The 122,083-nt window shown below is 39.1% G+C and overlaps 1 protein-coding gene, 1 non-coding gene and 1 pseudogene across 9 annotated transcripts; 2 read left to right on the top strand and 1 right to left on the bottom strand.

The window, feature by feature from the left end:
• Positions 1-11,707: 11,707 nt before the first annotated feature.
• CCDC150 (coiled-coil domain containing 150) lies at positions 11,708-90,682 on the bottom strand. Of its 8 annotated transcripts, none has more exons than XM_059393102.1 (27): positions 90,480-90,682; positions 83,782-83,945; positions 82,219-82,439; positions 81,921-82,099; positions 78,703-78,771; positions 74,104-74,220; positions 73,106-73,235; positions 70,207-70,250; positions 68,488-68,580; positions 64,377-64,484; positions 58,734-58,858; positions 58,306-58,483; positions 57,705-57,773; positions 48,465-48,578; positions 44,487-44,570; positions 37,544-37,651; positions 31,835-31,963; positions 31,052-31,221; positions 28,925-29,018; positions 27,982-28,151; positions 26,891-27,017; positions 16,198-16,392; positions 15,697-15,765; positions 15,439-15,600; positions 14,700-14,786; positions 12,624-12,743; positions 11,708-12,088 (listed from the first exon to the last, which is right to left on the bottom strand). In XM_059393102.1, the coding sequence occupies exons 1-27, from the start codon at positions 90,489-90,491 to the stop codon at positions 11,906-11,908; spliced, it is 3,321 nt and encodes a 1,106-aa protein (XP_059249085.1). In that variant the 5' UTR covers positions 90,492-90,682; the 3' UTR covers positions 11,708-11,905. The 8 variants fall into 8 exon arrangements, with proteins under 8 accessions (XP_059249085.1, XP_059249086.1, XP_059249089.1 ...); XM_059393103.1 differs by having other exon boundaries at positions 11,708-12,068; XM_059393106.1 differs by lacking the exon at positions 48,465-48,578.
• On the top strand, positions 18,718-18,788 carry LOC132014790 (small nucleolar RNA SNORD56). Its single transcript, XR_009403428.1, has one exon. It is a non-coding gene; the product is annotated as a small nucleolar RNA SNORD56 (small nucleolar RNA).
• LOC132012817 (large ribosomal subunit protein uL23-like) lies at positions 74,877-75,351 on the top strand (annotated as a pseudogene).
• Positions 90,683-122,083: the final 31,401 nt, after the last annotated feature.

The raw sequence follows: 122,083 nt of genomic DNA, 5'->3' as shown, positions 1-122,083 counted from the left end.
AGGGACCATGATGCCCCAGCTTTGCTTTTCTTTCTCAAGATTGCTTTGGCTATTAGAGGTCTTTTGTGGTTCCATGCAAATTTTGGTATTATATGTCTTTCTGTGAAGAATGCCATTGGAATTTGAGAGGGATTGCGTTGGGTCTGTAGATTGCTTTGGGTAGTAGGGACAATTTAACAGTATTAATTCTTCTAGTCTGTGGACATGAAATATCTTTCCATTTGTTTGTGCTCTCTTAATTTCTTTCATCAGCATCTTACGGTTTTTAGTATACAGGGCTTTCACTTCCTTGGTTAAGTTTATTCCTGGGTATTTTATTATTTTTGATGCACATGTAAAGAAGATCATTTTCTTAATTTCTCTTCCTGATATTTATAAATTAATTTTTTTAATCCAACTTGACGGAATGTGTTTATTAGTTCTAATGATTTCTAGTGGAATCTTTAGGGTCTCAATATATAATAGCATGTCATCTCCAAATAGTGAGCTTTACCCCTTCCTTTCAAATTTGGATACCTTTTATTCTTACCTATTGCTCTGGCTAGGACTTCTAATATTATGTTGATCAAAAGTAGCAAAAATAGGTATCCTTGTCTGTTCCTGATCTTAAATTAAGGAAAAGTTTTCAACTTTTTGCTGTTAAGTATGTTAGTTGTGGACTTATCATAATTGGCCTTTACTATATTGAGATGCATTCCCTCTATACCTTCTTGTTGAGAGTTTTTTAAATCATAAGTGAAAGTTGAATTTTGTCCATTTTTTTCTGCATGTTTTGAGATGATCATAAGATTTTTATCCTTAATTTCTCAATGTGATGTATCACGCTGACTTATTTGCTGATATTGAACCATCCTTGCATCCCTGGAATGGATCCCATTTGATCCTGGCATATGATCCCTTTAATGTATTGTTGAATTCAGTTTGCTAATACTTTGTTGAGGATTTTTGTACCTTTGTTCAGTGGGGATACTGGCCTGTAATTTTCTGGTGGCCTCCTTGTCTGGTTTGGTATCAGAGTAATGCTGGCCCTGCAAAACGAGTTTGGGAGAGTTCCTTCCTCTTCTATTTTTTTTTTTTTTTTTTTTTTGGAAGAGTTTAAGAAGAATTAGTATTAATGTTCTGAATGTTTGGTAGAATTCACCAGTGAAGCCATCTGACCCTGGACTTCTCTTTGTTGAAAGGGACTCAATTACGGATTCAATCTCCTTACTAGTATTGACCTACTCAGATTTTTTTATTTATGATTTAGGTTTGGTAGGTTGTATGTTCCTGGAATTTATTCATTTCTTTTAGATTTTCTAATTTGTTGGCATTTAATTATTCATAGTAGTTGCTTGGGATCTTTTGTATTTGTGGTATCAGCTCTGCTTTCATTTCTGAAATTATTTTTTTAAGTTTTCTCTATCTTTTCAAAGAGCCAGCTCTTAGTTTCATTGATCTTTTTCACTGGTCCTTTAAAAAATCTGTTTCATTTATTTTTGCTCTGATCTTTGTTATATTTTCTTCCTTCTATGAACTTTGGGTTTGGTTTATTCTCCTTTTACTAATTCTTTTTTTAAAATTAATTTATTTAAATATTTTTTATTATGTTCAATGAGTTAACATATAGTACATCATTAGTTTTTGATGTAGTGTTCAACAATTCCTTAGTTGTGTAAAACACCCAGAACTCATTTAATACCCTTCACCTGGTTACCCTATCCCCCTAATCCGCCTCCCTTCTATAACCCTCATTTTGTTTCCCAGAGTCCAGAGTCTCTCATGGTCTGTCTCCCTCTCTGATTTCTTCCTCTGTTTCCCCTCCTTTCCTCTATGGTCCTCTGTGCTGTTCCTTATGTTCCACATATGAGTGAAACCATATGATAATTGTCTTTCTCTGCTTGACTTATTTCTGTTAGCCTAATCCACTCCAGTGCCATCCATGTCAATGCAACTGAGCTAGAAAAAGCTTTTTGAAGTATAATATTGTTTTGAGATTGTTTCATCAGGTAAGCATTTGTTGTAAACTTCCTTTTTAGAACTTTTAGATGCTTTTGCTGCATCCCATAAATTCGGGTGTGTTATATTTTTATTTTCATTTTTCTCAAGGTATTTTATTTCTGTTGATTTCTATGTTGACTCATTGATTGTTCTATAGTATGTTGATTAATCTCTATGTATTTGTGAATTTTCCAGTTTCCTTCTTGTAATGACTTCCAGTATACTGTTTGGTGGAAAACCTGCTTGATATGGTATCAATCCTCTTAAGTAAATTAAGACCTGTTCTGTGGTCTATTCTGGAGAATGTTCCATGTGCACTTTAGAAAAATGTATATTTTGTAGCTTTTACTTGGAATGTTCTATAAATATCAAGTTCATTTGGTTTAATATGTCATTTGAGACCAGTATCTCCTGATTTCCTGATAGTTTCTGATATCTGTTGATTTAAGTGGCATAGTAAAGTCCCCTACTATTACTGTAGTCAATTCCTTTTGGTCTCTTAATTTATTTTTAAAGATTTTATTTATTTGACAGAGAGAGAGAGAGTGCACAAGCAGGGGGAATGGCAGAGGGAGCAGGAGAAGCAGGCTCCTTGATGAACAGGGAGTCTAATGCGGGGCTTAATCCTAGGACCCTGGGGATCATGACCTGAGCTGAAGGCAGCTTCTTAACCAACTGAGACACCTAGGTGTCCTCCTTGGCAGTTTTTAAAAACTAGTTTTGTTTTTTAAAGATTTTTATGTATTTACTTGACAGAGTGAGAGGGCACAAGGATGGGGAACAGTAGAGAGAGAGGGAGAAGCAGGCTCCCTGCTGAGCAGGGGGCCCAGTGTGGGCCTCCATCCCAGGAGGTCATGACCTGAGCCGAAGGCAGATGCTTAACCAAGTGAGCCACCCAGTTGCCCCTGGCTCTTGATATTTGCTTTGTATTTATTGTTAGTGCTCCTAGATGAGGTGCATAAATATTTCCACGTTATATCTTTTTTGTAGGGGGAGCATGACCCTGTATTTTGTAATGCTTTTGTCCATTATTACAGTCTTCGTTTTAAAGTCTATTTTGTCCAATACAAGTATAGCTACCCCAAATTTCTTTTGGCTTCCAGTTACATGGACTGTCTTTCTCCATCCCCTCACTTTATATGTTCTTACAGCTGAAATATCTTGTAGGGAACAAATAGATGGGTCTTGTTTCTTTGTTTGGTTTTAACTCAGCTACTCTTCTTTTTTTCTGTTGGTGAATTTAGTCCATTTATGTTTAATGTAATTATTGATAGGTAGATCCTTATTTTCATCTTTGTTTTCTGGTTGTTTGGTAGTTCTTTTTTTCTTCTTCTTCTTTTTTCTTCTCTTGCTTCCTTCCTTTGTGGTTGGATGACTTTTTTTTGGTGGTATACTTAGATTCCTTTTTCTCATTATCTTTTGTGTATCTACTTAATGTTTTTGTTTCGTGGCTACCATGAGGCTTACCTATTTACTTATGACAGCCTATTTGAAGTTGATAACTAAAGTTTGAACACATTCTGAATCTCTACATTTTTATGCCCTCACTGCATTTTATGGTTTTGTTATCACATTTTATGTTTTTATCCTTTGTTTTTCTCAACTAATTATTGTAAGTTTGGTTATTTTTACAACTTTCTTTTAATTTTCATATTAGCTTTGTAAGTGATTATTCCGGTACTCTTACTATGTGTGCATGTGTTGTGTATATAGGTGGATATAGTAACTTTTTAAAAGTAGACTCCATGCCCCGTGTAGAGCCCAATGTGTGGATTGAACTCATGACCCTGAGACCTGAGCTGAGATCAAGAAGCAGAACTTAGTTAAGTGAGCCACCCAAGCACGCCTACCTTTAACTTTACCAGTGTGAGTTACACTTTCATGTTTTTTGTTGCTAATTAGCACCTTTTTTTTTTTTTTCCAATTTAAAGTGGTCTGCCATTTCTTATAAGGCTAATTTAGTGGTGAACTCCTTTAGCTTTTGCTTGTCTGTGAAATGTGATCTTTCCTTCAATTCTGATTAACTGCCTGGTAGAGTATTCTTGGTTGGAAATTTTTTTCTTTCTGTGTTTTGAATATATTGTGGCACTCCCTTCTGGCCTGCAAAAATCCCTTCTAAAAAATTTAATAGTTTTATGGGGATTCCCTTGTATATAACCAGTTGTTTGTTTGTTTGCTTGCTTTTAAGTTTCTCTCCTTTAACTTTTGATGTTTTATTTTATTTATTTGGCAGAGAGAAACACAGCGAGAGAGGGAACACAAGCAGTGGGAGAGGGAGAAGCAGGCTTCCTGATGAGCAGGGAGCCCGATTCAGGGCTCCATCCCAGGACCCTGGGATCATGACCTGAGCCAAAGGCAGACGCTTAACCAACTGAAGCACCCAGGTGCTCTAACTTTTGACATTTTAATTGTAAAGTGTCTCAGGGTGGGTGTCTTTGGGTTCATTTTATATGGAACTCTCTGGTCTTCTGAATCTGAATGTCTCTTTTCTTGCTCAGTTTAAGAAGTTTTCAGCCATTATTTCTCAAAAAAAGTTTCCTGCAATTCTCTCTCTCTCTTCTTCTTCTAGGACCTGTATAATATGTATAATATGAGTGTTAGTATGTTTGATGTTGTCCCTAAGTCCCTTAAAGCTATCTTTACTTTTTTCATTTTTTTTCTCTTTGTTGCTCTGATGGGGTAGGTTGTATTGCCCTATCTTAGAGTTCTCTAATCCTTTTTGTCTGCCCATATAGTCTGGAGTTGAACACTTTACTGATTTTTTAAAAATATGGTTAATGTGTTCTTTTGCCATGTGACTTCTCTTTGGTATTATATTTCCTCTTTTTTGAAGTTCTCACTGTTCATTCTTCCACTTTTGCTGAGTGTCTCTATGATCACTACTTTGAATTCTTTAACAGTTAGGTTACTTATCTCTGTATTAACTTTTTATTGCTGCTACCACACACTTGGGCTTTAAAATAATACAAACTTCAATGCAAACTTGGGCTGCCTGGCTGGCTCAGTTGGTGGAACGTGCCACTCTTGATCTTGGGGTTGTGAGTTAAAGATCCATATTGGGTATCGCGCTTACTTTAAAAAATGAAAAATTAGAAAATTAAAATATAAACTTGTTATCTCACAGTTTCTGTGGGTCAGGAATCCAGAGTGGGGCTAAAATCTCAGGGTTTCAGAGGCTGAAATCAAGGGGTTGGCAGGACTGTGCTCCTTTCTGAAGGTCTGGGGTAAAACTCTCCTTTGAAGCGTATTCTGGTTCTTAGCAGAATTCAGTTCCTGGCAGTTGTAGGATCGAGATCTCCATTTCCTCACTGGCTTTTATCCAGGGGTTGCTCTCAGCTTCTAGATGGACCTGAATTCCTTGCTTTGCAGCCTTCTCCATTTTCAAGGCAGCAGGAGCACACAAAATCTCCTTGCACTTCACATCTTGGACTTCCCCTTCTGCACCAGTTGGAGAGATGGCTTTTGAAGGATTTATATGATTAGGCCCATCTATGGGATAATCTCTCCTTCAAGTCCACTGTGACATGTAATCTAATCATGAGCATGGAATCCATCATTTTCACCATCTAAGAGATGCTGTAGGCATGTCTTCCAGAAGGTGGGACATTTTGGGTCCTATCATAGAATTCTGCCGACCACATTGCTCCATTGTTGCCTTGCTTCGTGCACTGGTTTATAAATGTGATGCCAGTTTCTTTTGCTTTTGTAAACTGTTTGATCTTTTGGGACAGTATTTTGCCTTTGAAATCATAGTTTTATTAGAGTATGTTGTGAAGTTGATTTTTTTTCCAGTTTCCTGATGAGTTCTTTCAATATGTAGATTCAGATATACTTTTTCTATTTTTAGAAAGTGTTCTTGGGCTGTAGTTTTATTTTTACTTTTTTTTTTTTTAGAGGTGGGGGAAGGGCAAAGGGAAAGGGAGAGAATCTTAAGCACGCTCCACAACCAGCACAGACCCTGGCGTGGGGCTGGATTTCACAACACTGAGGTCACGATCTGAGCTGAAATCAAGCGTTGGACACTTACCTGACTGAGCCACTAAGGTGCCCCTGGGGTTTAGTTCTAAATATTATTTCTGACCTACTGTTTTTTCTTCCTCAGTAACCCCAGTAACACAAATACTATTCCTTCTTTGCCCATCTTCCATTCCATTACTTTTTCTCTATTCTTTACTTCTTAAAAAAAAAAACATTTTATTTTTTTTAAGTATTCTCTACACCCAGCATGGGACTCAAACTCACAATCGCAAGATCAAGAGTTGTATGCTCCACCAGTTAAGCCAGTGAGGCACCCATGACCTTTCTTACTTTGTAATGCCATTTTCATTGCCTTGTTTTCCTGCCTTTCTTCCGTGACGCTTACTTTGATCTGAATCCATTCTCCCTTGGGCATCTTGTAACTTATTCCTCATTTCTCAGATAATTTATCTTTTCCATTGTCCTAAGTGCCAAGCAGTCTTTTTATTTCTCTGGTTTTTGTCCATTTCTGTCCTTAGTTTTTTAAAACTAGTTTCACAGTGGTTCACCTCTCCTGAAAAGTTCATCTGAAACAAGTTTGTTTGGATGGTTCACTTTAAAGTTCCTTCTCCTTCATAAAGATTTTTACTGGGGGCAATTTTCCTCTGTTGAGATAGAGGAAATCTCCTTCCTGACTTTCTGCAGGACTCTTAAGGACTTAACTTCTCCCTTGTTCATGTGTATGGTATGGGGTTGATCTGCAATATTTCTAACTTACTGAGCTCTCGTGTGGCCATATGGCAAAGTCCAGGTGCTTTTTAGGCTGTTGTGGTTGATGGGGAGGTTTTTGTGTTGTGGGGTTGAGTGTCCTTCGATTCTCTCTCTTTCTTCATTTTTAACTGACCCTAACACTTCATTTCCCTTCACAGCCCTACTTCCAGTGGGGGCTTCTCTCTTTGCCTTTTCCCCCTTCTCCGCAGACACGCATTTCGTGGAGTGCCGCTTTAGATCATGCCTTTAAATCCGATGTACTTGGAAGTTCCCTTCTTGTAGTTCACACTCTGATCTTCCTGGACACTTTTTTCAGGACTGCCAGGTTTAGGGGGCATTTAGCCCTCGTGGAGGTGGTGGCAAATCCACCTCAGCCCCCTTCACTCGTTTCTTTCTCTACCTTGATATGCCTTTGTCTGCTCCAGGCCTTGTAGTGAGGTGGGCAGGAGTGTGAGCGGTGAGCGAGCACACAAATGGGATTTGGGGATTTTTCTCAATTTACTTATTTTTAAAGATTTGACATTGTCTGTCCCAAGTTATACTAAGTGTGCTTTTATGTAGAATTCACTTTTTCTTTCTTGTTTCTTATTGGAGGAGGTAGGTAGCTAAGCAGCTGTTGCAAAGTCTATATGTTATTAAGGAATCAGTTTTAAAAACTCAGAAAGAACTTGACAGCCTGTGTCTGACTCTTATAAATGCTTTGGAGGAAACAGAGTGTCAGTATGAAAGGAATCTAGCACCTCCTCAGAGCTCCGGGTCTGCATTAATGAAGTTCAGTACTGACCATGTGGGTGTATTTTCTCAGTTTACAGTCTTTTGACTGTTGTGCTAGACATCTGTGGTTTTGATCTGACTTACTTCCAGTTCCCCTTCCTCTAGGAACATAGCTGAGATTTCCTTTGGGGAACTATTCTCAGTTTCCGATGGACACATCTCCCCTCTAGACCTCGCTAGTTAGTATCCAGTCTATCTTTGAAGTTACAGTGATTGATTGAGTGTGGGCATGTCATCGGCCCATCCAATGAGATGCAGTCTTGGATTTATTAGAGCTATAAGAAATCTCTGCTGCAGTCGGTGGGCAGGAAATGTTCCAGTCTGTTCTAGTCTTCTCTATATTGTACATTGTTTCTGACTACTTCTAAAACAGGTTGTATTAGCAAATGGCGTAGGGTCCCTACTGCCCAAAGAGGTCCAAGGTGGAGAACATCTGATGATGCAGAGCAGTGTGAACCCAGTCATCGGACTCAATGAGACAAGGCTGATCAGACCCACGAGTCCAGAGTAAATGCTCTTGAGGAGATACCAAATACCATCCAATGGTCAAATTTCTCCGACATTTTGCTCAACTTTCAAATAGTACCCTGAGGTAGACCCAAGAACTGAAGTAAGAGCCTTGTCTCCTTTTTGTTACTGGATCTAATCCGAACTAGGGAATTTAATTAAAAAAAAAAAAAAGCCATGAAATTCGAAACTATTGTAGAAAACCAGTAATCTGTAGCTAGATGTTTCTGAGAGTCTTAGAGTAAATAAGCTCTGGCTGTCTGTATAAACCAAAAAGACCCCTGAGATAAAACTGAAGCCCAAAGATCTGTTAAGAATGAGAAGTCTATCAGTAAAGAGACTGGGAGAAATTGCAACCAAAAACTCACTGGGCTAATAAAAAGTGAAAGACAACCATCCGAAATCCAGTGATGCCACTCAGGGGGAGATGACCTCACAATTCCTGGTCTTTCCTCTAAACTCCCAAGTGGAATAGAATCACTCTTGATACTAGTGTTAGCTGCAACTAATCCTATCACTCTGGAATATCACATCCTTCTGGCTGAAATTTTAAAGTCTAACAAGCAGGGTGCCTGGGTGGCTCAGGTGGTTAAGAATCTGACTCTTGATTTCAGCTCAAGTCGTGATCTCAGGGCCCTGTCCTGAGTGTGGAGCCTCCCTTAAGATTTTCTCTCTCCCTCTACCCCTCCCCCCTCCAAAAAAAAGTTGTCAAGAAAGAAAAGCAAAATGACTTACAGTGTGAGAGAGTGGTTTTGTCTTAAAATGGCTTTATAACAAAAGGTGGGATGAATTTGAAAATGTGTAGTAATTATACAAGTTTGAGAGGAAGTGAACATTATTTGCTTTGGCTTATTTAAACCACTCTAGAAAATGAGAACTTAAAGCAATTCTGAGCCTCTTCCCGAGTCTCAACCTTATCTGATACTTTGGGATCACTGGTCAGAATCCAGATTGATTCTTCCTAGATTTTCATGAATCTTTTTAACATGAAAAGGTGGGTAGGTATTAAATCAGCAGACATAATAGTATTGCCTGTCCCTTAATTCAGTAGCCACAGCTTTGTCTCCTTTCTTCAGAACTACAGTTGTCAAAAAATTAAAACATCTTCAGATCTTGTATTAGAATCCCCTTTAAGTCTGATGTTACCACGTGTGGTACGTCTTTATTGCTAAAGCAAACTACCCATCATCTTTCTATTACTTGATATTATGAATTTCAATTTCTTTCTTCTATTATCATCCATTGTTGTAATATTCCTTGAACATATACCTAGAGTTACTGTTTTTATGTCTTTGTCACTCCTAATATCTATGTTAGTTCTGGGTCAGATTTTCCTGCTTTGTATGCCTGCTAATTTTGGATTGAATATCACTAAAGGTGATTTTCTTTTTTTATCTCAATGGAGCTATATATTTTTGTATTCCTCTAAATATTCTTTTTAAAAAATTTTTAAAAATTTTTTTTAAAGATTTTATTTATTTGACAGAGATCACAAGTAGGCAGAGAGGCAGGCAGAGAGAGAGAGAGAGAGGAGGAAGCAGGCCCACTGCTGAGCAGAGAGCCTGATCTGGGGCTCGATCCCAGGACCCCGGGATCATGACCCGAGCCGAAGGCAGAGGCTTTAACCCACTGAACCATCCAGGCGCCCCTCCTCTAAATATTCTTGAGCTCTGTTTTGGAATGCAGTTACCTGCAAATGGGTCATTTGGGGTCTAGTTTTTAAGATTTGTTAGGTGGGAGCAGAGCAGTGTTCACTGTAGGGCTGACTAGTCTCTCCATCTGAGACTGATGCTCTGTAGTATTACCACCCCCCACCACACCCCCGTCCTGTAAATCATGAGGTTTGATTCTGGCTGGTGGGAACTGGTACTGTGTGTGGGCGCTGTTAACTTGGACCCTTTTGGATGATTCTTTCTCCCGCTTCGGGTGGCTCCCCCTGTAAATGCGCCAACTGTGCTTAGCTGGATACTCAGAGGACCTCTGGGACCTCCGAAGCTCTCCATCCGTGCAGCCCTCTCCTCTCTGGGACTCGGTCCTAGACTCCAGCAGTCACATCTCCTGGGCTCTGGCTCCTTAACTCAGGGAGCCCACCTTGATTTCTCCTCCTCGTGGCGCAGCTGGAATATTCTCAAGGCTGTAAGCTGGGCCCATAGTAGGCTTCACCTCACTTGTTCCTTTTCCCGCAGGGGTCACTGTTCTTTGTTGCATGATGTCTGGTGTCTTAAAAACCACTGTTTGACAGTTTCTGATGAAAGCTGAGGCCCAAAATGGAAGCGAGTGTACTATACAATAGACACCTACAAAGGTGCTATAGAAACGTGTTAGCAAATTCATTCCTCTAAACAGGCAGTTCTAACTATAAGCTTTCCTAGAGATGATCACTGACCTAACTGTAATTCTCTCCTCCCAAGCTAATGTGTAGTACAGCCCACCTAAAAAGTGATAAAAAGGTATGTTATACTGACTTTATCAATAATGATACTCTTTGAGGACAGTACAAAAGTGATCTGTGTTCTGGATGAGGAAGATAAGCATATTGTTGGCCAGTAATTGTCAATGTCATGACAACACTCAGAAATGGTAGATTTATAACCCATTAAAGTTGATCATCTCTCCTGGGCAATAACTGGGATCTTTTTTCCTATGAAGAATTCATGACTAAGGTAAACTGCTCTTTAGGGCTCTTGGTTGGACTGTTTCAAGACTGATGCCCTGGTACCCTCTACTGACTATCTCCTTACGAAGAGTCCACAAGGAGAGATCCTGTGGGGGTGAGACAAGTCGAGGAGGCTTTTACCAGCCTGCTAGAGCCCTCAGCTCTGAATGGACACACTCCAATAAACTTGGCCCTGAATGCCATCTCACCCCCATTACCGACACTTCTACGGCGGATATTGAGCCTCTTAAACCTCTGAAAGACTTGCAATCCTTGAACTCCCTACTTCCCCAAAACCCTGTATAAGACTCTGCCTGAGCAACAAAGCTCTTCCTTACCAGAGTGAGCATTAAACTCAGCTTTATCTTTTTATATCAGATGAGTGGGGGGCTCTTCAACCTCTGAGTGTCTTAATTTTGATGTTCTCTCCAGTTTCACAATTGCTCGCTTGATTTAGGTCCTGATGGCATCAGTAGCTGCCGTGGTTTGAGCACTGATTAACCTAGGTATTATGGTGATCCAGACTTACTGTGTGCAATCCACCATTCTGTGTCTGAAATAAGAAAAATCTCAATTTATTGTTTGCTCTAGTAAGGAAGAGCTACATTGGTCAGGCATATTTCCTGGAGCAGAGCAGACTGCCATCCACAATAGTTTGCTTTGTCAATGTCCAAGGAAGCTGTAAATACAATGTCTGTTGTAAGAATAGACATAGGGGTGCCTGGCTGGCTCAGCTGGTGGTGTGTGTGACTCTTGATGATGAGTCTAAGTCCCACACTGGGCCTAGAACTTACTTAATAAAATACAGACTAGAGATCTCATCTTATTAAAGATATTCTGGTAATTATCTAGCTTAAAAGGGTATACATTTGTATGACTGGATAAGTTTTTACCATTTTCCAAGTGATTCCAGTTCCAGGGATTATCTGCTTGACATTAGGATATTTTGTTTCAAAGAAATGTCCTAGTCTGTCATTTGGTTGCCATATCATCTAGTACCTCACTGAGTGCTTTTTGATAGAATGTACTTAGAAAAATAGCCAAGTATCATGCAACGGCATCTCTTATCATACAACAAATTAATGTAAATTTATTGGGTGGAAAATGGGGGGAAAGGACAAATAAGATGGGGTGGTTCTGTACTGATACCAGCAAGTTCATAATACGAGAAACTCAAGTCCAAAATCTTCAGCCCACATCAAAGACTTCATGTTCTGATGACGGTGGGAAAGGCCAGCCCGGGACGCTGGGCGCAGGAAATCATGGCGGTGTAGCTCTAGATGAAGCAGCGCCTCCGTCAAGGACATCACTTTCTCTCAAGTTCAGAATGACACTTCTTGGGCACAAGTTTAAGATTCTGTTTATTCTCCCATCGGTGCAGAGCAGACTGGCCGGATGCGACATCGTGCTTGTTACCGTGGTCCTGTTGGAAGGAAAACAGACCTAACACTGTTCCCAACTACCTGCAGAGCCGAGGACATGTTCTGTCTCCACAAATATAATCTACTCATCAAGGTGAGTGGTTCTAATCTAGACAGTTTGGGAGATGGGCGACTCTTTTTTTTTAAATTTCTTTTCAGCGTAACAGTATTCATTGTTTTTGCACCACACCCAGTGCTCCATGCAATCCGTGCCCTCTCGAATACCCACCACCACCTGGTGCCCCCAACCTCCCACCCCCCGCCCCTTCAAAGCCTTCAGATTGTTTTTCAGACTCCATAGTCTCTCATGGTTCACCTCCCCTTCCAATTTCCCCAACTCCCTTCTCCTCTCCATCTCCTCTTGTCCTCCATGCTATTTGTTATGCTCCACAAATGGGCAACTTTTAAGGAAGAAATTCTTTTGTTTTTCTTGCAGTTTAGAGAAACCTCAAGATTAGTGGGAAGAGTAGCCGTGTGAAGAGAGAAGTTCTGCGGTGAGAAATCTGAGAAGGGACAAATCCAGAATTGCTGAGGACAGCCATGTCTAAGCACCCTACCTCTTCCAGCCACCTGTCTTCTCGGGGAAGCCTCTGCAACCGGTTTTTTGTCAGCTCAAGTTGGAGGCCGTCAAACCTACACTTAAACCAGCGATGAGCTTCTTCCAGGTTAGCTGTTATCTGAACAGAAAAGTCTTATCAGTAAAAATCACAATGAAGAAAGCTCTAAATTTTCTGTGTATTAGTTCCAGAGACTTTTTTTTAACCCAGACGTTAAAGGACCCAGATTCCAAGTGCAAGGTCCTTCTGCACCTCCCGACGGGAGTGACTTCTGAAGGCAGAGCTGAACGCGCGCAAGCCTGCTGCTTCCCTGCATTTATGGATACTTCCTGGATGTGAACGGAAGGAAGAGGACCCAGGAGGCAAATAGAGCGAAAAGATCAAGACGGCTCTGCCGAGGAATATGGTAGTTCAAACCACAGTTTGAATTTTTGAGCTCTGTTCTCTAAGATTAAATCGTTCTCCAAAGTCCCTGCACTAGATCTTCCTTTTGGGCTTTAAGAAAGTAATTGAATTAGTAAAAGAGTGGACTAGCTTAGTGTAACTTGCGTTCTTTTAATTTCCTTTGTCATCAAAATATTTTATGCTTTGGCTCCTAAACACAAACTTCCAAACTACCTTTGTTAGACTTAAACAGTCCTTCTAGTAATCTGCCTTTGCAGATGATCCGAAATCAGTATTCGTTTATTTGACAGATATTTACTGAGTACCTGTATGTGCCTGGCACTTCTGTATGTATCTGAGTTACTTCAGTATTTTAAGGTAAAGCTGACAGGCTTTAAGGTTATATAAAAGTTGCTTCAAAAGAGCTCCAGAACATATCCTCTAGAATAAAAAGTAAAATGATTTTGAAGTCAGAGAGAGAGAGGTGTATTTCTCTCTTGCCCGGGAGAAGGCAAGTCCTTGAAAGCAGGGGCGTCCTTGGGCTCGGTTCATCCTGTGTCCCCTCAACTAGTCCAGTGCCCACCATAGGATAGGTCCACAGTAAATGTGTGGGACTAGGTATCTGTCCCAGATTAGCCAGGTCCTTGTGTGGGTACAAAATAATGAGGTAAGAAAATAGAGCTCCCCTTGGCATTTAAGCTTTAGAAAGCAACAAAGCTCAAGTACTTTGTATATCCTCCTAATGCCAGCGATACTCTCACCGCCCCCTCAAACCCAACCCCACATTTCTCTAGCATTCTTTACCAGGGATGGAGGGAAAGATGCTAGAAATGGCCCCTACATCATGTCACCTTTTGCACCGTGAATGAGAAGGGAGGTACTATTTAGTGAAACTTACTGAGTCATCTACTGCATAACAGATTAGTAAGTCTTACTATCCTGACTTTTCGAGATGTGGTAATTGATGAGTTAAAGTAAATGTCACTTCCTCAAGGGCACAGCAAGGGTCACAGCTGGCGTCAAACTCATGAGTCTGTAGTCCTTTGGCTACACCACTCTGATAGTCCTACTGTCTTGTCGAATGGCTATAAAAAGGACAAATCATGACCAACTGATGATGTCATCACTGTGATACCTCTGTTTTCTTAACTGGACATTAGGACTGGTTGTGTCACACAACGAATTCCATAGGTCCTTTCCACCTCTAAAAAATGTATGATTTTAAATACTTTCAAAAAGGTCAGTTTAAGATTAGAGAAAGCAAATTCGCAAATTCAAAGGGCCCACGAGCGGTACCTGGCTGCATCAGTCGGAAGAGCAAGCCTCTCTCAATCTCAGGGTGGTGAGTCTGAGCCCCATGTTGGGTGGAGAGATTAAATTAAAATAAAACTTAAAAAAAATAGGGCCTACTTTACATTTCTAGTTATTGGCTGAACAAAGAGCTTGCCTTTCTATCAGTGGTGTCAAGCAGTAGTTCGTTAAAATCTACCCACACACTGGTCCTCCTGACATTTAGGGGCAGAGACTTGGACTTGGCTTAGTCAGTATTTCAGTATTCTTTTATCAGGAGGCAGAATCCCAATCTAAAAATTATTCTTCATAGTAGACATTAGACTTAGTTATTGGTTCTTGCCTGTGACATTCCTGGAACTATGTCCGTGAAGGATGTTACCTTGACTGGGTGTGGCTTACCTGTTCTGATTCTACACTGGCTTCTTTCAGTTTATGCTCTGTTGCCTCTTTACATTTCCTTAGGTGTCTGATCGTTTCTTCCAGTTCCTGAAAATGTGATACGAAGATATTTACAAATTCCCAATATACCATATGGAACAAAAAGCTTCCATATTGTAATAAATGGGCAACCACATTATGAAAGCGTGATGGGGTTAGACTTTGTAACTTCAGGTGCTACCAACAGGTAAGACCCACGCTGTTGCGGTCAGCAGTACACCTAATGCATCTCCGATTTTGATTTTACGTATCCTCCTGAAGAGGAAGCGATTAATTATCTCCTTCCAGAACCGAAGGAATGCTTTTTCACGGCAAGACAGTGTCTGCTGGAAGGCAAGAGCCTGACGGTCTCTTGGAGTCCCTACTCCGCGACAGAATGTGGCGCTTCCGGAGGCTGGGTACAGCGGCAAGTCCCATCACAGTAGTGGGCGATCTGAGCTTCCGGGAAGAACCAAGGGGTAGAAAGTTCCTAAAGGACTGTGAAATTCAGTTTGGATGTCTTAGGAACCAGTATTTGGCGCAGCGAGCTTCGGCTGTTAAGAATGAATCTTTTATAAACTGAAAACTGGGAACACGTGGCACACTCAAAGCTACAGGCTTCTTCCTCTCGCAGGTTTATGTTTCTTTAATAGAATCTAGAAAACCGAGGTGCTCCGCTGCTGGGCTGCTCGTCGCTGAAGGACCCCGAAGGGCCTCTCACCTGGCACCGGCTCTCCAGGTCCTGCCTTATTTTCCGCTCCGCCTCGAGGCGCAGCTCCTGCTGCTTGTTCCGCGCCGAGGTCTCGTACTGGCTCTTGGCCAACAGCTGCATCTCCTTCTGCAGGTTGGTCATTTCAGACACGAACTTCTGGATGCTCAGCGACTGGTGGGGCACAGAGAGGGAAGCAGTCGGTGAATGGGTCGGAGTCTGAGATTTTAGGTGCATGGTAAAAACATGGAGTTTGTGAAAGTCTTCTACCTGTTCATAATTTTTTTTCTGATATTGATCCTTAATTAACTCCATTTGCCTCAATTCTGTTTCTATTTGCTGAAAGTAAATGTGGAAATAACATAGAAAGACGATCAGTAGAAAAACTGGCTTGCTCTTTTCGCCTATGGGGTGACAGAGAGAATCCCACATGAGACCCACAGTCCCCGGCTCCCGCCGGGCCCTCCTTCCCGTCCGGCGCACTGACCCTAAAACAGCAACGTCCTGTCACCAGGGAGCGGGCAGACGGGGAGTTAAAGGGACTTGGCAGCTAAACAGAAACCACACACTTACACAGCAGCATCTTGCTGGAAAGAGAGTACCCCCCCCCCCCCCCCCCAGGCGTCTGCCCACGACCCAGGTGCAGCTGTCATCCCCAGAGAACACGGGTGCTGTCGGGACTCGGGGACCGCCTTCACCGGGCCCCACCACCTGCCTGGGTCCTCTCGGACATTAAGGAAGTGAGGGGAGAAGGAGCGCGCCTCATACAACCTTCATCCGCTCTACATTCTGAGTATTATTCGCCTTAGTCGACAAGTGGAGCTTAATTTGGGCCTTTTGATTCTTTATTTTCTCCTTGCTACTGTTCACGACCTTCTCGAGCTCCGTCAGCTTCTGCCGCAGCTCTCGGTTGGTGCGGGTTACCTCCACTGATCTGAAGTTGGCTTCATCGAGGGCCTTCTTCAGCTGTGGAACACGAAGGGAAAAGTCCATCATTTTCAAACTTCCATTTAGGAAGAGAAGCTGATGATTAGGCCCATCTTTGTGTTTAGTTCCCTTTGGGCCTTTTAAAGACGAGGGTAAGCAAGGCGATGATGATGATGTCTGCTGAGGAACGGTGGCGCAAAACTCTAAGTTGTTTTCATCTTTTTTTTCCATAATTTTTAACATTAAACACAATCTTTCCTAGAACAGATATAGACAACGTAAATACATGTTCATCATTTGCTTTTAAAGAGCAGGACTTTGGATTCCAATCTAAGTTCACATCTCCGCTGTAGCACTTATTCGCCGCGTAATTTGGGATAGTTGACTTCCCTGACCCTCGGGGTCATCAATGGCAAAGCACACAAATGACTTATCTCTGGGGACTCTGAGTTGAACAAGATAAGGCAGAGAAAGAAGGGGAGCCTGGCACACTTGCTCAGCTTTCAGCTTTTCTCTTCCTCCTGCTTGTGACCTCATGTCTGGAGAACTGAAAATTAGAAGGTAATTTATACAAATACTTGCCCGTTACTACCACTGCATAGATTTTTATAATACTGCTTTCAGTTTTAAAGATTTTAATAAGCTTGTCTAGTGGAAAAATGGCATAGAGATTACTGTTAAAAACAAGACAATAGCCCTCAAATGGAGTCCCTTACGCTAAGCCACACGTCACCAAACCAAGACTGAGTGAGTTTTGGCTTTCCTAGAAATGAACCCTTAAATGAGTCCTTCAGGACTTGCCTGATGAGCGCTGGCTGGGTGGTCTGCCCGATCCTGGCATCCTCTAAAGCAAAGAAACTTTGCAAAAAGCAGCTTGAGTTACTGGGTAGTACAACTTGTTCCTGCTCCCTTCTGCCTAAAAAGCCTTCATTTCGTACTGTTCCTTGGAGATCTCTGCTAGAGCGGATAATGCCCAACTTGAATCAATTTTTGTTCAAATAAACTCTTAAAAGATAAACTAAAGCTTGGTAAATATTTAACAGATCTGGTGTCAGAAGAAAAAAAGGAAGGAGAGCAACGGGCCCCAGGAGCCAGCAGCAAGCTGCTGTAGGTACCCATGGCGCCCCCTGCTTCCTGGATGCTTCTGGACATCGCACTAATCCCTCCTAGAGCCTCACCCGGCAGCTTCGGTGTTAGCAGCTGTCAGACTTTGAGCCTTTCTTTTTCCGGACTGGATCCAGAAACTGACTAGAGTTGTACTGTTTCTGATCTAAAATCAAACTGAGTCCAGAGTTGGAGCGGGTCCAGTGTGAGGCCTCAGGTGAGTACAACTTTAAAGCTGAACAGAGAATTCTGAATTACAGTGGCTGCCAGGGAGAACTTTCAACCTAAGTAAGTTTATCCATGTGTATGTAAGGTACTCTAGAGGAGCAAGGCCAAGCACTTACAAAAGGCAGAAGGAAAATTACTATTTTTCATCCTCTGTGGTGACTAGAGGGAGACCTACTGGACATGCCCACTTGCCCAGAGCCTACAGCTAGGATCTGGAAAACTAGCAGAAGCTAGCAAAAGGTGACAATTCTCACGAAAGTTGACTCTCTCAGATGTCCATCGATGGTGCATGGTTGAGAGAGGAAGATAAAATTCCACACCTGTCCCTATCAGATTCGGACTGATAAGGAAAAGATAGGTTTAAGATAATTCTTTGAACTGTAATTGTAACAGTAGGGAGAAATCTTTGATTGTGTCCTGTGAATCTGCTTCCAGGTACTCATCGGTTGTTGATCCTTCCTCTGCTAGGGACAGCTATTGCCTTCTTGTTGATCTGGTTTTGTGTCCTGAGAACTTGACCATCAAGTCAGAGGCTCTAAAAATGTGGTTGGCCAGGAACCTACTGACTGGTGCCGGCCGGGACATTTCTCTTGGTTTTCTTTGGGAGTGGTTCTGGAACTTGGGTGAGGATTATCTTTTGTGCCCTCTGAGCGGACCTCTCTTACATCCATGGGGTGGGTAGTTCAATACTACTAGGAGTATTTACTGTTTGTCCTGGCTCAAAGCTGGTGAGATATCTGAAAGGATTTAAAGGAGTTCTATTGGGGTGCCTGGGTGGCTCAGTCAGTTGGGCGTCTGCCTACGGCTCAGGTCATGATCCCAGGGTCCTAGGATCAAGTCCCACATCGGGCTCCCTGCTCAGTGGAGAGTCTGCTTCTCCCTCTCCCACTGCTTGCTGCTTTGTCTCCTCGTGTTCTCTCTGTATCTTTCTGTCAAATAAATAAATAAAATCTTAAAAAAAAAAAAGTAGCTCTACTGTCAGAAGATGAGCAAATTCAGAGCCTGACAAACTTCACAGTTCCTTTCCTCCCTCTGCCATGATGAAGGTATTTTCGGTCAATAGCAGTTCCCCTGGTCAGTGCCGATACTCTGGGTCTGACGGAGGCTGGGGGAAAAAGTCTGCCCCTCAGCTAAAATGAAACTACATACCTAGAGAGAGAAAGAGAAACATTCTAAAGTCTCTATGGAAGGATTTACTAAAATAGTCCAAAGACACACAGCTCTCTCTAAATCCAGAACATAGGCATCTTTTCATTTCCATCTTAGTGGAAGATCTCCCTGATACAAAGAAGCAAATCAAAGATCAAGTAGTTGGCTGGGTGGGTCAGTCTGTTTAGCATTAAAGGTTGTGACCCAATCACTTGAGAAATTAAAAACCATTTGTCTTGTAAATCAAGTATCCAAGAACAGAAATTCAGCTCTAGAACAATTCACAGCCCACCTGTCTTTTTTACCAATCCCCCAAACACCTAATCCCTCTAAGGCTTGCAGATATTGTAAAAGATCTGGATTTAGCGAACAAAATCCTCCTCGGTACAACATATATTCTTTTTCTGTGACTTTTGAGATGTATGAATTCTATTTGGTGTTCTCCAGGAATGAAGACAATTCTTAGGAGGAAAAGAAAAAAAAGGAAAGAAAGGATATTTTGAAAAGTAGAACCATGAAAAATCTTAAAAGTCTCCCCCACCAATAGGCATTAAAAGCTTTCGCCTGGGGCACCTGGGTGGCCCAGCAGGTTAAACCTCTGCCTTCGGCTCAGGTCATGATCTCAGGGTCCTGGGATCGAGCCCCGAACTGGGCTCTCTGCTTGCAGGGAGCCTGCTTGCCTACCCCCTCTCTGCCTGCCTCTCTGCCTACTTGTGATCTCTCTGTCAAATAAATAAAATCTTAAAAAAAAAAAAAAAAAAAAAAAAGCTTTCGCCTGCATAGGTGATCTTAACTTTATTCCATTTGCCAAAGTCACAGTTTGGATCCAACTGTTCTTCCGTAGTGCGACGCATCATGGTACTTGTCTTAGAACCAAAGTTGTAAAATGGAGCTTGTTAGACCTGTTTGTGTCTGTATGTTTATGTCTTTGAACGCATGTTTAGAGACTCTTTTTCCTACCTTTGAAAGGTATTGCCAAAATGAATCTGTAGAGAGCTCTATTTAACTGGTTTAAAGACAAACAAGTATTTATACACATCAAGTTCACAAGGTCTAGGATAATCATCCACAAATAAAACAACAAACAAGCTACCTTTTACTTAAAATAACCATGTCTTCAGAATTATCAACACAAGTTGGAATGCTTATTTGCCGGGTTTATTAACAGTCAGATAAGCTCATCGATGTCTGCGATAGAGTTTGTCAGCAGGAAAGATCAGGGCTAGGGGCTTAATGTCTCACGAAATATTCACGAGTAATCTAAACATAATTGTTAGAGATGTAGGATAAAATTTTCAGTTTTGGGTAAAATTACCAAATTTTTTGTTAATGAGAAACCTGGAAATTACCCTAAAATAAATTAAATGATGGACACATTGAATATCTAGATTATTTCCAAATAAAATACCAAAACATTAATTACTAAACATAGGTTTATCCACTTTCAGCTTTCTTTTACAGAGAAACTAAAGATATTTGGGTTAATAAACATGTTTTGTGCTAAATTAGAAAGTTTACTAGGACAAAGAATATACTTCTAGAAATTAAGAGATGTATTCATAAACTTGCCAGCCCACAGAATGTTAGTGTAACATACTCCACAATTGGTTATTTCTTAGTTTTCCCTAGGAATAAGGATTCTAAGGGTTAGGGATTCTAGTCAATATGTGTAATTAAAATTACTTCAAAGTGATAAGGGTGAAAGGAAACTGTATGAAAAGTGTCTGCTCCGGATGGAGAAAAAGGAGAAAACATAGAACAAAGTCTTAATGGGTAAAAGAAAGAGTTGGTCTGTGGAAAAGGAGTCTTGAGAAAGGAATTTTGTGTGTGGTCAAGGTGGCTAAGTTAATTCAAGTTTTTAAAGAATAAATTTGGTACAAAATTAGAATTTGGTTTTCTCTTCATTAAATGGACTGAGCTTTCTTGGACTATTGGTCTCTTCTTGATAAGAGGCTGTGAAAGTTTGTTGGTTTGTTTTTGTTTGTTTGTTTTCTTTTAAATTTATTTTTTATTTTCAGCATAACAGTATTCATTATTTTTGCACCACACCCAGTGCTCCATGCAATCCGTGCCCTCTATAATACCCACCACCTGGTACCCCAACCTCCCACCCCCCCGCCACTTCAAACCCCTCAGATTGTTTTTCAGAGTCCATAGTCTCTCATGGTTCACCTCCCCTTCCAATTTCCCCCAACTCCCTTCTCCTCTCTAATTCCCCATGTCCTCCATGCTATTTGTTATGCTCCACAAATAAGTGAAACCATATGATAACTGACTCTCTCTGCTTGACTTATTTCACTCAGCATAATCTCTTCCAGTCCCATCCATGTTGCTATAAAAGTTGGGTATTCGTCCTTTCTGATGGAGGCATAATACTCCATAGTGTATATGGACCACATCTTCCTTATCCATTCGTCCGTTGAAGGGCATCTTGGTTCTTTCCACAGTTTGGCAACCGTGGCCATTGCTGCTATAAACATTGGGGCCTTCTTTTCACTACATCTGTATCTTTGGGGTAAATACCCAGTAGTGCAATGTCAGGGTCATAGGGAAGTTCTATTTTTAATTTCTTGAGGAATCTCCACACTGTTCTCCAAAGAGGCTGCACCAACTTGCATTCCCCCAACAGTGTAAGAAGGGAAATCATCAAGATTAGAGCTGAGATCGATGAGGTAGAAACCAGAGATACAGTAGAACATATCAATGAAACTAGAAGCTGGTTTTTTGAAAGAATCAATAAGATCGATAGACCATTGGCGACACTAATCCAAAAGAAAAGAGAGAAAGCTCAAATACATAAAATTATGAATGAAAAGGGAGAGATCACAACAAACACCAAGGAAGTAGAAACAATCATCAGAAGTTATTATCAACAGTTATATGCCAATAAGCTAAGCAACCTAGATGAAATGGATGCATTCCTGGAAAACTGTAAACTCCCAAAATAGAACCAGGAAGAAATTGACAGCCTGAATAGACCAATATCTAGTAACGAGATTGAAGCAGTGATCAAAAACCTTCCATAAAACAAGAGCCCAGGACCTGATGGATTCCCTGGGGAATTCTACCAAACTTTCAAAGAAGAAATAACACCTATTCTCCTGAAGCTGTTTCAAAAAATTGGAGCAGAAAGAAAACTTTCAGACTCTTTTTATGAAGCCAGCATTACCCTGATCCCCAAACCAGGCCAAGACCCTACCAAAAAGGAGAATTTTAGACCAATATCACTGATGAATATGGATGCTAAGATTCTCAACAAGATCCTAGCCAACAGGATCCAACAGCACATTAAAAAGATTATCCACCATGACCAGGTGGGATTCATCCCGGGGCTACAAGGATGGTTCAACATTTTTTTTTTTAACCTTTTAGGTAAACTCCCTGAAAAACAAGGATTTTACATCTTAACAAAATAACTTACTGTGGTTGACATTGTCTTTTACTAGGTTTTTAATTACTTAAAACTGAGAAGATTGGGTTTTCTTAAGAGCTAACTTTTGTTCACAACTATATAACTTTCTGTATTTGCCTTTGAAACTTCCATTGTCATTTTGTTTAAAAAATATTTCATAATAATTTGTGATCTTAGTCAAATGTTTAAATGCTTTGACAATGTCCCCAAATCAAATTCTCTATGGAGCCTTTTTGATCTCAAAGTAACCTTGAGATTTCCCAGAGAATCCCTGAAAAATCTCAAAGGATTTTTGTCTCACCATGTGAAAAAGAGACATGTTAAAACTGATTAGGTGTATTCGGTGTGCTCAGTTACAGGGGGAGCACTGCCAAGTTAGTGATGACAGACCTTGTGTTTGTGCAATGTGTGTCACGAATAGGTGTTCTAGGAACTGTCGGAAATTCCGAAACATCTGCTACGTCCTGTAATCCCAGTTATGAAGTCGTGGTGTATCACAGATAGAACCCAGTGTCCTTGTCAATTCTATTATCATTAACTCTCATCAGATCTTTAAACAGCATATTAAAGTCTTCTCATTTATTGACAGCTGTTGTTCTTGGATGCTTGTGCAAAGGGAGATCCCTGGGAAGGACCCTACTATGTACTCTCCAGCACTGACATTCCCGCCAAATTAGAAGATTCAGATTTCACAACTGAAGAAGACTCCATCTGACGTCTGGTCCCGTGTAATTATGTGGTGCGGAGGCCTCAAAATCAAATTAGCTAAGAAAAGAAGTAGCTGACTTTGGGGTAGACTGCTTCCACCTAAGATGTCAGATCAAGAATGTTTCTTTCCATTCTTTCTTCTCTGACCATCCTTTTCCTAATTCTTACACCATGATGGTCTTTAGGATTCATTTGCCCACATTTTGCCTTGCTCTGGCCTGCAAAAATGATGCCATTGCAAAGGGTGTAATCTAGCCGAACACCTGGTAGATTCGCCATGCCGCTGGTCATCCCGTAGTTCTGGCCGTCACACACTTCTGATTTCCGATGCTTCAGTTCCTCTGGGCCCAACTCTGCGCCCCTCTCCATTGTTTCATATTCCCTACACCCCATGGTCAATTTCTCTGCTTTAGGTTAAAAACTCCAAGCCCAGGGAATCTTGCATCCAGGTTCTGGACAAAGAAAGTGACAAAGGCAAGGGGAACTAGAAGAAAATCAGTGTGGTCCACAGACTTAGATTTTACTGATCTCCATTGCTGTCACCTTTCCACAGTTTTGAGCCACAGACTGAAAACTGGACTTAACCAGGAGGCAATCGTGATTCAAAATTAGCTTCCTGGGGCACCTGGGTGGCTCAGTGGATTAAGCCGCTGCCTTCAGCTCAGGTCATGATCTCAGGGTCCTGGGATCGAGCCCCACATCGGGCGCTCGGCTCAGTGGGGAGCCTGCTTCCCCCTGCCCCCTGCCTGCCTCTCTGCCTACTTGTGATCTCTCTCTGTGTCAAATAAATAAAATCTTAAAAAAAAAAATTAGCTTCCTTTGGTAGATCCCTAGTGCCTCGGCTGCCATCAGAAACCTCTCCATAGGGGCACTTGCCTGGCTCAGTGGGTTGGGCTTCTGCTTTCGACTCAGGTCATGATCCCAGTGTCCAGGGATCAAGCCCCGCATCAGCTCTCTGCTCAGTGGGTAGCCTGCTTCCCCCTCTCTTTCTCTGCCTACTTGTGATCTCTGTCAAATAAATAAATAAAATATTTAAAAAGAAAAGAAAAGAAACTTCTCCATAATTCTCCAGAATCTGCTAAAAGCTGCCCAATAAAACCCTTGACTCTGCCTGAACTTGTTCTGGGTAATCGGATATTCTCAGTTGTCTTTCAGCTGCGTGAGGAGGTATTTGTGCTGGGGCCAGTACCCCCTGCGGCACTTAGACTGACACTTCTGGGGAAGCTGAGGCTCCGCTACTTGAGATCGCTGAATGAGCTAGCTGGCCGGCCGGAGAGAGTGACTCCTTCAGCAGAGTCCTTCCCTTGCTTGGCTCTGATCTGGGTCTTGGGGACCAAGGCACATTGGGAATTACCTGCTTATAACGATCACAGCAGTCTCCCCCAAGTGTGCTGTGTGCTCTTAAAACCTTGAAATGCACGTTCATCATTGCTAACCACAAAGCAAATGATCTAAGACAGTTGGGTAATCTGTCTGATAAGATCCCTGCCATCCCCCAGAGGAGAGTAACTTGTTCTAATCAACCTGCTTTTTAGCCTAATACATCTTACTCCCGCTCTTGGCTGTCTCTGAAAGCCTTTCCTCTCATACGGCTCCTGGAGCTCTGCTAGATTGGGTACTACTGTGACTGGAACTGAGTTTTGCTCAGTTAAACTCTTAAAATGTTTAATATGCCTCAGTTTATCTTTTAACGTGGCTTAAATCATTTTATAGAACTCCTTTCCTCTTCCAGTGCCCTTAAAGCAGTGCCGCTGGGTTTTCCGGAAGAGGTGGCAGCAGAGAAGGGAGAAGGTGGCGCTCAGGACAGTTGGCGGTGTCTGACCCGCTAAGGTTATCTGTAGCTTTTCTTTCCCACGACCTCTTTCCTTCAGAGCCTGTCTCGGCGCCCCAGTGCCGGCCTTTTTATTTACATTCTACTATTACCTCAGTCACAACTTCGCCAAAACTGGGTAAGCCCTACCAATGATCACTTACTTCGTCCTTACTATGTCTGGGCACTGTGATAATTACATATATTTTCCAACTTTAAAAAAAAACAAAAACAAAACCCTGGAAAGCAGTTCATGACTGAGGAAAGAGAGACTGTGAAACTATCCGCAGTTAATTAACACCCTGTTAATAAGAGGCAGAGCCGGGACTCCTGAGTGGTGCACACCAAGCCCGCCCCGCTGCGAACGCCCCCGACGTCACCCACTCACTCTCCCCTGGGTTTCCCACCAGTGCAGTCTGCAGTGGTCCCTGTTAAAAGGGTTTAAATCCTGTAAGTATTCTGACAACTATGTCTGATTAAAAGTGCCTTTAATTTCAGTGTACCTTTTTGTTTCCCTTTATAATGTTTTAAAGTTTAGTGCTTGTAATATACAAATTTTCTAAAAGATCTCTGTAAATTGCAGTTGCTAAATACACCAAATTTGGCAAAATATAAACCTGTAGACCAGCCACTCTAAGCAAGTCTTGGAGTTATTTTAATTCCTCCCTCCCTTTTGTTCATGATAGAACATTTAGTGTCTGATGATGATTCTTCTTTACTTTCTTTTTTTAAAGATTTTATTTATTTATTTACTTATTTATTTATTCGTCAGAGAGAGAGAGAGAGCACACGCGTGCACAAGCAGGCAAAATGGCAGGCAGAGGTGGAGAGAGAAGCAGGCTCCCTGCCGAGCAAGGAGCCCGATGTGGGACCTGATCCCAGGACCCTGGGATCATGACCTGAGCCGAAGGCAGCGGCTTATCCCACGGAGCCACACAGGTATCCCTGTTTGATGATTTTTCTATTAAAATACCTTTTTTCTTTCTTTCTTTTTTTTTTTTTTAAAGATTTTATTTATTTATTTGACAGAGAGAAATCACAAGTAGATGGAGAGGCAGGCAGAGAGAAAGAGGGAAGCAGGCTCTCCGCTAAGCAGAGAGCCCAACGCAGGACTCGATCCCAGGACTCTGAGATCATGACCCGAGCCGAAGGCAGCGGCTTAACCCACTGAGCCACCCAGGCGCCCCTAAAATACCTTTTTGATTTAATTGTTCTCTATTTTCAACGGAACCATGTTGCTTGGCGCTAATCTTCGAAAGCCCGAAGTAACTGTTGTAGTTTTCTGGGGTCTACCTGCCTCCGGTTTCAACTCTTCATTCTTGCCTACTCTCCACTTCCACCAGACTCCCCTTCCTAAAATCGTTCTTACATCATACTTGCCCATTTCTTAGAAAGCCACCGAACTCCATTTTGACCTGAAAGGTAACCTCTAACATTCGGACAGTCAAAATCAGCTAGCAGAGGGTACCATCTCAGCTACCCACGCTTTCTCAGACATTTCCCAAAGTCTTGGCTCTGATCAGGAGAAAAAAAACCTTACTCATTTTCCCACATGTCCTCTTCATTTTTGTAAATAAGCTTGGGTCACCCCCTTACACTGGGCGTCCTGGCCCTGTCAGCTCTGCCTGTCGTGTACTTGTTTCCCCTCCTCTGTCACCCAGCCCTGACTCTGAGTTCCTTCGGAGTTGTACACGGCCGCTACTTACTCAAGAAATGTCCCCTGCTGTTTGCCCTGTTTATCTCCTGTAAAGAGTGGAGATCACAATTCAGTACGGGTCACATAGCGCACGGCAGAGCATGGACCATACGTGGCTCTAAGAAAAGGTGAATGAGTGACGGTGCTAGCCAAGGAGTTGAGGGGACAGATGATTTGATGTCTGCCCAACGGCCAGCCACTTCCTTCCTCTGTCCCTGTTACAAAACTCTCACTGAGACACTCCTTCGCTGGGCAGAGAACCATCTATCAGAAGCCTCTTGTGTTTTGATTTATGAAGAGCACAGAGACGGCTTTATCTTGGAGGGACCAGAAGGACAAGAGCAACTGCAACTCTGCTTAGAACTCCTGTAACTGGTTCTGCTCTCGGAAGGCACTCATCTAGAGTGACACTTGTCACCTGACTACATACCTCAGTCATTTCCCGTTGTGCTGCTTTCTTGGCCGCTTCTCTCTCAGTTTGAAACTGCTTTCTTAGAGCTTCTATGCGTTCAGCGTGCATTTCTGCTTCCATTTTGGATTCCTCAGTCATTCGTTCTCTGTTTTGGGGGAAAAAAAGTCACCCTGAGAAATCATCTTTAGGAGGCAAGGAAGGCCTGGAGGGGAACGTGCAACTATCCAAAAGGTGTGATTTACAAACAAGACGCAGATCAGGCACCAGGTGAACCACACTGGTCTGGAGCCCATTAAGAGCAGGGGAAGAACACGTTTTCCTATAGCATGAAAGGCCAAAGAGTCATTCAGTGTAAAGACACCCAGCTCAAAGAGTGAGACACATACTCTTGTCTTAACCAATAAACCAGCCAGCAACATTCTCTGGCTTATTTCTTAAGCCAATAACATTTCCCTAGATTCTAGAATTTGCATGATCATAAATTAGAAAACATACTTTCTCAGCTTTAATTGATGCCTTTTGTCTATCGGTATGTTCACTACCTGAACTGCATAAAGACCTATGTGAAGACTGCACTTCCCCAGGCTGAAGATTTTCATGGAATGTCACTTCTATCCCAGCCCTATTCACCTAGGTGCACTTTACAAAAACAAAACAAAACAAAACAAAACAAATCGAGGGCCTTCCCTGAACTTGGTGGATCTGACCTAATTTCAGGCCCAAACCCTGGTTCAGGGTTTGTCTGGGTAACTCATCCCACTCCTAGAAGGGGTTATTCCCATCCAGGCTGTTGCTATTCCTTCCCCAGATCATGCTTCGGAAGGACACATCAGCTTTTGATAGGAAAGGGTTGGCAGGAACGTGAAGTTTTGTTCAGCCTTCACATGGCGAAGCAGCTGGACATGAGGTGAGGGGAGAGTGGACAAGGAGATCCGGACAAGCGTCCCCCAGCCGGCGCGGCCTGCTCGGGCCGCCTCGTTCCCTGTCACAGCTCTGCTGGGAGCTCCAGTTCCAAGCGGAAGACGGGCGCGAACTGGTTTATGTAACCGGGCCCGACTTACTCTCCCAGAGGCTCTTCCCTAATTTCACTGTGACTATCCTGCCCTTACTTGAAGGTTTCCAGATTTTGTCGCTCAAGTTCATTGTTTTCCAATTTCTCTTGGATATGATCGAGCTTTGTTTGTAGATGATTATTTGTCTGAAGAGATTGTTCCAGGCTCAAAGCCAGTTTCCTGTTGTCTTCTCTAGCTACATCTAGAGCTTTCTGTAGAGGCTCCATCTGAAAGAGGGAAGGCTCTTTTCAATTCCACTATCACAGATGCAAGAAGTCTGTAACATTGTATATGCATTCCTTACACTTTATCATCAGGGGCCATTGACACGATAATTATGGAACCAGAACCAAAGATTCCAGCTGCCTGCAATATACACGTGAGAACTGACTGCAGACCACGCTTAGGAGACTCTCAGAAGGTGATGGGGAGAGTCTGCTTCCTGATTACCAGTGAGTTCTGAAAAATTGAGCCGACTTAATTTTTAATTTTAAACTGGTTAAATTCCCCTTTCTGATCTGTGGTGTCATTGCCTAGAGTGAGAAGAACAAGTCCCTGTATGTCCTTCCAGAAAAAGCTTATTTATATGAAAGACCCCTTTTTAATACATGCACATATATGTAGAGATACATTCACGAGTGCATACACCTGTGAACACACACATGTAAATGTGTCTCCTTTTTCACAGCGGGATCACTTCAATGACTTCTGACTGAAGTTTCAAGTTATTCTCTGACACTTTAACTTCTGCAGTCATTTATGCATTAATAAATAAAAAGGAAACCATATAAGTAAGAGAATTAGGCATCACTGTGGTCCTGGTTTGCCCATAAATGAACCAATGAAAGGCTGCAGGCCCAATTCTCATTTGTGACCCAAACTCAGACTTGGATGAAAAAAGAAATTTCCCTGATTATTTTACTCCATTTTCCTAAAAAGAGCAGTAGCCCAATAAAACAAAACTATCACCATTATCATCTATTAAAAAAGTGGCCTTTACCTCACTGTTGTGCTGGGCGTCGACAACCAGCATCCTGGCTTGCCACTGGTCCACTTCCGCCTCCAGCTTCTGCACCCTCTGCTGATTTAGAGCCCTACGGATGGACAGCACAGGGAGAGTGACTGCAGAAGAGAACCGTCTAGGAATGGAATGTTCTAGATGCCACTGGGAGTTACTCTCTCACTGAGAGGGCACTCTTCCAAGAAGCTCAAATAGCATATATGGTAAAGTGGAGATGCTCAGGGTATCTGAGACTTGGCAGGCAGCTTCAGCTTCAAGTTAAGAAATTAAGGTCCTATGGGCGCCTGGGTGGCTCAGTGGGTTAGCCCGCTGCCTTCGGCTCAGGTCATGATCTCAGGGTCCTGGGATCGAGGCCCGCATCGGGCTCTCTGCTCAGCAGGGAGCCTGCTTCCCACTCTCTCTCTCTGCCTGCCTCTCCATCTACTTGTGATTTCTCTCTTTCAAATAAATAAATAAAATCTTTAAAAAAAAAAAAAAAGAAATTAAGGTCCTAGAGATGGAAAATTGGTCCCAGCTATGAGTCAATTTAACTTGATACATTAAACTGTCAATACTTATTAATGACTAACTTATGAGCTGGTAATTTTAACATACATACATACATACCACTAGTACTAGATATACCCCCTCTAGATAGATGGGCCTGCTGTTGACATTCTGCTTCTAAATACAACTCCTGGGACACCTGGGTGGCTCAATGGGTTAAAGCCTCTGCCTTTGGCTCAGGTCATGATCCCAGGGTCCTGGGATCGAGCCCTGCATCGGGCTCCCTGCTCAGCAGGGAGTCTGCTTCCCTCTCTCTCTGCCTACTTGTGATCTCTGTCTGTCAAATACATACATACATACAACTACCTAGAATTTTATTGTGAATGGTAGGCAACTTTTACTGTCATCCCGGTAACTTTTTAAGTTCAGAGGTAACATACATTTATAGTATGTAAAAAATAAAGATAAGTACAATGGAGAATATAAAACTGGCACCTGTTCCCCCAACACTGAGGCTATATGCACAACTAATATACACATTACAATATATTTAAGAGAACTTACTAAACTCAAATCATTTGTTTATTAACATCAAGGGGAAATTTTTATGCAACTTGAAACATTCAAAGAAGGAGTTTACTTATCAAACATGACTCAAAGTAGTTCTTGGAATGATTCCTCTAAAATTATTAATCTTTAAATAGGACACCAATATAGAAGTAATTCAAACTCAACTAGGCACTTAGCTTTAATTATTTTGACTAGACAATTATTTTTTTTAATTTTTAATTTTTTATAAACATATATATTTTTATCCTCAGGGGTACAGGAGGACTACACAATTATTATTCCATAGACCCCAGAGCAGGTTTAAATGGTATAGAAATAGAAAGGGTAAGGCAGCAATATAGCACACAAACTTCTAGAATACATACTCCTTTACACCATTACAAAATATGGGAATTTTGGAATCTTTGAAGATCATGTTTATTTCTAATTCCAGATTCTCCCTAATTTTCTAGATCTTTATTTTTTTTATAATACTGTGTTTTATTGAAAGCATGTCTACATTTCACTATTTCTGAAATGTAAAGCTAAAATAGAAGACTTTTCGAGTGTAGCACAGAAAAGGGGATGAACTGTCATCCACATTAAGTGAGTATAGAATAGGGAGAGGGAAATATGTCAAACTTTGGGTTGAAATTGGAGGAAAAACCTGTTCAGGACTGAAGGGAGGTCCTTGGTTCCAAACAAAAATCTCCTTGACTAAAGACTACAAATAATTAAGCACATCAGCTTACAAAACTCCACTGGGCCGGGGAGTGGTGAGGATTCAAGGGTGTGGGCTGAGGGGCAGCCCGTGGGCCACACGCATGGCCGGGCTGGAGGCCGGGCTGGAGGCCGGGCTGGAGGCCGGGCACCCCCAGGCCTCTGTGGCTCTGGGCCAGGACCTGGGTAAGAGCAGGTTGGGAAGTCTAGAGGCAGAGGTTAGTGCGGTCACCGAAAACCTTGCTCCCCAGTCAAGTTTCTAGGATCCTCAAATGGGTTTGTTCTTGAAAGTGGCTTTGTCCCTTACTAAGCCACAGCAGACAGCCACGCGCACAAGGACAGAGTCATCACCTTTCTTTCTTGAGGCCCGCGATCTCCGAGTCCCTCCGGCCCAGCTCTATCTGGACTTTTTCCAGAGCGCCCTGCATCTTGCTGTGGGAGGCCAGCACGTTCTCCAACATGATCGTGACCTTGCAGTTGTCCTCCTTAGCCTCCGCCAGTTGTCGCTGGAAGTTGCCCACCTAAAAGGAAAGGGAGCCAGAAAAAGAGGTTTGATGCTTTCGGGTTACTCAGCGGTGGCTGAGGCCCGTCACTTCTGAGCACAAGGACGGACACTAAGCGTGGCACCGTGCTAAGAGGAATGACTGCAGCCTGTTTTATCTTGTCAACGTCTGAAGTTCTTGCGAGAGCGGCGGCCCCTCCACTGCCCTGCCGCGGCGCGTGGACGAGCGGGGACCCGGCGTCGGCAGCTCCCGGCCTCCGGGTGTGGGTGGCCCGGGCGGTCTGCGGGGTGAGCTCACGGCGGGGCCCGAACACACGTGTGAAGGCCGCCGGAATGAGCAACATGTTAATAACACGTATGTGGACAGGTCATTGCTACCAAGGTCAGCTGTGTGTCAACAGAGAATGAGGACTTTTTAAGACTGGAATTAAAAAGACACTGGGAGTTAAAGGATGTGTTTTTAAGGCAAACACTTAACAGCTCTTCTAAAACTGTCTTTAGAAAACACAATCCTCCTCTGATCAATCCTCATTCTTGCTCAAGGTAACAAGAAACGTAGGAACAGGACTCGTGGCAGATTTCTCACGCGCCTCGCGTCCGCAACAAGCGCTCACAGAGGGCGGGCGCCTTGCCTTCTTGCTCTCTCTGTCCTCCAGGGCCTCGAGGTCCCCTTTCAACCGCTGACTCTCCTTCAGGGCTGCGTCCCGGCTCCTCATGGCTTGTGAGAGCTCCTCCTCGTTCTTTTCGAGAATGGATTTCACCTTAGGAGAGGACAAGGAAGGACAAATAACTTTTCCAAAGCACTGTAAGTCAGCAATTAGAATAAGACCAGCAATTTGGAAACCAAGCTCAAAATGTTGAATTAACTATACTTAACCACTATAATAAAAACCAGCTTTATGAGCTATTCTTTCCTTTAACGAAAACTACAAAACAATAGCAAAAAATCTGTGTGAATAAACATGAGGAAAGCACAGGCTAAGTGATGAGGGAGACAAGATTATGAAGGTCAGAGGCAAACTGGGGAAGAAACGGAGTATCATGGAACTGGAAAATAGAACAAATGCAAATCTAACGAAAGCAAAGACAAATAAATACTAAGCAGAGTCAAAAAAAATAGTGCTATAGAAGAAGGCATCTAAATTGGAAGTATTAGTATTTTATATCGCTGAAATACTTTGAGTATATCTACACAATCATTTCAAGTGATCAAATATTTTAAATATTACTTTTTAAAAATGTATTGAAATAACAACATCCATAGGATGCTGTAAAAGTAGTACAAAGAGTCCCGTGCAGTCTTCACCCTGCTTCTAATGGTGCCGCCTTACACTACAGTAGTTCAACATCAAAATTGGGACGCTGCCTTTGTACATTACTGCTAACAGATTAACCGGGCTACAGAACTTCCTCTGCTTTCACCAGGTTTTTGAAACCCTGCATTCTTCTGTGTGTGTGCATGCACCGAGCTCTGTGTCCTCTGACCCCACGCACATTACTCCTGTGAACACCGTCACAATCGAGATACAGAACTGCCCCATCGTGCCGCAAAAGAATGCACGTGTGCTGCTTCTCTGTGTACACACGCTCTCCCAACCCCGTCCCCAGGCCCGGGGCAACCAATGATTTATTCCGGACCTCTGTAGTTTTGTCATTTCAAGAATGCCGAACATTTCAACGTAATTAACTTTTGTGTACGTAACACATTCACATTCTCCTTTTTTGAACAGCATGTCTGAGGTGTGAATGACCCACAATAAGCTGTGTATATCTCGAGCACACAGTTCTGACATCTATTTAAATTCCTGAAACCATAGTCAAGATAATAAGCGTTTCTATCATCTTAAAAGTTCTCGCATGCCTCTGTAGTTCCCCTCCTCTCTCCTTGTTCCCGTATCTCCACGCAAGGCAACTAATCTGTTTTCTGTCACAGTAAATTATTTTCTCTTCTAGAATTTTACATAAGTGGAATCATATCGTGTGTTCTCCTTTTTTGAATGGCTTCCTTCACTCAGCGTAGTTGATTCCATCTTTTTCATTATCAGTAGTTCAATCCTTCTATTGCTAAACCGTACTCTGTTGGAGGATCTACCACAACTTACTGACCCATTCACCTTCTGGACCCTTAAGTTGCTTCCAGCTTTAAGCTATTACAAATAAAGCTGCTGTGAACAGCTGTGTACAAGGCTTTGCGTGGTTTTATGCTTTCATTTATCTTTGGTAGATACATAGGAGAGAGAGAGGAATGGTTGGGTTATACACTGTTTCATTTTTAAAGAAACTACCAAACTATTTTTCAGGGGGGTCGGACCATCTGACATCCCCCTCAGCAGTGTGGGACGGTCCCAGTGCTCTGCGTCCTCACTAACATTTGGGATGATCAGTTTTGGGGTTTTACACATTCTAACAGGTGTGTGGTATATCTCACTGTGGTTTTCATTTGCATTTCCCTAACACCTGATGTTTAACATCTTTTCAACTACTTAGTTATCATCCATATATATTTTTTTAGATTTTATTTATTTGACAGAAACAGACAGGGAGAGAGGGAACACAGGCAGGGGGAGTGGGAGAGGGAAAAGCAGACTCCCCCCCCAGAGCAGGGAGCCCGATGTGGGCCTCGATCCCAGGACCCTGGGATTGTGCCTGGAGCTGAAGGCAGATGCCCAACACCTGAGCCACTCAGCACCCCTTCACTGTTTTCTTCTTAATAATTTTGACAGTTTAATACATTCGGGAGACAAGGCCTTTATAAGAAAAGTGATTTGCAACTAATTTCTCCCAGTCAAGAGCTTATATCTTATTTTTTTAATAGCTCTGAAGAGGATAAGTATTGTATCCTTTTTTTTTTCCTTTATGGATCATGCTTTTGGTGTCAAATCTATCTCTGAGAAGATCACAAAGATTTCCTTCTATGTTTTCTTCTAGAAGTTTTACAGTTTTAGGTTTTACATTTAAGACTGATCCATTTTGAGTTAATTTGTTTTTTTAAAGATTTTATTTATTTATTCATTTATTTGAGAGAGAGAGAGAGAGAGAATGCAAGGAGGAGCAGAGGGAAAGGGGCAAGCAGGGCTCAGTCTCATGACACTGAGGTCGTGACCGGAGCCAAAATCAAGAGACAGACACTTAACTGAATGAGCCATCCAGGTGCCCAAGTTAATTTTTACATATGGTGTGAGGTATGGATCATAGACTTTTTGGTTTTGCATGTGGATAGCCAACTGCTCCAAAACCATTTGCTGAAAAGAGCATTCTTTTTGTACCTTCACTTTTGTTGAAAATGAAGCCTTCATAAAATTACTTTGAATAGGTGGCACATTCACATTATTTAGATACAACAGGGTGGGGTGCCTGGGTGGCTCAGTGGGTTAAGCCTCTGCCTTCAGCTCAGGTTATGATCTCCGGGTCCTGGGATCGAGCCCCGCATGGGGCTCTCTGTTCAGCAGGGAGCCTGTTTCCCCCCCCCTCTCTCTGCCTGCCTCTCTGCCTACTTGGGATCTCTCTCTCTGTCAAGCAAATAAATATTAAAAAAATATATACAAAAGGGTAAAGTGAAAAATTTCCAGCCATCCAATTTTCTTCCTCAAAAATAATGCTGCCAATCTGTGATTCATTGTAGAGCAATTCTATGCATTATAAGTGAATATATATATATATATATACATATATATATATATACACTCACATATGTATATATATTTTTATCCTCCTACCCCTTTTACTACACAAATATTAAAATACTGCATATACTCTTCTGAACCTTGACTATTTTCACCTAATAATACATATATTCAAACAGTATTTCAAATCATGAATACACCATGATTTATTTAGCTAGTCTCTTATTGATGAAATTCTGTTTGCTTCCAGTCTTTTGCTGTTAACAATACTTCAGTAAGTAATCTTATAAATATGCCATATATAATCTGGTATATCTACAGGATAAAGTCCTAGAAATATAATGGTGAGGTGAGATGATAGATACTAAATTATCCACCCCCCCCACAAGAAGTCGTAACATTTTACACTTCCAACAGCAACAAAACCCAGTATCTTTTATCCACATCTTCTTCAGTATTATTATACTTCCTTAAAACTTTTCACCTGTAACATCTGAAATACTTCCTCTTTAAGGACCCAAGAATATTACAAAAGATGCCAACTAAGACTCTAAAAATGTCCTGGATTTTGTTCTAGAAATGGACTCAGGAAAGAATATAGTTTTTATCATTTTACCAGTGTTTTTAAGATACATATGAAAAGGCCCTAGCAGAAATGTTTACAGAAAAGATCTAAATAGTAATCAACTCGGGGCACCTGGGTGGCTCAGTGGTTTGGGCTGCTGCCTTCGGCTCGGGTCATGATCTCAGGGTCCTGGGATCGAGCCCCGCATCGGGCTCTCTGCTCCGCAGGATGCCTGCTTCCCTCTTTCTCTCTCTCTCTCTCTCTGCCTGCCTCTCTGCCTACTTGTGATCTCTGTCTGTCAAATAAATAAATAAAATCTTAAAAAAAAAATAAATAGTAATCAACTCTAGAAGACAAGTTATATAGTAATTTCTATTTTTAAATATCAAAGAAAGATGGATGCTCTAAAAAGTTTTCTTTGGAAAATATTTCCAATGTTCAAGTTCATGGGGATTTCATTAATGTATTTCTATTTTAAAAGCGGGCTTTATCTAAATATTTTACCATGAATATTAACATTATATAGATATCATGAATTTAAAAAAATCAAAATCAGATTAAAAAGGTGTCAATGTTAATCCAAGTCTTTTTGTCTAAAAATTTTTACATAAGTGGAATGATGGTTTCAATATACAAAATGATGGTTTCAATATACACTGTCAGTTTTTCTTATTTATGAAGAACCTAACTTCCCTGTTGTTTCTCATTGCTCCAAACATTATCTTTCTGGATTGTTACTACTTTTCTTCATTGTTGTATAAATCTGAAATTTCCTTATGACTTAATTTGTGGTCTTCACTTACCGAATCCTGTTTAAGAAAATTTGGTGACTCGTTTATTAATGGTCTTGAAGCAAGAATGTCTATTTTACCTTCCAGCCTTCCTTCCATGGTTTTAATAGCATTCAAAAGAGTCTTTAGAGAGATTCTAGAGTCTGCAATATCCTGAGAAGCTCTCACAGAAGTCAGAGTAGGTGCAAAGGTCACACGGCGTGTAGAGTTGGGAATGACACTGGGCAAACCAACGGACGAAGTTCTTTCTTTTACGCTGTTTACATGCGGCCTGTAGCTTTCAAACAACTTTGAAGACGCAGGCCTCTCCGGAGATTTCCTTCTTCTTGGAGGCATCACCAATTACAAACAGTAAAATGGCTAAACCTAGACTTATTTTTCAGTGAATGCTCCTTTTATTAGGAGGAGCGACACAATATTCTGAATGAAGCTCTGATGGAAAATATACTTGAAAATGGGTTCCTTTGCTTTCAGAATGAAGAAATCACACTGTGAAGTTGTCCTAATGAAGAAACTGACCTTCCTTAAATCAAATTCCCTGTAGGAGAGTATATCTAATGAGTCCCCCTTTTCCAGTATGGTCAGATGGTTAGAACCCTAACGGTATTCTATTTGAAGACACATTCTAGCTCCTTGGTTACCAGGAGCTATTTTGTTACAAACAAAAATATTATCGATATAGAAGTTAGACATACACTGATTTTTTTTTTTAATATCATACATAGTAAATCTGTAAATCATTGAAACGAATCACTTTTTCTTGGTAACACATTCCTGGATTATTTTTCTTCGTGAAATGTTTTATTCTCTTCTTTGTCGAACTTTCCCCATTCATTTGTTAAAATGTTATGTGATCTACAAAAGGTTTACAGCCTTAGTAGCCACCATGGTAACAAGTAAGCACTTTACCAATGCCTCTTTCATGTGAGCTGTCTGTTGTGAGTGTATCTTGCTGGCACTGAGTTCTGAACTTGCCAATATTTATCAAAACACTTCCTCTATGAAAGTCTTTCTTGATGCTTTCATTACAATGATGCTCTCTATGAACACTCATAACTCTATCTTGCTTCTAAAAGACATTAAATTTTAATTCTATAATAAAGTTTATGAGTATATTCCTAAGCCTCCAATTAGAGCATAAATAAGTTGAATGTCCCAATCCTGCTTCAGGCATCTTTCCTTCTTACAGTGCAGCAAAACCCTGGACATTGGTGGTTTTTAAAAAATGTTTGCCAATTGAGTCATGTGAGGGAATATTCATCTTTCTGGGACTGTATGGTAAGGTGGGGATAGAGGCATCAATTTTTTAAAACCTAACTAAAACAGCATAACAGCAATCTGGTTTGTAGTTATTAATCACACCTGAGCATATTTGCTCTCTAGAGCCTTGTTCAACTTGCGTAGATGGTCATTCTGTGAACTAGTTTCAGTAAAAGAATGTAGTTGTTCTTCTAGCTGTTTAACTTTTATCTAGGGTAAAACAGAAGAATAATAAAATAAGGCTTATTAATTTTAGGTGTATCTATATTATTCATACACACTCTAAAAGAATATATATATTACATACACACACATATATACAAGTATATTCAGATATACATACACATACATATACACACTCTAAAAGGATATATATATTATACATACACACGTACTCTAAAAGGAAAAAGATGTCATGAGTTTGGAAAAATCACAGAGAATTCTTAAAAGTTATAAAAGCAATCCTGAGTTTTTCTTTTTCTTTTCTTTTTTTTTTAAAGGTATTAATTAATTAATTAATTAATTAATTAAAGGTTTTATTTATTTGACAGAGATCACAAGTAGGCAGAGAGGCAGGCAGAGAGAGAGAGGAGGAAGCAGGTTCCCCACCAAGCAGAGAGCCCAATGCAGGGCTTGATCATGACCTGAGCCGAAGGCAGAGGCTTAACCCACTGAGCCACCCAGGTGCCCCAATCCTGAGTTTTTCTAATCATGCAAAGAATGCTACCTCAATTAACACAGCTATTTCAATAGCTTAAAGTAGGCTACAGCCGTTTACATGTAATGAGATGACTCATTTGGTTTCTATTGCTTATGGAAACTCCAAATTAACATGACTCATGAATATAACAGTGAGACTTTGTGAGTAATAATTTCAATTAAAAAAATTGTGGTATCTAACATTCAAAAAACATTTTGAATATAGATAATTAGAATTGTCATTATGCAAGATGACAGAGTCTTATTTTATCAACAAAATTATAAAAGCTGAATAAAGGAAGTTCTCAAATGATGAATTATATTTTAACACTGAGAAAGATGACATATCTTTCTTTAAAGAAAATGATCATTTGAGGGAATGAAACCATTAATATTTACTCACTAATCTCCAAATTGTGTTTTTCCAAATTTTCTTCCTATCATACCTAACCCTTTCATATGAATCAACAATTAACATTACTGAGCCTATCCCTGAATCAGAAAAAATTTATCCAAGATTTTAAAAATTTAAATCAACTTTTCCCTCTCCCTGTGTCTTGTTTCCTACCCATAGAGGGTAAACACTTCTTGGCTATAGTTACTGGACCCTTTCAGAAACTATTAAAAATATGATTGCTAATATTGGTTTTTTCCCAAAGACGGCATAAAAGCACATTTTGTCTCAGGAAATCTCTCTAGTGTCCTTCTTTTATCCTTGCTTATTTCTGTTGCTCTTTTCCACAAAGAACATTATAAAATATGCGTTGTGGTTCCCTAAAGCCATCATGGTTTTCACTTAAAGTTTCAGAATTAAAATGCCACCTCTAAAGGGAGATATTGATACAATAATTATTCTTATCTTAAATATAAGCAGACTGCTGTGAGCCTGTAGAATCTAATGGAAAATGGCTGATTAATTCTGAAAACCTTTAGATTTGCTTCTCTTCAAGCAAAACACAGAATATATCCTTATTTCACAATATTTCTCAGATAATTTGCCTAACTCAACCTCTAGGCACAAGTAAAATGCCCTGAAACTTTTCAGATGGCATTTTCTCATTTATAAGCACTTTAATTTCTGTATTATCATATTTGGCATGATTTTGAATTCGGGACATTCATATGGGAAAGAACACAGAAGCAAATATGTTGTGCTGCCCTAGAGAGACCTGGGTTTTCTGTGTCATTAAAATTCAAGCAGTTTCCATTACTAGCTTATCAGCCAGTCTCAGAAAAAGTGGTAATTTAGATTAAGGTCTTTAGTTTATCATTCTTAATCTTTTTTAATAATTATACTATAGGGACGCCTGGGTGGCTCAGTTGGTTAAGCAGCTGCCTTCGGCTCAGGTCATGATCCCAGCGTCCTGGGATCGAGTCCCACATCGGGCTCCTTGCCCCGCAGGGAGCCTGCTTCTCCCTCTGACTCTGCCTTCCACTCTGTCTGCCTGTGCTCGCTCTCGCTCGCTGTCGCTCGCTCTCGCTCGCTCTCTCTCTGACAAATAAATAAATAAATAAATAAAAATAATTATACTATAAATGTGTCCCTAAATCATGTATAGTATTATTTTATGAGACTGGTCCATTTTCACACGTATGTCTACACTCTTGCAGAGACTGCTTTCAAAACTGGTATAACTTCTTTCAGGAGTAATTTCATAAACTCTAGTAAATTCAAAATCTGTAATCCTACAATCCAGGAATTTTCCCCCTGAGATTTATACTTAGCCTAGAGAATTTTTCTACATTTGAGTACAAGGAGACATGAACAATAATTCATCACATCGGTATTGTTTGTAAGCAACTGGAAACTGCCTGAATGTCCATCAATAAAAGAAAGAATAAATCTATTTTTGCCATATTTATAAATTATTACATTGAATTATATTGAAAATAAAATTCAGATCATGTCTGAATCTGGGGAAGCAGTTTCTCACTCAGTCTACATTAGCACCTAAAACCCAGTCTTTATACCAATCATTAAGTCAATTCTAAAAAGTAACCTTTTATCAAATGATTCATAGGTAATATTTTAATCGATTGTTCAATTTAGAGAGAACACAGAAGGTTATTTTGATCATGTTTAGTATGCAGCTCTTCCTTTAAATTAACTTGTAAGAGTATTATGGTATAAGAGCAACTTCCCTTGGGTTGATGGTCAGTCCCTTTGGAATGTGCCAACCCAAAGTATAACATAAAAACACCAGTGAGTCAGTAGTTTCAAGTATTTCAGCTTTCAAAGACTATCAAAAACCTTAAGCCCTTGTTGTAGGAATCTGAGCAGAAAAAGGGTTATATTTTCCTTAAGATTCTGAGGATAACCACTAAAGTATGTAATTGAGATATAAAAGGTTAAATAGCAATCTACACACCCAGACTGTAATGTTGACTAATTTTCCTAGTGAAAAGGAGATAAGAGATATGCTTCTCCCTCATTTTATAGGTGAAAAAGATGAAATTCAAACAAAACAATCAGAAAATCATTAATGAAATGCCAATAAGTACCTATCAAGAATTACTTTACAAATAGCATAGAGGACAAGGGAAGATGGAGAGGAGAAGGGAGTTGAGGGAAATTGGAAGGGGAGGTGAACCATGAGAGACTATGGACTCTGAAAAACAATCTGAGGGTTTTGAAGGGGGGCGGTGGGAGATTGGGGGAACCAGGTGGTGGGTATTAGAGAGGGCATGAATTGTATGGAGCACTGTGGTGCAAAAACAATGAATACTGTTATGCTGAAAAGAAATAAAAATCTTAAAAAAAGAAAGAAAATAAACATAGAAAGACAGGAAAAGAAAAGAATTACTTTAAATGTAAATGAACTAAGTGCTCTAATCAAACAACAAAGGACACAACAAAAGCACTTTTAAGAGGGAAGTGTCTAGCAAGGCAAAAGAAAAATCTCATATAAACAACCTAACCCTACACCTAGAAGAGCTAGAAAAAGAAAAAGTCTAAAGCTAGCAGAAGGAAGGAAATAGTAAAGATTAGAGCAGAAATAAACAAAATAAAGACTGAAAAAGTAATAGAAGAGATGAGTAAAACCAAGAGCTGGTTCTTTGAAAAGATAAAACTGATAAACCTTTAACCAAACTCATCAAGAAAAAAAGGACTCAAATAAATACAATCAGAAATGAAGGAGGAGAAATAAACACATTACAGAAATACTAAGGATTATAAGAAAATATTATGAAAAATCATATGTCAACAAACTGGACAACCTAGAAAACATGGATAAATTTCCTAGAAACATACAATCTCCCCCAAATGAATCAAGGATAGAAAATATGAACAGACTGATTACTAGCTGAATCGGTACTAAAAAACTTCCAAAAAACAAAAGTCAAGGATCAGATGACATCACAGGTAACTTCCACCAAACCTTTAAAGTAACAGGTTCTAGGGTACCTGGGTGGCTCAGTGAGTTAAATGCCTGGCTTTGGCTCAGGTCATGATCCTGGAGTCCTGGGACTGAGCCCTGCATTGGGCTCCCTGCTGAGTAGGAGCCTGCTTCTTCCTCTGCCCCTGCTCCTGCTCTCTATCTCAAATAAATAAATAAAATTAAAAAAAAATAAAGTAACAAGTTCTTCTGATACTACAGTGGTTTATTGCCTACATTTAAAAATATTTTAACTACAGTTGACACAGGATATTATATAATTTTCCCTGTCACTTATTTATTCCATAATTGGAAGTTTGTACCTATTAATCGCCTTCACCTATTTCACCACCCCCAACCCTGACGACCATCAGTTCTCTGTGTTTATGAATCTGTTACTGGTTTTTGTTTTTGTTTTTAATTTGTTCTGTCTTTTGGAAGTTTCTCTTCCTCTTATATTTTGGAATATTTGGGAAGAATAGCCATAAAAAAGAATGAAATCTTGACATCTGCAATGACACGGATGGACTTAGATAGTGTGATGATAAGTGAAAGAAGTCAGAGAAAAACAAATACCCTACAATTTCACGTCTACGTGGAACCTAAAAGACAAAAACAAATGAACAGAAAAAAACCAGAAACAGATTCAAAAATACATGGTTTTTAGAGGTGGGGAGGATGAGGTGGATGAATTAGGTGAAGGGGATTAGGAGATACAAACTTCCAGTTATGAAATAAGTAAGTGACAGGGATGAAAAGTACAGTCTTGGGAATATTGTCAATAATGTTATAATAACTTTGTATGGTGACACATGGTATCTACACCCATGGTAAGCACTTCATAATGTACATAATTACTGATCCACTATGTTGTGTGTCAAAAGTTCTATAATATGTCAATGGTGCTTCAATTAAAAATTTAAAAATGTAGGCAGTAAACCACAGCAGTATTAGCAGAAGCTCTTACTTTTTCTCCAACAGACATCACAGATATTTTCATATCACGTAACAGTTCTTGAACAGCTGTTTGTGCTTATCACTGGTTTGAAATTATAGAGTTTACTAGAACACCATTAGCTGTTGTTATGGAATGCATTAAAAAAGAAACAAATATTTAAGTATCACAATTATTTCTGAACATTTTGATAAAGTTTTTAAAAGAACTAAATTTTTTTTTTATAGAGTGCACAAAGCGGGTTAAGGGGGGGAGAGGCAGAGGGAAAGGGAAGAAAATTTTTTTGTTTGTTTTTAAAGATTTTATTTAGTTCAGAGAGAGAGAAGATACACAGGGGAAGTGGTAGAGCGAGAAGGAGAAGCTGGCTCCCCGCTGTGCAGGGAGCCTGACCTGGGGCTTGATCCCAGGATCATGACCTGAGCCCACGTGTAACTAACTGGGCCACCCAGGCGCCCCTTGAAGGAGAGAGTCTTTCCATCTCACGACAACGACACTGAGGATCATGACCTAAGCTGAGATCAAGAGTCCAAAGCTTAACCAACTGGGCTACCTCAGTACCCCAGGAACTGAGTTTAAAAAAAAAAAATGAAATTTTAAGAAAATTAAGACATACCCAAGGTTATACAAATATAAATGATTATATTTAAATGTATCATGGACTCCAGAATAATTAATTAAGAGCATACAAACAGTGCTCAAATAGTCTTATTTTTTAGTGGACAATATATTGTTTCACAGCCATGGTTTACCAACTGCCTTTCACATATCTGCGCCGATCTTGTGCGCTACTCTCCTAACAGGCTCTCAGAGCAGATGAGATGAGCTTAGCACTGACGTGCTTTACAGTCTGTAGGGAGATGACTTAATCAGATCAGCTCATGGTCTCCGAGCCTAACGGGACTGCACTTCATACCATCGAATCCGGGGTCCTCAAGTACACAGCTGCACACTGGAGTCCCTGGGGACTCAAAAAGCACTGAAGCCGAGGACCTGGTCCCTGAGATTCTGATCCGGTTGCTCTGGGGAGCAAGCCTTGTCATGGGATTTAGGTAGACAGAAAAATTGAGAGAGTTTCACTGTGAATGAGAACACGGTCACCCAAATCCTACCATTTTTTTATACTTGCTCATCACATATCAAATCATCTATCAGTTTCCTCTACTGAGCCACCAAACGATTTTTTCTTTTTTTTCTTGTTCATTCCAGAGTAAATGGCAGACATCATATACTTCCCAGAATGAGGTGTTTAAAAATTCCTCAAACGGTCATGTGTAGCTAAGCTGTGAACTACTTATTCAGATTTCAGCATTTCCACATGGAGCCGGTTATCAGCAGCAAACTTCCTGCCCACAGGCAGCAAGACAGTATCATCCCATTCACTTAAGTCTATTGCCTGTGAGTCCCAATTCCAGGGCTCTTTCCTTCCTTCTTTCTTTCTCTCTCTCTTTTTTTTTTTTTTTAAGATTTTATTTATTTATTTGACACAGAGAGAGAGATCACAAGAAGGCAGAGAGGCAGGCAGAGAGAGAGGTTGGGGGGAAGCAGGCTCCCCGCAGAGCAGAGAACCTGATGTGGGGCTCGATCCCAGGATACTGAAACCCTGACCTGAGCTGAAGGCAGAGGCTTTAACCCACTGAGCTACCCAGCTGTCCCCCAGGGTTATTTCTTTTTAAGAACATTATAAAATATCAGCAAAAAAGAGAGCGTGGGCTGTCTACATTCTCCATGAATGACCATGCAAGCATGAAACAATTATAATACAGCTTCAAATAGTCACAGAATGGGTTTTGGTTTCAAAATTTGGTTTCATAATTTCATACATATTCAGTATTACATTACAGATATGTGAATAGAAGTCACCTGGATTTTATTTAATAAGGCAACAAACTAGGGGGGGGGGCGTTCAAACACTTTGGTCCAAAGTTATAGAATTTCTCAAAACCTAGCAATATTTAGTAAGAAAACTGTTATTAAAAAAATTACATAACACAAATCAGAAAATAAAATCTCATACCTGGAGTTTTCCCTTTTCATAGGCCAGTTTATTTTTACTCTCAGTAATTTTTCCCAAGGCCTTTTCCACTTGCTGCTGGGCAAGCTGACAAAGCAAACACAGGTGTCAGCACTGAGGCATAAAACGGAATAACCACTTCTGAACAAGTATTTATACCTTAGCATTTCTACAGTGCCCAAACCAGGATACATATTTATTTGCCTCTGCTGCCTCTTAGCTCTTCCCTAGAGTGACCAGTACTTCTATACAACCTACCCCCAAATTATGCACATTCAATATAAAAATTTATATCCAATATTAAGCAACAGTAGGTTAACTATTACGGCCCTCTGAGTATTTGTCCTATCAGACCAGTATTTATGTCATACATAATTACACATATTTGGTACATTGTCTCTCAAAGTTTCTTTCCTTCTTTTTTTTTTTTTTTAAAGACAGAGAGCGCTTGAGAATGTGCAAGGGAGGAGCGAGAGCGTGCAAGCGGGGAGAGGGAGAGGGAGAGAATCGTAAGTAGGCTCGTGCGGAGCCCAGTATGGGGCTTGATCTCAAGATCTGAGATCATGACCTGAGCCTAAATCAAAAGTTGGATGTTTAGCAGCCATCCAGGTGCCCTGTTAAAGTTTCATTTTTAATCACTATGTGTGCTTCCTACTAATGCAAAGGAAAATATGTTTAAAAAGCATTCAGACCCAATAAAGTATTGGTTTCAAAGTAACCTAAGAGAGCTATAGATTGTTATCAATAAAAAGGAGATTAATAGCGATATATTATCATAAAATTAATCAATTTTCTGTCAGTGGAAATTCCCCTTTCCTACAATACTTCTATTTTGGAAACTGAAGTAAAAATATTCCATTAACACAACATTTGGGATTATGTTTTGACCAAGTCTTCAGCAAAAATAAATGATAAGGGTGGCCACTGATGTTACAAAAACAAAGATATACCATAATCATAAAAACTCAGTTATTTAAAATTCAATTCTAAATTCTACAAATTGAGGTACCCAATGTATAGTAAAGAGCAGATTTGGTGTATAAAACACCAAGAACTAGACTTAACCTAAAATATGCTAGCTGTAACAAACAGAGGAAACTGCTTGCCTTTTTGGAATATGAAAAAGGTTTTTTTTGTAGTAACTTTAGATGATCTGCGTCTCTTATATCCAGGAATTTTTAAAATAATGGTACTTTGACCTCAATAAAATTCCCTCTTTTAAGCAAAGGCATAAGAAATTCTATTAATCTTTTAAATATGCTTTAAAAATAATTTTTCTTTCTTTGGTCACCTAGCAAAATCAAAATGTGATTCATATTTGACACAAGGTCCTTTATTTAAATTCACAACAAACAAAAAAGAAATTATTCTAGTTGCCAAAGGAAAGCAGATATTAAGGCAATAATTTAAATTATTTTTTCCAGACTATTTAAATAGGCCTTATATTTAAGAGAATCAGTGGGAGACCAGAAATTAGAGAGCACTTGAATGAGTGATTATCTTGGATTCTGAGTTGTGAAAGGCGAAAAAGAGATTAACCTTTGCTTAAATAATCTTGTCAATATACTATATAAATTATTAATATGCGAAGCAAAATAAAAATTGAAGAATCACTTAAGAACCATACAAAGAAAAATGCTAATGGTTAGAATATGCATTTTAACTGATTCAAAGATTTCACTCTTTGGAAAAAGCAGGAAGCAAACAGAATTATCTTAAGATATAAAAGACAGGTTGACAAGGATTCAATTGTAAATCTCCCCCATTTTCATCATTCCTCACTATGGTTCCCTGTGTTAAGAGACTTAAATTGTACCATCCTTAAAGGCTGAAATAATAGAAATAAACCCAAAATCAGTGTGAAGGAGGAAAAAAAAAAACTGTTTAAACATGGATAAAGTATGCTAAGCTCTTGTGATGAGCACTTTACATACAGTATGACATTTACTCCTCATGTCCTGGCAAGACATATGACCCTCCTTATATTCTACTGAATTAATCTTTCTTAAATACCTATTATGTATTAGGTACTATGTTAGGTAAGGGAGTATAAAGATAAGTAACTATAGTTCTTGCATTAGAAGAGAGTGAAGGCAGATACATAATTCTAATCAATGAAATTATTATTTTGATATGTACGAGAACAGTGTGCTGTAGGAAACCCATGGTTAGGAGGGATCCTCTTAGTGCCAAAGGCCCTAAAGTTTAAGGCTTGCACAAGTCACACAGTCAATGGAACCAAGCGTTGAAACCAGGTTTGTCTGAGTTCAAATCACAGGTGTGGCATATACAGCACATACTCATAAGCATTCTCTCCAAAATCCAGGAAGAAGTTATACTAGAAGGCAGCTTTTATTGAGAATTTCAAGTGTTAATTCCCAAAGAACAAAAATACACTGCCAACATTGAATGGTGATAGGTTTAATGATACTGTTGAGATTAAAAAAAACAAACAAACAAAATCCCAAATCCTGACACCTCAACTTCATTTCTCAAGACTCATACCACCAAATGGTAGGGCTTCTGGGCAGGCATGGTCAGAGAAAATTCTATGAAGAAGCACAAAACTGCAAGGCGGAATTGAGGTGTGGTTTATTACTGGGAGACCTTAAGAGGTGCTATGAGCAGGAAAGAATCAACACTGACTGATCGAATCATTGTCAGGATCTGTCAAAATCACTACTAGGATGAGGCCACAGGCCTACTCACCGGCAGTGGGGCATGAAAGAATCAGGCAGACTGAGATGTGGTCGTCAGAGGGACCAGAAGCAGGTGGGTTGATAAGCCCAGCTGATGCATGGCCAATGAGCAAGTAGTGGACATGGATAAATCTTTAAACTTGGGGGTGGGAATATTGGTCTGAGATAGTATGAGGAATTAGAACTAATGCAACTTGTTGCTGTAATAGCAACTTAAAGGCTTTTTTTCTGGGATGGCTCAGATACTAAAAGTTCAGTAAATGGTAGTTATCTGCTACATGCTTTACAAGATTAACATACTTAATCCTTAACTTCCTAATAAAGGTATTAATTTCCCTACTTTGACAGATTAAGAAACTGAGGATCTGAGAGGTCACAGCCAAAATTGAAACACAGGCAGTCTGACTCTAAAGCTATGAAAATGTACTGGATTTAGAATTACTCTCTAGGTTTTCATAATTGAAGTAATGAGAAGCTTATGATAGAAGTTGAAAGAATTTAACTCAGATTAAGAGAGACTCACATGGGGGCCATCTCTGCAATTTTCAAAGGTGATCAGCATGCTATAGAAACAATTATTTTTTCAAGTACTCAAAAGCACACAGGAAAACTTATTAGTTGTTTAACAAAATGATCATCTCTTTAAATACCCTTCACTGAGAGAGGTTTTGTGAACTCTACCATTTATTTGTTATGCACTGACCTTGTCAAACAGCTTTTAGAAATTGTACTTATTACTGATTGCCTAATGGAACTCTTAGACAAAGAAAAGAAAAATTTAAGTTTCTTCCTCATAATTTATGATAGAGAAAATATTTTTTTTAAAGATTTTATTTATTTATTTGAGAGACGAAGATCACAAGAAGGCAGAGAAGCAGGCAGAAAGAGAGGAGGAAGCAGGCTCCCTGCTGAGCAGACAGCCTGATGCAGGGCTTGATCCCAGGACCCTGGGATCATGACCTGAGCTGAAGGCAGAGGCTTTAACTCACTGAGCCACCCAGGGGCCCCAGTAGAGGAAATATTTTTAAGCATTATAAATATTTGTGCTTTTCAGTATTATATAGATCATCTGTGGAGGCAGATATTTAATAGTTGCCTTAAATTCTTGTTTTCTTAAATCTCTTATTGTTTAAGTACTCATAAGGCTCTCTGTTATATTTAGCCTGAGTTACTCAGGACTTAATAATAATTATTAAAACACCAATAAATGAAGAAAACCCATCTTCTGACTTTGATTTTTAAATTCTTAATTCTTAATTTAGACTGACCTTTTTATACCCACCCCATTGTAATCAGAAGTGACTTGCCGAAGTTCTAGGGAAGCCATTTGTTCTGCCAGGTGTTTATTCTTTTCCTCTAGAATGCGCAGGTTTTGGGTTAGTGCATTTATATTTATCTTTGAAACAAAAAAGGGGAAAAGAAATCTATTTATGCTAGATTCAAAAATATTACCTTATTTTAAAAATGACATTTTAAACTGTAATTTAGAGCTTATTGCATGAACAAGTCCTCCTGTCTCTAAATGCAGGGATTTGTAGTCTGATAGCTCTATAATTTTGTAAACTTTTTTCTTTTCTTTTAAAAATTTTCAGCTTTTTTAGTTGTCTTCAGCAGGACGGCTATGACAAATTACATCACTCACATTTACTAGAAGTAGAAAATCTCTGGAACTTGGTATTTACTTATATATTAATTTCAGCTTATGAATATAGATGCAGAAAGTCTCCACCAAACACTAGTAAAATGAATTCAGCAATATATAAAAAGGATAACAAGTCAGGACTATTTATCCCAGTAATACAAAGCTTGTCAAACATTCAAAATTAATTAGTATAATTCACTATATTAATAGATTAGAGAAGAAAAGATGTTAATAACTCTATTACCCATAGCTCAAAAATTTATAGTAAAATAAAGAATAAGGGGATTTAAAAAGTACACTAGAAATATCTTCTTAACAAAGGCGGCAGCAGTAATGGAGAGAGGAATAAGAAACATATGACATGAAAAATAAGTATAGTGGCAGATGTAAATCCTATCATTAATTATGATAAATATAAATGGATTAAACACCCCACCAAAAAAAGGAGACAGGCAAAATGAATTTTTTAAAAGATCCAACTATATGCTGTTTATAAAAGACACATTTTTAGATTCAAAAACACAAATGGGTTGAAAGAAAAAGAATGGAAAAAAAATATCATGTGAACAGTAACCTGAAAAGAGCTGGAGTGGTTAGACAAAATAAACAAAAATGTGTGAGATAAAGAAGGCCTTTTATCATAATGGTTTATAAGAAATAAGTGTGGTCACTCAGATGACCAAAATGTATGTCGCAGATATATGTGGCCTTCATTTACAGTTCCTGAGAACTGTGGAACAGAGCCATAACGGTGAAATGTGTTCCTGTTATTAATGAAGGTGACTTCTGGTCCCCACCCAAGCATAGGGGCTGATTGCCAGGAGGACCAACCATGTGATTAGTGGGTTGGAACTTTCAGTCCTAGTCCCTAACCTCCATGGAGGGAAGAGGGACTGAAGACTGAATCAGCTAATGGTCAATGACTTAGTCAGTCATGACTATGCAGTGAAGCCTCCATAAACCCCCCAAAGGACCGAGTTCTATGAGCTTCTGGGTTGTGAACACATGGAAATTAGGGATAGTGGTGCCCCTGGAGAGGTATGGAACTCACTGCTATTTCCCCATACTTCGTCCTATGTTATCTCTTCATCTGGCTGTTGATTTGTATCATTTATCATATCCTTTCATAAACTGGTAAATGTATCTCCGTAAGTGCTGTGAGCCACTTTAACAAATTAAAAGAATCTAAGGAGGAGATTGTTGGAACCTCCAATCTATAGCCAATAGGTCAGAAGCACAACAGCCTGGTGTTAACAACCTGGAGCGTGCAACTTGTATCTGAAGTAGGAGTTCAAGAGTGGGAGCAGTTCTGTAGGACTGAACTTGTCCTACAGGTCGTGTAGGACTAAATGCTATTTCTGGGTAGTAGTGTAAGAATTGAGTACAATTCTTGGACACTTTGCTGGTATCCAAAATCTGTTTGGTGTTATGTGTGTGGGAACCCCCCCACACACACATGTTGTAATTGGGTCCAGAAACTTAAAAAAGACATTACATATTGAAAAAAGGGTCAATACATCAAGAAGATATAACATTTATAAATATATGTGCCTCTAACAACAGAGTCCCAGTGTAAATGAAGCAAAAACTAACAGAATTAAAGGTAGAGAAAAATGATTCAACATAGCTGGGCACTTTAATATCCCACTTCCAGTAATGAATAGAAAAATTAGAAGATCAGTGAGGAGACATAACTTGAAAAACACTATGAAGAACTGGACATCTATAGAAAACTCCTTCCAACAATAGCAGAATACCATTTTTCTCAAGAGCACATACAACATTCTCCAGAATGTTCCATATGTTAAGCCATAGAACAACTCTCAATATATTTGAAGGACTGGAATTATACAAAATATGTTCTCCAACCACAATGAAATAAAATTGGAAATTAATGAAAGAAGGAAATTTGGGAGGGTCACATATATGAGAAAATTAAACAACAAACTTATAAATATCAAATGAGTCAAAAAGAAAATCACAAGGGAAGTTAAGGATACTTTGAGTTGAATGAAAATGAAAACATGACAAAATGTATAGTATGCAGCTAAAGCAGTGCTTAGAGGGAAATTTATAGCTGTAGACACCAATGTTAAAAAAGAAGAAATAAACCAACAACCTAAGCTACTCTCTTAAGAAACTAGAAAAGGAACAAATTAAACCTAAGCAAGCAGAAGGAAGAAAATAATGAGGATTAGGGCAGAAACAAAAGGCAGAATAGAGAAACAACAGACATGATTGCTAAAACCAAAAGCTGGTTCTTTGACAAGATGAACAAAATGGACAAACCTTTAGCTATATTACCAATAATAAAAAGACACAAATTACTGAAACTGGGAATGAAAGAAGGAACATTACACTGAATATAAAGAAATGAAGAAAAGGAGCTACTCTGAACAATTGTATACCAATAAATTAGAAAGCCTCGGTGATACGGGAAAATTCCTAGAAAGACCAAACTACTGAAACTGACTAAATAAAGAAGTAGAAAATGTGAATAGGCCTTTAATAAATAAAGAGACTCAATTAATAATAAAAATTAAAAAGAAATAAAATTTAAAACTCCCCACAAAAAAAAACCTAGAACTATGGTGAATTCTACAAACATTTAAAGATGAATTATCAGGAGCACCTGGGTGGCTCAGTGGATTAAAGTCTCTGCCTTCAGCTCAGGTCATGATCTCAGGGTCCTGGGTTTGAGCCCCACATCAGGCTCTCTGCTCAGCGGGGAGCCTGCTTCCCTTCCTCTCTCTCTGCCTGCTTCTCTGCCTACTTGTGATCTCTGTCTGTCAAATAAATAAATAAAATATTTTTTAAAAAGATGAAATATCATTAATCCCTCAAAAACTCTTCCCAAAAATAGAATGGGTGGGAACATTTACCAAATCATTTTAAGAGGGCACTATTACCTTGATACCCAAACCAAAGACATCATAAGAAAACTATAAAATAATATCCCATATTTATAACAATTCAAAAATCCTCAAAAAGGTGTTAGCAAGCCAAATGAAACAATATAAAAAGGATTACACTCATGAGCAAGTAAAAGTTATCCCCCAAATGAAAGCTTGGTTCAACATTTGAAATCAAACAATGTAAAATAATCTACCAGATTATCTCGATAGCATAGAAAACGCAATTGACAAAATTCAACATACTTTCATGATAAAAACTATCCAAATTAGGAATAGAAGAGAATCTTCTCATCCTGCTAAAGGGCATTTAGAAAAAGCCAAGAGCTAATACTGTACTTAACAGTGACAGATTGAAATCTTTCCCCCTAAAATCAGGAACAAGACAAGGATGTCTGTCTGCTCCAACATTTCTACTCAGCATTATAGTGGAGATTCTACTGAAGGCAATTACACAAGAAAAAGAAAGAAAAGGCAGTGGAATGTGAAAGGAAGAAATAAAACTCTCTCTATTTTCAGATGATACATTCTTATAGAGAAAAAAATATAAGGTATTATGATTATTGCAAAAGTCCCCTAATCTACAGATTCAAGGCAAACTCTATCAAGATTATAGCTGCCTTTTTTGCAAAAATGGAAAAGCTGACTCTAAAATTCATATAGAAACATAAGTATTCAGAATTGTCAGAACAATCTTGGTGGGGGGGGGAGACAAAGTTGGAGGACTCATGCATCTTGATTTCAAAACTTGCTACAAAGCTACAGTAATCAAAACTGTGTGGTTCTGACATATGAAAGACATACAGACCAGTGGAACAGAATTGAGAGTCTAGAATAAACCCATACATCTATGGTTAATTGCGTTTTGACAAGGGAGTCAAGACTATTCAAAAGAAAGAAGAGCTTTTCAACAATGGTGCTGGGACAACTGGATAACCACAGGCAAAATAATTAAGTTGAACCTCTACCTCAACCCATATATGAACAAAGACCTATATATGTAAAACTATAAAAAATCTTAGAATAAAAAACTGTTAATTTTTGTGACCCTGGATTAGGCAAGTTTCTCAAATGTGACATTTAAAGCATAAGCAACAACAACAAAAAAAGTAAATTGAACATAATAAAAATCTAAAAATTTAAAAACAGAACCCAGAGAATGGGAGAAAAATATCTGCAAACCACATATCTGATAGGGTCTACGATCTAGAATATATAAACTCTTTTTAACTAAACAATTAAAAGACAAACCAGTTTACAATGAGCTACTGATCTGAATAGACATTTCTCCAAAGAAGATATACAAATGGCCAATGAGCACATAAAAAGATACTCAACATCAGTAGTCATTAGGGAGATGCAAATCTAAACCACACGGTACCTCTTTTCACATCTACTAGGATGGTTATTATTAAAAAACAAAAAAACAGGAACCTCTGCAAAGATGGCAGAGGAGTAAGGGACCCTATTTTTAACTAGTCCCTGAATTGAGTGGATATCTACCAGAATATTCTGTACACCCATGAAATCAGCCTCTGATGTAAGAAGATACACCTAGATTTCTACAAACAGAATACCCCAGGTGGTTGGTCTTTGAGGTATGAACCAGGGAACCATCACACACACACAAAGAGTGAATTATTACTCATCCATAAAATGAATGAAAGGGATGAAATATTGCTATGTACAACATGGATGAACCCCAAAAGTGTTATGCTAAGAAGGCAGATACAAAAGATCACATATTGTATGAATATATGAAATATCTAAAATAGGTAAATCTATACAGATGGAACGCAGATTAGTGGCTGTTAAAGTTAGGGGAAGAGGGGAATAGGGAGTAATTAGTTAATGGGTACAGAGTTTCCTTTTGGGGTGATGAAAATGTTTTGGAACTAGAAGAGTTAGTGGTTATACAACATTGTAAGTATACAAAATGCCACTGAATTGTTCACTTTAAAGTGTATGATTTTCTTTTATGTGAATTTCACCTTAATTGAAAAAAACACAATGAGATATTTCCTAGCGACTTGGATGGGTATATTAATTTTTTAAGAAGTAGACAATAACAGATGTAGGTGAAGATATGAAGATATTTGAATCCTCATACACTGCTGGTGGGATTGTAAAATGGTGTAGCTATTTATAAAAACACTCTGGTAGATTTTCAAAATGACAGCATTATCCTAAGACCCAGTTTTACTCCCACAGAATCAAAAACATATGCTCACATAAAAAAAAATGTACACAAATGTTCATAGCATTATTCTTCACAGCCAAAATAATGGGAACCACCTGAATGTCTATCAGCTGATGAATGGCTAAATGAAGAGTGGTATAGTCACACAATATAATACTACCCAGCCATAAAAAGGAATGAGATACTGACATATATTACAGTATGGATAAACCTTGAAAACATTAACCTAGTAAAGAGGCCAAACATAAAAGGACACACACCGGTTTACTCCATTCATATGAAATGTGGGAATAGACATACCCATGTAGACAGAAAGTAGAACAGTGGTTGCCAGAGGCTGGAGGCAGACCAGAATGGGGAGGGACTGCTAATGGGTACCAGGTTTCTTCTTGGTGATAAATAGTTTCTGGAATTAGATAGTGGTAATCTATAAAGAACTGCTCAAACTCAACACACACAAAACAGATAATCATGTCAAAAAATGGGCAGAAGACATGAACAAACACTTCTCCAGTGAAGACATACAAACAGCTAACAGACACACACAAAAAATGTTCATCATCACTAGCCATCAAGGAGATTCAAATCAAAACCACATTGAGATACCACCTTACACCAGTCAGAATGGCCAAAATCAACAAGACAGTAAACAACACGTGTTGGAGAGGATGTGGAGAAAGGGGAACCCTCTTAAACTGTTGGTGGGAATGCAAGTTGGTGCAGCCACTTTGGAAAACAGTGTGGAGATCCCTTAAGAAATTAAAAATAGAGCTTCCCTATGACCCTGCAAGTGCACTACTGAGTATTTATCCCAAAGATACAGATGTAGTGAAAAGAAGGGCCATCTGTACTCCAATGTTCCTAGCAACAATGGACACAGTCACCAAACTATAGAAAGAACCAAAATGCCCTTCAATGGACGAATGGACAAGGAAGATGTGGTTCATATATACAATGGAGGATTATGCCTCCATCAGAAAGGATGAATACCCAACTTTTGTAGCAACACGGACGAGACTGGAAGAGGTTATGCTGAGTGAAATAAGTCAAGCAGAGAGAGTCAATTATCATATGGTTTCGCTTATTTGTGGAGCATAAGGAATAAAATGGGGGGCATGGGGAGATGGAGAGGAGAAGGGAGTTGGGGGAAATTGGAGGGGGAAACGAACCATGAGAGACTATGGACTCTGAAAAACAATCTGAGGGTTTTGGAGGTTGGGTGAGCCTGGTGGTGGGTATTATGGAGGACACGTACTGCATGGAGCACTAGGTGTGGTGCATAAACAATGAATTCTGGAACACTGAAAAGAAATTAAAAAAAAATTTTTTTAAGTGGTAATGTTTGCACAGACTTTTGAATAAACTAAGAAACCACTGAACTGTATATTTTAAGGAGGTGAATTTATAGTGTATTAATTACATCTCAATAATAAAATGTACTAGATCAGACAATCCATCTGAAAATAAAATGAACCTTGCATGATATATGAAAATTAACTAAAAACAGACCATTGACCTAATATAAGATCTAGAACCATATAACTTCTAGAGAACAAAAAGGAAAATCTTTGTGATTTTAGGTTAGTCAAAAATTTCTTAGATAGGACACAAAGGGTATGATCCAAAAATAAAAAATTTGACAAGTTGGATTTTATCAAAATGTGAACTTCTGCTCTTTGAAAGAGCATGAAAAAACAAGGCAAAAAATGGGAGAAAAATATGTAAAGCACTTGGAAGATCTGCACATAAACAAAAAGTATGAACTTTTTTTATGTAAGAATCAACATGAGAATATTTTTAAAATCCCTGAAAAATCAATTAATAAGAAAACAAATGGAATTTAAATGGTTAAAATATTCAGAGACACTTAAACTTGTGAATAACCAATAAGCAGATGAAAAGATGCTCAATATTATTAATCACTAGAGAAATGCAAATTATGCCACAATGATATGCCAGTCTACATCAGCAGTTAGAATGGCCAAGACTCAAAGAACCAACGCTACCATGTGCTGGCGAGAATGCAGTGAGAGTAGAACTCTTCTACAGTATTGACAGAAGGCAAGATAGTACATATTCTTTGGAAAATAGCTGCTGAATTGTTTGTCAAATATGTATTTCCCATAGGATCTAGAATTCCAACTCCAGATAATTAGCCAAGAGAAATAAAAATACGTGTTCAGATGTGAACATTTTATAGGCTTTATTCATAATTGCCAAATGTCCTTCAAGTGGCAAATGGACAAAGAAATTGTGATATACCCGTATCATGGAACACAAACAGCTGAAACACACGACAAGAACATGGGAGAACTTCGAATGTCTTTCACTAAACAAAAGAAGCCAGACTCAAAGTGTTACACTTTATATGATTCCATTTATAGGATATTCTGGGAAAGACATAACTATAGGAACAGATGCACAGGCCAGTGGTTGCCAAAGGATGGTGGTACAAGACGTTAAAGATAAAGAGGTATGAGGGACCTTCCCAAGGTGATAAAAGTGTTCTGTATTTTGATGTGTTGGCCAAAATTCACAGAACTGTACGCTAAAAAAAGGGTGAATTTCACTATGTATAACTTAATAAGCCTGACTTCAGAAAAACATAGCTTTACAATAAACACACATTTGAAAAATATCAAATCAGACCCCCCCAAAACATAGGACTCAGTATAAGCATTACCATTTGGTCTAAGAGAACCTCTCTTTCAGCCCCATGAACTCACACCTTGCCTACGTTCAGACAAATAAAATTAGACAAGCGAAATGATTCTATGTTTTAATCAAAGACACAGAACATTTGCCTTCGCCATGTAACATTCCCTACATTCAAGCGAAAAGCATTCATGAATTTAATAGTATCCACCAATTTTCCAAATTTTAAAAAGCATATTTGAGGGCAAACTGACACCAGCAAGTCCTCACCATGGGAAGTAAGCTTTTTAAAAAGATTCTTAGGTTGGACGATTTTTCAAATCACTAGAGCTTAGTCACTAAACCACTGATTACATGTCAGAGAGGTGAACTATATATATCAGAGCTTGGGCTCAGAAACTTCTTAAATTACAGGTTCACACATATATGGTTCTGGTAACATGAATACTATTTAATAGGGCCAGAAGCCAAGAAGCAATCAAGGATCAATGGTTATACAGACACATGTCGCAGAATTTACCATCTGGGGTAGGCTAATTCTCCCTGACGCTCCAGATGATTCCGGATGACAGTGATACATAACCTTTATGTTTTTCAAATTTTGGAAACACAAACAGCAATGCTTTAAAGACCGGCTTTTGTTTTATTTTAATAAGAGTATTTGTGTCTCTGGCCATTCTATCTTTTTAGAACCCAGGAGAGAGTATCTTACAGATGAGTGACAAGTGCTAACAGGTACTTAGGAAGCCTAAGTTGGCTTTTTAAAAAACAAAACAAAACAAAACAGCACTGTCAACAATGATCTCTTTGCCTCCCAAAGGGCCATTGAGGGACTTCCTGGCTAAAATACTGAGTGAACACTAGGGCCAGAGGCTGTCGTGACTCAGTGGCCAACACCAGATGCTTGAACGCGGCCCAGCAGCAGCCCTGTGCTGGCGCGGCTGGAGCTGTGACCCGAGCAATCTGCGGTGCACCCACCTCAGTAGCTTCTTTCCCCCTCCACATTCTGGTAATCAACTGAATAACCCATCTCCTCAGTAAAATAAGCTCATACAGGAGGCAGAGATACAGAAGGAAACACAGTGAAATATCAACAAATAAAATGCGGAATACCTTGTTTTTGGCTAATTCCTTTTCCAAATTGCATTTTTCTTGCGCTATTTCTTTCTCTGTTTTATCAACCTGCCCAAGGAGGGGAAACAAAGAAAGGCTCAGTGTCAGCACGGCCGGCAGGCTCTACTACAGCAGACACACCCTGCTCACGGATACCTACACTGCCGAGATAGCACATCCTCTCAGAAAAGGGGCCACTCAGGGAGTCTCTGAGGCAGAGCAGACTTCACAAATAGCCCTGAAATTAGAAAGACACGTCTGCACGTCAGACTCTGCGGGTTCCTTCCTCAGCAGGAAGACAGAGCTGCTCCCCCTTAACCTCCACTGTCCCATGCCTTCAGGGGAAATCAGCTTTTTAAATCTAACGCCTTTGCTACCATGAGGATATGTGAGCCACTAGTTAATGCTGTGCAAGGGCGGGCTGTTTGGCACAGTCTACATCACATGCTACCGGACAGAGATTAGCCACCTCAAGATTTCTTTAATGGGCAACTCAGACTAACTGCATCTGGGCTGTATTTCTTATCTTTGGCACTTAAAATAGTTTTAAAACAAGATCACCACCACAACCAGGAGGTAACATAAATCTGCTGCTACCCACCTCTCCCTGAAATCTTTCTTTCTCCTCCAGCAGAGACTTCTTCTCCTGGATTGATGCTTCCAGTTCACCGCGCAGTCTTGCAATAGTTGTTTCTAGCAGCTCCTTCTGCAAGGCTGTCCTCCTCTCCGCGTCCTGTGCTTTCTGGGTACACTGATTATGCTCAAGGATTAAATGGTCCCTGTAAGAAGAGAACGAGGAGACATGAGCGTTGACTGAGAGTTCTTTATTTAATAGACCCCCGTTCTCCCAGAACACGCTGGCTGAGAGCAGTTGCCAAAACGTTCTAACAAAACTAGTTCCTTGAGGGCAAAGTCTTTATTTTATCTTTGTGTCTGGCCCAAGAAATGCAGAATTAAACGTTTCCATTAAAGACAAGAAATACAAATGCAAGAACAAAAGATACAGAAGAAGTTGCCTAGTTTACTTACAGATGTGTTTGGAGTTGGATTTTCTCATTCTGAACAGTCTCTAGCTCCTTAGTGATACTGGCATGGGCTGCATCCAGGAGTAGGTTTTGTTCTTGAAAAGTCTGCGTCATCATTTTCTTCTCTACCTGAGTTTTGGAAGTAATATTAAAAGCTGAGTGCCAGGAAGTCATTTAATAGGGTGCCACTGAAAATGACTGATCAAAGATAGTGACTTAGCTTTGAGAGATACATTTTTATATACATAAAACCTCTTTTTAAAGAATTTAATGTTCAGGTTTCTCTTTGTCCCCACTCTAACCTGACCACAATTCTGTCATTTTATAGCTCTACCAGCCAACAGTGAAGATGCATTATTTACCCAGGCTGCTGCAAAATTTATAAAACTCTTAACATGAATGTATTTTTAGATATAAAATTCTACTAGGAATATTTTGGTACTTCAAAATTGTAATATAATACATATTTTTAAAAACAACATCAATATGTATAAAGTGAAAAGATCTCTTCACTTACACTCCCCCTCCTTTAAAATAATCCCACTTCTCCAGGGGCAATCATGTTAATAATTTGCTGTGAACTCATTTGAAAATATTTGAAATTGCACTCAGCTACTATTACAGATGCACTATATGGGAATACCTAGGAGATATTGTGGGTTCACTTCCAGACCACCACAATAAACCTAGGCAAATAATTTTCTGCTTCCCACTGCATATACAAGTGATAGTCTATTAAATGTGTAGTAGCATTATGTCTTAAAAAAAAGCAATGTACATAACTTAAAAACACTTTATTGCTAAAAAATGCTAACCATCATCTGAACTCTCAGTGAGTCATAAACTTTTTGCTGGTGGAGGGTCTTGCCTTGGTGTTGATGGCTACTGACTTATAAGGGTGGTGTTTGCTAAAGGTTAGGGTAGTTGTGGCAGTTTCTTAAAATAAGACAATAAGGCAAAATAAGACAAACAATAAAGTTTGCCACATTGACTCTCCCTTTCAGGAGCTATTTCTCTGTACCATGTGATGCTGTTTGGACAGCATTTTACCTACAGTAGAACTTCCTTCAAAATAGGAGTCAGTCCTCTCAAACCCCGCTGTTGCTTTATCAACTAAGCTTATATGATATTCTAAATGCTCCGTTGTCATTTCAGCAATCACAGCATCTTCACCAGGAGTGTTAAGAATCCATTTTCTTTGCTCATCCATAAAAAGCAACTCCTCATTCATTCAGGTTTTGTCATGAGTTTATACCAATTCAGTCACATCTTCAAGCTCCTTTAATTCTAGCTCTCCTACTATTTCTATTATATCTGCAGGTACTTCTTCCACTTAAGTCCTGAACTCCTTGAGGAGTTCAGAACTCCTTGAACTCAATGAGGGTTGAAATCCAGTTCTTCAAAATTCCTGGAAGTGTTAATGTTCTGGCCTCTTACCGTGAATCACGAATGTACTTAAAGGTATCTAGAATGGTGAATCCTTTCCAAAGGTTTTCGATTTCCTTTCGATTTCCCAGATCCATCTGAGTAATCACTATCTATGGCACCTATAGCTTTGTGAAACAGATTTCTTAAATAATAAGACTTGAAATTACTCCTTGGTTCATGGATTGAAGAACAGATGTTGTATTAGCAGGCATGAAAACATTAATCTTGCCCATCTCTTTCAGAGCTCTTGGGTGACCAATTTTGAAAGGAATCTTTTTTTCTGAGCAGGAGGGCTCAACAGTGGGCTTAAAATTTTCAGTAAATCATGTTGTACCAGATGTGCTGTCATCCAGGCTTTGTTGTTCCATTTATAAAGCACAGGTAGAGGAGATTTAGCATAATTCTTAAGGGTCTTAAGATATTTGGAATGGTCAAGGAACACTGGCTTCCACTTAAAGTCGCCAGCTATATTAGGCCCAAACAAAGTCAGCGTGGCGCTTTTTCTTCAGTGAGTGGGCCAAGCAACAGATGCACAGATGCAGATTTTTGTGAAGAACCTGAACCTTACTCTGACCCTGTAGATTGTGCCCAGTGACACCACTTAGAATGTCAAAGCCAAGGGGTGCCTTGGTGACTCAGTTGGTTAAGTGTCTGATTCTTGATTTCAACACAAGTCATGATCTCAGGGTCATGAGAATGAGCCCAGTATCAGGGCTCTGCACTGAGCATGAAGCCTGCTTAAGATTCTCTCTCTCTGGGATGCCTGGGTGGCTCAGTTGGTTAAGTGTCTGCTGTAAGGGCCTACTTAGCCAGAGGGAGCCATTTTGAGTTTATGCAGTGAACTTAGATTGACCCTGCTCCTCCCAGAGGAACTTACTTGCAAAGCCCAGATACGAGGGCGGGTCAGGCCAGGTGGAGACATCCAATCAGTGGGGCACCGCATATATCTACTAGGGTAAATTGAAATTCAATTGGCCACCTGTGTGTGATCTAGTATAACTGTGCAGTTTTCTCTGTGTATTGCAATCTCATTGGCCACCTGTGTATAGCCAGGCTCAACCATCTCTATAAAAGTTAGTCTGTGAGGCTGGGAGGGGTCACTTCTTTGTAAGAGACGCCCCGACTGGTTGGTTTGATTCTTGATGCTTGGCGTGAAATAAAGCTTTGCTTGATCTTGCTTTGTATCAGTCTTGTTCCTTTGATCACGGACCCCAACATCTGCCTTTAGCTCAGGTCATGATCCTGGAGTCCCAGGACGGAGCCTCAGGTCAGGCTCCCTGCTTAGTGGGGATTCTGCTTCTCCCTCTTCCTCTGCTCCTTCCCTCATTCCTGCTCTCTTCTCTCTCTCTAATAAAATCTTGAAAAAAAGGGGGGGGCACCTGGGTGGCTCAGTGGGTTAAAGCCTCTGTCTTCGGCTCGGGTCATGATCCCAGGGTCCTGGGATTGAGCCCCGCATCAGGTTCTCTGCTCAGCGGGGAGCCTGCTTCCTCCTCTCTCTACCTGCTTGTGATTTCTGTCAAATAAATAAATAAAATCTTAAAAAAAAAAAAAAAGATTCGATTTCTCTCTCCCTCTGCTCCTTCCCTGCTCTTAAAAAAAAAAAAAAAAGGTCAAAGCCAAAATCCAAGACAAGGAGGGCATTCCGCGACCAGCAGTATCTGATTTTTGCAGGCAAACAGCAGACCATGGCCACATGTTCTGAGACTACAACATCCAGAAAGAGATCACCCTGTGCTGGGTGCTTTATCTGCGGGGCTGCATCATCGCATCATCAAGGCCTACCCACCTCTAGCTCACCCAGAAATACAACTGTGACGAGATTGCCTACTCCAAGTGTTGTGCTTGCCTGAAGCCCATATGGTCAACTGCTGCAGGAAGCACAGCCACACCAACAACCTGTGCCCTGAGAGGATGGTGAACAAAGGCCCTGCTGTCAGCTTTTTCTTCACCCACAGGTCAGCCTCCTGCCTGAGCCACATGGCCCTGAAGCTTTAATAGTTTCCCTGACACTGAGTGGGAGAAAAACAAAAGACCTATTTTGAAGCCAGGCATTGACTTCTTCTTTCTAGTTATGAAAATCCTAAATAACCTCTTCCAATGGCATCTGTTGTTTAATGTAGCCACCTTCATTGATGATCTTCTAGATCTTCTGGAGAACTTGCTTCACCTTGCACTTACATATTACAGAAACAGCTTCTGTCCTTAAACCTCAGGAACTACCCCGCTGGCTTCCTACTCTTCTTCTGCAGCTTCCTCACCTCTCTCAGCCTTCATGGAGTTAGGGTCTTGCTCTGGCTTTGGTCTAAGGGAATGCTGAGGATGGATGGATCTTCTATCTAGACCACTAAAACTTTTTCCGTATCTGCAATAAGGCTGTTTCACTTTCTTATCATTCATGTGTTCACTGGAGTAGCATTTTTAATTTCCTTTAACAGCTTTTCCTTTGCCTTCACAACTTGGCTCAATGTTTGGTGCAAGAAGCCTATCTTGGCTTTTGACACGCCTTCTTCACTAAGCTTAGTCATTTCTAGCTTTTGATTTATAGTAAGAGACATGAAACACTTCCTTTCGCACGAGCACTTAGAGACCATCATAGGAGTTATCTACTGGCCTAATCTCAATATTGTTGGGTCTTAGGAAATAGGAGGTCTGAGAAGAGGGAGAGGTATGGGGAAGAGCCGGTCAAAGCAGCCAGAACACAGAAAATATTTATTAAGTTTTCCATCGTAAATGGGCATGGTTTGTGGCATCTGAAAACAATTACAATAATATATCAAAGATCACTGATCACAGATCACCAGAACAAAAATAATGAAAAAATTTGAAATGCTGTGAGAAGTACCAAAATATGACAAAGAGACACAAAATGAGCTAATGCTGTCGATAAATGGCACCAGTAGACTTGCTGGATGCAGGATCGCTACAAACCTTCAAGTTGTAAAAAATGCAATCATCTACAAAGCACGATAAAACAACATATGCTTATAATTGTTTTGCATAATTTATTTTCTCTGGCTCACCGTTTTGGACTTCTCAAAACAACATTTTTAGACACATCACTTCTACCTACAATTTATAAAACTTTTTCAAGTATAGTACATATTAACAATTACTTCTGTACATGTATTTTAAAACACTTTTATCTTAACAATACTTGACTGCAAAGCAAACCTTCACACCTTTGGAAAAGAAAATCCCATCTGTGTAACATTCCAAAGTTAAAAAGTGTTTGTGACAGGATTACTTCCACGCATCACATTATTCTACTATTACATTATTCTACTATTGTTAGTCCCTGAAAGTAGAGATTTTATTTTGTTCAGGACTATAATCTCCTCTAGACCTAGTACTGTAACAACACAGGGTAAACACTGGTTTTACTTAGTGTTACACTATGTGCAGCAGTAAGCACGATGGGAAATAGCAAAGATGTGTAAGAAGGAAGCTCACAGTGTTATCCAGGAAATGAGCCATGCAAATACACTGCTACACAGTGCAAACTAGAGAGGTAGTATAATGCAAAAATTAAAAGCATGGACTCTGGAGTCAGACCTTGGTTTCAATTCAGCTCTACCCCTTACTAGCTATGCGGCTTCAGACAAGCTGATCTACTTCCCTAAACCTCATTTTCCTTATTTATGAGGATAATAAATATTCCTCTACCTACTGGATGCTAGAATTAAAGGAGGTAATATATGTATAATCATTAGTATAAGGCTTGCTATACAGTAAGCACACTCTCCAAAAAGTGAGAACTATTATTATGAAAGTCTGTTTAATGTCCTAGGAGTAGGAGTTAACAGAGAAAACTCATCTTTCTGGTTTGAGTGATCAAGCTTCCTTATGAATTTGAGGCTTAATAAATAGAATTTGAAATAGCTGAAGATGAAATAAAGACCTTTCTCAGTCAAGGAAACAGCATAAGCAAAATGGGAAAACCACAGGTGTCTGAGGAAATACTGAGTATTTGGGCCAGGTAATCACTTTTCTTAAAATAATGGTATTTGAGAAGAAACTGTCAAGAAAGGACTGAGCATAAGGCTAAATGATCCCTCTGATGAAAATTGAAAACCACTAATAAAAAATAAAGTAATTCAGAAAATTTCTTGAAACTATTAAAATATTTTATATATCCAATTGGTCATACACATTTCCTAATTTCTTAGTCAAGGAGTTTTCTTGTGATTCTATCAGAAATGGACAAGTTTTAAGCGAATACCTGCAGAATGGCTTGATGGTCAGCAATAATTCTGGCATTTTCCATACTAACAGTCTCAAGCATGCTGTTCAGCTCTGAACACTTTCTAGTCAGCTGGTCATTCGAAACCTAAGATGGTATATACAGCGAGTTACAGATCTCTCCAGTAAATAATTACTTTTACTTACCGCATTTTTTTTTAAAGATTTTATTTATTTATTTGACAGAGAGAGATTACAAGTAGGCAGAGAGGCAGGCAGAGAGAGAGAGGAGGAAGCAGGCTCCCTGCTGAGCAGAGAGCCCGATGCGGGACTCGATCCCAGGACCCTGAGACCATGACCTGAGCCGAAGGCAGTGGCTTAACCCACTGAGCCACCCAGGCGCCCCTACTTACCACATTTTTAATGTTATAGTATTTCACTCTGTATGTGAACTTAATTTACTTATCTCCAACTGGTATTTCATTAGATAATACTTTCTAATATTTGGAGTCAATACCCCACATAATGCTCAATCAAAGGAGAAATTTATTTATTTGGTGGAGCGACCGAAGCATTCAATAATTAGCTGTTCACAATTTTGAACACTGTTGAGACAGAGTAAGACATCTACAGAATGGACTTCACATTGTAGATGCCTGGCCAGTACTACAGAAATTCAGTCCCACAATTAGATGAGTGTTCAGAATTGTTTAGCGAATAATACAAATTGTCTAAGTTCTTTCACCATCAATTACAGTATCCACAAAAGCAAAATATAGATAATTGTACCTTTTCACAAGACGGATCATCCAAATTAAAACTAAGATCTTTTGTACAAGGAATCTATCATATAATTCTGTTGTCTTTTTGACATTTGAAATTTTTATTCCTGTGGAAAACATTTATCTTATTAGTTATTTTTGCAAAGTGTATTTGCCAAGGATCCTTTTTTTTTTTCTTTTTTTAAAGTAGGCTCCTCATCCAGTGTGGAGCCCAATATAGGGCATGAACTCATGACCCTGAGGATCAAGACCTGAGCTAAGATCAAGAGTTGGGTATCCATCAGACTGAGGCATTCAGGCACCCCAGGGATCTTACCTTTAATGAAAAAATTCTTCAAGAACGGGAACAAATAACTATAGGATCAATTAAAAAACACTCAAAAAATATTAAGAAAGTAAAGAAACGAAAAACTATCTGGAAAGCCTAAGTGGTAGTATAGTAAAGAAGGAAGGCCCATGTTCAGGGGCATTTGAAAATTATAACCAAATGTAGAAACTATTCACTAAGGAATACCTAGGGGTAAGACAAAGATAAACTCTTGATCCTTGAAAAGAAATAGTTAATTTTCTTTGAAGCCAAAATGTCTGAGCTCAAATTCTAACTCTGTGACTTATTAGCTATGTTATTGAACCTCTCTGTATATATCAACTTCCTTATCATTAAAATGAGAATAATAAGTTTCTGTAATAGTGCTATTATAAGCATTGCAATTTGTTAGTAACATAAGGTGTTTATAATTATGCCTGGAACACAGAATGAGTTTGGTAAATGTTAATTACTACTACCATAGCAAAAGTAGTAATTTTCATTATTATTTTATAAAATAACACATTTATTTTCTATTTCCTTTATCATAAAGAGAGCACAGCAACATTATGATCCCAGTATTGAAGCAATCAAATCATACTAACAAAAAGTTCTTTTAAGTGATTAATACGATTTCATTGACCCTATGAGAAATAACTTGTTTGCCTACACACACACACACCCACCACATTAGCTAAATTTGGAAACCACCATCCTACAGAAAATAATACACAGTACTCTAAAATCCAGTAAGTACTTACTATGTTCCTACTTCGCTGTTTGTTATAAAACATACAAAGAAAGTATAAGCATAGCCTGTAGCACTGGACTGCTTAGAAGTTCATAGGCATAGATGAAAGCTATATATTTAATGAGCAAAATATAAAGCAGACAAAGGTAAAATGTAGATTAGTGCATGATTTAGTAGTATATCTCATATACTTACGTGTCACAGGAGATTTGGTGAAATGGGAAATGTAGTTAATGTGATAATGGCTCATAGATGAAACAGATTTTAAGAAAATTTTAAAAATGGATCATGGCAATGGTATGAATGCATACAATTAGAATCAATTTTGGTTCTTGGTTTTTTTTAACTGAACAAAATTATGTTAACATGTAAACACAAAAATTGGAAGATTTATCTGTGCTTTTTTTTTTTTTTTTTTTTGATGAGGAAAGGGTAGTTTCTTCAATTAATGGTGTTGGGAAGACTAGACAGGCATATGCAAAAGAATGAAACTAGACCACTATTTTGTACAATACATAAAAACTAATTCAAAATGGATCAAAGACTTGAACATAAGACCTGAAACCGTAAAACTTTTAGAAGAAAACATAGGTAATTTTCTTTGTCTCACACTAAAAGCAAAAATAAACAAATAGGACTATATCAAACTAAAAAGCTTCTGTACAGCAAAGGAAACCATCAACAAAATGAGAAGGCAACTTGCTGAATGGGAGATAATATTGGTAATCATGTATTAATATCATATATCTATAAGGGGTTAATACCCAAAATATATAAAGAACAAAACACAGTAGCTTAAAAAAATCTGATTAAAAAATGGGCCAAATGGGGTGCCCCAGTGGCTGAGTGGGTTAAAGCCTCTGCCTTTGGTTCAGGTCATGATCCCAGAGTCCTGGGATCAAGCCCCGCATAGGGCTCTCTGCTCGGCAGGGTGCCTGCTTCCTCCTCTCTCACTGCCTGCCTCTCTGCCTACTTGTGATCTCTGTCAAATAAATAAATAAAATCTTTAAAAAAAAATGCGCCATAGATCTGAACAGACATTTTTCAAAAAAGACATACAAATGGCCAAGAGGTACATGAAAAGATGTTCAGCGTCGCTAATCAGGGAAATGCAAATCAAAACCACGACGAGATATCACTGCACACCTATTAGAATGGCTATTACCAAAAAGACAAGAAATAATAAGTATTAGAGAGGATGTGGAGAAAAAGGAATCCTTGGGCACTGTTGAAGGGAACGTAAATTGATACTGCCACTGAGGAAAACAATACTGGGGTTTCTCAGAAAGTTGAAACTAGAGCTACCGTATGATCCCGCAACTGCTCGTCGGGGGCATTCACATGAAGAAATCAAAAACACTAATGCAAAAAGATATTCGCAAGCCTACATCCATTGCAGCATCATTTACAATAGACGAGATATGGAAATAACGCTAAGTGTCCATCAATAGATGAATGGATAAAGAAAATGTGGTATGTGTGTACATGTAGTTATAGATAGATAATATTCAGCCACAAAAAAGAATTTACTCTTGCCATTTGCAACAACATGGGGGGACCCTGAATGCATACTAAATGGAATATGTCAAGCAGAGGAAGAAAATACCATATAATCTCACTTACGTGTGGAATGTTAAAACAAAAAACAAAAAAATGATACCAAGTCCCCAGATACACAGAACAGGAAGGTGGGAGCCAGAGGCAGGAGGTATAAGGGATGGGAGAAAATGGTGACAGGGGTCAAAAGGTATAAACCTCTAGTTATAAAATAAATGAATCAGGAGGATGTACTGTACAGCATGATGACTATAGTTAATGATATTGTATTGCATATTTGAAAGTTAAGAGAGTGAGTCTTAAATGTTCTCATCACAAGAAAAAAATTTGGGGCGGGGGCAAATGGGTGGCTCAGTGGGTTAAGCCTCTGCCTTAGGCTCAGATAGTGATCCCAGGGTCCTGGGATCAAGCCCCACATCAGGTTCTCTCCTCCATGGGGAGCCTGCTTCCCCCTCTCCTCTCTCTTTGCCTCCCTCTCTGCCTACTTGTGACCTCTGTCTGTCAAATAAATAAATAAAATCTTTAAAAAAATTTTTTTTAACTAAATATGGTGACAGATGTTAACTAGAATTACTGTGACCATTTTGCAATGTATACGAATATTGAATCATTATGTTGTACACCTGAAATATAATGCTATATACCAATTATACCTATCATGATAGTATGAATTAATATAATCAGGATTAATCTTTGTTTTTGATTCCTTAATTAAACAAAATTAACATCTAAAAACTACAGAAATAAGATCTACCTGTGCTTTTTCTGATGTTTCATGAAGAGCTACTAATTCAGACCTCAAGTATGCATTTTCTTCATGTTCCTTGTTCAAAGACATCTGCACATTCTGTAAGAGCAAAAATAGTAAGTTCTCTCTCTCTCTCTCTCTCTATTTTTTTAACATGTAAGAGCTATTATGAATATCTCTATCAAAATACCTGTTCTGTATTTTGGCTACTATGAGTTCAAGTTTGTTGTTTTTGTTGTTGTTGTTGTTATGTTCAATTAGCCAGCATATAGTATGTCATTAGTTTTTGATGTAGTGTTCAAAGATTCATTAGTTGGTGTAACATCCAGTGCTCTAGTACTAATGATATTTATAGATAGGCATCTTGTAAAGAATTTTTAAAAATCCTGATATCTTCAACTCTCAAACTTTTCTTTTTATTTTTTTTTAATTTCTTTTCAGCGTAACAGAATTCATTGGCTTTGCACCACACCCAGTGCTCCATGCAATGCGTGCCCTCCATAATACCCACCACCTGGATCCTCCATAAATTATAAAAACTGTTAATTAAAATGTTCTCATACGGTGTTTCAAACTGGAAAGAATTTGCCTAAAACCAAAATGTAAATATTTAACCAGCATTCTCGTCAAGAAAGTTCTGCTAAGATGAATATTTGTTATACTACATACATATTTTTTCCCCTAAGCAGTTATCTTTTGTGATTTCAAACACATCCAAGGATCTTTTAAAGTTTTCTGTAGGTGAAAATGTTTTCATCAAGGATTACCTGGGTGTGGAACAAAAGAAAACACCTTTGCTCTAAAAACAAACAACCAAATAGGTGACAGGGATATGAACTACTTTTCCCCTCTAACAGGTAGTTATTGAAATGGGAAGGGCAAAGTGCAAGTCCTCTCCCTATAGAGAGAGGACCACGCTTCTATTTTTCCAGGAGAAGCATCTCAAGACTTAAACATCACCTACTACAGGATGAGACAGAACCCAGAAAAATTATTCCAAACAGGATCTTCACATTAAGGTTGATTTAGAAATGTATTAAGATATAAAAGTGGTAATAGTTCTTTTTTTCATTTTTTATTTTCATAAAATATAAATAACATAAAATTTCACATTTTAGGGGCACCTGGGTAGCTCAGTGGGTTAAAGCTTCTGCCTTCGGCTCAGGTCATGATCCCAGGGTCCTGGGATGGAACCCCACATTGGGCTCTCTGCTTGGCAGGGAGCCTGCTTCCCCTCCGGCCCCTGCCTGCCTCTCTGCCTACTTGTGATCTCTGTCTGTCAAATAAATCAAAATCTTCAAAAAAAAAATTTCACATTTTAATCATTTTAAAATGTACAGTTCACTTAAAAATATTCAAGTGTTAAGTTCAGTGGCATTAAGTATATTCACATTATTGTTAATATTTCTTATAGTAACCAAAAGTAGTTAATATTTTTCATATTTCATAAATTTTATAGCAATTATTTTACAATAAGGATAAGATGCAAATTCATCTCATAATTTTTGCTAACTCATCTTTTTTTTCAAACCATAATAATGTGCTGAAATGACTTCTTAACACCCAGCTGACAACAGGTCTGAACATACGACTCATTTACACTGCAACTTTTTTCTAGTAAGGATTTCAGGAGAATCAGAACAACTGCAAACCAACACGACTGAGGAAACATTACTTAGTGAAAGAGGAAAGAACATCTCTGAACTCTACAACCTCAAAACTTACCTTATTTTCTTCAACCAACTTGGAAATGACCTCATCTCTAGAAACTAAAAACAAAGAGTCCACATAACTATGGTAATAATAACTTACTACAACGACATTGAAATCACATAGTATCTTCTCCCGGAACAGCTTGCTTTCTTTTTTTTTCCCCCAGTCTGTATGTTGTGAAAATAAGGAGAATGCAAGTATTTCTACCATATTTTTATAGACTGGAAACTAAGTCATGAAATTATCAAGAAAAGAGTGCACAGTCACATGCGATAGTAAACGAGGTCAGACTTTACTGCAGGCAGGGAGGCTGGTGCGTCTGAGGGATTGCAAACCGGAGACACACCTGATGGAGGGTTTTTGTCAGCGAGAACTCTCTGGCAGAGGCTCAGTAAGGAAGAGGAAATCAGTTTAGTAACTGAGCAGTTACCACAGTATAAAACACTGAAAGGCGGCTTTCAGGGAAGGGCTATGCGGCTGCGGAGGGAAAACACACTCCGGCAGTCCAGCAAGCAGGGAGGTCGGTCGGGACTTGGCAGCTGGCTGCTGGGTAGAGGCAACAGGTGAGTCAAGGAGAAGATCTCGTGTCCAGATGTAAGATCTCGTGTCCAGATGTAAGCAATGGGGCGGGTGGCAGACTCTGCAAGTAGGGACTGCAGGACGAGGAGCAGGTTCGCGGGACAGAACGAGTACGAATGATTGCTGTGTTTAAGTATTTACCGTGTGTTTGCAGGTCTCTGTAAGACATCCCTATATTGATGTCTAGTTGGCACTAAGATACCGTCTGGAGCTCAGGAAGAGGATCGTATGTGGAAAAAAATATATCTGAAACTACCCAGAGAGTATATACAGTGAAAATAAAAGCCAAAGATAGAAACAGGGGAACAGTTTGGCACTGTGCACTAGTAGCCCAAAGTAAACTTTTCTGAGAGTAATGTTTTGGCTTCGTGAAAAATTCATAAAGATCTATTAGTTTTGTTTCACTTAAATAGTCTAAAGCCAGAAAATTACAAAACGCATAAAAACATTTTACATAGGATATAATCAGAAAAACTATAATTTTTGAGTATGTAAGTCCAAGACTCATTTTAAATAAGGTAAATGTTTATTTAAAATATGTTAAAGATAAAAAGGATCATTAGATGATCCATTTTAAAAGTTCCAGTAATCAAAGTCAGAATGAAAGGGGAATGTTTATCTTACTTGGGAGAACAATTTCATCATGTTACTGTGTGTATATAAAAGTTTATTGTTAATAATTACATTTTTAAATTCATTAAAGCAAATATCTAGAGACATTCCTTTTATTAATCTAGTTAGCATAACTATACCTTAATCAAATTGCATGCATGTAAAGAGTGTTATTCAATATAAACATATTGTTGGTATTCAGGCTTCCTTTTCCTTGTGTTAGGTTTAATTAATGTTTAATTTTCATTTTTTAAATGGTCTTCCATATATTCTTTACAAAATTCAAAACTAAAGCATTTAGCCAATGAAAAAGTAACATTAAAAAAATTGCTCCTATAATGGAAAAATCTGTGTTTTAGTCCTAGCTGTCCTCTTTGCCATGGGTCCTTAGATACAGACCTTTTTATGCTTCCACAAAATGGGGTGTATTTTCTTAACTATCTTGCAAGGTTGTAAGGTCAAATGAGATAATGTGGCAGCACCATCAAATATAACATGTATTTTTGGTAGCCACACAATCACAGGCAGATGGACAATTATCTTGGGATATTAACAGTGAGAACTCCACAGGTAATTCATTAATCTACAACTATAAGAAAAACAGTACTTTCTGTTAAAAGCAGGAAAACAAAACACTGAATAGATTACTCTTTGTTCCATGCTTTTTAAAATTTTCATTTCCCTTTTGGTATTCCCTGCCCTCACTACAGCCAGAGCGCATAGCAGGCACACTGGCAGGAGGCCAGGATCTAGAAGATGCAGGCTCAGGCCTTGCTTTAACTTTGGGAAGTATGGATAGTTTAGCATGTTACAGAGATTGTTTTCCTGAAAGCTCTATGTAAACCATGAAGTGTTACTCATGTGAAGCATTGAAGTGTGATCCCTATATTTGATGCTGGCTGAAACTGCTTTACAACTATATATTAACAATAGCAAAGGGGCGCCTGGGTGGCTCAGTGGGTTAAAGCCTCTGCCTTCTGCTCAGATCATGATCCCAGGGTCCTGGGATTAAGCCCCACATTGGGCTCTCTGTTCAGCAGGGAGCCTGTTTGCTCCTCTCTCTCTCTGCCTGCTTCTCTGCCTACTTCTGATCTCCATCTGTCAAATAAATAAAATCTTAAACAAACAAACAAAGAAAAATAGTAAATATGCCAAGGACTGCTGGGTTGGAAGAACCATGACTGAACAACATGGGATCACGACTAGACTCATCCATTTCCTAGCTCAATCACCTGTAAGGACTCTGTGTACCCATCTGTAAAATGAGGACATTAAGCTCTAAGGTAAGTTACAACCATCCACTGATACAAATACAGATCAATAGACTGGCAACTTGAATGGGAGCCTGACACGATAAATGGTTAGAGTCAGGTTAGCAAGTATTAAAGGCCTTATTTCCTTATTAATATTCTATTCTCCAATATTCAATCTAGATTTCTAGAAACCCAGTATTCCCAAGTCCATGAACACTTAAATAAATCTGAGAAAGAATTTATGTATAGAACAGTCTACAGTTGAGAAGATCAAATTCTATTTTATTACCAACACATTTTTTTTTTCCCCAGTGCCACAGAAAAAAGGCAATCAACAATTTTTTACTTGTGGTCCTGTGGAAAATCACTAACAATGGTCTCTTCCAGAACTTTGGATATTAAGAGCTTTTGCATGAAATCTCAAAAGCACCTAACAGAAATGTAATTTCTAGCATCTATTTTCATACTTAGGTCAGACTTGAGCTGAGAGATAGAAGTCTCCAACTCTCCTTTTTTCTGTTGCTCCTGTGCCAGCAGATCTTGGGTGGTCTGTATAGAACTGCGCAGGGCAACGCAGTTTTGCTGCAAAATCTGCACCTGAAATGTGGAAGAAAAAGTCCTTTCTTCAAGGTCAAGATTTCTACCAAACCACCTCAGAGCACATGAGTAAGGCAGATTTTCCTATCTACACATCACTGGAGGGAAAAGGGGAGTTTCTCCATTACATTTAAGATTTCAGCAGGGTGCAGTGTTTTACAGCAGGGCCATCTGACAGAACTTTCTGTGCTCTCTCCAGCACAACACGTACCAGGCACAAGTAACTGCTGAGCACTTGAAGTGTGGCCAGAGTGACTGAGGAACTGAATTTTAATTTTATTTAATTTTAACTAATTTAAATTTAAATATCCACATGTGGCTAGTAGCTACTATATTGGTGGCACAAGTTAGAGCAATAAAGGATCATTTACAAATTCCTAAAGTAGGAGGGCCTGGGTGGCTCAGTAGGTTAAGCGTTTGCCTTTTGCTCAGGTTATGATCTTGGGATCCTGGGATCCAACCCCACATCATGATCCCAGCTTGGTGGGAAGCTGGCTGATCCCCCTGCTTATGGTCTCTCACACTCTCTCTGTCAAACAAAAAACTCTTAAAAAAATGAAACAAAAACAAATTTAAGTAGAACCTTTATTTAGTATTTAAGTAGAACCTTTTTAAATAATTTTATTATGAAGGACAGCCATTGGTTAAAGTAAAGATTATGTAATCCAAATACAGGTTATTAGAATTTGGAACTACTAACTGCCTTCAGTACTTAGAACTGAATAGTCTAAATTACCTGCAGGTATTTCAAGTAATACTACAGGGAAAAATTTGATCTAGAGAAAATTAGCAAAACTAAACACTTATAGGTAAAATATCAGCTTTCTCTTTGGGTTCACTTCCTTGACAGAAGGGGAGGAAAGTCTACCTGCTTCCGTTCCACTTCCACTGTTGATTCCATTTCTTGTATTTTGAAAAGCATGGCAGACGCGGATTTCTCCAGAGATTCCCTTAGGTACTTCTCCTGAGACAGTTGTCTCCGCAGCTACAGAAGAAACTGCAGTTAGGCAAGACCAAAGGAACATCGCAGCAGTTTGCCCAAGATCGGCCTCACCACGAAAAGTCCACGAGACACGCCATTTCCCTCCTGGACACTCCTCATTCAATAACGACGGCCCGAAACAAGCTGGAGTGTCTCCCCAAGGGATAAACTACTAAGAAAGGAAGCATCAAATCCGTTGCCTCGGTCTTCCCACTGTGTCCCCCCCCCCCCCAAATTGTGGGTCAAGACACATTAGTAAGTTGCAAGCAGCACTTTAAAAGGGGGGAAATATCAGAGCATACAGCATGTAATAAAGAAGGGTAAGTAATGCTTCATTAGATGTTTGTGTATATTATTTATGTATGGTGTGACAGTATGTGTCACAACAGACCTGTCAAAAAAGGATGAAAAACATTAATATCACACCTTAGTATATACGTACTTCTGTATTTTCTGACTTTTAACTCTTATTTTTCTATATTTTATTAGTTTATCTCCCTATTATTTTTTAAATATTTTTTATCCCGTAGAATTATAAACATAACTTTGAAAGGTGTCCCAATTCTGTTTTGGAATTAAAAGGTCTAAGGAAATAATGAAGCAAAGTAACTTAAAAGTAGTGGATTAAAAACACCACTCAAGAACTGGGTACACGGAAGATGGCGCCGAGAGCTAAGAAGGAAGCCCCTGCCCCTCCCAAAGCCGAAGCCAAAGCAAAGGCTTTGTAAGCCAAGAAAGCGGAGCTGAAAGGCGTCCACAGTCACAAAAAAAAGATCCGCACATCATCCACATTCCGACGACCCAAGACTCTGCGTCTCCGAAGGCAACCCAAATACCCTCGAAAGAGCGCCCCCAGGAGAAACAAGCTTGACCACTATGCCATCATCAAGTTCCCCCTGACTACTGAGTCAGCCGTGAAGAAAACAGAAAACAACAACACACTCGTGTTCATTGTGGATGTCAAGGCCAACAAGCACCAGATCAAACAGGCTGTGAAGAAGCTCGATAACATTGATGTAGCCAAGGTCAATACCTTAATCAGGCCTGATGGAGAGAAGGCATACGTTCGGCTGGTCCCTGACTATGATGCTTTGGATGTTGTCAACAAAATTGGGATCATCTAAACTGAGTCCAGCTGGCTAAATCTAAATAGTTTTTTCATGATTAAAAAAAAAAAAAAAAAAGAACTGGGTACACTAATCTTGTCTCTTCTCTCCATAAATGACAATGAGTTAGATAAAGATATAAAAAAGAATCTCTTTTCTCATGAGGTAAAGAGATCCTTTCAGGGCACCTGGGTGGCTCAGTGGGTTAAGCCACTGCCTTCGGCTCAGGTCATGATCTCAGGGTCCTGGGATCGAGTCCCGCATCGGGCTCTCTGCTCAGCAGGGAGCCTGCTTCCCTTCCTCTCTCTCTCTGCTGGCCTCTCTGCCTACTTGTGATCTCTCTCTCAAATAAATAAATAAAATCTTAGATCCTTTCAAACTTAAACGGAAATTGCCGAATGCTATTCCTTTTATGAAGTGGTGTTAAGTCAAAAGAAATTGTTTTTAAGCCCCAGTGAAGATAATGTAAGAGTACATTTTATAGGTCTTTTCCTAAATTGTACATATTTATTTTACATGTGTTTTCTCTACGGATGATATATTTTGTGTTTAAAAACTTTTTGAAAAGTTGAAAGACATGAAAAGTGTGTTGGCATCAAACTTACATCACAGCCCATTTTGCAAAAGTTTTATAATAATCTTTTTTAAAAAAAAATATTTATTTATTTGACAGACAGAAATCACAAGTAGGCAGAGAGGCAGGCAGAGAGAGAGAAGAGGAAACAGGCTCCCCATGGAGCAGAGAGCCCGATGTGGGGCTCCGTCCCAGGACCCTAGGATCATGACCTCAGCCAAAGGCAGAGGCTTTAACCCACTGAGCCACCCAGGTGCCCCAAAGTTCTATAAAGTTCTTAATCATATCCCCATATCAAAGGTTTTTCCAGCTCTTCATTATTCTAAATATTGTTCTGCTGAACGTGCCTGTGAATAAATCTTTCTTTGCGTTTCTGATTCCTACTAGAGGAAACCCTAGGTTAAAGGCTTAATAGTGTTTAGACTTTTGATAGATTTGGTATATAATTTTCCTTCCAATTTTAGCTTATCAATAGTAGTATAAATTTCCTTCTAATTTTAGCTTATCAATAGTAGTATAAAATTTCCTCCCAATTTTAGCCTGTTGGTAATAGTAGAATAAATCCCACCAGTATTATGTATTGTTGTTTTCTTAAATCTTTGCTAATCTAATAAATTAAAAATAACATCTTGACAGCTTTTCATTCTTTGGTTACTAGTGAGATTAAACATTTTCTAATATGGTTATTAGCTCTGTATATTTTCTGAGGCATTATATATTTTTTAAAATGTTAGTTGACCACTATTTTTTGTTTTTTGTTAATTTTAAGTTCTTTACAAGGAAAGACTGTTAACTATATTTAGTTGTGCTAGATTTTCCTAGTTTTGTTTTTTGCCCCCCTTTTTTTACATGTAGAATTTTAAATTCTTATGTGTTCAAATCTTTTGAACTTTTTATAATTCTGTTCCTTCATTTCAAGTTTAGAAGTTCCTTATCCTTCATCATCATTATCATCTTTATCATCATTACCTCTGACTTCAGCTCATCATTCTAATCTTACTTAAGGATTAACCAGTTTTTGTTTTCGTGCATATTAATAATCTAATACTAACTATAGTATTGAATTATAATTACTTTGTAATACAGAGTAACTTACTATAGTTTTCTAAGCTCTGGATCAAATTACATAATAAAATGTACTTGAGATATAATTTAAGTCCTTTACAGAGGAAACTTTATTTTATAATTATACTATTGAGGTATTAATTCTGAAGCATTATTAAAAGCAACCAGCTTTATGTTTATCAGAAAGATTGTATATATATATATCTTACCTTTTAGGAAGATATATACCACAAGAACTCACTCATTTTTGGTGTGAATGCAAAATGGTACAGCCATTTTTTGAGACAGGTTGGCAGTTTCTTATGAAGGTAACAAAGCTTACCATATGGTCCAGCAATTGTGCTCTAGGTATTTATCTAAATGAGTAGATAACAAGTTTACACAAAAACCTGCACGTGAATGTTTATAGCAGCTTTATTCACAACTGCCAAAACTCAGAGGTAACCAAGATGTTCTTCGATAGATGAACAGATAAAACAAACTGTGGTACGTCCATACAATGGAATATTGTTTGGCAATGAGTTATCCCACCATGACAAGGCTTGGAGGTATGTTACGTGCATATGCTAAAGAAGCCAGTCCAAAACAACCACACACTGAACCGTTCCAACCATAACAGAACTACAGAGGGTGAAAAGATCAGTGGTTTCCAGGGGCTCAGGAAGAGAGGGGGCAAGGGATGGGTATACGGAGCAGAGAGCATTTTTAGGGGAGTGATACTATGCTGTAAGATAATGTAATGAAGAAAGGGTGAATCTTAATATCTTAACTACGGGCTTCAGCTAATAATGACTTATCAATTTATGAATACTAGCTCATCAAATTTAACAAATGCACCACGCTAATATAATAGGGGAAATTGGAGGGATGGGGAGAGCAGGTTTATGAGAACTATTTTCTGTGCAATTTTTCTATAAATGTGAAGTTTCTGTAAAAAAAAAAAAAGTCTACTAAAATATCTGAAAACTAAAATAAAATTACATGAAATGTAATACATGCTATGAAAATTCATGATTTTATCAGCAGTTACTGGCAAAGTACATAAGAGAATTTTTCAGATAGCTATACTTAACACCTTAAGCACCAAAAACCATACCTTAAGAAGTAATTTCACGTGAGAATTTTCTTTAAAAGGCATATCTACTTCTTAGTATTTTAAATATAATTGGATCCTTTTGATTTGGATGGACATCAATGATTATTCTGTCAGGAAATATTGAGGTTTTTAGGCCAGGAAGTGTTGGATTACTAATTCTCCTGACGCTTCCACTGTTTTCAGCTGCCATTTTTCAGCCCAGCAACATTTAGCAGCCACCTACTTCACAACTCCCAATCTGTTATCTACTAAAACTTGGGCTGAAAGGGAGGTTTTCAAGGTAAAATTAGACGAGCGGTCTTATTAAAAGCTTTTTGTTTTAAACACAACTTTAGTTTAAAAGGTCTTTGTATGAAGATGTTCACTTAGCTCTAGCACATGAATTTTGTGGTAACTAATTTCCTTCCTGGCTCACAAAGCACTGACTTTATTTCTGGTTGTAGGGCCATTCTGAGGCAAAAGGAACTCAATGTCAAATAAGTGTAGCCACTTTCACTTGAATTACATGTGGCATATTTTTAAAATCTCCCTACTCCACAGTAACATATTTTCTTCTTCAAAGTTTTTCATGCTTTCCACTTTCCTGACTTCTCCTCAGCAATTCCAACGCCCCCTCCACCCTCCAGAACCTTTCTGTATCTTACCTCCTGAGTTTTCAGGTTCATTTTACGTTTTGTGGTCTTCAATTCTTCTTCAATAATGGCTGCATTCTTCTAAAAGTACAAGGGGAAAAGGTTCTAAATAATCTGAAATGAAGAAAGAAACTGTCTATAGGCACATCAGTTCAAATCTAGACTTTTTTTCTAGCGACCTATAAATGCTATTCTGAATATGGTTATAAATACTTCTTTTATGAGTCTAAAATAATTATTATAATGAGATCTTTAAAAAGAAAGTTATTACCTTGATTCATTACTTCTATTATTTTCCCTTTAATTTTTTAAAAAAGATTTATTTATTTTAATGAACTACTGGGATTTTATCAAGATAAAAAGCTTTTGCACAGCAAAGAGAACAGTCAACAAACCTAAAAGACAACCGATAGAATGGGAGAAGATATTTGCAAATGTCTTATCAAATAAAGGGCTAGTATCCATAATCTATAAAGATCTTATCAAACTCAACACACAAAAATAAAATAATCCAGTCAAGAAATGGGTAGAAGACACGAACGGACATTTCTCCAAAGATAAACAAATGGCCAACAGACACCCAAAAAGATGCTCCACGTCACTCGGCATCAGGGAAATACAAATCAGAACCTCAATGAGATACCACCTCACACCTGTCAGAATGGCTAAAATTAACGACTCAGGAAAGGACAGATGTTGGCGAGAATACAGAGAAAGGGGAACCCTGTTACACTGTTGGTGGGAATGCAAGCTGGCGCAGACACTGAGGAAAACAGTATGGATGTTCCTCAAAAAAGTTAAAAATGGAGCTACCTAGGGCTCCTGGGTGGCTCAGTGGGTTAAAGCCTCTGCCTTCGGCCCAGGTCATGATCTCAGGGTCCTGGGATAGAGCCACACATTGAGCTCTCTGCTCAGCGGGGAGCCTACTTTCCCCTGTCTCTCTCTCTCTCTGCCTACTTGTGATCTCTGCCTGTCAAATAAATAAATAAAATCTTAAAAAAAAAAAAATGGAGCTACCCTATGGTCCATCAACTGAACTACTAGGTATTTACCCAAAGTATACAAACATAGGGATGGAAGGGGCACCTGCACCCCAGTGTGTATAGCAGCAATGGCCACAACAGCCAAACTACGGAAACAGCCCAGATGTCCATTGACAGATGAATGATAAAGACAATAAAGGTATATATACACCATGGAATATTACTCAGCCATCAGAAAAATGAAATCTTGATATTTGAAACAAAGTAGATGGAATCAGAGGGTATTATGCTAAGTGAAATAAGTCAATCAGAAAAAGACAATTATCATATAATCTCACTCATATGGAATTTAAGAAACAAACAGATGAACATAGGGGAAGGGAGGGTAAAATAAGGTAAGATGAAATCAGAGAGGGAGACAAACCATAAGAGACTGTTCGCTATAAGAAACAAACTAAGGGCTGCTAAAGGGGAGGTTGTGGGGGGATAAGGTAACTGGTGCTGGGCATTAAGGAGGCACATGATGTGAGCACCAGGCGTTATACACAACTGATCAATGACTGAACTCTACCTCTGAAATTAATAATACACCAAGTTAATTAATTGAATTTATATTTTCTTTTTAATTTTTTTAGATTTTATTTATTTTCTTGAGAGAGAGAGAGAGAGAGAGAGAGAAGCAGGCTTCCCCCTGAGCAGAGAGCCCAATGCGGGGCTTGATCCCAGGACCCTGAGATCATAACCTGAGCTGAACGCAGAGGCTTAACACACTGAATCACCCAGGTGCCCCTGAATTTATAAAAAAAAAAAAAAAAAAAAAAAGATTAGAGGTCATGAGATCATGACCTGAACTGAAACCAAGAGTCGGATGCTTAACTGACTGAGCCACCCTGGCACCCCAAACACATTCACTTTATATGTAAAATTCAATAATGAAAGAATCCGGTAATTGATAGAACTTTTTCTTATAGTGTATATTCCTTTTTTTTTTTTTTAAAGTATTCAATCTCTTCTTGCCTCAAATGTTATCCGTGCTTAGGAGCAAATGATCAAAAATACATCTTTCACTATTTATTCTCTTTTATGTCACTATTAATGGCACCACAATCCAAGATGTAAAACCTCAGTTATCTTTGCCTTCTGTCCTATACTCAGCTCCTGTCCAGTACCATATTCTAGCGTATCTTTCTTCATAAAACATCCCTTTCTTTTCAAAACGCCCCCCTAAGTCATATCCAATAAGGCTTGTGCCTCAAATCATGCAGTGGACTCCTAACTGGTTTCCCGAAACTCTAGCCTTCTGCCAGATTAGTTTTCCTGTTTTTGTTACGCACTTCATTATCAAAAATGATAATCACCCCCTTGATACCAAGCCCTAATTAGTCTTGATTTTGAAATCCTTATGACGTGATCCCTAGCCACCTTCCAATTTATTTGCCACCCCAAATCCTCACTCCTCTCAGGCTAGTTTATGCATTTCCTCTAACTGTACCAGTGCAGAGGTCTAAGTTCAAACCTGGGTAACAGGAAAAAGACAGGGAATTGGGATCTGAGAGACATGAGTTCTCTCGGGGCTCACTGCTCTTTTTACTAAAATGGGGACAATATCATCCTGTCATAAGGTTTTTCAAAAATTAAACAAATAGCATACTGACCATCTAGTATGCTGTGTGCCCCTGAAGGGAGAACAGAATTGTCAGCTTATCATCCTACTCTGTATCCTTCCCTGCCTCTGTGCCTACTCCTTCACATGTCCTCACCTCTCTACATGGCCTTCTTAAAGTTCAGCTCATATCGCTTTCTTTTTTTTTTTCTCATATCTCTTTCTTGAAGCCTACCCTAATCTACTCTAGATAGGGCGTACCCACCCTCTCAAACCCTCCTGAACACAAAACACTTGTCAATAGTCACTTACTGTTCTCCGCTGTCTTTTAACAATTCCTATGCCCTTATTTTTTCTCTATTTAGTTTTTCATGATATTCCTTGTTCTCCAACAAGCATATGGCCTTGGGTGAGCAGAAACTCTACCTCATAACTTTTGGACTCCCGCTCTCATGCGTACAGGGTAAGGGCTCTAGGAATACCACATTACCGAGAGGGCATAATAGTTTATCAATGTAGGTAACTTTGAAATGTCAAGAATCCTCACATCTTATCACCTATTTTTAAAAGTCAATTATGCGTCTGTTGCCTCCTCCAGCTAACAGAGAACAGTGAATCTGTATTTCAGAAATCTGGGTTCAAACCTTTGTCTCTGAGGCAATCTCCAAGGTGGCCGTCAACCTTTGCACTTCTTCCTGTGCCTTGTCTTCTTCCTCTTTGACATCTCTCAGCTGCTGGCGCAAATTCATCACTTCGAGATGCAACAGCTTTAGGTCCTTGGAATGCTCCTCCTGTATCGCATTCAGTCGGTCCTTCAGGAAAGCTACCCGACAGCACAGGAGGGTCATGGAGCAGTTGAAAGGTCAGGAAAGGAAAAAGAATCATAAGCCCCTTAAGCACCCATACAGGACCAAATTTCTGATGATTCCCTTCTCTCTGTACCTGTTTTCTGTGGATTCAAATCCTTTTCAGTTTGCAGACGAAAGATGTTCATCTTTAAGGATTGGATGAGGCTTTCCAGACGGCACATTCGATTTACCAAAAACTCACAGTTCTTCCATAGGATATCTGGTTTTCCTGAACAAATCACTTCATTCTGGATGGGACTAATGATATTCTGGCTCGCAGGCTCTTCTAAACATTTTGGACTCTCCAGTTGGCCTCTGGATAAAGATCCCAATTTAATAATATTATGCAATGCAATGTGTACTTGGTAATCCCCACCATCAGGTCAATGTAACATTTCTACCAAGAATAAAAATTAGATTCCTTAGTTAAGCACCTGTTACCTTCTCCAGATTTATATATAGAAAACACCATTAGGTAAAGAGGATGAGACTAATGTCAGATGGATAGAGACCACTGACTTTATAACGATTGTTTCTTTTAATGTGAATTTTTTGTAAACTTTTACGTGGTACATAAAACATGTTAAATGCGAAATCTATAATTATAAACTAAGAATTAAAGTTAGCATGGAGTCGATATATTCACATATTTTTAGAAAATTTTAAAATAAGATCATAATAAACATTCCTACTTCTAACATACTCAGCATCTATGCAAATTTAATCTTTAACTACTGAAGAATTATTCTTTCTATGGGTGCTATAATACCAACTATAATAATCTTGGGTTTTCATAAGAGACACTAAGGAAATATATTATAATCTTAAAGAAAATCACACCAGCAAATTTGAGATTGGTTGCTTAAGCACCCAGATTCCTCAGGCCATTAATACTCCAGCTTTTAATGGCAATACATTCTTTAGCCAAGGGGAAAAAAAGGTGGTTGTTTTTTGTTGTTGTTGTTTTGTTTTTTGTTTTTTTGAGTACCTCATTCTAAATTCTGATTTTTTTTTTTTAAGAACTTAAAAGCTTTCTTTTAATTTACAGTAAGTCTGGGGAAAGAAAATGAAGACTGTATCAATGGCATGAATCAAGTTCAGATGTTCACCTTAACTAATACCAAAATCTATTTTTGATTTAAAAAGATAAGAACTAAATTTTTTCTAATTATACAAAAATTCCATATTGGTTTTCAACCAAGTTTTGAAGGTCAGCAGGTTATCAAAGTTTGTGTACCTAATTAGCACACTTTAAAAATTTTATTTGAATTCGATTAATTAACATACAGTATATTATTAGTTTCAGAGGTAGAGGTCAGGAATTCATCAGTTGCCTGTAATACTCAGTGCTCATTATATCACGTGCCCTCTTTAATGGCCCTCACCTAGTTACCGGATTCCCCCACCCACCTCTTCACATAAATAAATATCTGTTCAGGGGAGAAGTGGTAGTAGCTCTATTACAAGTTGGCAACTCTGTCTTGCAAATTAATGTTCAAATGGAACCTGTTCATTAATGTTCTAATTAATGTTCAAATGGAAACTGTTTTTTCTCAATTCTTTTATAAATACCTAATTTCATCTGCCAAACCATTTGCACTAAGACTCCTAAGAATCCTTCAGCCTACAAAGATCTAGTTCATTTTCCATTTGTTACCTTTTTTCACCAAAGTCCAACATTATTAGGTCATCCCTCAGAGAACTGGTCTGTTCCTCAACTATTCTCATCCTTTCCTGAAGTACCGTGAAAGTTTCAGAAGCTGTAGCATTGATGTGGGTTGGAGAGAGGACTGGTCTGGACACTGTAGTTTCCATATGCACCTGAGATTAAAGTCACAATATTAGTACAGTAGGTTTTATTATGGTTCAAAATAGTCATTGTCCCTTCTTGTGGGGGAATTACACATCCCTGTCCCATTGAAATCAGGAAAGGCCATGTGTCCTGTTTTGGTCAATGTAATGTGGGTGGAAACTTTAAGAGCCAACTTGTCATTCATCATCTCCTTCTTTTCCCCCCTCCACGAGATGAGCAACAACCCAGATAGGGCCAGCTTCGTGTGCCAAGATCCTACAGTGAAGACACGAAGAAGCGCTATGGCCTGTCCATGACACCCAGTGTGAGAGGGCAATAAGTGTGTGTTGTTATAAGCCACTGAGATTGTTGAGTAGTTCGTTATTGCATCATAATCTATTCTAGCCTGTCTGCTACTATTAGACACATACTAGGACCTATGACTTGGCTAAGGGAATTATCACTTCTTTCATTAGCAGCCATCATCATTTTAACATATTCCAACCAATCTTTCAAAAAAACATCCTATACTTCTTAGACTTCTTAGACTTCTGAGCATTTGCTTCAACTACACTGAAGCAGTGATTTAAAGAAATAATTTGCAAATTTAATCATAGCCTAGCAAAGACTCTTCTATAGCTATTGACATAAAATATCCTGTCTTCTCTCCCAAAACTGTGTAAGAGTACTTTTTGAAATATTAGTGACAGAATTAGGCAGAATTAGCATAGAAGAAGCAGTCCCAACAAATAGATGAATCATGGGCCCAAAGTTCAAAGACAAGGTCACTGGGGAAAGAAATTTAAAGGACATTTTCCTGCAACTCCGACCTGTATAGATGTTTCTATACTAATCCAACTATAAACCTTAACCATTATTAGCAACAGTGCTCCTATGGGTACATGTTCACAAAGATCCCACTTTGGATATTAGGAACACATTTTTTTCTCTCCCATTTGCTGTGTAATCAGATATCTCTCCTTCCCCTCACCTCCCAGGCAGTGGAAGTGGTGACTATCTCAGGACCAAGTAACTGAAAGCAGTCTCCATCACTCAAGGAAAGAATTAAATAAGAGGGAAGACTGGTAGCAGGGTTTAAAAGGGGTGAGAAGCATGATGAGGGGCAGTGAAGAGACTGAGCTTCTTGACAATATCAAGAACATTTCTTTTTTTTTAAATTAATATATAATATATTATTAGCCCCAGGGGTACAGGTTAGTGAATCGCCAGGTTTACATACTTCAAAGCACTCACCATAGCACATACCCTCCCCGATGTCCATAACCCCACCACCTTCTCCCTGCACCCCCTCCCCTCAGCAACCCTCAGTTTGTTTTATGAGATTAAGAGTCTCTTATGGTTTGTCTCCCTCCTGATCCCATCTTGTTTCATTTATTCTTTTCCTACCCTTCAACCCCCACCCCACGTTGAATCTCCACTTCCTCATATCAGGGAGATCACATGACAGTTGTCTTTCTCTGATTGACTTATTTCGCTAAGCATGATACCCTCTACTTCCATCCTCGTCGCAAATGGCAAGATTTCATTTCTTTTGATGGCTGCATAATATTCCATTGTGTATATATATATACCACATCAAGAACATTTCTTGAAATAGCTCTCCAATCACCTTTTATATCCCCACAAAGGTCCCAGAGAATAGCCTAGTTTCTTTTTTTTTTTAAACTTTAGTGAGGAATAATTGAATTGTGTATATTTAAAGTGTACAATGTGATGATCTGATATACATGTACACTGTAAAATGGTTACCAAGATCAAAATAATTAACACATTCATCACCTCCCACAGGTAATAACATAGTTAACTTTGTGTGTGTTGTGCTAAAGATCCACTCTCACAACTTTCAACTATACAACATACTACTATGTTACCATGCTGTACATTAGATCCTCAGAACTTACTTGAAGAGATAACCTACAGAATGGTAGTAAATAATAGCATACCACAGATTTGATAAGCGATTAAGGTCTAAAATACATAAAAACTCATATAACTCAATAGCAAAAAAGCAAAGAAATTTTTAAAAATGGGCAGAGAGTCTGAACAGACATTTTCTCCAAAGACAACATACAGATGGCCAATAGGTCAATTAAAAGGCATTCAACATCACTAATCACTAGGAAAATGCAAATCAAAACCACAATGAGATATCACCTCATACCTGTTATACCTGTTAGGATAGCTATTATCAAAAAGACAAATAGCAAAATGTGGTCCATATACACTATGGAGTATTATGCCTCCAACAGAAAGGATGAATACCCAACTTTTGTATCAACATGGACATGACTGGAGGAGATTATGAAGTCAAGCAGAGAGAGTCAATTATCATATGGTTTCACCTATTTGTGGAGCGTAAGAAATAACATGGAGGGCATGGGGAGATGGAGAGGAGAAGGGAGTTGGAGGAAATTGGAGAGGGAGACAAATCATGAAAGACTATGGACTCTGAAAAACAATCTGAGGGTTTTGAAGGGGTGGGTGTGGGAAGTTGGGTGAGCCTGGTGGTGGGTATTATGGAGGGCACATATTGCATGGAGAAGTGGGTGTGGTACATAAACAATGAATTCTGGAACACTGAAAAGAAATTTTAAAGATTTAAAAAATTTTAAAAAAAGATAGAGTAGTATGAAAAAAATAAAGCTATAGTTTTATGTAAAAAAGAAAAATTTTTCTACCAGACTCCTTGGTAACAGGTAATACATTTTAACATCTACTGCGCACCATATGTCAAATGCTTAAGAAACATTTGCTCTGTGAAGAGATAACTGATTAAATGAATAAATTTAAAAACAAAACAAAAAGACAAATAACAAATGTTGGTAAAGATGTGGAGAAAAGCGAACCCTCATATACTGTTGGTGGGAATATAAAATGGTACAGCCATTATGGAAAACAGTATGGAAGTTCCTCAAAGAATTAAAAATAGAACTATTATATGATCCAGCAATCCCACTCCTTCATATATACCCAAAGGAATCAAAGGCAGGATTTTGAAGAGGTTATGTGCTCACTCATGTTCAGTGCAGCATTATTCATAATGCCCAAGACAGAGAAACCACCCAAATGTCCTTCAACAGATGAATGGACAAAGAAAAAGTGATATAAATTATTATATTTCTTAGCCATAAAAAGAAAACCCTGCCACTGAGAACAATATAGATGAATTGAGAGGGCATTAAGCTATGTGAGATAAACCAGACAGAGCAAGAAAAATATTGTCTGATATCATTTATATGCAGAATAGAAAAAAGTTGATTTCATAGAAACATAGTAGAATGAGCTGGAGGGAGGGGGAAATGGAATGATGTAGGTCAAAGGGTACAAGTTTTCTTTTTACTTTCATTTTAGTGCTTCTGACTAGGATTTCTCTCTTTGGTTCTCTTCTATGAAACAGAAAGCATTTCTGACACATATAATCTGAATTTGTTAAAAGATTTTCTAATGATCAGCTTAAGGACATGGGGGAAAAAAGCTATTATTAATTTCCTATCATGCTTTCAAAATTTCCTGAAGAGAAAGACAAAGGTATATATAGACTGTAACTGTCTTTGGACATACAGAGACTTGAAGTAAGTTTCATCTAGGTTTCTGAAAAAAGGCAGATTTGGAGATTCCTGCTCAGGCTACCACATGTAGCAGGCTAGTGTTCCTCAGGTAATGGAAGAGCCTCCATGACACCAGGGTTATAAATAGAAGGGTAACAGTGGAGAAACACCACATGGGTTTACCTTCCTTCTACTTTCTATCACTTGCTGTCTTGTTACTGCCCACCTAGAAATATACCAGGCTTGAAGTAGGGAGAAAACTTAAAGTGTTTAGTAAGATTTGGGGTAGACAGAACTGGCTCCCTTGTTCTCTCTATAAAAGAAGCTGAAAATTTCATGTCCCAGCATCCCTTGCAGCTGGCACAGCCATGTGACACATTCTGGAATGAGGCTTTAGGCAAAACGTTTGCAAGGAGCTTCTGGGAAGGCTTTTGTTTTCCTGATAGGAAAAAACCCTGAAATGATGGCACCGGTCCTTTACTTCCACATCTGAGGCCCAGAGCTCTCAGAGCTCTTTTTCAGTCAGCCATGCAGTGCCTCACTTCTAGATATAAATAACAGAGCCTCGGATCACCAGAAATACAAGGAAAGGCCAGAGAAGTTCAGATTAACCTGACCTTTTTTCGTTTTTCTTTTCTTTTCTTTTCTTTTTGGAGAACTATTAACAACCAACCTCTGCTTATTTGAGAAAAATAAACTTTTGCCTTTTGTGTTAGTCATGTTTTTCTGTTGCTTGCAACAAAAATGTTTCTGAAACACAGCAGCCCCAGGCAACAGTTGGTGGAAACAAGTAGAAGGAAGTGGTAGAAGAAAGGCCGAACAGTGCGGGCGATGTTAGAGAGGACAATTTCCCTGGCAACTCTGGTAGGCTGAGGCAGCTGGTTAGAATGTTAAGGGTGGCCTCGGTTAATTTACATCAAATGCCAAGCGTAAAATACTAATACAAACATTAGTCCATTTTAGGGGAAAAAATACAAGAAATGGAATACAAGTTTCCCATATCTTTTGAATGGGATACAGATTCCCATCTCTCTGTCCTCCCTCATCTGGCAAGCCCCACACACAGTCCACTGGCCACGTGGCAGATCCTCAAAAGCCATAGCTCAAAAGCTCGTAGTCTAATAAGTACATACAGTCTTACAGGAAAAGAACCTAGCTCTAACTGCTAATTGCCAATTGCTAATTGTGGCAAAGACGCTATAGCTTGACTTCCATGTGCTTTGCTGTCTTTGAAAAGGTGCAAATATCATTGAGTGTAGTCTTGAACCCAAGGCCTGATGCCTGATGGTAGCAATAGTAAAAATACTAAGATATAAACTTTTAGTTTTAAAAAGTGCATTCATAGCTACTTTCATCAATGTATCATTATTTAATACAATTCTGTTTTCGTATTTAGGAGAGTATTTCTATTCAGCTCCTAAGTAGGTTACTTCATTGAAAGGATGGCGTGAACAAGACCAAGGTCTTAGGTAATATACTGGTAAGAGCCAGGTGACTGAAAAGATGATCCCAGAGTCCTGGGATCGAGTCCCGCAACAGGCTCTCTGCTCAGCAGGGAGCCTGCTTCCCCCTCTCTCTCTCTCTGTCTGCCTCTCTGCCTACTTGTGATCTCTGTCAAATAAATAAATAAAATCTTAAAAAGAAAGTCCAGAAAGAGTACACAGTGAGTACAAAGATCCTTACAAACGGTAAGGAGCTCAGTCTGACTGGAGAGGAGTAAGTGAAGGAGAGAACTCTAGAAGGGGAGGTCAGAGGGTAATAAAGGGACCAGATCACATGAGGTCTTAAAGGCTATTGTAAAGTTTTGGCTTTTACCATGAGTGACTCTCCGAGCCATTGGACTGTGCAGAGCAGAGGAGTGCTGGGATGTAATTACCTTTTGACGGGATCACTCTGGGTACCCTCCCACGAGGGCGCGCTGACAACCACAGAGGTAGAAAGCCCCGCTGGGAAGCTGCCACAATAATCCAGGCGGCAAGTGCCACTGGCCAGGACCGGGGTGATAGCCACGGAAGAGTAAGACCTGGCCAGAGCCCAGACATGTTTTAAAGATTGGTTTTGCCAATCGATTTGATAGGAAACTTGAGAGCAAGGCAACAACGGGAAGGGTGGTGTGGCCATTCATGGAGACAACGGAAGCCTGTCAGAAGAGTTAATTTTAATGAAAGACTGAGTTGTTTTGGAATTGTTGAATTGAAAACAGGAAAGATGACCCATACAAGACTGATCGTGTGAATTCGGAGTTCAGAGAGGTGCGCGCTGGGGATAGAAATTTTGCAGTTCTCAGCATACATGCCACTGGTAAAGCCCCAAGACCCGCTCACAGAGAACAGAAAGGACTGGGGGAACGGGGTGTCCCTGGGAGCTCACAATGAACAAGTAGGGGGACTTGTTGCGTCTGTGGGCGTTCAAGCTAATCCGAGTTCTCCGAGGCAGTCCGATGGCTTCCTCCCCATCTTCAGAGCTTCGCACAGCGCACGGGGCACCGCGGCCGGCCAAGAACCGGAAAACTCAGCAAAAATTTAAGGAACATCCATCCCGTGCCAGCACCGGTGCCAGGTACCGGGAAAACGTCAGTGAACGAATGCCGGCTCACCTACATTCTAACCAGCAGATCCGGGGATGTAACTGGTGACAAAAACTAAACAAACAAACAACCCCCCCGCCCCCCCCCCCCAAAAAACCCGTCGAAATGGCTTTCCTAAGAACCCATAATCTCCAACCTAACAAAGAAAGAAAAGTGGTATTCGGGCTGATCGACCCCGGGTGTCGGTCCTCCGTCCCTCAGAGCCAGTCCCATGCAGACTTAGCTCCTAAACGGGTTTCACTGCATCCAGCGCAGAAGCGCCATAAATCCGGGTCCCGAGGTCCGGAGGGCGATACTGAACTCGGACAAGAGGGTGAGAGGGCGGCAGGAGGAGGTGATGGGGGTCTTGGATGAGCCGCCAACTCCCCCAGCAGGGCCGGCACCCCGTCCACGGCCGGGAGCCTTACCTCACACTCCATCCGCCCGCCAGGCGCTCTGTCCCTCCGCCGTCAGGCCGGTTTCCATGGAACTAACACCGCGCTTTAAACCAACCCGCTCCGGCGCGGTCGCTCCTGTACGCAGGCGCCTCCGTGGCAGCGCATGCCGGGAATTGCAGTTTTCCCGGCCCAGGAGGGCCCTCCGCCCGGGGCGGCACCCAGGCCGGAATCCGGCGGCGCGCACGGAACGCGCAGCCCGGTGACCCGGATGACGACAGGGTCCATTGTGCTCCTGAGCGAGGCATGGCGGGATATGTAGTTTCCTCCCACTCACCTCCCAGATCGTCCTGTCGGCTTTGCAGACTTCCTGGTCTCACCTGGGCGAACGTGCGGCGTTTGGGCAATGTGGCAAACAGGCCCGCAACGGGAGAGACTCCCTGACTGGAAGGTGTTTTTAGTTTTAGGAGGACTAACGTATCAGGTAACTTCTAGATGCTAGGAAGTTAACAGATTTCATTAGGGAGCCTAAGAAATGGTAAAAATACAAAGTTCAAACATTCTTTTCTTTGAAGGAAAAGCCAAGAGCCTCCTCATCCTCGTCCATGATGGCCAGAGAGTCAAACACATGTTTTCTGTTCTCCTGTTTTTTGTCTCAGCAGCATAATATATTTCTCGCCTTCTCGACAGGGTAGTGAATGGGTATTTCTAAATATGACTGTAAAGAGCTGAGAAACAAGAAAGCATTGGAAATAATACTGCAGCCGTTTCAGCGTTGTTTTGCTCCGAGAGTGGGAAGTCACACTTAAGGGCGAGAAGCCTTCTACGTGAGAAGACAAAAGGGCTTTGCGTTTAGGGGACTGGAGAGAACACCTGTTACCACCATCAGGGCAATTAACGCATTTCTCTCCTTCCCTTGGGGGCGCTGCTGAGAATAGCTTTAGCCTCAGACGAAGGCAGTCAGACTCCGGATGTGTCGTCATTTGCCAAGCAAGTGAGGACTGAAATGCTCCTGCTGTTCCGGTTCTTCTGATAACCAAACCTCCAGACGAAATAGAGTGACCATCAGGCCACAGCTGTAGGATGTATTCATTAAGCTGTGAATCTATCTGCATACATTATTCAGGTGAAGGTTCCAAATAAAGCTTTTAATAGGAAAAGTGGGAAAGTACTCTAGAGCGTTAACACAAAAAGCTAATTATTCTTTATGTACATTTTCTCTTTCAGTGGTCTCTGATTTCTCTGGGAGGTGAGGGGTATGTGTATGCACTCGACAGATAGCCACACACTTCAATGTAATGAGGCCCTCACTTTCCTGAATCTCCATAGTAAGCAGCAGTCGGGGAGCCAAATTGATTAAATTTACTGTTTTCCATTTCCTTTCCTCTTTCCACCATCTGGCAAAACATATAAGAACTTAAATCAAGCAATTACAAAGTTAGAAAAAAGAATCTGAATTCTTCAATAAACTAATTCATCTGGTAGAGAATCAGTCCTGGATACCTGAGAATTCATTACATAAAAGGTCTGTTTTTATTTAAGTGCCTAAACATACTAATTTTTTTTCTGATTTCACTCTTAATTTTCTATTGATAAAGGCTTTTTATACTTCCTGACCCATTGATAAAACAAGGTCTTTTCAGTCACAGAAATCTTGAGATTTCATGAATACCATCTCCTTTCTCACTACAATACCACGGTAAACTTCTAATTGGTTTTCTGATCACCCTTCCCAATGCAACCTTCGTACAGCTTTGAAAATGATCTTAAAAAGTACAGATGGTCCTTCAACAACACAGTGGCTAAAGGTGTTGACACCCCATGCATTCAAAAATTCATATAACTTTTGACACCCCAGAAACTTTAATAGTCTACTATTGAAGACTTACTGATCATGTAGAGTTACTTAACATATACTTTTTGTTTTTATGATAAAGTATGCTAGAGAAAAAATGTTAAGAAAATCATGAGAAAGAGAAAATACATTTACAGTATTGTATTTTTTAAAAACTCCATGGGGCGCCTGGGTGGCTCAGTGGGTTGAGCCTCTGCCTTCAGCTCATGTCATGATCTCGGGGTCCTGGGATCAAGCCCCACGTCAGGCTCTCTGCTCAGCGGAGAGACTACTTCCCGTCCCCCTTCCCACCTGCTGCTCTGCCTACTTGTGATATCTCTTTCTGTGTGTCAAATAAATAAATAAATAAAAATCTTTTTAAAAAATCCACATATAAGTGGAGCCATGCAGTTCAAACCCATGTTGTTCAAAAGCCAACTGTAAATCTCAATAATTTTAGTCCCTTGCTTAAAAACATTTAATAGTTCTACTTTTGAATTAGTAGTTTTCCAGTGAGCAGGATGAAACCAAACTTCTTATAACTTCAGCTTAATTCACCAGCCACATCTGCAAGTCGTAGCCTGAAGGAAACTTGAATTCAAGGTTAGCAGCATGTCTCTGTGCCTGCAGGCTGTGCGTCCTCTGCCAGCACGCCCTTTTTCTTGTCTGTATGCTGAACCCAACAGAAATTGAACTGCTTTAGTGATGCCATTCTATTCCCTCCAAAAGTACTCAACCGCTTTGCTTTATAATTGTCAGTGTGTCTTATCTCTCCTTAAGTAACTTGAAGCCAAGAGTTTTATTCTTATTTTGATCTTATTATTTTCAACACCAAGCACAGTGCCTGGCATACAATAGAGTCTTGGTAAGTCCTCCTTGTTGAGTGAGTGAATTAAGGAATCAAGTTTGAATGGTTCTCCTGACAGAGGCTATTTCTCACTCTCTTGACTATTTATATACATATTCTGTTTGTAGGCAAAAAAGAAAGAAAGAAAGAAAGAAAGAAAGAAAGAAAGAAAGACATCTGCTTTCTTCCAGAGCTGGCAATGATTTGCCATTGCAATTACAAAAGTGCTACCAAAGTTACCTGCAACCACTTCCCCTTGGGACTGGAAATGTGTTCTGTGGATAGAGAAATGCTAACAAAAAAGCTCAAGGGTTTCTTATCTTGTTGGTACAATGGAGAAATAATGGCATGTTCACTAACTGGTCCAACACATTTTGTGGGCAGTCCAGACCTTTTGGTAAAGTATTGGTTCTCAGTATAGAGATCAAAATTTGGAGGAGTCTCAGACTTTTTAATGAATTGGTGCTTTGGCCCAGGGCTGGGAAGATGAATCTGTCATTTGAATCAGCCAAGAGTAACAACACTTCTTATAAGGGCTCTTGTCGCTTATTTTTACCAACTAAATTTGTGGCCAAGTAGAGTTTCACATTGTTCTATCTACTGAATTTCAGAACAATCAAGGTTATGGTGATACTGCTGCAGCACTATTTTATGTTTCCTAAGATTACTCTTTTTGTCTTGGTAGGTTGATACATAATCAGCAAGAGGAAGAAACATGAGTGTTTTTGAAATTGGCTTACACAGATCAACTGCCTGATATTTCTGAACTTTTCTGATTAAATAATAGCAGTAACAATGTGCATCACCTGTTGAATTGGTGCATTATATATATCATCTCACATGATCATGGCTGTCACCTTAAGATGTCATTGTATTTTCCTATGAGGCAGCCAAGATTTGGGAAGTTAAGTAACTTGCCTAGGGCCATGCAGCCAGTAAGTCACAGAATGGTTATTTAGATTAGGGTCTATATGGTTCCAAAGTTCTGCTCTTCAATTTGATTCTATCTCCTACCATTTCTCTACTCCATTTTGACAAGTGTGGGTCAAGACAGAAATTTCAGCATCTATGAGATGAGAAATACATGTGAGCTGGTGTGCCTGGGGGCTCACTTGGTTAAATGGTCTGATGGTCTTGATCTCAGGGACTTGATCTCAAGGTTGTGATTTTGGCCCCCCATTGGGCTCCCTGCGGGGCATGGAACCCACTTAAAAAAATACATGTACATTAAAAAAAAATACATGTACATTAACTCCACACAAGGGAATACCATACATTTATAAAAGAAAATGAGGAAATATAGGTGGTAGCATGTGAGTGTTTATGCCAAGCCATCCCAATTTTCTGTATGTCTCAAAATTTTTTCATAATAAAAAATATGAAAAGAAAATGAAGCAAGTCTGTGTATTTATATGGGGACTTTCTAGAATATATTTTAAATGAAAAAAGCACGGTGTGTGGAAATAGTAGAGATAAGTATTTTGTATTTGTATAAATAATCACTGAGAGGATGCCCAAGAAATCAATAAAATAATATCTTTTATTATTTCTGCAGGTAGGGTAACCATATAATTTTCCATCTTATATATAACTTTTTTAAACTTTGTATTATGAAATAATTTTAATTTCCAGAGGAGCTGCAAAAACAGCACAGAGAATGCCTGTATACCCTTTATTCAGCTTCCTCTAATGTTAACATCTTGCATAATCATGATATAATGATCAAAATGAAGAAATTAATACTGGTATGATACAATTAACTAATGACAAATTTCATTTGGTTTTCATCAGTTTGCCCAGTCACATCATTTTTCTGTTCCAGGATGTAATTCAGGATTTTACCTTGCTTTTACTTGTCCTGACTCCTTCCTCAGTCTTTGTCTTTCATGACCTTGGGATTTTTGAAGACCATGGGGCAGTTATTTTGTAAAATGTCTCTCAGTGTGAGTTTATAATCATTTCTCATGGTTAGACAAGATTATGCATTTTGAGATTAGTACTTCTTTGAGATACTTTGAGATGCACTTCTTGGTGCCTGATGCCTGGGGGTACAAAATGTATGTTTTATTATTGTTGAAATTAAGGTCCATCACTAGCTTAGGGGATATCTACTGGATTTCTCCAGTAGAATCTTACTGTGTTCCTCTTTGTAATATTTGGGAGGGATGCTTTGAGGCTATGCAAATATCTTGTTTCTCCTTAAACTTTTGCTCACTAATTTTAGCCAGTTTGTCTTGCCAAGAGCAGTCATTACTATGGTGTGCTAACAGTGACTTTCCATGTTTCTTATTTATTAATTGGAATTGCTTTGTAGAGAGGATTCGTATGTTTTCTCCCATTGATTTGTTCAGATTTATTCAGTCATTTCTTTATATCAGTGTGGGTTTATGGATATTTGCTTTATTCTTTGGTTTAAAATTCAATACTACCATTATTTATTGCTCCAGCAATAAAATTGTTCTAGCTTTGGCCATTCAGAGATCATGAAGAAACTGCTGTGTCCCTTCTTCCTTTTTGTTAAAAAAATTTTGAGCGCTTCCTTACTTTCTTTCACTGCAAGATTTCCACACTCATCTTATATTTTCCCTGCCCAACCCTAGATTCAACCAATTCTGCAAGGAGCCCTGTTCCTTTTTATGGGAGAATGGTATTTAAAAACACTGCTGAAAAAATAAATAAATAAATAAATAAATAAATAAATAAATAAATAAAATCACTGCTGGTAGTTCCTCTCAAAAGATAGAGATAGGAAATGCACATTTATAAACCAACCCATGTGTATACATAAGTATCTATAGTTCTGTATCTATCTCTCTATGTATTTACATATATATGCATAAACAAACATGAGTTCCTACCAATCATGCCACTCAAATCCAGCACCACAACTTATTCTAACCTTTGCCCTTTCATGAGTTTTAACTTCTGTCTATGACTGTAGGAACCCTGACTCTTATTATCCACAGTGCATCTATTGTTTGTTCAATCCTAGTACACATATAAAGTAGTTTTTAAAATTGCTAAGCCATACCCAGAGAGAAACAAATTTAAAACTAGAGTATATTGGGGGTACCTGGGTGATTCAGTTGGTTGAGTTGCTGACTCTTCGTTTTGGCTCAGGTCATGATCTCTGGGTCCTGAGGCCCAGGGGTGAGGGAATCTCCTTGAGGGTTCTCTCTTTCCCTTTTCTTCTGCCGCTCCCCTCGCTCACTCTCTCTCTCTCAAATAAATAAATATTTGAAAACAAAAATCTAGAGCATATTGCTTTAGCATTATTCTTTTTGCTTTACTCTTACAGTATCCAGTCAAAACACTGTTCTCCAAAGGGACGAAGATCAGCTCCTTTGTTCTCCACCTGCTTCAGCATGGCTGTTTGATTTCTTTGTGATACCGTTAGATTCACGTGGGTCAGTCTGCATGCATTTTGCGTTCTGCTTATATCCCGGTTGATTTTATTTAATTTATATACTGTAAAATTGACTTTTTGTGGTATATAGTTCTATGGCTTTTGATAAATTATTACAGACTTATTGTCTCACCATACTTGTTTACAGAACAGTTTCTTCACTCTCAAAATTCCACACTTCCCCTCTATAGTCCACCCCACCCCTCACCTCTTGGCCACTGGAAACCACTGATCTATTTTCCATGCCTATAATTTTGCTATTCCAAAATGTCATACTAATGGAGTCAAAGCGCTTTTGTGTCTAACCTCTTTCAGTCACCAATGTATTTAAGATTCATCCATGTTGTTACATGAATCAATAATTCATTTTTTAACAGAAAATTCTTTTCAGTTCTGAGATGGTAGACTTTATAGAAAAAGCTATAAAGGTAAACTAGGGTCTTGGGGATTACCTAAAGTATTCTACTACTTTAAATTAATAAGCTTACTGAAGGATTGATAATGATGTCACAAGAAGACCCCAAGGAAGAGAAAATTGAATAAAAAATGACTAATACATAGAATTGCTTATTCCTATAGAGACACAGCATACTCCAATTCCACTAACTTCTCAGGAATCTTACTCCACCACTTACCCACTTTCATCCTCCACTTGGTTCCTTCTCATAGGCCTAAAAGTAGACTCGAAGTCTCCACAATCCCCAAAACGCATTGACTTGACACTGCTTCCCTAAAAGGCTACCAATATCTCATTTTTTCACTGACAAACCTTAAGAAAACATGATGTAGCAGAGGAATGTTCTATGGACTGGATGTTGCCCCCAATATTTCATCTATTGGTGCCCTAATCCCCAACATAATGGTGTTTGGAGGTGGGACTGTTGAGAGGGGATAAGGGTTAGGCTAAATCCTGAGGATGGGCCCTTTAGAGTGGGATTCTTGCTCTTAGAAAAAGAGAAAGAGACATAAGATTCTCTCTCTCTGTCTCCCTTCCATATGAGGATACAGCAGGGCAGCCAACAGAAAACTAGGCAGAGGGTCCTCACCAGATATGGAAACTGTTAGCATCTTGATCTTGGATCTCCCAGCCCCCAGAACTATGAGAAATAAGTGGATTTTTGTATTTTTTTTAAAAATAATAATCACTTTTGTAGCTGACTAACATGCCACTGTATGGATACATCACAGTTTCCTTATTCGTTCACTGGTTGAATGAATATATATATATTTGGGTCGCTTCTAGTTTTTGGTGATCATTAATAAAGCTGCTACCAACATTTACATAGACGTTTTTGTGTGAAAATAAAATTTTCATTTCTCCTGGATAAACACCTGTGAGCGGAATTGCTGCATTATATATTAGGTAAATTTTTAAGAAACTGCCAAATTGCCTTCCCCAAATGGCTCTATCATTTTGCATATTCATCAACAATGTGTGACATTATTAGTTGCTCCTCATCCTTGTCTACACTTGATACAGTTAGTATTTTTTAAGACATTTTAGTCAGTGAGCAGTGGTATTTTGTTACAGTTTAATTTCCATATCCTTGATGACTAATGATGTTGAACATATATTCACACATATATATCTTTTACCCACTTTCAAAATCGAGTGGTTTGTTTTCTTAAATAAATGGTTTATTTCTCGGATATTTTCAGACACAAGTCCTTTATCAAAATATTTTTTTGACCACATTTTATCCCCCATCTGTGTCTTGTTTTGCCATTCTCTGAGCACTGTTTTTTGCAGAGCAGAAGTTTTAATTTTGATGGAGTATAACTTAACAGTTTTTTCTTTTATGAACGGTGCTTAGGAGGTCATACCTAAAAACTCCTACCCTAATCTTAGGCCATGTAGATTTTTTTCCCTACATTTTCTTCTGAAACTTGTATCATTTTCTGTTTTATCTTTAGGCCTATGATCCATTTAAGGTGGATTTTAAAAAATAAGGTATATGAGGCATAGGTTGGAGGGATTTTGTTTTTATTTTTTCTTGTGGACATTTAATTATTCTCACACTATTATTAGAAAAAAATTATCCATTGTTCCTCCACTGAATTGCCTTTGCATCTTTTCAAAAATCAATCTATTTAAAAATCATGAGTCTATTTCTGGGCTCTCAACTCTGTTTCGTTGATCTTCATGTCTTTCTCTCCATCAGTGCTACACTTTCTTTAGTTAGTGTAATTTATAATGATTCTTGAAATCAGCAGGTGTGATTTCCCAACTTTGTTCTTCTTTTCCAAAAAGAGTTTTTCTTATTCTAGTTCCTGTCCTTTCCCTTTGAGATATTTAAATCAGCTTGTTGATACACAAAATTCTCCTAGGATTTTGATTGGGAATATGCCAAATCTATATATCAAAGTGGGCAAGAATTTAGCATTAATATTATTGAGTCTATCAATCCATGAACACAATACATCTTTCCATTTATTTAGTCAAGTTAGCTTATTTTAATTATTTTATCAATTGATAATTGAAATTGATAAACCTCTAGCCACACTTATTAAAAAGAAAAGAGAGAGGACCCAAATAAATAAAATCTCAAGTGAGAGAGGAGAAATAAAATCCAACACCATAGAAATACAAACAATTATATGAAAATATTACAAAAACTGTATGCCAACAAATTGAACAGCCTGAAAAAATGGAAAAAAATCCTGCAAATATATAAACTACCAAAACTGAAATAGGAAGAAGTAGAAAACTTGAACAGATAGATAACCAGCAAAGAAAATCAGTAGTCAAAAAACATTCCAACACATAAAAATCGAGTACCAGATGGCTTCCCAGGCAAATTCTACCAGACATTCAAAAGAGGGTAAATACCTATTCTTCTCAAACCATTCCAAAAATGGAAAAGGAAGGGAAACTTCCAAATTCATCCTGAGACCAGCATTGCCCTGATACCAAAAACAAAAAAAATACCAAAGGACTCCACTAAAAAAGAGAACTACGAGACAATATCCCCAATGAACATGGATGCAAAAATTCTCAACAAAATACTAACAAACTGAATCCAAGAGTACATTAAAAAAAATCACTCACCACGATCAAATGGGATTTATTCTTGGATTGCAAGGGTGATTCGATATTTGTAAATCAATCAATATGATACACCCATTAATAAAAGAAAAGATAAGAATGATATTATTATTTCAGTAGATGCAGCAAAAGCATTTGACAAAGTACAACATCTACTCACGATAAAAAAATCTTTAACAAAGTAGGTTTAGAGGGTACATATCCCAACATAATAAAGGCTAATGAAAACTCACAGCTAATATCATCCTTGGGGTGCCTAGGTGGCTCAACTGGTTAAGCAACTGCCTTTGGCTTGGGTCATGATCCTGGAGTCCCAGGATCAAGTCCTCATCAGGCTCCCAGCTCCACGGGGAGTCTGCTTCTCCCTCTGACCTACTCCCCTTCATGCTCTCTCTCTCTCTCTCTCTCTCTCAAATAAAATAAAATCTTAAAAAAAATCATCCTCAATCAGGAAAAACTGAGACCATTTCCTCTATAGTCAGGAACAAGATGGGGATGTCCACTCTCACCACTGTTATTTAGTGTAGTACTGGAAGTCCTGACCTCAGCAAACAGACAACAACAACAGCAGAAAAGGCATCCAAATCAGCAAAGAAAAAGTCAAATTTTCACTATTTGGAAATTACATGCTACTCTATGTAGAAAATCCAAAAGACTACACCAAAAATCGCTAACATGCTTGCACCATGCAAGAATGAAACCGGACCACTTTCTCACATCATACACAAGAACAAACTCAAAATGGATTAAAGATCTAAATGTGAGACTTGAAACCATCAAAATCCTAGAGGAGAACACAGGGCATAGCAACTTCTTACTAGATATGTCTCCTGAGGCAAGGGAAATAAAAACAAAAATAAACTACTGGGACTTCATAGAAATAAAAAGCTTCTGCACAGCAAAGGAAACAATCAACAAAACTAAAAGACAATCTACAGAATGGGAGAAGATATTTGCAAATGATTTTTCTGATAAAGGCTTAGTATCCACAATATACAAAGAACTTATAAAGCTCAACACCCAAAAAATGAATAATCCAATAAAGAAATAAGCAGAAGACATAACTACACATTTTTCCAAAGAAGAATACAGATGGCCAACAGACATATGAAAGGATGCTTAACATCACTGATTGTCAGGGAAATACGAATCAAAACTATGAGATACCATCTCACACCGTCAAAATGGCTAAAATCAACAACACGAGAAAAAACAGATGTTGGCAAGGATGTGGAGAAAGGGGAACCCTCTTGCACTGTAGGTGGGAAAGCAAACAATGTAGCTACTATGTAAAATAGTTTGGAGGGGCCTCAAAAAGTTAAAAATAGAACTACCTTATGATCCAGCAATGGCACTACTAGGTATTTGTCCAAAGAATAAAAAAAAAAAAAAAAAAAAAAAAAAAAACTAATTCAAAGGGATACATGTACCCTGATGTTTGTAGCAGCATTATCTACCATAGCCAAATTATGGAAACAGCCCATGCATCCATCAACTGATGAATGGATAAAGAAGATGTTGTATGTATACATATATATAATGAGATATTACTCAGTCATAAAAAAGAATGGAATCTTGCCATTTGTAAAGATATGGATGGAGCTAGAAAGGATTATGCTGAGCAAAAGAAGTTAGAAAGACAAATGTCATATGATTTCACTCACATGTGGAATTTAAGAAACAAAACAAATAAACAAAGGGGGAAAAAAGAGAGGAGGGAAACTAAGAAACAGATTTTTAAAAAAAGATTTTATTTATTTATTTGACAGACAGAGATCACAAGTAGGCAGAGAGGCAGGCAGAGAGAGAGGGGGATGCAGGCTCCCCACTGAGCAGAGAGCTGGATGCGGGGCTCTATCCCAGAGCTTGATCCCAGGACCTTGGGATCATGACCTGAGCTGAAGGCAGAGGTCTTCACCCACTGAGCCATCCAGGTGCCCCAAGAAACAGGCTCTTAAATATAGAGAACAAACTGATGGTTACCAGAGGGGAAGTAGGTGGTGGACTGGGTTAAATAGATGATGGGGATTAAGGTGTGCATTGTTGTGATGAGCACTGAGTGATTATGAAATCGTTACATCACTATATCATACACCTGAAACTAATATTACACTATGTTAACTAATGAATTTAAATTTAAAAAGAAAACTTAAAAATTATTTCATAATCCATGTTTTAACAACAAAGAAAATTATTCAAAGTAAAATCAATTAATCAGCTTGTTAATAATACCTATACAAAATTCTGCTAGAGTTTTGATTGGAAATATGCTGAATCTATATATCAAATTTGGGAGAATTTAACAATATTATTGAGTCTATCAATCCATGAATATGATACATCCATTTATTTATTTAGGTCTTCCTTGACTTTTTTAATTAGTATTTTGGTATTTTCAGTGTATAGGTCCTGGACATAGTTATTTAGATTTTATTTTTATATTTTTAGATTATTTATTTATTTGAGAGAGAGAGAGAGAGAGCATGCACAAACAGAGGGCAAGGGGAGGGGCAGAGGGAAAGGGAGAGAGAGAACTTTTTTTTTTCAAGATTTCATCTATTTATTTGTCAGAGAGAAAGAGAAGTAGGGAGAGCAGCAGGCAGAGGGAGAAGCAGGCTCTGTGGGACTCCATACCAAGACCCTGGGATCATGACCTGAGCTGAAGGCAGATGCTTAACCAACTGAGCCACTCAGGCATCTGAGAGAAAGAATCTTCAGCAGACTCCCCCGTGAGCACCAAGCTGGACACAAGGCTCAATCTTGATCTCACAACCCCGAGATCATGACCCGAGTACAAACCAAGAGTCAGACGCTTAAACTGACTTGAGTCCCCAGGGGGTCCTGGGATATTATTTAAACTAGAATTTTTTAAAAATTTCAAATCTGAGTGTTTTTTGTTATAATAGAGAAATATATAGAATATGGAAATACTGTATAGAAATATAATTGACTTTTGTAATTTGATATTTTATCCTATGACCTTGCTAAACTCACTTAATAGTTCTAGGAGCTTTTTTTGTATACTTGGGATTTTCTACATAAACAATGCTGTCATCTACAAATAGAATATTTCTCCCCCTTATAATCTGAATAACTTTATTTTTCTCACTTTTTTGCATTGGCTAGGATTTTTACTCTAATGACTAGGAGTGGTAAAAGAAAGATATTCTTGCTTTGTTCCCACTAAATTTGATTAGTTGAAGGGTTAGTTGTTCTTTATCAGGTTAATTTAATTTCTGTCCATTCCTAGTTTGATGAGTTTTTATTGTGAAGAGATACTGAATTTTGTCAAATTGAGATAATCATTTTTTTTTCTTCTTTAGTCTGGTAATCTGATGAATTACATTGGTTTTTCAAAACTTTAACCAGTTGCGTTCTCAGGATTTGCCACACTTGGTCAATCTACATTACCCTGTCTTATATATTCCTAGAGTTGATTTGCTAATAGTTTGTTGAGAAATTTTGTGTCTTGTTTGTGGAGGGATATTAGTTTTTATTTTTCTTTTATAATAATGTGTTTGGTTGTGATAGTAGGATAATTCTAGCCTTATAAAACGTATGGGTGCTTCCTCTTATATTCTCTAAAAGAGATTGTGCAGAATTGACATTATTTTTTTCTTAAGTATTTTTTTTAGGATTTGCCAGTGAAGCATCTAGGCCTGAAACATTCTTTGTTGAAAGAATGTTTAACTGCAAATTCAATTTCTTCAATAGTTCTAAGACTTGTATTTTTGTTTGGGTTTTTGTTGTTTTGTTTGAGTGAGTTCAGATAGTTTGCATCTTTTTTTGTTCCTTTTTGAGACAGAGAGTGAGAGAGAAAGAGAGAGAGAGATAGCATGTTTGCACATGAGTGGGGGGAAGGGCAGAGGGAGAGAGGGTCCCTCTCGTGCAGGGTCCACGCCCAGAGTCCACACCTTGTGGACCAAGGTCCGTGGACCCTGGTCCACGCCCAGGGTCCATGTCCCTCCCTCCACATGAGTGGGGGGAGGGGCAGAGGGAGAGAGGGTCCCTCTTTTGCAGGGTCCATGCCCAGTGTGGAAGCTAATGCAGGGTTCACTCTCATCACCCTGAGATCATGACCTCACCTGAAATTGAGTCAAATGCTTAACTGACTGAGCCACACGGGTGTCCCTTGTAGGTTGCGTCTTTTAACGATTTGTCCATTTTATCTAAGTTGTTGACTTCCAGGCTGAGAGTTGTTGGTGGTCTTGTCTTATCCTTTCACTCTCGGTGTGGATCTGTCATGATAGTTTCTCTTTCATTCCTAATATTGGTAATTTTTGTCTTTCTTTTTTTTGGTCAATCTGGATAAAGGTTATCAATTTTATTGATTTTTTTTTCCAAAGGACTTGCTTTTAGGTTCATTGATTTTCTTTACTGTTTTTCTGTTTTCAAATTTATTGATTATTTTCTCTGGTGTTTATTATTTAAACCAGAACACTTTTGAAAATAAAAGGGGACACTTTTAATAATTAAACCAATACAAAAGGCAAAAACTGGAAATGTTCCAGGAAAACCTAGAGGTATGTCACCCTGCTTGTAAGATATGTAGAATGAAGACAAAGGTAGATGGGAACTTCTATGTGAATAAACTTTTCAGTGCATGTATCTTACTATTATTTTGATTCTAAATCATTTGGATGTATGACTTATTCACAAAATAAAATAAATATACTTTAATGTACTACTATATTTCAGAATCTGGTAAAATTCCTGGCATATAGTAAAATCTCAAAGTATGCAGTTGAATAAATGAATGAATCAATCCATAAGGACGGGGATTATCTGAGTTTTATTGGAGAAAATGGGATAATTATTATATAATTAACTCTAAATGTTGGCAACATATATATCAGAATTGAATGATTGGTTTGTTCTGTATTCCTAACCTGCAGGTTTGGGAACATAACTATTATCCTCACATATTTAGTTATTTTAGTTTTTTTTATTTATATCTCTTTCTTTTTTTTTGCCCATTTTCCAAATTATTTGTGGCATTTTACATACAAAGAAGGAGTAAACTCTAACTTGCTTTAGAAAATCAGAGGGAAGGTAAAGGCTCTCATTGACAGTCCCTCTGAGGGTCTCCCAGCTCTGCTGCTTTTCCTCACAACCTATGCCTCATCTCCATGGTGACTGTGGGGATCTCCATTTTCATACATGGTTCTGTATGTATATCTCCAACACAGAATTCTCTTCGGCTTAATTTTTGGCCTGGAGAACCTATGCAATAATGGTAAAACTGGTGAGAAATAAGATCTATAAAGTGGTTGTTTAGCATTCAATGTCTGGTGAAATGTTATCATAACTGTAGTCAGGACCTTGGTCCAGTTGTTTCTGAGATTTGTTACAGTCTTAGAGATTGAGTATGTCCTTGGATTCCATGAGTCATTAAGTCAGATGAAGAACCTAAAATTGTTTTATTTATGGAATGAAAAGGATAACATTATTTATTTTTCTGTGGTTTGGGAAAAGTCACATCACTCTCTTAAGAACACATTAAAAATATACACATTCATATATTAACTGATTTGATGATTTAAATGCAAGTAATGCATTTCGATAAGTATTTCTGAAAAGAATACGAATGCTCCTCGTTATAGTCATCAAAGATTAGTCCAGTCCTTCAAAATACAAGGCTCTGAGGGAAGCTATGGATCAACACTACAAGAGAAATATTTCTCATCCAAAATATAGAAAACATCAGATGGGTGAAAAGGTGAAAATTAACATAACATTTCACCCAGACATTGGATTCTAAACAACCAATTCATAAATCTTATAAAAAAGTTCAGTTGAGCTTAAAGTATTACTTATATATCTTGGTATGAAAATTATTAAGTGATAAAAGCCTTAATCTTTATAAAAACATTATTTAATAAGACTATATTACAATGTAGAATTGTTTCTCCTCTGGTTCTCAACAAATAGCAAAATCCATATTTACATTTCTTTCTTCATTGTTTCTCTATAAAAATCAGTGCAGAGGACCCGCCAAGGTAGTAAATTTAATCAAACATATTGATGATAAAATCAAGCTTCTACATTAGCTCTGAAATGCCTATTGTCTCTTGTAGCCTTTGACAGCTTGGCTGGTTTCATTTTCTACCCCCAAACACTCCCTTCCTGGAAAGCATTCTGACTTCTTAAAAGAATTATTTATGGAAAATGTTCTCTCTAGCTATAGTGCAATCAAGATACAATTTCTTTTCTTATACAAACTGAACAGCTTAATAAAGACAAAAGGACTACTTTTTACATGATAATGAAAAAATTGGGTTCATACATTCTTTATTCCACAATTATAATATTAAAGATTTTTCTTAAAAATCTATCTTTGTCTTAGAAATATTGACCAATATACCTGACTCTCCTACCCTTTAGCTATATGCTTTTGGGAAAATTACTAAATTCTCTGTGCTTTAGTTCCATATTTGTATAGTAGAGAAGATTAAGTTAATAAAACCACTAGGAGACAATTGTCCATACTCGCTCATATTTCTTTATGACTTGCGAGGACAGGCACTGACTTCCCTTTGTTCGGGCCTATCTTTTCGAGAATATTTATAGAGGGAATAACTTTGGAAAATAGAGATAGGGTCTGCCTCTGGAGTAAAAGGCAGGTTTGCTTACCATCTATTATGAGAGATTTCAGTTCCCAAACTCAAGGATCCCCTCCTGTAACACAATCCATGTGCAGGTACCCGTCTGGGCCAATCGGTGACCTTTCTGGTGCTTGGGAGGCAAGGGGAACAAAGAAAAACATGCTGACACTTATGCCGCTGCTCATAAGTAACAACGTCCTGTGATTCAGGAGTCTCATGTCTCTGTCACCCTCTATAAAACTGTGGCAGGAGAACTTGTTAGTTTGCAAATAGAAAACATTTCAGACCCTTTACAGTTCTGGACACGTGTGAAAGACTTTAGAGTGGAGTGTAGAAAATGTTCAAGAAATGTTAATATTTATCACCACCAACGTTATCTAGATGGTTTCAAAAATACTAAGATTTGGGATGCCTGGGTGGCTCAGTTGTTTAAGCAGCTGCCTTCAGCTCAGGTCATGATTCCAGCGTCTTGGGATCGAGTCCCACATCGGGCTCCTTGCTCGGCAGGGAGCCTGCTTCTCCCTCTGCCTCTGCCTGCCATTCTTCTGCCTGTGCTCGCTCTCTCTCCCTCTCTCTGACAAATAAATAAAATCTTTAAAAAAAAATACTAAGATTTGGGGGTTGTAGGTGGCTCAGTGGGTTTAAAGCCTCAGCCTTCGGCTCAGGTCATGATCTCAGGGTCCTGGGTTTGAGACCCACACTGGGTTCTCTGTTCCGAGGGAAGCCTGCTTCCTCCTCTCTCTCTCTGCCTGCCTCTCTGCCTACTTGTGATCTCTGTCAATAAATAGATAAAATCTTTTTTTAAAAAATGAAGCTCTCTTTAAAAAAATAAGATTTGACTAAGCTGTTATGCTTCTAGGAATTTATCTGGCTTAAAGTTGCAAGATATGTCTAAAGGGATGGATACTTGTTGTATATGTTTTATAATATTACAAAATCCACTATTGCCATCATTCCACCACCTAACAAAAACACTCTGGAAGTCAGTGCCATCTAGAAGCAAGCATTTATTCTCATACTCACAATGTCTATAGGTTGGCTGGGAAAGCTCTGCTTGGTTTCCTTCTCGGGGAGGTAGGCAAAAGGGGTCAGTGGCTCCTTGGGGCATGCTCTTCTTGGGAATAATAGAAGAACCAGAGGGCAAGTACAAGTGCAGAAGCATATTTCAAGCTGCTGCTTCTGTCACATCTAATAACATTCCAATGGCCAAAGTAAGCAATTTGGCCAAGCCGAAGTCAAGATACCAGAAATTATACCAAGCCCTCTAGGAAGCCATGGTAAGGGTGTTAGATGTACTACAGGAGAATGGATAATTGGAATCCATAAATTAATTTACCATAATCTTCAATAGGGAAGTCGTTAGGTAATAACAAAATATTCACACTAAATAGCCATCAAAAACACTGAATATTCTTTTTTCTTAATAAAGATTTTATTTGTTTATTTGATAGACAGAGATCACAAATAGGCAGAGAGGCAGGCAGAGAGAGAGGGGGAAGCGGGCTCCCTGATGAGAAGACAGCCTGATGTGGGGGCTCGATCCCAGGACCCTGAGATCATGACCTGAGCTGAAGGCAGAAGCTTAGCCTACTGAGCTACCCGGATGCCCCAAAATTGAATATTCTAAATGGAAAATGTACATATCACATCAGTGGATGAAAAGAATGAATTGTAAGATAGGTATGTGACCCTATTTTTATTTAGAAGAAAAACTTTTGAGTACATTTATTTTATGTGAATAGTTGAGTAGATACACAAAGTTTCGGTATTTCTCTTTCAGGACTGGAGTTGAGAGATGAGAAATAACTTCCTTCCACTTCATGTTTCATGTATTAACATAAATACTTCCGTATCACTGGAAAATTTTTTATAGATATGTATACTCTTTATTTTTTTAAAAGATTTTATTTATTTATTTGGCAGAGATCATAAGTAGGCAGAGAGGCAGGCAGAGAGAGAGGAAGGGAAGCAGACTCCTTGCTGAGCAGAGAGCCCGACATGGGGCTTGATCCCAGGACCCCAGAACCACAACCCGAGCTGAAGACAGAGGCTTTAACCCACTGAGCCACCCAGGCACCCCTAGGTATGTATACTCTTAAAGCCCTATAAAGCTAGAACAACAAAAACAACAACAAAAAAATACTAAAAATGACAAAAATGTTTTTATCTTCCAGGTATCGTTTAGTTGAGAACACGTTTCCTATTCCCTTTCTCCAGTTGTTATTCCAGAGTTTTCGTCCGAGAGACCACCAAGGAGCCAGGCACCGATGCAATCACACGAGGGTTTATTTGACAAGCTTAAGCTTGGGCCCAGGTATACCCGGCACAGCGGAGTAGGGACTTGGACCCCGAACCAGATTACAGTCAGAGTTTTTAAAGGCAGAGTCAGGGTGGACTCAGCTGTGGGTGAGGACAGAGGGGATTATGGATGATTGTAAGTCTCCAAGGACTTTCTCGGACCTTGAGGGGCTAGCTATTGTTGGGAGAAAGGTTATTTATTACCAATAATAAAAATCTTCTCATGAGACCCTTTAGATGTATATCAGTGGGCCATATGCTTGGGAATGATTCTCAACACTATCTTGGAGGTTTAGAGATAAAGGAATTGTTAAAGTAGACTTACAGAATCCTGGTTGGACTTGTTGGGGTAGGGGGTCAGTGAAGCTAGGATTGTCCTTAGCAAAATCTCAAGGTGAGGGCAGTTAAATCCCCAGGGGAGAGCCACTCTGTCTGTTTCAAGGGCTTGTCAGTAGGTAAGGAATTTTAATGATTTTCTTCTGCCTCTATTTCCCACATCAGCTAAATTTGAGGTGCGATGGTCTTAATTTTCTTGGCCTCCACATTTCCCCCTGAACAATTTTGACCCTTAAATCTTTAAGGTAGTTGAAGGGGGAAGGTCTCATCTTCTCTAACTTCTTCCTGCTGAATAAGGGCTTAGAGTTGACCCTACCTACTCGGGTCAACATTGTTTTGTTGGGGAATGTGTAGGGGAGATATGAAAGACAGAGGCAGCTGAATCCAGGGGTTAACATCTATCATTAAAGGAGAGAGGGACTGTTTAAAGTGCTAACCTGAGTAGGTTAGAACCCAAGAAATATTTTGATAATCTGGAACATCAAGATGGCTGCACTTATGTCAGGGCTAGACTCGAGGTGGGCACAGCCTTGTTTTTCTTGGCCTCCACACAGTGCGTATAAGAATAAAATAACATCTAATATCTATAAGCTTAGGTCTGAGGTCCTGAACTATAAAAGCTCATTCTTCAGAAATTATGTTTCATTCTTCATAATTTCATTCTTCATAATTATTTAATCCTATTGGGTATCTTGGTGGAGCAGAGAATTATTAAGAGTATTTGAGGATTTTCTGAGTTTCTTGACACTCATTTCAGATAAAGTATTTGTTTCCATAGATGCAATTTTGTTGGAATACTTTCATACTCATTCATTTCACTATTGTCTGTAACTGCTTTGGTACTACATGAGAGTGTTGAGTTGAAACCATATGGCCCACATAACCATAGAAACCACATGGCCCACGTAACCGAAAATATTCTTTCTATCTGGCTGTTTGCAGAAAAAGTTTGCCCTGATCTGTGTTATCTCAGGCTTTGCATCTGTTGATTGTGTTTTTCCTTAAAAATTGATCATATTTTCCTGGTTCTTTACATGTTGAGTGACTTTGGATTATATTCTGGATGTTTAGAATGTTGTATGGTGAGGCTCTGACATCTATTTCATGCATGTACAGATTGGGAATGAACCTAGGGCTTATGTTGGCTTATACGCAGAATTAGAATTTATTCTCCAGCTTTCTGCACTCTGATATTTCTGTTATTCTTTCCAACTTCTGAGAGCCCCTTTTTCCCAGTCCTCTGGCTAGAAAGATAGGTTTCTTTCAGTTATAATAATTGTCCATTCTAATGCATAGTTACATACAATTGCAGTTTTCTTTAGTTCAACACTAAAACAATGGATAAAATAGAAGAAAAAAAGAAGAACAAATTCACCGCTGTACAGGCCATTCAGGTTTTCAGACTTCTCCATAATCTATTTGCTGCTTTTTACTTAGAGTTCTCAGGTAGTTGCTTTTCATATATTGTGTAGAGCTTTTATTTGTATAAGGTTTTAGGTCCTGCAAAGAAGTAAGAGGTTGAGCTTTCCAGGGGATAAGCACATCCTGAACAATGTCTTAATAATCCACATGTTACTATTTGGTGGTAATTTTACTCTAATATCTTAAACTTCTTGGGGTTAAGAATACGGAAAATGCAGTACCATTGCTTAATTTACCCCGGACCATCAGTAGTCATGAGTCCTAAGAATCCTTACTGGAGTAGAGCAGGTGGATGAATTTCCGTGTTAAAGCCACGTTGACCTGCCTGCAGGAAGAAGCTTATGGCAATGACACCGCGAAGTGAACTCAAGTATTTATTCTGTCAACTTTCGTGTGGGAAGTTGCATGATCAGTTAGGACTCTGGTTTGCAAGTGACAAGAGGAAGAGAAGAGGAAAAGAATTGTTTTTCGCAAGTTCAGGGATGGTTTAGTGTGGTAGAAAGATTAACAATAGAGGGACCCAAAGGCTTTTTGGCAGAAAGGTTTTGTGGTGGAAAGCCCCAATGATGTATACAGCTTAACCCCCAAAAGTTTTGAATATGTTAATTTGGGGCCTTGCCAATAAAGATAACAATCTTGACCTGGAGAGATTCTTCTGGATTATCTGGGTTATATAATGTAATCACAAGGAATGAGGGAGATGGGAATGTCAGAATGATAGAAGGAGATGATGAGATAACAGAAGTGAAGTTTAGAAAGAAAAATGGAGACAGACAGAGACAGAGAGATTTGAAAATTCTACACTCCTGGCTTTGAAGATGGAGAAAGGGTCACAACCAAAGAATGCAAGTAGCCATTAGCATGTGATAAAAACAAGGAACCAGATTCTCCTTTAGAATCTCTAGAAGGAACAAACGCTTGCCAAAACTTTTACTTTAGCTCACTGAGACTGGTTTTGGATTTCTGACCTCCAGAATTGTAAGGTAATAGATGATAATATTTTAAGCCATTAACGTTGTTGGCCATTTGTTATAGTAGCAATAGGAAATTAATGCAGTTGGCTCAGGCATAAGGGATCTAAGGAGTTAAATTATGTCCATCAAGTCTGAAGCCCAATTTCTCTTTCTCTCAACCACTTCTATCCACTCAATCTCACTTCTTATCTCTTCTTGACATTATTTCTATCACAGACGCAAGGAATAAGGCTTCAACCAGCACCAGCTTTACCTTTCCTATCATGTATCTCCTGAGTCAAATGATGCTTTACCCTGTAGAGCTATTTAAGACAATCTCAGAGGACTTTGATTAGTTTGGGTCAAGTGCTTAACATTGAACCAATTATCCCAATAAATGGAAGGGGGCACAATCGTAAGGCAGAACTGCCTGAGTGACTTCCAGACCTCCTTAAATAGGAGGACAACAATGTAATGTCAATCCCACTAGAATCATATGGAAAACATAACAAATTTTCCAGGAAAAAAGGGGTGCTGATGAGACAAAGAGAACAAATGTCCACCATGGTTGGTCATTTTACTAGCTAGACCCAGCAAGGCCACAATAAGGATAATATTGATATATAACCCTGAATTTCCACTGAGATTACCAACTAAGAGGACAATCCATTTCCTTCCTATAAGCATGTCTACCCCCACTCGCCCCCTTTACCTGCGGCATCAGTTAATATTATTAGATCTTGCTTTGAGTGAAAGTACACTCAAAATAACAATGGCTTAAATAAGATGGTGGTGGGGGGTGTTATTTCTCTCTCATGAAAATACTGGAGGTAGACAGTTGAGGCCTGGTGGATGCTCCCCAGTGCCAGGATCCTAGATGATTTCTCTCTTGTCTATCATTCTTAACAAGTAAGTGCCCCCAAATCATCCAAGACAGTGCCTCGGGCCCTCGCCATCACATCTGTGTTCTGGAAGTCAGAAAAGAAGGAAAAAAGAAGAGCACATCTCCTTCCTAAAGAGATTTCCCAGAAGTTGCTCAGAGCCATTGGTCTGAATATAGCCACATAGCTTGGTTCTCAAGCCACCAGCTCATTTCCTAAAGGTAGTGGGGAAAATAGTTGAACTTAAAGAAAGAAAGTATGAATTTGCCTCTTCCTAGTTCGGTGGGAAGTTGTAATCTGAAACTCAGTTCCTTTATCTGCAATTTGACAGTATGAAAGTTAAAATAATTTTTAACTAGAAACTATTATTTCTTTAGTTTGTAATGGAAAGAGTGTTCTAAATTGGTTGCTTCCATTTCTTTTATCTATCCATCTTTAGGCACTGTAATTAGGTGATTAGTCTCATTCTTTCCCTCTAAGGGTCATCCGGAGTGGCACTGTTGATTTCTACCTTGCAGAGTCCCACTGGCCTTATTTTTTGCCTTCATTCTTCCTGACCTCTCTGTAGTATATGACACCATCAATTACCATTACCCCTTTGTGCACACTCTCCTCATTTCAGTTTTAGAATAGAGCACTCCAAATCAAGCACAAACAGACTTAAATTTTCAAACTGAGCTGAAGCTTGGTTCTATGTTGTAACGAGACTTGACTATATTCTCAGGGGAGAGGGAAGGGAAGTACATGCAGACTACTGGCTACCAGATATGGCTGTTCTGTAACCCTGGTTCATCCTACAGATGCTGTTCTGCCTGGTTTCCACATGACCTTCGTGGTAGAAGCCATTTTCCTTTACCGCTTATGAGGAGCTTCATGTACATTCTTGGAACTCAGGCCAAGAGCGAGAGAAAGGGAAAAGAGAAAGAGAAATGTCTTCTTACCCTACTGAGGGTCTTTCTCTTCCCAAGATGATTGATTGTGAAAATAACCATGTCCTTCATAATCACTTGTGTACCTTCCCCAGTGTGACATCTTGGTGCCCAGTATCAATACAAGAGATGCACTCTTGACAGTAGCAAGATCACAACCTTGATGCCTCACTTTCAAATAGCAAAGATTGAATTTTTTTTAATATTTCCCAAACCTGTGTTGTTATATTTATTTATTTTTTAAAAAAATTTTAATAAACATATAATGTATTATTAGCACGAGGGGTACAGGTCTATGAATCGTCAGGTTTACACACTTCACAACACTCACCATAGCACCTACCCTCCCCAGTGTCCATAATCCCACCACCTTCTCCCTACCCACCTTGTGTTGTTATATTTAAATAACACTAGATGCTGGACAGCGGCAGTGCAGTTCAAGATGAACTTTGTCAAACCCAGTTCAGTTCCTTCTGGGACCTCTTCTCCAATGTGAGATGAAAATGTTTGCACAAGCTTCCTGCAGTTCTTAGGGTCTAATCTGCAATAACTGCCCAAAGGAGAACATAAGCATCTCAACAAATGCAGCAACATTCTGCAGGCATGGGACCTTTTTTCCAAAGAGTACACAACCTGTGGAGATTCAGCTCTGTCTAGGGCAAAGGGACAAATTCATGATCAGAAATGCAATTTAACATCTTAGAACCCAGAGCAGACCCTTGGGTCCCCCTTGCCCATGTTAGTCCAGCACAGCTGGGGGACAATTCCAAGCACAATGCCAGTGTTCATTGCATTCTCTGTCAACTTCCATATATCTTAGTATCTCAGCCATTTGTTGCTGGGGTCAGAAACTATGTAAACTGTCGGGTGGCTCAGTCTGTTAAGCATCTGACTCTTGATTTTGGAACAGGTCATGATCTTGGGGTCATGGGATCGAGTCCTACTTTGGGATCTGCGATCAGTGGGGATTCTGCTTGAGATTCTCTCTCTCCCTATCCCTCTCTCTATCCCGCCTCAGCTCACTCTCTTTCTCTTTCTAATAAATAAATATATCTTTAAAAAAGAAATTAATAAGACAAAATTCCAGAAGACGAGGAGCTCACTATCTTATGAGAGATTGAAATGCAAACAAATACCCTACCTTCTGTGATCAAGAAAAGCCCAGGTGACTCGGAATGCAGACAGGGTCCAGGTAGTGAGGTCTGAGAAAGGGTTCTGGAGGAGAAGATGCCAGAGATAAGTAAAAAGTGCTGAATAAGAGTTTTCTAGTTGACTAAGGACAGAAAGTTAGCCCCAGGGAGAAGGAACAATCTGTGCTCGTGTGTTTGCAGTAATAAGGCAAGGTGCACTTGGGGGGCAGCACGTGCGGTGCGAGTAGAGCAGTAGTGAGAAAGGAGACAAGACATAGGGGTGGTTAGATCAAAGTTATGCCAAGACCTCTGAATTTTGTCCTGAAGCTGATTTTTCTGTGTTTCTGAAGTCAATTTGTTCTGAAGTAAATTCATTCGATTCATGCTTTAGAAAGATACATTTGATAGTCCTATGAGAATGGGTTGGAAACAGGAAAGGTTAGAGGCAGGGAGACTGATTAAAAGGCTGTAGCGATGTTGGGCACATGATTCTGAAGATCTGGATTTATATGTGACATACTTACGCGGGTTAGGAAGCTATGCAGGAGGCAGAAGTGGTGGTCTGAAGACACTGGTTGAATGTGGGGGTGAAGAAGAGGGAGTTTGGGATAGCTTGGTCGATAGAGTAGAAGATACACTCATTTAAAGACAGAGAGAAAAGAGGAAGAAGATGAAGTTTGGGAGGGTATGAGTTCTGCCTTGCTGTGTAACAAATTTCCACGAACTTAGCAACTTTAAATAACATACTTATTATGTCACAGTTTCTGTGGGTCAGGAAGCTGACATTGACTTAGTTGGATGTTCTGCTTAAGGTCTCACAAGGGTACAGTCAAGGCGCAGGCCAACTTGCATTCTCATGTGCAGGCTGAACTGGGGGGAATATGCTTCTAAGCCCACTCAGGTTGTTGGCAAAATTCATGTCCTGTGGTTGTAGGATTGAGGGCTCCACATTATTGGTGATGATCAGCAGAAGGTTGCCTTCAGCTCCCTGAGGCCAGTTGCAGTTTCTAGAAGCTGGCCACAGATCCCTGGCATGTGGACTCTCCTAAATGACTGCTAACTTTGCTACTCCAGCAAGGAGAGTCTGTAGAGTGAGGCAGCTGGCAAGAGCGAATCTTCTGTAACATCACTTCCCGGGAGGGCCGTCCCATCATCTTTGCCATTTTCTACTGGTTAGAAGCAATTCACAGGTCCCACCCACTAGCAAAGGGAAAGGATGGCACAAAGGTGTGGGCATTGTGGCAGGAATCAAGGTCCACCTCAAAGTCTGTCTGCCACAATGGGGGGAAGATGAGTTCAGTTTTGACATGTTGAGTTTCATGAAACATCCAAGTAAAGATGTCCAGGGGAATATGGGAGTCCAGTGGGATATGCAAAAGAGGCGTTTGGGGCTGGAGCTATAAATCCACAGTTTACAAGTGGAATATAAATAGTAGCTGAAACGGAGAAAGCAGAGGATATTTCCCGGAAAGAGTGTATATGTAGGCTTCTGGGGAGACGGTAGTGTATATGTAGGCTTCTGGGGAGATGAATTAACATCCTCTCCGTAAGCTTGAGGACAGCCAAGGTGTTCCTTAGTCTTCTTTTCACATTGAAACAATGCAAGTGCCACTTCTGTTTTCTCTATACCTACTCCTTCTTGTAATCTTTTAAAAAATCTCCTTAGGATGTTCATTGGTCTCTGTTCATTACACTCAAATGAAGGAACTCAAATTAGAGGCTGAACATTAATAAATTCCTAGCCCATGGCATGATATGATAATAAAGGTTATCATAAATCGTTAACAAAGCAGAACTACTTCCAGGGTATCTCGTCATCTTTTTTGTTTGCCCTCATTAATATAATTCTAAATTTTTACATAATATATTGTATCCTAAATGTTATGTCACTCACTTAAGACAATGAAAGAAGCCAAAAATGATTGAAATCTCACAAAGCATGTCCCAATCTCCTCAGAGCATGTCTAATAGTAACTTACAAGAGTAAGAAGGGAATATATGGTTATTGACATGTTTGACAAATTAATCTGAGCATCTGTGTTGACAAGTAATACATAAGGGAAGAATGATAATGTTACCAGTACATTCAATAGGTCACTATAGTACATCAGGTTTAGTTCCTTAGATTTGGGAGTCAGAATTTACAAGAAAGCTGTAAATTGTGTAAGTTAGGTAATTACATATTACCGAATGAGTTGAAAAGGAAAGAATATTGGAGTAATGGCTAAGGCGTGTGGAATTTGTTACTGGGAAAATAAAAAAGGTCTAAAATTGGTTGTGGTGATGGATGCAAAACTGTGAATACACTAAAAACAATTGAGCTGCTTTTAATTTCAATAAAGCTGGTTTTAAAAAAATATTTATTTATTTATTTATTTATTTATTTATTTAAAGGTGGGGCAGCAGTGTTTCTTTGCTAGGAGCTTCTGTTTCAGCTGCCGTATCTCTATTTTCCACTAGGGCTAGCTGAAGTGAGAATCTGCCAGTGATGCTGAGTTGACAGGAAGCTGGAATGTTCTGTGCTTTTGCTGCTTCTCCAAGCCAACAGCAAAAGAGAGAAAAGTCCACTCCTTTTTTCAAGGGATTGTGAAATCTATCTTTCCACCCTCTCCCATCTCTTCCTTTTTTTTCCTTTTTCCTTCCTTCCTTCCTTCCTCTTTGATTCATTGCCAAATGCATGTGGATAAACAAAGAGTGTTCAGAGAAAAACCTTTGAGTTTAGTAACTTGGATTTTTAATTTATGGTTTTCTGGAAGGAAACAGTTCACACCTAACTTTATGCACTTTATGATAATATGTTAATTCTTAAAATACAAAATGATTGAGTTATTATCTGTCTACCTCTCCAGACCCATTTGCTTCCCTTCTTTTTCCTGTTTTCTTCCACAAGAAGTTGGCCTGGACAGACAGCTTCAGACAGGCTCTCCTGCCTTCTAGCTGGTTGTGGCCAATGGGAGGCACAGACCCGTGTTCAAAAGAGGGAGGAAAGGGGGCCTGATATTGATCTTCTGGTAGATCTTGGTTTGGACAACAATGGAGATCTTCTAATTCTTCTACTGAAGGTCAAAGCTGCTGGCAAACCCCTGTCTTGTGCTGCAACTCACAGCAGCTTCTGGAAACATTGCTCCTTCTCCCTGCCCTTTCATGTTCAGGGGTGGGGAGGGCTTTCTGCTGTTACTACTCCCTGGCTGTTTTACCATGTCTTGTTCTTTAAAACTGTGAGAATCTCTGCATTACTCTCTTATGACTCTCTTTCTAATGAACTCTTTGTGCCACCATCAACTTCTTGTTGGGATCCTCGCCATGTTAGAATCGAGCCATAGTATATATTGTGACTGGATATACACGCATGGAAAGAAATGTGAGCAAATACCAAGAAAAAGAAAAATGACGGGAATGATATATTCCACCTTCAGGGTAGTGGTTATTTCTGAGGAAGAAAGGCAAGAAGGAAAGTAGGAATTAGGGGTTTTTAGCTGCATCTAAACTATCAGCTCTGAAATTAGTATTTAACACAAAAAAAAACCCTAAAATACATATAGCAAAGAGCTAATGGTTGTTTAATTTCGATCATGGATACCTGGGTGTCTTTTCCCTGCATTTTGTAAAAATTAAGAAAGGAGACAAAATTTACCTTATTTTAGACTGAATGTGTTTGTAGAAGAACATACTTTCTCTGACAGGTTGAGTGCACATGTGGAATTGGATTCCACATGGAATAAGATACACGGACGAAGGGCAGGGAAAACAAATGAATACTGAAGGTGCTAGACTGGCCGAATTGCACACAAAAATGAGCCGAGTCTATGCACATAAAAACAAAGATAAGCTCCTATCGTTCCCAGATATGATGTGATGACATTACCCATCTTTCTTAGAGCTCACATGGAAATAGTACCTCAGGACTGTGTAACTTTTTGCAAAATGTAAATGCAGGTAAACTTGGAGTAGATTTGGAGTCTACTGAGAGGAGAACTCTCTACCAATCCTGGCTGCTTCTGGTTTGGGGAGGAAAAGTATTTGGGGAATGATAGTGTAAACAGAATGGATTGCCATGGGCTAGGAATTAAAGGGGTTTGCATTAGATCTTCACTTCCTGAGCTAGAAACATTTTTGCTAATTATTCTACAGCTCAAATTCTCTGAATTTCTAGAGAAGTCTCTTATGAAACTGGTAGACTGACACATTAAGTTTTCTAGGCCTCCCCAGCGTTCTTGGTGTCTCTGTAACACACTTCGCACTTTACCACACTCCCCCTCGTTCTCAGCTCTGTCATTTGTGTGGGAGGGACCCCACTCACATCTGTAGGGCAGGTCCTGATTGGTGTAGGTATGAAACAAAGGATCTGATCTATCCAGCCCCAGACCCCACAGTGATTGGTGCAGAAATATATACATAATCTAAGCGATTCAATGACACCTATGGTGACCTCGCAGGGCTTCAGGAAAAGAGGCTTTCACTCTTCCTCTGGGCTTAGGGAAATAAACATATGAAAAAGATGAGTTTGCTGAAGCCATTTTGCGACCGTGAGAGGAACCAGCCTGATAATGAAGTCCCAAGAAGGCAAAGTCAACCCCGGTCCTCATGTTCTAGTTCGGCCAAAAGTCAGGCTGTGCCTGGTGCCAAGGCTAACAGAAGGTTTCAGTTATGGGGGTTTTATGGGGGTTGGCCCATTCCTTTCTTTTCCTTTTCTTTTTCCTTCCCCCACTTTCCTTCCCTCCTTTCCATTTCCTCCCTCCCTTCATTCTTCCCTTTTCTTAAGTTTACTGTGAAAGTCCAACTAATTACAGACGTAGCAGTGCAGTAAGACTCTCAACAAACACTCCCTGATCAACTGACAAGAGAGATTTGCTAAATTAGACAATATCAATTAGGCAAGAATTGGGTTTCGATGGTGGTAACATAAGCACAAACAGGGACTTATGTACACAAGAGATTATTCTCTCATGTAAAATAAGCCCAGAGTTTGGCATTTCAGGTTGGCACAGTGACCCTCAAAGGCCCAGGCTTATTTTGCCTTTTCTGCTTCCTTATCTAAGTCATGAATTCTATTTCCAGTGTTAACCTCAGGGTCCAATGTAGCTGCTGAACTCCAGTCATCACGTCTATGTTTTGGGCAGAAGGGAGGAAGAAAAGAAGAACGAAAAGGTGCATTTTGCAGTTAAATCAACTTCCTTTAAATTTTCTTCCTAGAAGTTCTGCCTATGACATCTCACTTGCCAAAATTTAATCTTATAATTACATGTGGAAGAGAAGCTTATATACGTAATGTTTTAGCTGGAGATACAGCTATGTATGATAGACTGATAATGGGCAGCTTAGTTATGTGACTATGTTACCCCCCTACATGGCAAAAGGAACTTTGCTGATACTATTGCATTAAGAATCTTGAGATAGATTATCTTGAATTATAGGTGGGTCCAATGTATTCACAAGGGTCCATAGGGAGGCAAGAATGTTAAAGGTAGAAGAAAGCGATCAAACAGAGGAAGTAGAGGTTGGAGTGATGAGCTTGGAAGATGAAAGAAGGTGTCACAAGCCGGGGAATAGAGGTGACTTCTAGAAGCCAGAGAGGACAGGGTCCCTCAAAGTCAGGCCTAATGACACCTTTACTTTTTAGTCCAGTGAAACTGATTTCAGGCTCCTGAACTCCAGGGCAGCAAGGTAATACATTTGTGATTTATAAGCTGTTGACATTGTGGTAATTTGTTACAGAAGCAATAGGAAACTAATACACTGTTGTGTTACCAGGGAAATAGGTTCTGTCTGTTTCTCCTGGAGCAGGAGGTAATGAATATGGGAAGTGTTTTGCTGCTTTAGTACAGTCCATTAATCAGTCCTGATAAATCCATCATAAGTTGAAAATAGTGTTAAGTTGAACATGTGTTTAATAAAGCTGACTTACTGAACACTACGTCTTAGGCTAGTCTATCTTACACTCAGCACTTGCATTAATCTACAGTAGGGCAAAATCATCTAAAACAAAGTCTATTTGATAATAAAATTTTGAATTTCTCAAGTAATTTATTGAATATGATACTGAAAGTGAGAAACAGAAGGATTGTATCGTACTGATAGTTTTAAGTGTATTGGTTGTTGACACTTGTGATTGTGTGGCTGACTGGGAGCTGTAGCTTGTTGCTGCTGTCCAACATCATGGAAAAGTACCATACTACACATCACCAGCTGGGGAAAAATAATTAAAATTCAAAATTCAGGGGCGCCTGGGCGGCTCAATGGGTTGAGCCTCTGCGTTCGGCTCAGGTCATGATCCCAGGGTCCTGGGATCGAGCCCCGCGTCTGGCTATCTGCTCCACGGGGAATCTGCTTCCCACCCTCCCGCCTGCCTCTCTGCCTAGTTGTGATCTCTGTCTGTCAAATAAATAAATAAAATCTTTTAAAAAAAAAAAGAAAATTCAAGGTACAGTTTCCATTGAATGCATAACACTTTTGCACTGTTATAAAGTTGCAAAACCACAAGTCAAACCTTGACCAGTTGGCTGTCATTTGTAATCATAAAAGTATGATTCATCTTAAAAAAGGATGACCAGGGTGCCTGGGTGGCTCAGTGGGTTAAGCTTCAACCTTCAGCTCAGGTCATGATCTCGGGGGCCTGGGATGGAGCCCCGTATCGGGCTCTGCTCAGCAGGAAGCCTGCTTCCCTCTCTCTCTGCCTGCCTCTCTACGTACTTGTAATCCCTTGTCTGTCAAACAAATAAATACATAAAATCTTAAAAAAAATAAAAATAAAAAGAGGATGACCTTAATCAATGCACTTAAATTTGGAACCATAGTTAGTTAAATGTCCCCACAGTTTAATTTTATTAGTTATTTTGCTTGTAAAAGTTCTTTTTAGTTTGTTTGTTTTTGCTTTTTGTTTTTGTTTTTTTTGGCAGTGGTAATGGGTTAGAGTAGTAATAGTACTTACATTTGCTACAGCTTTAGTTAACAATAGAAAAAACAATGTATTTGGAACTGGATTTCAGAAAGCAGATTCGTGAGTTCATAATTATATTAGGAGACCTACCACTGAAAGCCCGATTGTCATGAATACAATGGTTACAAAAGAGAGATTTGGACAATTTTAATCACAGTGCAATTTGCTAACATTGTTGATACATACTAAACATTCTGAAAAACTTCTTATGTTGAATATTTTCATTGAAGTAGTGAACCAGAATTCTTCCCGAAAAAGGAGAAATCATATGAAGGCCATGAGAATTTTCTTGTTTCCTTTGATAGCTAGGTGGGCGAAACAAACCTTATTGTGAACAAACTAAACCAAAATAATCAAATGCCTAAAATAATAAACTACCATTATTATTAGAAACAATTATATGATAATTCCCGCAGAAAAATAATATTTTCTTTAGATGAGTCAAGATAAAATAGAATGACATTTTTAAAAAAGATTTTATTTTTAATTATTTGAGAGACAGAGAGCATGCACAAGTGGAGGGAAGAGTCAGAGGCAGAGGGAGAAGCAGACTCCCCACTGAGCAGGGAGCCTGACATGGAGCTCCATCCCAGGACCCTGGGATCATGACTTGGACTGAAGGCAGACGCTTAACCGACTGAGCCACCCAGGCATCCCTGGAATGAAATTCTTTGTTATAGGGTTTCATTCATGTTCATTAGTAAGGGTTCAGAATGTTGTTTATGCAAAGTCCCTCTGGCATGGCAACTGTTGATAGGTAGTACTTAGCTTTGATGAGATGAAGCTGCCTTTTTTTTTTTTTTTTAAGATTTAATTATTTATTTGAGGGGGGAGGAGGGGCCAAGGGAGAGGGAGAGAAAATCTCAGTATGGAGCCAGACATGGGGCTGGATCTCACCACCCCAAGATGATGACCTACGCCAAAATCAAGAGTAGATGCTTAACTGACTGAGACATCCAGCTGCTTGAGATAAGGCTGCTTTTAGTCAGTAGGCCAGAGGAATCATATGTAGC

Source organism: Mustela nigripes, chromosome 3, assembly GCF_022355385.1.
Source record: "Mustela nigripes isolate SB6536 chromosome 3, MUSNIG.SB6536, whole genome shotgun sequence".
In the NCBI taxonomy this organism is placed as follows: Eukaryota; Metazoa; Chordata; class Mammalia; order Carnivora; family Mustelidae; genus Mustela; species Mustela nigripes.
Note: the sequence above shows the minus strand (reverse complement) of the source record. Positions and strands in the feature narration are given on the sequence as shown.

Bases quoted from the DNA above. Each gene is read 5' to 3' on its own strand.
- CCDC150 (XM_059393102.1), bottom strand. The intron at 73,236-74,103 runs GTAGACTTTCCT...TCCACATTTCAG, and splicing joins TGGAAGTGGAACGGAAGCAG to GTGCAGATTTTGCAGCAAAA. The intron at 68,581-70,206 runs GTAAGTTTTGAG...TTGCTCTTACAG, and splicing joins AGTTGGTTGAAGAAAATAAG to AATGTGCAGATGTCTTTGAA.